General features: G+C 41.5%; 2 protein-coding genes across 3 annotated transcripts in view; both read left to right on the top strand.

Annotated features, from left to right (window-relative positions):
* The first annotated feature begins 31581 nt into the window (after window positions 1-31581).
* On the top strand, window positions 31582-127212 carry tbc1d12b (TBC1 domain family, member 12b). 2 transcript variants are annotated; one of them, XM_078223540.1, is made up of 14 exons: window positions 31582-32180; window positions 83879-84002; window positions 97845-97901; window positions 105350-105465; window positions 112699-112781; window positions 114304-114421; window positions 114509-114615; window positions 115525-115605; window positions 118465-118559; window positions 120649-120720; window positions 122511-122639; window positions 124114-124223; window positions 124521-124779; window positions 125368-127209. In XM_078223540.1, exons 1-14 carry the CDS (start codon window positions 31627-31629, stop codon window positions 125434-125436), a joined length of 1974 nt encoding a protein of 657 aa, XP_078079666.1. In that variant the 5' UTR covers window positions 31582-31626; the 3' UTR covers window positions 125437-127209. The 2 variants fall into 2 exon arrangements, with proteins under 2 accessions (XP_078079666.1, XP_078079667.1); XM_078223541.1 differs by lacking the exon at window positions 97845-97901 and having other exon boundaries at window positions 125368-127212.
* A 16934-nt stretch (window positions 127213-144146) lies between these two features.
* The window catches only part of noc3l (NOC3-like DNA replication regulator), a 58789-nt gene continuing 58756 nt past the window's right edge, over window positions 144147-144179 (top strand). The window contains exon 1 of the mRNA XM_078223539.1: window positions 144147-144179. This exon is cut by the window's right edge and continues 480 nt beyond it. The gene's annotated coding sequence lies outside the window, so the exon portion shown is untranslated.

The raw sequence follows: 144179 nt of genomic DNA, 5'->3' as shown, positions 1-144179 counted from the left end.
CTATTTTTGTGGGGGCCAGGTTTTGTGCATACATGTTTTACAGAGGCTGCTGGCCATTCAAATCATTAGCTGTCTCCATTGAAGTGGGATTTAGTAGGCTGGAAGTGTGAAACCTGCTGTTTGCAGATTAGACCAGGTAAGAACTAGTCTGAACTTGGTGGATTTGTTTGGGTAGCCACGGTCCGCCATGGGAATCAGAGTGGATGAGGGGCGGACCGTGGGAAGCTCCATTGACTTCGGGCAGGATTTTATGGTTTCGGGATGAGCGAGGCCATAAAATCCCATGGAGTGGAATTCTACGACCACTTTGCGCCCATTTTACGGCGGGAAAATGTCATAAAATCGGACATAAAGCAGCTCGCGGGAATGACACCCAATTTCACGCCTGTCGCTATTTTACAACACCGGAGATGGGCGAGAGGCTGATTAATTTATTTAAATTTATTTAAATAGTGTTTTGCATGTGTTTATCGAGCCTGGTGCTCAATTGTCCGGGCTTGCTTGCCTTTATGACCTCACCGGGCGAGGGTCTCGCTGGTGGAACTGGAGGCCATTGAGGCCCCCCCCCGCCCAGGGAGGCTGAGTACAAGGCGGGGGTGTCCTTTGGATGCCAGACAGGCAGTGCCACCCAGACAGTGCCGGTGGTGGTGCCTGTGGGGACAATGCCAGGGGTGGCATCAATGGGAGTGTGCCAGGGGCAGAGCCAATGTGGGTGTACCAGGGGCCAGGGCCAATGGGTGGGGTGTTAGGGCGGGGTCAATGGGGCTGTGCCAGGGGGCAGAGTCAATGGGGAGTTGGGAACTGCGGGGTGGGCCAATAGGGGTGGGGCCAATGGAGGGTGGAGAGACCTGCTGCCACTGTTCCTGCAATCGGTGGGGGAGGGAAGAGGGACCGCGATTGATCTGGGTGGGTGGGGGGAGGGGGCGGCAGGAGTTGCATCTCAGGCCATGGGCCCCAACGATTACAGGGGGGGGTTGCTGTTTGAGGCTGCCTGCAGTAGCAGGGGCCTGACAGTTCTCTCTCTCTGCCTGTCAGACCCCTGCTACTGCTAATGCGCATGTACAGCGCCAGAGGTCTGCACATACGCAATATCTCCCTCTACAGGCTGGCTGGTGAATTAAGCCCCTCCCACAGCCTCTCTGGCTAGAAACTGACTAGCCCATCTTTTTAGAGACAGAGTGAATAAGATTGGGTATGAAAACAGGCCCAGAAAATGTGTCAGCAACTCTCCCATTTTCACCGGACATGTAAAAAAAAATCTCATAAAATTCCACCCATAGTGTTTGATATTTCATTCTGTTTGGTGACATACATCTAAGGGCTCTCATTACAGGACTTGTGCTGTGATGACTGATTTTACAAACTAACATTATTGCAGTGGGGTGCCTGTTAAGAGAGCAGTTTGATTGACAGCTTCAAATGGCTACAGAATAGAATGTTTGCATAAGAGATTGGCTGGTGGAATTTCATTGAATGGGTTTCTCCAACCTCCCAGCTGCATGCTTCTTAGCGGTGTGCCATTCGCGGGTGGTGGGTCTTCTGGTTCTGCCGCTGTTATTGAAACAACACCATGACACCGGGAAACCTGCCGGCAAGGATGCACTACTGGTGGGAACAGAGAATCCTGCCAGCATGAACGGAAGAGAATCCTGCCCTATGCATTGAATGTTTTTGAAATCAATGACAGCATATATTTTTGATTAAATGGTGACTTTATCAACAGACACATAACTTTATGTCAGCATGGTTTATGAGATTTGCCATGGAAAGGGTAAGGGCAAAAGATGTTGGTGAGGGGCATGAGTTGGCATGTGTTGATACTAAGTTGACATAGGGTCTATAAAGGGCCATGGAGATGTGGGGAGAATATGGAGTGTGAGGGGCCATGCAGGGTGGGTAGAGGGGCATGGGTTGGGATAGGGGATATGAGGGACCATGGGGTGGTGAGGGGCATGTGTTTGTAACATTTTGCATTGATGGAGCATGGGCTGTGTGAGGGAGTGGTGAGAGAGGATGAGGGCTGTTCTTTGATTTAATCATTATTTTATTGAATTAAACGAAGTGCCGGGACACAGAGGCAGGACATCCGCCCAGCCATCTCTGCACCTGGCAGGCACCGTGTTCAATCTGGGGCTGGTGGGCTAGACTTCTAATCCAGCCTGCCTCCCAGAATGACAATTGGAACTCCAGGCCACCATTTGTAAAGATTGGGTTAATTCTCCCGACTCTGCGCGCCTGACCCAGAAACAAAAATCTGGGCCTTCCATTGGAAGTTTCCTGGGGCCGTAGCAACTTGAGTGCAATGGGAGAAAATGTGAATTGTAACATCTGTTTGATTACTTCCTACTGAAATGTAAAAGGTTAGTAATAACCTTAAATTTTCTGGAATGTCCTTGGCAATAAATTGCCTCTGGGTTCTGCTTATACACTTTGACACAGGAGTCATTTAAATGTCTCTAAAAGCACAATGAACCAAGACAATTGCTCAAGTAAGCATTTGGGATTTCTTAAATCGCTCCCTCATTGAAGGATGAGACAAATGTATGAGTAATACAAATTTACAATCCATTGACAGTATTTCTGGGGAAAACAAGTCCCAGATCTCTACTATATTTTATATTTTTGAAGTTCCACTCTTATTGAAGCATCTCTAACATTTACTATGAAGATAAATAAAAATCATTCCATTTTGCTTTATAAAGATTTCCTTTACATACAATGAAAATTTGAACATATTGCCAGGGGGTATGTGCACATCTTGGTAATTCAAATTATCAGTTACAATTTATGAAAGAAGCAAAGAATTTGGCAGAGTAAATTTCACCTGATAATATACACTTTGACAGTTATTAGGTTATTATGACCATTAAAACATTATTTTAGTTGGTGTTCAAGATTTATACCTGTAAAATATAATGGTATTACATAGGATTTATGATCAAATGCATGTTTCTAAAACGACATTTAACAACTGTTAGTCATGCCAAGCTTGTACATTTATTTTCTGACATTGTGTTTTGAAATGCATTGTGTTCTGTCATTAGATGATTAGGGTTTTTTTACATATAAAGCTATTTAAATTGCACTGTAATGTTCTAAAACATGCTCATACTAATTTGTGAAAAAATTGTCAATGTTAATCGCTGTAACAACTGCAAGGTAATATTCTAAAGTTTAGTTTATTTATTAGTGTCACAAGTAGGCTTACATCAACACTGCAATGAAGTTACTGTGAAAATTTCCTAGTCGCCACACTCCGGCAACTGTTCGGGTACACTGAGGCAGAAGTTAGCATGGCCAATGCATCTGACCAGCACGTCTTTCGGACTGTGGGAGGAAACCAGAGCACTCGGAGGAAACACTCACAGACATGGGGGCAACATGCAAACTCCACACAGACAGTGAGCCAAGGCCGGAATTGAACCCAGATCCTTGGTGCTGTGAGGTAGCAGTGCTAACCACTGTGCCACCGGATAAGACTATTTTAACTTAAGCGTTTATGTGTACCATTTCCCTTTTCTCCACTTCTCCCGAGCTAAGCACCTTTGTTCTTTTATTGTGATCACAGACTGGTGATATACATCAAATTCCTTTCTCCGCTATCAAAGTTGGCCAGTCAGAACACTTGTCAATGGATTCACTTGTTAACTGATTCTTTTTTGCTCTGCCATTCAGCAATGCTTCCTATCCTTTGCTCAGACCACTTGAGATTCCCATGATTTGAGACTTCTGCACCAATGCAGTTGCCATAACTTATATAACATTTGGTGATTCACAAATATAACATAGCTCACATGTCACAGCACTTATGGTAGGATGAAGTTACTGTGAAAATTCCCCAGTCGCCACACTCCAGCACCTATTCAGGGACACTGAGGGAGTGTGGGAGGAAACTGGAGCACCCGGAGGAAACCCACGCAGACATGGGGAGAACGTGCAGACTCCACACAGTGACCCAAGCTGGGAATTGAACCTGGGTCCCTGGCGCTGTGAGGCAGCAGGCCAACGTGCTGCCCTCAGGATTATTCATTGCTCATCTTGTTCATCTGGGGAACAAATGATGTAACCAGGCTAAATTGTGAAGTTATTTATCAAAGCCAGATGACTGGTAAAGACATTTGCACTATCAGGAAAGTCTGAAGTCATCACTTCAAATCACCTTTTGCTCAGTAAAGGACGGTCCTTCACTTCATGACAATGAAATCAAAGAATAAGCCATGGTGGAACAAAGAACAAAGCACAATACAGCACAGGAACAGGCCCTTTGGCTCTCCAAGCCCGCGCCGCTCCCTGGTCCAAACTAGACCATTCTTTTGTATCCCTCCTTTCCCACTCCATTCATATGGCTGTCTAGATAAATCTTAAACGTTCCCAGTGTGTCCGCCTCCACCACCTTGCCCGGCAGCGCATTCCAGGCCCCCACCACCCTCTGCGTAAAATACGTCCTTCTGATATCTGTGTTAAACCCCATCACCTTGAACCTATGACCCCTCGTGAACATCACCACCGACCTGGGAAAAAGCTTCCCACCGTTCACCCTATCTATGCCTTTCATAATTTTATACACCTCTATTAGGTCACCCCTCATCCTCCGTCTTTCCAGTGAGAACAATCCCAGTTTACCTAATCTCTCCTCATAACTAAGCCCTTCCATACCAGGCAACATCCTGGTAAACCTCCTCTGCACTCTCTCTAAAGCCTCCACGTCCTTCTGGTAGTGTAGCAACCAGATCTGGGCGCAATATTCAAAATGCGGCCGAACCAACATTCTATACAACTGCAACATCAGACCCCAACTTTTATACTCTATGCCCCGTCCTATAAAGGCAAGCATGCCATATGCCTTCTTCACTACCTTCTCCACCTGTGACGTCACCTTCAAGGATCTGTGGACTTGCACACCCAGGTCCCTCTGCGTATCTACACCCTTTATGGTTCTGCCATTTATCGTATAGCTCCCCCCTATGTTAGTTCTACCAAAATGCATCACTTCGCATTTATCTGGATTGAACTCCATCTGCCATTTCTTTGCCCAAATTTCCAGCCTATCTATATCCTTCTGTAGCCTCTGACAATGTTCCTCACTATCTGCAAGTCCAGCCATTTTCGTGTCGTCCGCAAACTTACTGATCACCCCAGTTACACCTTCTTCCAGATCGTTTATATAAATCACAAACAGCAGAGGTCCCAATACAGAGCCCACGTGAACACCACTAGGCACAGGCATCCACCCGGAAAAAGACCCTTCCACTACCACCCTCTGTCTTCTGTGACCAAGCCAGTTCTCCACCCATCTAGCCACCTCCCCCTTTATCCCATGAGATCCAACCTTTTGCACCAACCTACCATGAGGGACTTTGTCAAACGCTTTACTAAAGTCCATATAGACGACATCCACGGCTCTTCCCTCATCAACCATTCAAGTCACTTCTTCAAAAAACTCCACGAGGTTGGTGAGGCATGACCTCCCTCTCACAAAACCATGCTGAATAAGTTTATTCCTTTCTAAATGCGCATACATCCTATCTCTAAGAATCCTCTCCAACAACTTCCCTACCACGGACGTCAAGCTCACTGGCTTATAATTTCCCGGGTTATCCTTCCTACCCTTCTTAAATAACAGAACCACATTAGTTATCCTCCAATCCTCTGGGACCTCACCTGTGTCCAGTAACGAGACAAAGATTTGCGTCAGAGGCCCAGCGATTTCATCTCTCGTCTCCCTGAGCAGCCTTGGATAGATTCCATCAAGCCCTGGGGATTTGTCAGTCTTTATATTCCCTAAAAAACCTAACACTTCCTCCTTGGAGATGCTAATAGTTTCAAATTTTAGTTATGCTCACCCATTTCACTGGTTAAAGTAACTGCCTCACAAAATGATAAATGAATTTTAACAATTAAAGGGAATCCAAATTTCACATGAGGAAGTCAGGGATAGATTTAGATTATAAAGGTGGGAGGAGATTTGTGTGAGGTATAAATAATGACATTAGACCATTTGGTCTGAACAATCTGTTTCTGTGCTATAAGTTCTAAGCAACTTTGAATTCTCCAGGTTCTCACTGAAATGTGTGTTCATTCTCACAACTATACACTTAACTGAGATCACATCAATTATGGAAAGGATATTTTGATTCAAGGCTTTTCTTCCTTAAAAGCCATTGGTGTTTGCAAAAGAATCGATGTCTGACAATGGTACAAACTATTCACAGGCTGGACTTTGCCTTAACCCGGGGCTATTAGTCTCCAAAAGACTTGAGATTTTGAGATAGAAAAGCAAAACTACTGCAGGTAAACTATCCTGCAGCACTTCACAGTATGTACCCACTGGCTACATAAATAATTGCTGAAAACTTCCATTCAAAATTGAATAATGACTCTGCTCCACAAAAAATGTTCATCCTTTCTCACAAACAGTCCTCTGCCAAAATATAAATTCAAACAAATTTTACAGCAAAACTGCAGTCCGTGATCAATGTCACCTGTGAATATCTGCTTAGGTGAAAGAGAAGCGATGATAACACCGGGACATAACGAAGCAAAGAAGTCTCCAAATCGTGCAATATAGAAAACATGAGGAAAAACAATCCTATTTGGTCCTCTGAGACACAACTTTTAATGAACCAAATGTAGCTTGTACTTTAATCTGGCTACAAACATGGGATATGTCCAGGGAGTGGGCAGGAATGTGGAGTTGAAGCCCAAGATCAGCCATGATCATATTCGGTGCAGAGTAGCCTTGGCAGACCATATAGTCTATTCTTGCTACTTTTCCTTGTGTTCTTGTAGGGTAAGCTTCTACCTTCACGCCAATAACACCTAGCTGTACCTGTCCACCACTGCCCTTTACCCCTTCATCTGATTCTGTGCTGTCAGACTATTTGTCCAACATCCAGCCTGGCATTAGCCGTAATTTTCCTGACTAAACCTTGGGAAGATCAAGCCCTTTGAGCCCTGCCACAAACATTATGGCGTCACCATCAATTCCATTCCACTCCCTGGGTACTGTCAAAGACTTGGAAACCCTAACCCCAAGTCAAGTTCCCAATCCCATATCCAATTCTTCACAAATACTGTCTACTTCACCTCCAAAACTTCACCTGACTCCATCCACTTCAGCCCACCTTCTGCTAAAACTTTTTTTGCTTTTCCTTATCAAATCAATATTTGATGGTTCCAGTGCTTTTGCCAACTTCCCATCCCTCATAAACGTTCGCTCATTCAAAGCCCCACAGCAAACGTCTGCTCACATCCCACTCATCACAGGCACTTCTTGCTGAAATACATCGGCCCCCATTTATTCAACATTTAAAATTTGAATCCTTTTGTTTAAATCCTTCTGTGGTCTTGTGCCACTCTATCTCTGTATGCTTCCCCAGTAAACCAGTAAACTCTGTGTTCTTTTAATCATGGAGTTATTTGTATAATCCTCCCTTCATTCCACCATTGCCTAACTCAGTCCCATGCGCAAATCCACTGCTTCTCTCTCTGCCTATCTTTATCCCTTTTAATATCCTACTTAAACTCACCTCTTTGAACAAATCTCTGGTCACCCGTCCAATTTTTCCTACTTTGACTCAGCCTCCTGTTTTCTTAAACATCTTTAATGGTAACAATATATTTTGCCCAACTTATTTAATCATAGAATCGTAGAATCATAGAGGTGAGTTTAATGTTGTGAGGAAGGTGAGAACTAACAGGTAAACTTCCAAAAAATAATTTCATGGCATTTTTTTCCCATAGTTATGAAATTCACTATTAGTCTGGAAGCATACATTTAAACTTGATGGTTACTTTCTATAGATGAAATTTACCTGGACTTCATAGGACTGGAAGTTTTATTCTACTGAGTAAATGATTGTACACACTCAATGCTGTGATGTATAACTATCGGAATTGAGTTAGTTCCAGTGTGTTTAGGTAAATTATTTTACTGTATTCTGGAGAATTCTGTCTTATCCATTTTCCAAATTTCAACTCTGACACTGCAGCATAGCATGAACAATGCCACAAAAGGTTTCTATTTGTGTGCCTACATATTTGGAATATATTAAATATAATAAGACCATAAGACCATAAGACATAGGAGCGGAAGTAAGGCCATTCGGCCCATCGAGTCCACTCCACCATTCAATCATGGTTGATTTCAACTCCATTAACCCGCTCTCTCCCCATAGCCCTTAATTCCTCGAGAAATCAAGAATTTATCAATTTCTGTCTTGAAGACGCTCAACGTCTCGGCCTCCACAGCCCTCTGTGGCAATGAATTCCACAGACCCACCACTCTCTGGCTGAAGAAATTTCTCCTCATCTCTGTTCTAAAGTGACTCCCTTTTATTCTAAGGCTGTGCCCCCGCGTCCTAGTCTCCCCTGTTAATGGAAACAACTTCCCTACGTCCATCCTATCTAAGCCGTTCATTATCTTGTAAGTTTCTATCAGATCTCCCCTCAACCTCCTAAACTCCAATGAATATAATCCCACGATCCTCAGACGTTCATCGTATGTCAGGCCTACCATTCCTGGGATCATCCGTGTAATCTTGCATATGTGCATACACATTCTGCCTGCACAACTTGACTGCACATGTTCATATGTTTTGTGACAATTTTTGCTCATTTATAATTTTCTATTAACAATTATTCCATACATATGAGTTCATTACACAATCTGGCTACTGACTTGCAACAAAGAACTGAAATACTTTTTCTTAAATTAATTCAATGTGAAATTTTTCTCTGTAACTGAAATTTCTAATGTCTAAAATAAGTTCTAAATAATTGCATATTTTGCAACATTTGTACATTTTCTCTACAAATTTTTCTTTGGTGTCATTTAATGTCGTCATTAAAGTTTTTATTTAAAGGCCTCAGCCTCCTTGAAGAATACAGCAGCTGAACTTGATATAATTATCCATGTTAAAGTTTCAGGTCTGGGCGGTGAATTTGGAAGATGCAGTCTGAGCATGTGCAGTATCTCCCAAGATTCATCAGTACCAATCATTCAGCTGCTTCAATGGAGCCATTTTGCAAGGCTTCTAGCACTTTTTGCTCAGTGATGCATCTGTGTGTAATGGAGAACCTTTGAACATTTTACTACATTAATGATGTTGTTGACATTATTGAATCAAGCTAAGGGACCAAGATTAACGCAGGAAAGTATGTGTATATGTTTTAACATTGCTTAAATTTTAAAAATTACACCACTTCGATTTGAAGTCAACTCATTATATCACCTGTGTTTTCTTGACAGAAAAACTCAATACAGGCAGTTCTCGACTTTACGACATTCGAGTTGTGACAAACAGCACTTACAACATTTATAAATTGACAGCCCATTTTGACTTTACAACATTGCTTTAGACTTTACAGTGCCACACTGGCATGTTCATACACACACATTGACATTCTGCGCCTCCCCTCTGTATATCGAACCATCTTTATCAGCTTGGAAATGAGTGTTTTAGTCTGTTAGTTTTTTTGGCACAACGCCACATTTTTAATGCATTTATATGCTTGTGTTGTATTTGAGAAACACTCAGATTCAAGTAATTCAAGGTTAAACAGGTGTCTGACAGTGATCGATGGCTTAATTATACCCCCCACACTAGCCAAGGAACTTCTGCTAAGGCATGAACAGTCATCTCAGCGACTTGACAGGGCAAGAGTTGAGAACATTTAACAACACCGAGGACCCAATGAATGATTTCCAATCTTGGTTCAGGAACCAATCCCTTATTTCTACCATTGTTCCTAAGACACAATTGGTTCCGACTTACGATGTTTCAACTCACAATGTTTATAGGAACCAATTGTGTCTTAGATCCGAGGACAGCCGGTAGTGCATGTTTACACTTCTCTAATTTCTATCAGCCGTGTGACAAAGAGAGAGAGAGGGAAAGGAGAGGTATTTATTCATTCGAATTTGTTTTTTGGAGATCAAAGACAATCTCTGAAGGAAATGGATAGGAAGGTGGGTTAGATGGGGAACTGGCTTCAGGTGAGGGTGTCTCTGGGCTATGATCACTATGATAAACCCCGGGACTCACATGGGGAAATCACTGATCTCTGGGGATTGGTAATTATCTTACAGGTGGAACTCGTATACCGAGCTGTATAAAGCAGGCCCCTTGATGGGTTCCATTATTCCGTTAGTCCCAACTGTGTTCACAGCAGGCTTGTGGTTTTGCTTTATTTTATTTTATTTTGTGCAATGAAGCACTGTTCCTTTACAGTCGACTCCTGGAGTAATTATAACTAAATACATGTGACAATAACAAATCAAATCAAATCAAATAACAGCCAAGGAGGCTACAAGGGTTGAGGAAGTAGTTCAAAGGGGAGTTATGAAGTAGGAGTAGGCCCCCCCCCCATGTTGATCTAATTGGTTTGGGTGTGTGGAACGTTAATGGGTCGTGGAACAATGAAAGCTGGTGGAAATTAGGGTGTCGGAGACGCACATAACTAGGGATAGAATCTTCTGAAGATCCTGTTCTCCAAATGCAACTTCTTGTGGCTGTGATCTTGCCTTATCACCCACTCATCTCTGAAGCAAAAGGAACAGCACAAAAGAAAAGACAGAATGAGAATCAGGGAAGAGAGAGAAAGGGAAAACTATAGTTGAGGAGAAAGAGAAGCAGATGAGGTTAAAGCGGGGATGAGAGAGCACTCCCAGTGGGGTTTAAAGTATATTTATTAGTGTCACTATTCGGCTTACATTAACACGCAATGAAGTTACTGTGAAAATCCCCTAGTCGCCACACTCCGGAGCCTGTTCGGTTACACTGAGGGAGAATTTCGCATAGCCAATGCACCTAACCAGCACGTCTTTTGGACTATGGGACAAAACCCATACAGGCACGGGGAGAACGTGCAGACTCTGCATGGATGGTGAGCCAAGCTGGGTCTTGAACCCAAGGTCCCTGGTACTGTGAGACAGCAATGCTAACCACTGTGCCACCGTGCTGCCCTCAATGGGAGTGCCTTCTACAGGGCATCGGAGTGGTGTTTGGGATCATCCAGGATCTTTACATCTAAAGATCTTTACATGTGGGATAATAAATAGCGAGGACGCAGTTCAGTCAGGAGTGTTAGAGGTGAGTAGTCTTTAACTGGCTTCTTCAATATAAAAAGAATTGTAAAGAATGTTAAAATGTAAACTTATTTTAAAAAAATGAAAATTAATACAGCTTACACTTACAAACAGAAAAAATAGTTGGCAGAGCAAAAATGTATGGGATAAAGATGTATCACAGCTTTGATGATGAAAATCTCTGAACAATGCCTTCAATGAGGCAGTGGTTGTGACGCTACTGTGCCTTTAAGAAATGTTCTCAGCAGTTATAAGTGGGCACCAAGCTGCCTGATTAGATGTCCTTTTATTGCCGTTTAAATGGGGTTTTGCTTATTTTTGGGCCTAATGCACTTTCTGGGAGTTTATGACCTTTTGAATTGTTGTGGGAAGAATAATTGACAGGTCAGGTGGAACAGTGTTTTTTCATCTGCCAAGAGTTCTTTCACTTTCAGTTTTGGCTGCTGACGCGTTAGAAGGTGTTTGGACTTCAGGCTGGATGCAGTGCTCTCTCTCCCTGGTGTTTTGGGAAGTTGTTCTGATTTCAAGCTTGTCTGGGTGTGTGTCAAGAAAGCTGCAGAATCCAACAAAAAAATGTGATGCTGGTGTGTCACTGTCCTTGTCCTGCTCTGGGTGATGGTGGGTGTTTCACTGTCCAATGTCTTGCTCTGGGTGATGGTAGGTGTTTCACTGTCCAATGTCCTGTTCTGGGTGATGGTAGGTGTTTCACTGTCCAATGTCCTGTTCTGGGTGATGGTGGGTGTTTCACTGTCCATTGTCCTGTTCTGGGTGATGGTGGGTGTTTCACTGTCCATGTCCTGTTCTGGGTGATGGTGGGTGTTTCACTGTCCAATGTCCTGTTCTGGGTGATGGTGGGTGTTTCACTGTCCAATGTCTTGCTCTGGGTGATGGTGGGTGTTTCACTGTCCAATGTCCTGCTCTGGGTGATGGTGGGTGTTTCACTGTCCATGTCCTGTTCTGGGTGATGGTGGGTGTTTCACTGTCCAATGTCTTGCTCTGGGTGATGGTGGGTGTTTCACTGTCCATTGTCCTGCTCTGGGTGATGGTGGGTGTTTCACTGTCCATTGTCCTGCTCTGGGTGATGGTGGGTGTTTCACTGTCTTTGTCCTGCTCTGGGTGATGCTGGTGTGTCACTGTCCATGTCGTGCTCTGGGTGATGGTGGGTGTTTCACTGTCCATGTCCTGTTCAATCTTAGAACCATAGAAAATTACAGCTCAGAAACAGGCCTTTTGGCCCTTCTTGTCTGTGCCGAACCATTTTATGCCTAGTCCCACTGACCTGCACTTGGACCATATCCCTCCACACCCCTCTCATTCATGAACCCGTCCAAGTTTTTCTTAAATGTTAAAAGTGACCCGACATTTACCACTTTATCCGGCAGCTCATTCCACACTCCCACCACTCTCTGCGTGAAGAAGCCCCCCCCTAATATTCCCTTTAAACTTTTCTCCTTTCACCCTTAACCCATGCCCTCTGGTTTTTTCTCCCCTAGCCTCAGCGGAAAAAGCCTGCTTGCATTCACTCTATCTATACCCATCAAAATCTTATACACCTCTATCAAATCTCCCCTCAATCTTCTACGCTCCAGGGAATAAAGTCCCAACCTATTCAATCTCTTGTTTGCTTCTGAGTATATTCCTGGGAAGCAGAGAGAGAGGAGACATTTTGACTTCACAATTATTTTGTTGTGTGGTAAGGGTTTAGAAAGGATTTGGGGGATTGTCTAGTTTCCCAAAGGTGTGCTGCTCAAGTCTGTACTCTCTTTAACCATAATTGTACATTTACGGCAAGTATTTACACATTTGAACCTCCACACAAGGTTGAAAGTTCTCCTCATTCCGGATCGCTCTTCTCAGTCACGTGATCTGACATTATTCTTACATCAGCATCATGCATGTTTCCGATGTTCAGCCTCTACAATAACTGTCCAAGTACAGGAGCCTCTAGCCTTTCTCAGGGCTGGGTAAGATGAGTCTATGGGCATGAGCAGCTTGACTTGTTGTTATTCCCTGCGTTGACATTGCATTCTGTACAGTACGTGCAGAAACAGTGGAATTATTTCCTCCTTTTTAAGTAGGTCCGGGGCTCCTGATATCTAATGAACGTGAAAATCTGACACCTGGTTCTTGCAGTCTCTGACAGCTTAAAATAGAACAATCCCTGCTGAATCCAGGCTTAATTAAATATGCACAAACGTTAAGTGCAAGGCAGCTTCCTCCTATCAATCCAAACAAGCATGAACCTTTTGAATTTATTTTATATCTAACATGTCACTGCAGGAGCTTGACTTTGGGGAGCCAGATGTTGATGTGTCTTTTCTGTGCTGCAGTATCTGTCGTGTAACAACATCTGGATTTTTGTATTTAATTGCACAGGTGCGCTCACTGGAGGTTGCTGTCTGTTTGGCTCATAATACTGGTGAGCACTGTTAGTCACACTATGATTTTCAGACCAAAGTCCAACCCATTCTCCTGCTTACCTGGAGTAACTTTCAATTCTGTTTGCTGTGTGACAGAGCAGATTACTCACCTATTTTCAATGGGCTAAAAATCAGGCAGGTTTTTACAACAGCTGTATGATCCCTTTGGCCAGGCTACCACCTGCCTTCGCACTGGAGATTGCTTCGCAACACATTCAATTCTGATGTCTCTGCATAACTAGTCCTTTTTTCCCATTATAAATTTCTGCTTTCATATTTTTTATAATAAGCACTGTCTAAACTTGTCACATTGTAATTACTTTATCACTTGTGCTGGCGTTGTAGATTGCCAATTGTGTACCTCCCAGTGTAGGAAGAAGAGTTTATCCATGATGACCTGGTTACCTGTTGGTCATTACTTGCTCATCAGTTGTTATTGTTTGTAATAAATTTGAGGCACTGTTTTTTTAATATATATGGGGAGAGTGAGTATTCTTGTCAAGACTTTCAAATGGAATACAGTGGCCCCGAACTTGTCAGAAGATGAGAGGTGGCCAGGGGAGTATCAACTTAGTCAGAAGAGTAGTAATTCCAGGAAACATGATTGATCCAATTTTGCAGTTCGGAGGGAAGGGGGGAGGATGTTGTATAAAAACTAGACAAGGTAATGAATGAAAGAGGCGGGAGAGCAGGCAATCATTGTGGTTGATAGGGGAGCTGACGATATAGAAACCAAGAAGCCTGGAGTCCTCCAAGAGAAGTTTAGAGGATTAGGAAGCAGACTCGATGGGCTGAATGGCCTCCTTCTGCACTGTAGGTTTTCTACGATTTGGGAGCAGGATCAAGGTAGCGGTATCTGGATTACTACAACCCCATCCCAACCATTTACCAGAACAGGGCAGCTTATGAAGATTGGAGCAATTTTATAGGTTATGATTTATATTTACAGCGATTAACAATGGTCCTTGGGGTATAATTTACAAGTGTGGTGATGAGAAAAGAGCTGTGTGAAATGATTTATGGCCATGGGATATAAATTACATGCAGGGTAATGCAAAATGATCCATTGAATGTGATTAATATCCTCATGGGTTTTAGTAATGGTTATTGATGCAGTTTAGAAAGAAGTATTCCTCCTGATCAGGTTAGAGATATACTCGCAACAAAATGCAAGTAAGTCTATTATGAGACGTCTATTTGGGGCATAAATCCTACAAACCAATATTGAAAGGCCTCAGGCTGTTTATTTCATTTATCCGATACATTTAATTTTAATTGATTCATACTGAAAACCAAAATTAGCTTCCTATACTTTCAGCAAAGCATAATACTGACATCTGCTGGTACAAACTTGATAAAACACGAGTCTTCAGATACCAAAAAGATCAGACAGGAATGTAACTGCATGCTTCAAAGAAAGGACGCCTGTAACACAATTCTCATGTTCACAGGGCGTCCTGTGTTTCACAGTTAAGTCAGTACATTTGAAGTGTAATCATTTGTAGTGTGGCAAGCATGATAGTTTCTTTCCACACAGCATGCTCCCACATACAGCAGAGATAACTGACCAGAAAATCTTTGGTGGTGTTGTAGGATTAATGTTGGCCAGGAAGTTCTACTTCATTTAGAGTCATGGGTTGTCTTACACAACCTGAAAGGGTTTGGATCTAACTACTTATCCAAGAAACATTGGGCCCTATTTTACCATTGCCTCCTGGGCGCGAAAACGTGGTAAAGTCGGGTGTGAGGCCATTATCGCGGTCCGCGCAGATGGCCACTTTACCGAAACCCGGGAATGGCGGCAATTCGATTCGCGCCCAAAATGGGCGCAACGACGATCTAAATGTATTTGCGTGCATTTAAATTGAATTAATGAACTGCCCGCCCAACTTTATCAGCATTTCCCCCTTTACCACCGCGTTTGCCAATCCGGAACCGCGCCATAATGGACCTGCTAAATAAAAGTCTGAAATGGACGCTCCAGCTTTTGAAGAGCGCGTTCAGAGCTTCCAACGGCTCCCTGACTCAGCTCAGTGGTGGGGGGGAGGAGGGAGGCGGGTCAGATCATTCTCTGGTTGGGAGGGGAGGAGGGGAGTGCGGCCAGATCGTTGTCTGGTTGGGAGGGGGGGGGGGGAGGAGGAGGAGGCGGGTCAGATGTATCTCGGCAGGGGGGGGGGGGGACGAGAAGGCCGACTGTTGTCTGGTGGTGGGGGGGGGAGGGCTGATCATTGTCTGGTGGTGGGGGGAGGAGAAGGCGGGTCAGATGTTCCTCTGGAGGGGAGGGGTGTGAGGCCAGACCATTCTCTGGGGGGGGGGGGGGAGTGAAGCCAGTTCGTTGTCGGGGCGGGGGGGGAGAGTGAGGCCAGATTATTGTATGGGGGAGAGGGGGGGGGGCGGGTGGGAGAGACCAGACCATTCTCTGGGGGGGGGGGGGGGAAGTGAGGCCAGATCGTTGTCTGGGGGGGTACGGAAGAAGGGGTGCGGGTAAAATTTATCTCGGGGGGGGGGGGGGGGGAGGCCCGATCGCTCACTGGTGGGGGGGTCAGATGGATCTCTGGTGGGGGGGGGGGGCAGATGGATCTCTGGTGGGGGGGGGGCAGATGGATCCCTGGTGGGGGGGCAGATGGATCTCTGGAGGGGGGGGCAGATGGATCTCTGGTGGGGGGGGGGGCAGATGGATCTCTGGTGGGGGGGGCAGCTAGATCTCTGGTGGGGGGGGGCAGATGGGAATCCGGTGGGGGGGGGGGCAGATGGATCTCCGGTGGGGGGGGGGGGCAGATGGATCTCTGGTGGGCGGGCAGGGGGTCCACTGCCACTCTGCGGGCGAACGGTGGGGAGGGGAGGGGGGCAGGGATGGCGATCGGTCTGGGTAGTGGGGGGGTGGATAAGGGGGACAGTGATGTGTGTGGGTAGTGGGGGGTGGATAAGGGGGACAGTGATGTGTGTGGGTAGTGGGGGGGTAGATAAGGGGGACAGTGATGTGGGGGGGTAGATAAGGGGGACAGTGATGTGTGTGGATAGTGGGGGGGGTAGATAAGGGGGACAATGATATATGTGGGTAGTGGGGGGTGGATAAGGGGGACAGTGATGTGTGTGGGTAGGGGGGGAGGGTGGATAAGGGGGACAGTGATGTGTGTGGGTAGGGGGGGGAGGGTGGATAAGGGGGACAGTGATGTGTGTGGGTAGGGGGGGGGAGGGTGGATAAGGGGGACAGTGATGTGTGTGGGTAGGGGGGGGAGGGTGGATAAGGGGGACAGTGATGTGTGTGGGTAGGGGGGGGAGGGTGGATAAGGGGGACAGTGATGTGTGTGGGTAGGGGGGGAGGGTGGATAAGGGGGACAGTGATGTGTGTGGGTAGGGGGGGGGAGGGTGGATAAGGGGGACAGTGATGTGTGTGGGTAGGGGGGGGAGGGTGGATAAGGGGGACAGTGATGTGTGTGGGTAGGGGGGGGAGGGTGGATAAGGGGGACAGTGATGTGTGTGGGTAGTGGGGGGGTAGATAAGGGGGACAGTGATGTGTGTGGGTAGGGGGGGAGGGTGGATAAGGGGGACAGTGATGTGTGTGGGTAGGGGGGGGGAGGGTGGATAAGGGGGACAGTGATGTGTGTGGGTAGTGGGGGGGTAGATAAGGGGGACAGTGATGTGTGTGGGTAGGGGGGGGAGGGTGGATAAGGGGGACAGTGATGTGTGTGGGTAGTGGCGGGGGGGTGGATAAGGGGGACAGTGATGTGTGTGGGTAGTGGCGGGGGGGAGGATAAGGGGGACAGTGATGTGTGTGGGTAGTGGGGGGAGGGTGGATAAGGGGGACAGTGATGTGTGTGGGTAGTGGGGGGGAGGGTGGATAAGGGGGACAGTGATGTGTGTGGGTAGTGGGGGGGTAGATAAGGGGGACAGTAATGTGTGTGGGTAGTGGGGGGGAGGGTGGATAAGGGGGACAGTGATGTGTGTGGGTAGTGGGGGGGTAGATAAGGGGGACAGTGATGTGTGTGGGTAGTGGGGGGGAGGGTGGATAAGGGGGACAGTGATGTGTGTGTGTAGTGGGGGGTGGATAAGGGGGACAGTGATGTGTGTGGGTAGTGGCGGGGGGGTAGATAAGGGGGACAGTGATGTGTGTGGGTAGTGGCGGGGGGGTAGATAAGGGGGACAGTGATGTGTGTGGGTAGTGGCGGGGGGGTAGATAAGGGGGACAGTGATGTGTGTGGGTAGTGGCGGGGGGGGTAGATAAGGGGGACAGTGATGTGTGTGGGTAGTGGCGGGGGGGTAGATAAGGGGGACAGTGATGTGTGTGGGTACGGGGGGGGAGGGTAGATAAGGGGGACAGTGATGTGTGTGGGTAGTGGCGGGGGGGTAGATAAGGGGGACAGTGATGTGTGTGGGTGGGGGGGGGAGGGTAGATAAGGGGGACAGTGATGTGTGTGGGTAGTGGCGGGGGGGTAGATAAGGGGGACAGTGATGTGTGTGGGGGGGGTAGATAAGGGGGACAGTGATGTGTGTGGGTAGTGGCGGGGGGGGTAGATAAGGGGGACAGTGATGTGTGTGTGCACCATCGCTCCCGCTTGTCGCTCCCGGGCCGTTTTCTCTGCTTTCTGCGGTCCAGGTGTGATCTGACATGGCCGCGCTTTTTCAAATTTTTTTCAAATTGCGCATGCGCAGTTCAGAGTTCTGATCGTTTCAGCCGCGCTAAGCCCCGCCCACAGCACAAATGGGACTGGAGATGGCTGGGTGCGTATGGGGGCTCCTGAAAGCAGATTTCTAAGTCGGATCTGCATTACGCCCAGATTCGGCACGTAAAATGATAAAATCAGGTCCATTGCCTTCACTTGTGCAGCGTCCCTCAGTGCTGCACTGACATGTCACTCAATAATCAGTTAAACATGATTTTGTTTCTACAAAACCCCGGTGACTCTGCCTGATTGCATTGATTTTTTTCTAAATGCCCAGCTACAACATCTTTAATAATAGCTACTAACATTTTCCCTATGACAGATGTTAAATTAAGCGACCTGTAGTTCCCTGCTTCCTGTCTCCTGCCCTTTTTGAATAAAGGAATTGCATTTGCTATTTTCTAATCTAATGGAACCTTCCCAAAATCTAGGGAATTTTGAAAAACTAAAAACCAATGCAGCAACTATCGCATGAGCCACTTCTTTTAAGACCCTAGGATGAAGTCCATCAGACCCGGGGACTTGTCAGCCCACAACTCCTACAATTTGCTCAGTACCCATTCCTTGATGATTGTAAATTTCTTGAGTTCCTCCTTTCCTTCCATTTGCTGATTTGCAGCTTTCTCTGAGACGTTACTTGTGTCCTCTGAAGCAGGCTTGTTCAACACAGGTCATTTGCTGTTGATAAAATCACTAGTGAACCAATCAGCAGCAAATCTGGGAGAGAACCTATCACTGGGGGTAACCTATCACTCACCAAAAAAATTCTAATTGTCGATCGAGTGTGAAAACGGGAGAAAGTCATGCCCATTTTTGGGTGAGCTCACAAACGCAATTGTATGGAACTTAAAGAAAAAAATGAGGCAAAGTGAGATTCTTGCCAGCAAGGGGGGTGGGCGGCACCTATTCATGCCAGGAAGCCGGCTGCTGAGCTGTAGAGGCACCATTGCGCATGTGTACAAGTGCAGGGTTACAGGAATAGGGCCTGAGTGGATTGTAGTTGGTGCAGACTCGATGGGCTGAATGGCCTCCTTCTGCACTGTAGGATTCTATGATTCTATGTATAAAATGTTGAGATTAAATAGTCATGCAGTGGGTTTAATGGGTGACTAGCTATTATTTAAATTAGGATAAAAAGACTAGCACATATCAGAAAGGTAATCAATTGCTGCAGTGTGTTGAGTATTTCAGCAATGCTATGTCCGATAACCAGCAAAGGAATATACCACTTTATATTTAGTAATAGTTAATGAATCAGATTTAGTTAACAGACAATGTGTGAACGTTCGTATGATGGCCATCATAATATGACCATGTTCAGTGTTTGAAAGGGAGAAATAGATACCAGAGCTGGAATTTTCCAGCTCCCCATGGCAGGTTTTCCCGACATGGAGGCAGCTCGCCATTGGCTGCTGGATGGATCTTCCAGTGTTGCTGAAGTCAATGGCAATTTGCATGGCTCGCCAGTCCCACCACTGGGGAACATGCAGTGGGGGGGGGTTGACCTCAACTGGACTGGAAGATCCCACCGACAGGAAAGGCCAGCAAATCCCGCCTGAGGATTTTAGACTTAGATAAGATTCTGTCAATGGGATGAGCCACAGCAAACTCGGCAAACCTGCTAACCGGCAGAAAGACAAAAGGTCAATGTAGAGTGTTCAAAAAGAATTTAAGGTGAGACAAAACATCCCTAAGGAGCAAGAGCTCTACTTGCTAAAATAAACAGCCATGGATGACTTATGAGGTACTAAAGAGGTAAGAAAAATAGCGCAGATTCTGGAAAATGGAAACAAATGACAACCGCAAAAAGGTGACAAAACAGAAAGTATGAGCCTATGAAAAGGGAACATGAGAAGAAACTTGCAAGAGATATCAAAAGACAACACAAACATCTTGTACCATTATGCTAGTGAAAAGAGATTGGTCGGGAGCACTGTGGGCCCCTCAGGAACTGCTAGTGAGGCCATAGTCAACTAAAGGAAGTGGACGACATGTTAAATAATTTACTTTGAATTATTATTTGCAGTAGAGGAAAAGGTCAGCATGCCAAACATCTCAAGGAAACTAATATTGTATTAGGGGCAGGGGCTCACCAAAATTAAAGTAAGTTAGTATCAAGTACTTTTATTCAATCATGGGGCATGGGCGTCGCTGGCTGGCCAGCATTTATTGCCCATCCCTAGTTGCCTTGTTCAAGGGCAATTGAGAGTCAACCACATTGCTGTGGCTTTGGAGTCACATGTAGGCCAGACCAGGTAAGGACAGCAAATTTCCTTCTCTAAAGGACATTAGTGAACCAGATGGGTTTTTCTGACAATCGACAATGGTTTCATGGTCGTCAGTAGATTTTTAATTCCAGAGATAGAATCATAGAATCTACAGCATGGAGACAGGCCCTTCGGCCCAAACTGGTCTATGCCAACCAAAAGGTCCATCTTTGCTAACCCCATTTGCCTGCATTTGGCCCATATCCCTTTAAAACTTGCCTATCCATGCATCTGTCCCAATGCCTTTTAAATGTTGTCAATGTCCCTGCCTCAACCACTTCCTCCGGCAGCTCATTCCACACACGTACCACCCTGTGTGTGAATAAGTTGCTCCTCAGGTTCCCATTAATTCTTTCCCCTCTTAACTTAAACCTATGCCCTCTTGTTCTCAATTCCCCAACCCTGGGAAAAAGACTGAGCGCATTCACCCTATCCATGCCTCATGATCTTATACACCGCTACAGGATCACCCCTCAGTCTCCTATGCTCCAAAGAAAAGAGTCCTAGCCTGTCCAATCTCTCCCTATAACTCAGTCCCTTGAGTCCTGGCAACATCTTTGTAAATCTCTTCTGCACTCTCCAGTTTAATAACATCTTTCCAAAGCAAGGCAACCAAAACTGAACACAATACTCCAGGTGCGGCCTCACCAACATCCTGTACAACTACAACATAACTTCCCAACTTCTATACTCAATGTCCTGATTGATGAAAGCACAATGCGTCAATCAAAAGTCCAAATTATGAGGATAAGATGACTGCAGTCACATTGCAATAAATTCATCTTTGATGGGAAAAAAAATCAAGAAATACTACTGTTGAGCAAACTTGGCAATTGTTCTTAAAGTTCAATTGCTTACCTAGAGTGCAGTCGGTATTAATATGTTTTATTGAATTCAAATTCCACCATCTGCCATGGCGGGATTCGAACCCGGGTCCCCAGAACATTAGCTGAGTTTCTGGATCAATAGTCTAGCATTAATGTCACTAGGCCATCACTTCTCCAAGTACTGAAGAAAATAAAGGCACTTGACTTGAGAATCATTTCTTTAATAGAAAATACACATATCATTCCGCAATCTCGGAAAGGTGAGAGAGGAAAACCAGAGAATTGCCAACTGGTTTTCAGGAAATTATAGGAGAGTCTGTATTTAAGGCTGGAATGATTGAATACCTTGAAAATGTTCAGCTATTCAGGGACAGGCATTATGGATTTATAAATTTAGTTCAAGCCTGATGAACTTGATTGAGTTTTTTGAAGTGGTGACTGAAGGAATGGAGATTGAAATGTCCCATAGATGTTATTCATGTAGACTTCCTCTAAGGCTGGGGACCAAGAGCTGGAAGGTCAGATTAGGATGGATAGCTACTTGTCAGCCAGTGTGGACACAACTGGCCAAATTGCTTCCTTCTGTACTGTAGATTTCTATGGGTGATATTTAATAGAGGCAGCAGAAGTCTTGCCCAATGGCTGCAGAGTCTGTGAGAGGCTATTTTTGGGAAGTGAATAAGTGCCAATCAGACACTTAACTGAGCAGCTGTGGCCTTTCCCTGGGAAGGTTGCCAGGAGTGGAAATGTTGCTCGACAGCGCCACTCGGGTGGTGGTGGCAGTTGCCTGAAATACACCCACCAGAGGCCCAGTATCCAGGCACAGATTAGTGGTAGCGGATCATGGGGTGGTGGGGGAATGGAGTTGTTAGTGCCAAGGGCTGGGGTGACTCTCAGTGGGCCTCCCCTTCCTGTTGTCAGGTTCCTTGATCAGGTTGAGAGCTTGACATCGAAAGAATCTCTCCTGTGGTTTGCTCTACGAGGGAGTGTGTGGAGCTGTGAGCAGCATTGTAACTCTCCTCAGGCTGAGTCTGAGGGTGATGCACTACAGTTCATCCGCCACTGTGCAAGTGGATAGTCCTTATCCCCCAGCAAACATCCCAGCAGCCATTCTGGATCCAGTCATTGTTGTGGTGAACATTCTCACCCTGTCCCTGAGCTGATCATCTGCGAGATGCCCAAGATCCACGTGGACCTCTACCTTCCCATCTAGAGTCTGCGTCCATCCCCTTCCAGTAAACAATGCGGTCTCCCTTTGACCCCATTGTTTGTGAACATTTTATGCAGTTTTGTCGGGGCCCCTAGGTCTTCCCTCTGCCTTCCATTGTTCATCATCCACCTCCTTGCACCTCTGCTATCATCCTGCCACATTGCCCTTCCCTCCCAATCCTTGCACAGCACCCCCCCCCCCCCCCCCCCCCGCCTTCATCAGCCTCCTCTCCCCTCATTTCACATCCTGGTCGAATTTTAGTCTGTTGGAGTGGAGGATCCATGTGTTCTACAGCACAGTGCCATCCATCAAGGTCAGCTCAGAATGGAGCTGGAGGGTTTTCAGTACAACAGAAGCAGCGCAGTGCTGTGGCACGTGTGCTATCTATGTTGGATTAATCTCAAAGTCTTGAGTGAACTGAGGTTTGCCTCATGCATGTCACTCTTTATCAGATGAGTTTGAGGTCGACATGATTTTCCACTGGTGTGACGCGAGATTGAAAGGCCTCGTGAGATTTCGACAAACAGCTTCTTAAATGACCATTCATGAGATGTGAATGAATGCAAATGGCGTTCACACCACCAGGCAGCGAGAGAACTGATTCACCATTCACCCACCATTGGAAGAATTTCAAACTCTTTACGCCGACGGGTTTCCAATTTTTCAGGTCAAGCTGGATTCTCCATCCGTCTGTCCCCAAATCCACCCTATGATTCTTGTGTGGGACTTTATTAAATCTTAGTGCATTTAATAAAGTCCCACACAACAGACTGTTAGCTATGTTTTAAATTCAATGGAATTGAAAGCAAATTATTGACCTGGTTAAAATTGGTTGACTGGGAGGAGACAGACAGTGAGGATAATGGGAAGTTACTGTAATCGGTAAGATATAACTAGTGGTGTCCTGCAATGATCTGTGTTGGAGACTGAAGTAGTTAACATATTTATTAACAGCTTAGATAATGGAATAGAAAACCACATAGCCAAGTTTGTAGATAACATTTTGCTCCGGTTGTGACCTTTCTGTCCTTGATCTCAGATCCAATGAATGCAAGCCCAAGGATCAGCACCTCATCTTTCACCTGGGCACTTTATAACTATCTGGACTCAACATTGATTCAACAATTTTAGATCAACTCTGTTTCTCTAACCATGGATATGCTGCCTCACCTGCTGAGTATTTCCAGCTTTTTGATTGTTGGCAGTATTGATAGTAGGGGGCCTGACAGGGTAAATGCTGAGAGGTTGTTTCCCCTTGTGGGAGAATCTAGGCCAAGAGGGTATAACCTCAGAGTAAGGGAATTTCTTCCCTCAGAGGGCAGTGAATCTGTGGAATTCTTTGCTGCGGAGGGCTTTAGATGCTGGGTCGGTAAGCTGAGGGGTTTAGAGAACGTGACAAATGAGAGGAAGCAGAACGTCAGTGAAGGGATACAGACAGGTTAAATTAATGGGCAAAAATTTGGCAAATGGAGCATAACGTGGATAAATGTGAACTTGTTCAGGTAGAAGGAATAGAAAAGCAGTATACTATTTAAATGGAGAAGGATTGCAAAACTTGGTGCTACAGAGGGATCTGGTGTCCTGTTACGTGAATCACATAAAGTTAGTATGCAAGGGCAACAAGTGATTCGGAAGACAAATGCAATGTTGGTGTTTATTGCAAGAAGAATGGAATATACAAGTAGGGAAGTTTTACTACAGCTGCATAGGGCCCTGTTGAGACCACATCTGTAGTGCCGGAGGCTTGCCCTTCTTATTTCAAAAAATAATCACTTTAGAAGCAATTCAGAGAACCATGGAATCCCTACAGTGCAGAACTTGGCCATTCAGCCCATCAAGTCTGTACCGACTCTCCGAAAGAGCATCCCACCCAGGCCCTCCCCTCCATCCCCGTATCCCCATACATTTACCATGGCTAATTCACCTAACCTATATTTCTTTAGTCACTAAGGGGCAATTTAGCATGGCCAATCTGCCTAACTTGCACATTATTGGACTGTTGGAGGAAACCCATGCAGGCACAAGGAGAACATGCAAACTCCAAACAGACAGCCACCCAAGGCAGGAATCGAACCCAGGTTCCTGGTGCTGTGAGGCAGCAGTGCAAAGCATTGTCTGACTGCATCGCCCCAGGTTCACTGGACTAATTTCTGGGATGAAAGAGTTGTCTTTATGAAGAAATTGCGGTGGTTCCAGATGCGGATCACTGCCATGATTGAATCTGCTTCCACATCACTCTCAGGCACTGAATTCTAGATGCTCACCACTCATCGCATCAAAACATTTTTCTTCACGTAGCTATTGGTTCTTCTGCCATTCATTTTGTAGCAGTGCCTTCAGCTTCTCAGCCCTTCCAAAGTTTCTCTCTCTCTCTACTCTGTCTAAACCGCTCATGACTTTAAACTGAGTCTGAAGTCATCCCACAATAGGGGAAAAAAGCAGTTTGGACAAGTACTCCTATTGCTCAGTTTTCACTGGTGTCCATTGTAACGTATGTGGAGAGTGCAGGAGTATGGCATTGAGAGAAAGGACCAGCCCTGATCATATCGAATGGCGAAGCAGGCTCGAGGGGCTAATTGTCCTATTCCTGCTCCTATTTTCTATTTTTCTAAGGTATACAAGGCCAGTCTTCTCATTTCCCAGTTTTACTGTTTGTTTTTGTTAAAATTTAGAATCTTAACCCTCTTTTCTCTGAGGATAATGATCCCAGCTTCTCCAATCTATGCACGGAATTGAAGGCCCTCATCATGGAACCATTCTTGTAAATATTTATCTGCCCTTTCTGAAGCCTTCACGTCCTTCCTAGAGTGTGATGTCCATATTACAATGCTCCAGCTGAGGCCAAACCAGTATTTTATATAAAGGTACATTGTAACACCCTTGCTTTTGTACTCTATGCATTTATTTGTAAAATCCAGCATCTCGTATGCCTTATTAACTGTTTCCTCAAACTGCCCTGCTATCTTCAATGAATTGTGTGTTTTTTTAGTGGCTGGAGATAAGACATCCTCCTCATCATTCAGGAATATATCCCGTCTCTCAGAACTGCTAGCCAACCTGAATGATCAGCAACTCTAAGTTCCCAGAGCTAGGATTGAATTAATTATGCGGGTCTCGCTAGCCCCTCACAAAACTGAGGACATATCAGTATTGGGCAACAGCGTGGTGGGAAGGCCACTTGGAGAATTTTACAGGACCCCACTGCCTGCAAACCCACTGCCTGTAAAGTTCTACCCATTGTGTTGTTACAGTTCTGCTTGCCGATCTTTGATTCCAATTTACCTGGACCAGATCTGTTCTCATCCCACTCAAGTTGGCCCTCCTCCAAATAATTATTTTTTGCTCTAAATCGCTCCTTGTCCTTTTCCATAGCTAATCTAAACCTTATACATAGAAAATAGGAGTGGGAGTAGACTAATTGGCCCTCCGAGCCTGCTCCGCCATTCATTATGATCATGGCTGATCATAAAGTTCAGTAGCTTGATCCTGCTTTTCCTCCATATTCCTTGATTGCTTTAGCCCCAAGAGCTATATCAAACTCCTTATTGAACTCACGCAATGTTTAGGCCTCAAATATTTTGTGGTAGTGAATTTCAATGATCACTGTTCCTTGTATCATGATGCTTGGTGCACGATAAAGAAAGTTAGTTTCTTCTGGAAGCAATAGAGAACTAACCAACTGGCGTTAGCTTTTAAAATATATAATCTGGTACGTACTTCATTGTTAAAGTTTGAAGTGTATTTATTAGTGTCAAAAATAGGCTTACATTAACACTGCAATGAAGTTACTGTGAAAATCCCCTTGTCGCCACACTCCGGCGCCTGTTCGGGTACACTGAAGGAGAATTTAGCATGGCCAATGCATCTAACCAGCACGTCTTTTGGACTGTGGAAGGAAACCGGAGCAATCCGGAGGAAACCCATGCAGACACAGAGAGAACGTGCAGACTCCGCATAGACAGTGACCCAAGCCGGGAATCAAACCTGGGTCCCTGGCACTGTGGGGCAGTAGTGCTAATCACTGTGTCCAGTAATTGTAAATATTTTCAAACAGAATAAGATGTTAAAATATGTATTAACATAACTCATTTAAACAAAGTACAAAATCAGCTAAGATGATGCACTCTGGAAGTTTAGTCAGAAGATGGTGGAGGCCAGAGAGTTAATATTATAGATGTCAGGAATGGAATTAGATTGATGTTAGTCCAGTGATTCAAGTGGTGTAATGAAGTTGTATCTCTACTTCTGAATACAGTAACTAGTTAAAAAATAAACTGCCATCAAATATTGCACACTAGTGGAAGTAAAAGTACACACATCCATATTTAAAAAGTAAAACAGATTAGACAAGATGGAAATAATTGTATGAAGTGTCTGCTGCCTATTCAATGCACTGATACGTTTGATAAGACTCTGAACATCATACATCACAGTGGAGAGCATTGAGCTTGCTCAGAGTTGCTGGAATTGCTTGGAGGTGAGATAATAGTTGTCATTGTGTAAACTATTATTTTCACTTATCACTTAATAACTGCTCATGGCTGTGAAATGAACGTACTTCAAATCCAACATAAATATCACACTCGTATAAAATTGGAATTTTGGCAATAACATTAACTGTGTGGGAATTTAGCAATAAGCCTTTTGGAATCTGAAAAAAGATCACTGCTGCAATGTTGCTGCCTATTTTGGAATCTAACAGAGAACAACCAGTGCAGTAAGAGCAATGGAAATTACTACCAGTCTCCTGACTCAATGCTGTGAGCAGTGCACGCCTGAACTAGAAGAGATGAGGATTGTCAGAAACTGGGCCTGAGGTGGTGAGCTGCCAGCTGTAGGCACGTTTCCACAGGCATCTCAGCCCAGAAGACAAGTCATCTTTGCTTGCTCTGCCTTGTCGACAGTCGCACTGAGGTAATTTCTGGGAAGAGGGTTGCTGCAGATCAAAGAATCCCCACAGTGCAGGAGGCCATTCTGCCCATCAAGCCCGCACCGACAACAATTCCACTCTGGCCCTATCTCCGTAACCCACGCATTTACCTTGCTAATCCCTCTGAGGGGCAATTTTAGCATGGCCTATCAACCTAACCCACACATATTTGTGGTGCATTGGAGGGAGAGGAGTGAGATTGCAAGTAGTGGGGGTAGAATCCTGGGCAGGTCAAGATATATTTCTGATTTTAAAAAAACAGGTTAAAAGCATATGGGGAACAGGTAGGTAGGTGGAGTTGAGACCAGGAAGAGATCAGCCATGATCTGATTGAATGGCTGGGCAGGCTTGAAGAGCTGAATTGCCTACTTCTGCTTCCTATGTTAAAGCTGCCTCACTCACCATTAAGTAATCTCATTGGGGGAAGGGTGGGGCATCCTTCTATAGACATTGATCCTTCTGAATATGTTAATACGTAGAAGCAAGGTCTTGGCAGTGGAATCAGAAATCCCAGTGCTAAACTGGTGTGCATTATATTGCTATATTTATCATTTACTACCCGAGTGTACTGAAACTTGGACTTTACTCCAATAGTACAAACTAGCAGTGAATCAGACTGCAACCTTTATGAGATGGCATTGGGAACACATGCTTCAACTGACAACAGATTTTTTAAACATTCAGTACCCCAGTTTAAAAAATCACTGCAGTACAAAATATACGTCAACATATTTTGATTATTCCCATCTGTTTGTGTATGTTTTATTTAGAAAACAAGAAGAATGGGAAGATTAGTTTCGAATTAAATCAATATTGCTTGGTAATACAGAACCTGAATGTTGCTGAAAAGGGACACATTGTTGAAGCTTTTCATCTTGCACTCATCAAGACAAATGCAAGAATGCCAAATTTCAAAGGCTTACAAAAAATTATTCTGCAGGAAAAAAGGGTGCTAATTGGTTGGCAAGTTGACACTGATTGGCTGAGCTATTGCCATGGAGGAAGCAAAAGGAAACTATATGCTCCCCAAGCTCCCAGGTAATTTGCTAAAAGTGCAAGGATTGAACATATTCATTTTGTTTGCAAAGAATGTGTGATAACCCCCAAGACTTGCATGGGGAATCCCTGACTGACCTCCCAGTGAGACTTAGAATATGAGTTCCACTGTTTAGGTAATTACTTATCACCACAGGAACCCGTATTCTACGAATCCCACTGCGAGGACAGTCAGGGATTCCCCATGTAAGTGCTGGCAGTTATGACAGATTGGATCCCTGATTATAAATGTATGTCAATTCTAGCAACAATTTTTAATGGAGCAATGTTATGGACATATCTGAATGGTGTGTGATTTGGAGAGGAACTTAGAGGTGACAATGTTCCCATGATCTTGCTGCTTTTCTCTTCCTCCAGTGGTAGAGATAATGGAACTGGGCACTGCTTTTGAAGTAATCTTGATGAGCTGCCTGAGCAAGTGATACAAACTCCAACCACAGTGTAGGGATGTTGAAGTGTTGAATATTCAACCAGTGGCAATGAGGTTGATCATTGCCAAAGAGACCACTGTCTCAGATCTGGGGACAGTATACTCTCGAAAAATTACCACCCTCAGGAGAGGCGAGAAGTTTACCAAAGCAGAAGTCTATGGGGTATACATGGTTGAAAAACGCCACTAAATTGAAACAAAGTTCCTGTATTAAGGTAGCAGTGTCTAACCTTAAAACCAGATAATATTCGTAACAATCAATGATCTTCCCTCCAACATAAGGTCAGAAGTGGAATGTTTGCTGATGATTGCACAATGTTCAGGACCATTTGCAACTCCATGGATACAGAGGCAGTCCACGTCCATATGCAGCAAGACTTGGACAACATTCAGGCTTGGGCTGGTAAGTGACAAGCAATATTCATGTCAAGCAAGAACATTTCCAGCAAGGGATGATCATCTCCATTGAACCTTGACATTCAATACCATTAGCATCAACATCCCAGGGGTTACCATTGACCAAAACTGGAACTGGACCAGCCCTGTCAGAGAGGAATTCAGCAGAGAGTAACTCACCTTCTGACTGCCCAAAGCCATCTACAGGAGTATGATAGAATACTCTTCACTTCCCTAGATGAGTGCGACTCCAATAACACTCAAGAAGCTTGGCAACATCCAGTACAAAGCAGCTGGTTTGACCGACAACCTATTCACCACCATAAAACTTCCTTCCCTCCACCACCACTGGCAATAATGTGTACCATCGATAGGATGCACAGCATCAACTTACCCAGCCTCCTTCGACAGCACCTTCCAAACCTGCAAACTCTGCCACCGAGAAGGGTAAGGGGAAGAGATACATGGGAACATCATCACCCACAAATTCCCCTTTCGAGTACACACCATTGTGATTTGGAGCTATAGTGCTGTTTCCTCATCATTGCTGGATCAAAATCTTGGAACTCCATGTGCAACAACACAGTGGGTACTCCTATGATAGATGGACTGCAGCACGGTGGCACAGTCATTAGCACTGCTGCCTCACAGCACCAGGAACCCGGGTTCAATTCCAGCCTCGGGTCACTGTCTTGTGTGAAGTTTGCACATTCTCCCTGTATCTGTGTGGGTTTCCTCCGGGTGCTCCTGTTTCCTCCCACAGTCCAAAGATGTGCAGGTTAGGTGGATTGGCCATGCTAAATTGACCCTTAGTGCCAGGGGGATTAGCAGGTTAAATATGGGGTTATGGGGATAGGGCTTGGGTGGGATTGTTGTCAGTGAAGGCTCGATGGGCCAAACTTCTGCACCTACAGTTCAGAAGTTTCCTTCTGCACTGTAGGGATTTATGATTCTATGCAGCAGTTCAAGAAAGCAGCGGCTCACCACCACATTCTCCAGATTGCTGAGGGATGGGCAGTAAATGCTGCCATTGATGCTCACATCCCAAGGAAGGATTAAAACAATCCAGCTCTGATGCAGGGTCACCCTGACTCCAAACATTGGTTCTGTTTCTTTCCACAGATGCTGTCAGACCTGCTGAGATTTTCCAGAACTTCCTGTTTTTGTTGAAACCAAAGGTTTCCAGGGGTGGAGTGTGGGCCAGAGTTTGGTGTTTGCTCACATCCTATGGAAGCCATGATGTGGAGATGCCAGTGTTGGACTGGGGTGGGCACAGTAAGAAGTTTCACAACACCAGGTTAAAGTCCAACAGGTAAGTTTGGAATCAGGAGCTTTCGGAGTGCTGCTCCTTCATCAGGTGAGTGGAGGTTACTCGCTCACCTGATGAAGGAGCAGCGCTCCGAAAGCTCCTGAGTCCAAAGAAACTTGTTAACGTAGAACATTACAGCGCAGTACAGGCCCTTTGGCCCTCGATGTTGCGCCGACCAGTGAAACCAATCTAAAGCCCATCTAACCTACACTATTCCAATATCATCCATATGTTTATCCAATGACCATTTAAATTCCCCTAATGTTGGCGAGTCCACTACTGCTGCAGGCAGGGCATTCCACGCCCTTACCACTCTCCGAGTAAAGAACCTACCTCTGACATCCGTCCTATATCTATTACTTTAACCTGGCATTGTGAGACTTCTTACTGATCCCAAGGAAGGACAAAAGGTTTGCAGGGGTTGTGGTTGAGCCTGGAGCAGAGTCCCAGAGCTGTGAAAGCATGGGCGGCACGGTAGCACAGTGGTTAGCACCGCTGCTTCACAGCTCCAGGCACCTGGGTTCGATTCCCGGCTTGGGTCACTGTCTGTGTGGAGTTTGCACATTCTCGTCGTGTCCGCGTGGGTTTCCTCCAGGTGCTCCGGTTTCCTCCCACAGTCCAAAGATGTGCGGGTTAGGTTGATTGGCCAGGTTAAAAATTGCCCCTTAGAGTCCTGAGATGCGTAGGTTAGAGGGATTAGCGGGTAAATATGTGGGGGTAGGGCCTGGGTGGGATTGTGGTCGGTGCAGACTCGATGGGCCGAATGGCCTCCTTCTGCACTGTCGGGTTTCTATGAAAGAGGAGAGAAGTGGGAGTGACAGGCCTCCCAGCCAGAGGGGGCGCTCTAGGGGGGAGGGCCAGGCTGGGGAAGGGGGCGGGGCTGGAGGGTTCAGATCACGTGCTCGGAGAGGAGGCCCCGCCCTCTGGGGGCTGGGGGGACACGCCCCCTCCCCCTGTGCGTCACGTGGTTTCCTGGGCGGACGGGCAGAAGGACCCGGCGGTAGCCGAGCCCAGTGCGGGGCTGCTCCATGTCGGGAATGATCTATCTCCACAGTAACCATGAGAGCTGCCTGCGGGGCCCCGACACCCCCAGAGCGGCCGCCGCCTCGGCCTGCTTCCACGGCCGCCCGGAGCCCGCCCTAGGGGACCTCTTCAACGGTTGCTGCTCCATGGGGGAGGCGGCCAAGCGGCGGGAGGCGGCCGCCGCCGCTCCGGCTCTGCAAGCCGGCTCTCCGCAGGAGCGGAGCGGGGACTCGGCCTCCAGCCCGGACAGCGGGGCCTCGTCCCCCGGGGAAGCGGACACTGACACTCCGGACACCGCGGCCCCCGGCGGCGGCGGCGGGCAGGCCGCCTCTCCCTCCGCCCAGCAGCCCGAGGCCCGCAGCAGCCCCGGCCCCGCCGACAGCCGGCTGCTGGAGTTCATGGACGTCAGCCTGAATTCGAGGAGCTGCTTCGAGGGCAGCCGGCGGCAGAGCGCGCCCGAGCAGCTGGCGGAGCGCCTCGACTCGCCGGCGGCCCCCGCACCCGGCAGCGAGCCGGGGGCCAAGCCCAAGAAACTGGGCATCGCCGACTATATCAGCAGGTAAATCCGCAGCTCCACACCCAGCCCTCCCACACTGGGGCTGGGATCCTTCACAGCTCACACTCCCCCATCACTGCTAACCAGAGCTGTCACACACTCCTTGCACACACACGGAATGGGGCTTCTTATACCCCCACTCCCCCCCCAAAACCAGGGCTCACCCCCCCACAGGGAATGTGATCCTTACACCTCCTCATTGCCCTATCACTGCTAATCCGAACCCCCTCACACATCTCCCCACCCCTCCCCCCCCCCAAAACCAGAGCTCTCACCCACCCCCCCTCACACACAGCAAATGGGATCCTTATCCCGCCCCCCAACCAGAGCTCTCAACTCCCCCCTCCCAAAAAAAACAGAGCTCCACACCCACCCCTCACACAGGGAATGGGATCCTTACAACCCTCACTTCCCCCATCACTGCTAACCAGAGTTCTTGTATACACACACGGAATGGGGCTTCTTATACCCCCACTCCCCCAAAACCAGAGCTTACCCCTACCCCTCACACACAGGGAATGGGATCTTTACACCTCCTCCCCCCCATCCCCCCAGCATTGCTAACCAGAGCGTGCTCTCACCCCTCTTACACACACGGAATGGGGCTTCCTATACCCCCCCCCCCCCAGATCACTCTTACGCACACATACACTGAATCAGACTCCTAATCCCCCACTCCCAATCAGAGCTCAACCCACCCCTCACACACTGGAAATGGGGCTCCTTATACTTCCACTCCCCCATCATTGCAAATCAGAGCTCTCACCTGCCTACCCCTCATACTGGCATCAACAACCAGCCCTGTCAAAGTTTACATCTAAGAGCTACGTGACCTCCAGTCCTGCAATAGCCACTAAACACTAATCAAACATCTTCAAAGAAAACAAGAGGGACAGACAGACACCTCCACAGGTTTCTAAATTAATGATACCCCCGTATTTGTTTTCATTGAGCGACTGGAGTAGGGAGACTTGAGCTCGGCCAGTGCTTTCCTGGTGGACATAGCTAATGTTTTTTTGAGGTTGTTTCCAGTGTTGGGTATTTTCCTTGTCTCTTTCCTATCAATGAATCATAGGTTATAGTTCTGTTGTTTGGTTAAGTGTCACTGTGAAGGTCAAGGTGAGGTGTATAGGAATTTCAAACACAAGACTGCTGTGTGCAAGCCTGCGTACTTAGTCTTCTCAAATTACAGAAGGGACACCTTTTAGAGTCACCGAATTTCAGCCCCATACTTTCACAATGATGTACAATTTGTCTTTTTGGCAATGCTGAATATTGTTTGCTCTTTCCCGAGTACCTAGTGATTTTGGTTGCTGCCTTCCGAAAAGTATGTTAAATACTAACAATATTGCAGATAAAGCATAAGCCTTTCCACCAGTGCATTTTATATACTCTGCTTGAAGAAACAGTTATAAATTATTCCCTGTAATAATTTGTTCAATAATTTCTTGTGACACGTAGAATAAGAAGAGAGGAAGCTATTTTAATGCAGTTTCAAAAATTATTTTGAATGTCTGTTTGAATATTATTGAGTCAAACTCTCAGACATTTTATCTTTAACATTACAATGTAATGTGATGCAGTTTGGAAGGAAAAATGAGGAGCGGCAGTGTGAACTAAATAGTGCAATTTTAAAGAGGGTGCAGGAACAGAGAAGGTGGGAAGGGTTTCGTTTGTCCCTCTGTCGACCGCGCTGTGCCTGTCTGGCACCTTGGCCTCACACAAAGCACTGAGGTCAGAAAAACAGGGCACAATCTTAGATTGATCTTGGGCCCTTAGTACCAGTTGTGTGACGATGCTCTCCATGTCCCAAAGCTCGAGCCTCTACAAACAAGGAGAGCTAATATTTTCCCCAAGTTCAGAAAAAATCCCTTGTATAACTACTCCATTTCAGAACTGGTTAACTCCACCATTTCGGAGCAATCAAGGGAACGGAGAAGTTCAACTAAATTCAGTCGTGTAAGATGCAGGACAGATGTAGCTCTATTCCTTACATGATTCGAGTCTTCAGTACCTGTAATTTAGGAATTGTGTATTGGTTTTGAATTGAGATACAGTTTTAATTTAACAGTACCCTTTTAATATGCTGCTGAATTTTTGTCACTCATGTTTGTTACATGTTTCCATAAGACCATAAGACATAGGAGCGGAAGTAAGGCCATTCGGCCCATCGAGTCCACTCCACCATTCAATCATGGTTGATTTCAACTCCATTTACCCGCTCTCTCCCCATAGCCCTTAATTCCTCGAGAAATCAAGAATTTATCAATTTCTGTCTTGAAGACGCTCAACGTCTCGGCCTCCACAGCCCTCTGTGGCAATGAATTCCACAGACCCACCACTCTCTGGCTGAAGAAATTTCTCCTCATCTCTGTTCTAAAGTGACTCCCTTTTATTCTAAGGCTGTGCCCCCGCGTCCTAGTCTCCCCTGTTAATGGAAACAACTTCCCTACGTCCATCCTATCTAAGCCGTTCATTATCTTGTAAGTTTCTATCAGATCTTCCCTCAACCTCCTAAACTCCAATGAATATAATCCCACGATCCTCAGACGTTCATCGTATGTCAGGCCTACCATTCCTGGGATCATCCGTGTGAATCTCCGCTGGACCCGCTCCAGTGCCAGTATGTCCTTCCTGAGGTGTGGGGCCCAAAACTCCTTATTAACTTGGTTACATGATCCATGTATTGATTGTAAGCTACATTGCAATTTGGGTGTTTTGTGTGAACATGCTTCTTGAACAAAATACCATTATCATGTTCACTTAAGGAAATAATGTAAAGACCTTGGGGAAGGGTTTTGGTTGGCTCGAGTCTCAAGAATTTGGGACTGATCTGCTTAAAACAGGGAGGCTGAGGGAAGAATTTTCTAAGTGTCAGAATTGGGATGTTTTGATAGAGTAGATTAGGAGAAACTGTTTCAAATGGCAGATGGATTGATAACTTGAGGATGCAGATTTAAAATAATTAGCAAATATTTCAGGGGAAGATGAGAAGTATTGAATGCAATGAGCTATGATCTGGAATGCACTGCCTGAAAGGGTGGGGCAATGCATATTTAATAACTTTTTTAATGGAAATTGGATCGCAACTTAATGAAGGGTTGTGTAAAATGAAGGGAGGGGATTAAGAATAGCTCTTTGAGCTGGCACAGGCATAATGGATCAAATGGCTTCCTTCTGTTTTGTTGGATTTTCATGTGCGTTTTGGTATACTGATTTAAAACTTGTTTCTAACTGGCATCCTGATAACCTTTGCTAAGAATTTGAGTTTTCCATTCCTATTTGCATGACAGACGTTGGGTGAAGTATGCTTGTTCTTTGCTGGGTCACTATAGATGGGAGCATTTTGTGACATCATCTCATGGTTGGAAAAACTGAGGATCTAGTCTGCCTGGCATAAGACATATTGGATAGCTGTGGGATGGTTAGGTAGATTTCTTCTGTTAGTGGCGGAGGGAACTATTCTTAAGTGTAAGCTTCTTCCAAATATGCATTTTCTTGTTTAGGAAGCTAAAAGCTATGCAGTGCATGAGGGCCGCAGTGTGTATTGTTTGAGTAGTAGGATTTGGATGGAAAAACTGCAATTTCTTACACCAGCTGTGCTGTTGGGACGATGTTGGGGAATTGTTAGATACATCTATAGAGGAAATAGAGAAAATTGGAGCTAGTCACTCAAATTCATGCTGGGTTGCCTCTTTTTAGAAGAATCATAGAATCCCTACAGTACAGAAGGAGGCCATTTGGCCCATCGAGTCTGGTCCAACCACATCCCACCCAGGCCCTATCCCCGTAACCCCACAAATTACCCTGCTAATCCTCCTGACAGGGTTAATTTAGCATGGCCAATCAACCTAACCCGCACATCTTTGGATTGTGGGAAGAAACCAGAGCACTTATGCCTTTATAATGGGTACGATTCAGGTCTTGCTGCCTATTTTAGTTTTGTTTTCTCAATTGAACAACAATCAAGCATTTTTTTTGGAGCAATCATTCAGAAGACTTTTGCTGCCATGCAGTAATAGTAATCTCAGTTTTATTTGGTTAAAGTTTTATGACCACACATTCCAGTATCCACCCACTCATTAACTACAGTTGTCAAAATACTTCTTTTACCAAACTATAATGATATGAAAATAATGATGTTCCATATCATCGCTTTATTAAAGCAGCTGACTTATAATTACAGGACATTTGATTCCAGTAACTGAAAATAGTTGTACCGTTCCTTAATGAACCATCATCGGCTCTACCAAATGGAAGAAAATTTGTTTGCAGTTTAAAATTTTGTTTACCAAAGATACCAGACTCTCAGAAGATCAATAACGTGGAAAAAATGGCTAGAAATGTTCTTTGCAAGTAATTTTGTAAATCAAGTACCTGTTTTCCACTAAAAGTTAAAAGATTGGAGCGTGACAGTAGTGTAATTGTAGAAGCAGAGGATAGAACGATCTAGCCTTCCTACTCCGTACTTGAACAGGCCGAGCCTGATGTGACGGCTTGCAATCCTATATCGATTATCAAACATTTAGTAGGCCAAAAGCTACAGCACCAAATTATTTATAAATTACTGTAATTGGTATTTGCAAAGCCAATTGAGCAAGTCTTTGAAATTAAAATACACACACTCTGAAATTGGATTCTATATTCTGGGTTACTTCACTTTTTATTTGAATGTTGTGATATGATAGTTTTCAAAAGGCAAATTCAATCTATTCCCAACTTTGTAACTACTGATTTCTTGGCACTTTTGGATATCTTTACTGTTTTGTAAGAAACCACTGATGATTGACATTTGCTTATGAAGGACTAGAGAAGTATTTTTGAGTTTTATAATCTGCCAGTGCTGCTTTTCTTTTTGCTGCATTGTCGGCCTCTTTACCAGCTGTGATTTTCAGCTGTGAAACTTGTCTTTCTCTTTTCACTGCTGCCACTGCACTGTGCAAGTGTTGGATTCAGGATAAATAGTCCCCAGTCATGCTAGCATCTTAAAGGTGTTCTACTTAAAAGCTGCTAAGACTAATTTTTACCCTTTATAGCTTACTTGAATTAGACTTTCGATCACAATCTAGTTGGGTTGCAACCAATTGGATCTAAATTAATAATACTCCAACAGACACAAAGATAGCTCATGTATAAAATATTACATTGGCGCAGTACACACACACGCACACACACAAGTTCCGCACACACGCGGACGGCCTCAACCGGGATATTGGGTTCATGTCACACTATTTGTAACGCCCACAGTTGCGTGGACCTGCAGAGTTTCACTGGCTGTCTTGTCTGGAGACAATACACATCTTTTTAGCCTGTCTTGATGCTCTCTCCACTCCCATTGTTTTGTTTCTTAAAGACTTGATTAGTTGTAAGTATTCGCATTCCAACCATTATTCATGTAAATTGAGTCTGTGTCTTTATAAGTTCTGTTTGTGAACAGAATTCCCACTCACCTGAAGAAGGGGCTTAGAGCTTCGAAAGCTTGTGTGGCTTTTGCTACCAAATAAACCTGTTGGACTTTAACCTGGTGTTGTTAAACTTCTTGCAGTAAATAAACTCAGACTTTTTCGGGTGAAATAGAAGACACATTTCTGTGACCCTGGGAAGTTCATTGTGAGGTACTAAAAAGCAGAATTGTTTCCCCTAACATGATCCAATATTTTTAATTGAAATATTTACACAAGTTTAACATTTTTATTATTCTTAAATTAAATTGATTTTTCTGGCAATTTGTTTCCTGCAATCCTGCTATCAGGCTTATTGCAAAATAATTACTTAAGCCAGTGTGCATTAATGTTCTTCCATTTCGTGAAATGCGCTACTTTTAATTCACTGTTTCAAATCATTCTATTCAACTTTGTCATACTTCTCAATAGGCTGTCCTGATGCTGCCTGGGCAAAATCAGTAATTGTTTTAATATTACTGCACAGCTTCTAATCCAGATAGGCATCACACGATGTGAAATCCTAGCGGCACGGTGGTTAGCACTGTGACCTCAGAGCGCCAGGGACCTGGGTTCGATTCCTGACTTGGGTCAGTGTCTGTGCGGAGTCTGCATGTTCTCCCCGTGTGGGTTTCCTCTGGGTGCTCCAGTTTCCTCCCACAATCTAAAAGACGTGCTGGTTAGGTGCATTGGCCGTGCTAAATTCTCCCTCCGTGTACCCGAACAAGTGCCGGAGTGTGGCGACTGGGGATTTTCACAGTAACTTCATTGCAGTGTTAATGTAAGCCTACTTGTGACACTAATACATAAACATAAACTTAATTCTTCTGCTAAAAATGGGCTGTCTCCTATTTCTCTATTTTCTGTAAATGCAAGCCATTTTTACTAATATTTATGCTGATGTCTTGATTTTTTTTGCTTTAGCAAGTTTTCACGAGAAACCTGTTGATTAAGCAGTGGTGGAGTTCTGCAATAGTTTTTTTTCCCAAGAAATCAAAGTATTTTAGTTTTGCGTCCATTACTGTTCACTTTCTATAAACAATCGAGACTCAGAGGTAAGCAGCATTATTAAAATTTGTAGATGACATGAAACTTGGCAATGTAGTAGATAACGGAAAGTGTAGTTAGATGTCTGGATGACACACAGTGCTGAAATGTGCAGAAGCATGGCCGATGGAGTTCAGAGTAGAGAAGTATGAAGTGATGCACTTCTGGAGGAATGTGGAAACTTGTATGGCTGAGCAGAGAAACTTCAGTGTCCACGTACACAAATCCTTAAAAGTGGCAAGACAAGCCGGTGTGGGTAAAATGGCATATGGATCACTTTGGTTTATAATTAGAGGTAGGAGGGCCATAAGTCATGATCTGTGGCTCTCGTGATGAATACCCCATTAGGTAAAGATGTTCTGACTTGGGGATTCTGCTGACAGCAGCATCAAGCTCCTCTTTGAACTGATATTTTGCCTTTGTTGGAGCACAGCGTTGGAGCACAGATACTCATGAGGTTCACTGGCCCTGCTTGAATTGAGATATGGATGGAAAGAACATATTCTGAACCATTTGTAGAAGGTTCTGTCATCGAGAAAAATGAGTTCATTGCAGCAAAGCCTACACATTGCTTTTGTGTGTTTTCTCTACGACAGCGCAGAGTCGCGGAGCAGAAACTGATAGCCAGGTTCCGCACACACAAGGACGGCCTCAACCGGGATATTGGGTTTATGTCACACTATTTCACATAAATATTTCTGCTTTTTTCCTCCTGAGTCTTTATCATGCGATCCTAGAATCAGAATTTATGTCACACTATTTGTAACTCCCACAGTTGCGTGGACCTGCAGAGTTTCACTGGCTGTCTTGTCTGGAGACAATACACATCTTTTTAGCCTGTCTTGATGCTCTCTCCACTCCCATTGTTTTGTTTCTTAAAGACTGGATTAGTTGTAAGTATTCGCATTCCAACCATTATTCATGTAAATTGAGTCTGTGTCTTATAAGTTCTGTTTGTGAACAGAATTCCCACTCACCTGAAGAAGGGGCTCAGAGCCTCGAAAGCTTGTGTGGCTTTTGCTACCAAATAAACCTGTTGGACTTTAACCTGGTGTTGTTAAACTTCTTACTGTGTTTTCTCTGAATGCCAGATGAATGTGTAACATTTTTCTTTGTGATCCATTCTCGGCAAACCTGACCTCTTCTAGGGAGTCAGTGACAGTGTTCTGCTTATCAGGTTCCATGTGGATCGCAAACTGTCTCGCACAAGTTATTAACCAGCTGCAAGTTGTCTGTCAGTCCCATACGTATGGTCATTCCAGCTTGCCATTTGAAGAATTGACATCTTTTTTTCATTTTGTTTGTTTGCCTGGTCTGATGGATTTTGTTCACTTGCTGAGCAGAGTTCCAAGTACCCAGTGAAGCAAATGGATTGTGGCAGGTCAGCACCTTCCTGGCCGGGGGTTGCCAACTTAAGGTAGCTGGTGGCTGAAGTGGGACGCAGCAGTCCCTCCCAACATCAGACATGGCCTTTATTAACTGCTCTCTCTGTCAATTAAATTGGGCTTATCACTCGCACTGCTGTTTACTGTATTTTAACACTTCAGTGAAACTGGAGAAACTAGGTACACGTCTAGGAAAAATTTAAAGACCCCTGGCTGCCCAAATGTTAGAATCTCCCTTGATCCCCTCAGTTGAGTCCAAAGGAATGTGCAAACACACGTTTGCCACTAGCTTGGAGTGCTGGGAAGATGACACATTAGACACCGGCCCACTTTTGTGTTCCACTCCAGATTTTTTGTTTGGGTTTACTGCTTTGGCTTTCCGCTCTCCTGAGATCCCACAAGACATTGGAGCTATTTGCCCACGGTTGGCCGTTTGGTTCATCAGTGCCAGAGCTTGTTGGCGTGCCTGTGGGCTGACACATTGCATGTTTGGGGCCAGACTTCCTCAGTTCTTTGGCATTAGTCAGGCGCTCCTAGGGACCCAGTTTCCATGTGTTGCCAAAGCATGTGGAGGCACAGCTGAGAACTTGCCAATGGAGAGGCTGTGTACTGACAGGGAAATTGACATTTGTCTTTGTGTTGCTGCTAGCTGTTTGGCTGAAAATGAGAAGCAAGCTAAGACATGAGCGGAAAGCATGCTGTCTTCACCCACATATTAACATAGACACACAACATTGACCTGCTAGACATGCTAATATTCCATAGTAAAAACACCTTCAGCAGCAAACGCACAGACACACTCATGCCTGTAAAGAGTTTGGTTTGAGAATCAAGAAAACAAATGTCATGATTCAGCATCTTGTCATGCTGCTATCTATTAGCATTGGCAATGTGATGCTGGAGATGGCTAATAGCTTCATCTATCTAGGCTCCACAATCGCCAGCAGTCTGTCACTTGATGCTGAAATTAACACACACACTACAAAAGCTGCAGTTAATATATCCAGACTTCCTCTACAGTGGTGCCACGTGGACAGCATCTGTTAGGCACGAGAAAAGACTGAACAGTTTACACCTTCGCTCTATCAGACTCAGTAGGGTAAGGTCACTAACTTGGGTCTTGGAGCATGCTTATTACAGCAGTATACATTCAGTGCAGAGTCAGTGACATCTGCGCTGACGCAGCTACTTTTCATCACATGCCATTTACCCAAAGACTTTCTGTATGGCGAACTGGCCACTTGATCATGGCCTTAGAGGCGCCCATACCTCCATTACAAGGACACCTGCAAACAGGATATGAAGATGGTGCACATTGACACCACCAACTGGGAGACTGTCACTGATGGCCATGACCTCCGGCGACTGCTGTTTGAAAGGGCATTGGAAGAGGTAAACAGAAACAAAAAGCTCAACTGGCCGATTATAGGATCCAGAGAAAACAGAAGCTAGGGACTCGTACACCGTCTCAGTCCACTGTTGTCCTCTATAGCAAATGCAGCAGAGACTGCTATGTCAGAATGGGGCTCCTGAGCCACACTAGGTAATGCTTAATACAGAGTTGACCACAATGGTGCAAACCATCATTTTACAGCAGGCTGCATAAAATAGAGTGATTGAATATGAAAGTGAAGGGAGAAGGTGAGGGCTTTATAAGTCATTGGTTAGGCCTCACCTGGAGTAATGTGGACAATTTCTTCTGGAAAGATATAAAGATCTTGGATAACATATCATGAAGATTTAACAATGTTGCTCAGGATGAGGGACTGATGAGAAGTTGTAAAAGTTAGGATTTCCTAGGATCAGAGGGTTTAAAAGCTGACCTAATGGTGGTTTTCAAGGTAGATTCTGAGGGTAGATAGAAAATAAAATATTTCATAGAATCCCTACAGCGCAGAAGGTCATTTGGCTCATCGAGTCTGCACCAACTCTCTGACAGCATTTTATCCAGGCCCACCTCCACTCTACCCTCTAAACCCTCAACATTTTAACATGGCTTATCCATCTAACCGATACATCTTGATACACTAAGGGTCAATTTAGTATATGACCAATCCGCCCAACCTGCACATCTTTGGAGTGTGGGAGGAAAGGGAAACCCCCGGAGGAAACCTGTGCAGACATGGGCAGAACATGGGGAGACGTGGGTGGCACGGTAGCACAGTGGTTAGCACTGCAGCTTCACAGCTCCAGGGTCCCGGGTTCGATTCCCGGCTCGGGTCACTGTCTGTGTGGAGTTTGCACATTCTCCTCGTGTCTGCGTGGGTTTCCTCCGGGTGCTCCGGTTTCCTCCCACAGTCCAAAGATGTGCGGGTTAGGTTGATTGGCCAGGTTAAAAATTGCCCCTTAGAGTCCTGAGATGCGTAGGTTAGAGGGATTAGCGGGTAAAATATGTGGGGGTAGGGCCTGGGTGGGATTGTGGTCGGTGCAGACTCGATGGGCCGAATGGCCTCCTTCTGCACTGTAGGGATTCTATGATTCTATGAACATGCAAACTCCACACACTCGAGGACAGAATTGAACCAAAGTCCCTGGTGCTTTGAGGCAGCAGTGCTAACCACTGTGCCTATGGTGAATGGATTGAAATCACAGCAGAAGCTCTTGAGGGGAGATGAGAACTTTTTCACTTTGTTGTTGGGATCCAAAATGCTCCAAGCGAAGAGGGGCTGGAAGCAAATTTCATTTAATCGGGAAAGGGGATTGGATAGGTACTTGAGGCTGAGGAGCTTAGTTTTGCAGACAAAAAGTGAAGATGTGGGACTAAGTAAGACTGCTTTTTCAAAAAATTAACACAGGCAACAGGCTGAAAGCCTACCTCCTGTGCTCTGTCTCTATGAATATGATATAGATTTAGGACCATATGACTATATTCTGCTTTGAATTGATTAGCGTAGAGAAATAAAAGCAATAGGCCTATCTCATACTGTTATTACAGTAAGATGTCACTGAATATGATATGGTTTTATTGTCATAAGTGAAATATTTTCCTGCATTGCAACCAATATTAGCATCTGTCACTTGTATGTGTGGTTATGGTCAGATGGAGTGCAAATGTCACTATCATTGAGAGCTCAGTTAAAGATAAAGTATTGTGATGGATATGCAGAAGTTTTTTTCTAATCTAATGCTTTGTTTCTGAATTAATGCCAATTACTGCTCAAATTGAGTGATTTTTCTGCTGTTGACTAAAGTACAATTGGTAATTACAAAGGTGACTGTCCAGAGACTATTAGTTTCTTGCACAATTGATTGTTTGCCATTAAATCATTTTGATTTCTACCGTGTGCTTTGTAAGCTAGCTTGCTTTGGAGATTATAACATTTTGGGCACGGAATATTCTCATCCTTGTTCCCACGCAGGAACAAATGTAACAAGAATGGGACCCCCTAGGAATGTTTTGATAGATCAACCAGGTCAGTTGAAGGTTTAGTTTTAGTCAGGAGCAGGAGAAGAAGCTTCATGCAACTTAAATGCTGCTGTTAGCAGGAGCTGGTTGGCAGACTCTGGGTAGTGAGGCTGCAAGCGAAGTTCTGGAGAGCTGAAGAGGCAGCAGAAGGTCGGTGACTCCATGCTGTGGGCTGTTGGGGAAAAGATAACCCTTTGCAGCAGTGCTGTTCTGCTTGACGTGGCTGAAGAGTTGGAGTTGTGTCCATGAGTCGGTGCTGGAGCATAAGCTTGGGAGATGAGGTTCAAACCCTGGGAGGTGAGCAGTTGTTGAGGCAGTCTGAGGCTGTGTTTTGAGGGAATTCTGAGACTTGATCCTCAAGTGAAAAGCCTGGAATCTCTCCTGAGGGAAACCATTTAAATGAGATTGTATAACTCAGTGGAAACTGACATCTGGGTGAGTTACTGTGAAATTTGTGGGGTCTACCTCTACTTGCATTTGCTATTTAAGTATGTGTTCGTGTGTGTGTTTGATTGTTCACCTGATTCCAAATAAAGCTGTTGAACCTGTGCCCACCCAGTCCAACTCCACATCATTGTTAATTCATATTATCTAATAATCCTAACTGTTAGTATGGATACTGCAATTTTTAACACTTTTCTGACTGTATCATGAGGTTTATTTTGTTTGTTCAAAAACTGTGGAAGCTTGTGGCTTTATTCTCTTAGTAAGTACCTGGGATCTCAAACTTTGTTTACTTTAAATAACAGGTTACTAGTTCCTAACCAGATGGAACCAAAAATTTGCAATAACACATCCAAAATAGTTTCTTTATCGAGTCCCCATGTTTAGTCACAGGCTTGGTGTCTTATTTCGCAAGTTGCTATCTGACCTCTGTGTAAAGGCAGTATGCTTTCTATCTGGACTGTGGTGCTATCTTCAGTAGAAAGATTTGTTCTGTAATAAACTTCAATGTTCCTAACATCTGCCTTTAATATGGCCAAAATTGCCCTAAGGCAATTGTTTAATTGAAAAGCAGCTACAAGCAAAAACTGGCCATTTCAGTGAAGCTTTCCTTCGTGTGCTCTTGGGGCTCGCAACTCCAAAATCAGCACTTTTATAAATAGCTCCTACAAATCAAATCAAAAGATTTGTGATTTTTCCACATTAAATGGGAAGTAGAGCTGTGTGCTGACGAGTTGTCTGAGGATAACTGAATTTGTGCTCTCCATTCTCAATCCAGTAGACTCCAAAATTCTACCACAATGTAAATTACTTTGCTACTGATGAAATGACAAGTTTGCATAATGACCCAATAGTTCCAAAGTGTAAGTAGTAGTTAACCATGCCATTCATAATGTACTTTTTAATATTTTCAGTCAGAAATTGGATTTGTTTAATTCTGATTAATGGTGCAGCATGTTCTTTTGATTATTGATTCAGTGCATTTTAAGCTGTGTGGATGTTTGTCAGTTGTTTTGGGACGGGGGTTGAACATTGAACTTTCTTCAGTTATTGCTTGGAGTGACTATAACCTGAAGCATTTGCTATTAAGAAGAGAAACTATCTCTTTCTCTGTTCCCCTGTAGAAACTGTCTTGGGGCAAAGGTCTAAATGGATCTCAAGGTCCACTTAGATGTCTTATCCAACTATCTGCTGCTGAAATCATTACATTTTTTTCTCCTGGATGTTCTTGCAGTAGAGTGAAGAACCCTGAGGTACAGCACTCAGAATATGATTGAAGTTTACATTCCGTTTGAGGGAGAGAAGTGTGTGCCCAAGACCAGTATTTTAAACTTAAATAAGGGTAGTTATGATGGCATGAAAGCAGAGCTACTAAAACGATGTTTCAGAATATACAGAATAGACACATTCTTGAGAGAAAAAAAATCCAAGAGGAGAGCTCATCATCTGTGGTTAATTAGTTAAAGACGGCATTAAGCTTTGAAGGAAAAGCATATATTTACGCCAAGACTAGTGACAGCTCAGGAGATTGGAAAGAGTATAAAGAACATCAAAGAATTACACAAAAATCAATGAGGGAAAAACTAGAGTATGAGAGAAAGCCAGGTATTAATATAAAGACTGATAGTAAAAGTTTCTGCATATATTTAAATAAGAAAAGAGTCAGCAATCAGATACATGGATAGGAAAGGTTTAGAGGGAAATGGGCCAAATGCAGGCAAATGGGGTTTGCTTAGATGGGCATTTTGCTCAGCAGTTTGTGCCGAAAGACCTGTCTCCATGCCATAGATTCTATGAACAAAGTAACTGTTGGCCCTATAGAAAGTGTGCCTGAGGAAGTAATAATGGATGGTAGGGCTATGGCAGATGAATTAAACAGAGAATTTTCATTCATCTTCCATATAGAGAATGCAACATCCCAGAAATAGCTGTAAATCAGGAAATGGGAGGAAGGAACTCGGGAAAATTACAATCACCAGGAAAATAGGTGATATTGAGCAATTTCTTGGGCCTGCAGGCTGACAAATCCCTGGGTTTGGATGGACTTTACCTGTGGGTCTTGAAAGATGTGGCTAATAAGATAGTTTATGCATTGGTTTTAATTCTCCAAAAATTCCTTGGATTCAGAACGGTTCCATTAGATTGAAGATTGCAAATGTAACCCCTTTATTCAAAAAGGGAGATAGAAAGCAGGAAATTACAGGCCAGTTACCCTAACATCTGTCATAGGGAAAATGTTAGAAGCCATTATTAAAGATGTTATAGCAGGGCACTTGGAAAAATTCAAGGCAATCAGGCAGAGCCAACATGGTTTTGTGAAAAGGAAATCATGTTTAACCAGTTTATTGGAGCTTTTTGAAGAAGTCAAAATGGATATGGATAATGGGGAACCAGCACATGTACTGTACTTAGATTTCCAAATGACATTTGATAAGGTGCCACACGGGAAATCAAAGCATGGATAGAAGATTGGCTAGCTAACAGGAAAGTGTTAGCATAAATGGGACCTTTTCTGGTTGGCAGGATGTAACGAGCAGTGTCCCACAGGGATCAGTGCTGGGGCCACAATTTTTTACAATTTATCTAAATGGCTTGAAAGAATAGAGTGAATGTATGGTTACTAAATTTATTGACTACACAAAGATAGGGAAGTAAAGTGTGAAGAGGATGTAAGGAGGCTGCTTAGGGGCACAGATAAGTTCAATGAGTGGGCAAAATCAGGTAAATGGAGTAATCAGGCAAATGTTCCACTGGAGCAAGCTGAGAGGGAGTGATTGGAGGCAGCAGTGCTGGTGAGAGATTAATTGAATTGTTTATTTATTTAATTAGTCAGCTAGTGTGTGTTTTTTTTGGCCTTTACTTTTGCAGTAGTATTTTAAGTTTAAAGTGAAAACTGGAAGTGGGCTGCTAAGGAGTCTGGGAAGGGTTTTTTAAGCGCACGAAGTATAAAAGGTAGGCTGCAGTATACAGCGGGCAGCGTCGGGAGCGGGCAGTGGAGTGAGTGGGAAGCAGAGTGTGAGCTATAAGGCTTTGGCTCACAGGGCTTGAGTGAGTGGGAAGCAGAGTGTGAGCTATAAGGCTTTGGCTCACAGGGCTTAGGCAGAAAGGGCGAGCAGGGGTGAGTTTAATTCATTTTTGCACTTTCTACCTGGTACTGGCAAGGTATCTAGAGGGGATGGGTGTGCAGGCAGTGCTATGTTCCTCTTGCACTATGTTTGAGGTGAGGGACAATGACAGTGTCCCTGCTGATTACACCTGTGGGAAGTGCACCCATCTGCATCTCCTCCAAAACCGTGTTAGGGAGCTGGAGTTGGATGAACTTAGGATCATTAGGGACGCAGAGGTGGCCATAGACAGAAGCTTTAGGAATACAGTTACTCCGAGGAATGAAAACAGATGGGTGACGGTGAGAGGGGCTGGGAGGAAGCAGTCCGTGCAGAGATCCCCAGTGGTCGTTCCCCTTAGCAACAAGTATTCCGCTTTGGATACGGTTGAGGGGGATGACATACCAGTGGTGAGCCGCAGTGAGAGGATCTCCAGCACTGTGTCCGTCTCTGTGGCTCGGGAGGGTAAGGGGCAGAGCGGGAGGGCAATAGTTATTGGGGACTCGTTAGTTAGAGGGATAGATAGGAGGTTCTGTGGCAGCAAAAGAGACTCACGGATGGTATGTTGCCTACCAGATGCCAAGGTCCGTGACGTCTCAGACCGTGTTTTCTGGATTCTGAAGGGGGAGGGGAAACAGTCACAAGTCGTGGTACACATTGGTACCAATGACATGGGTAAGAGAAGGGATGGGGATTTAAAGCAGGAATTTCTGGAGCTGGGCTGGAAGCTGAGAGCCAAGACAAAACATGTGGTCATCTCTGGTACGTTGCCGGTGCCACGTGATAGCGAGTTGAGGAACAGGGAGAGAGTGCAGTTAAACATGTGGTTGCAGGGATGGTGTAGGAGGGAGGGTTTCAGATACGTGGATAATTGGAACACATTCTGGGGAAGGTGGGACCTGTACAAACAGGATGGGGTGCACTTGAACCAGAGGGCCACCAATATCCTAGGAGGGAAATTTGTTACGGCTCTTCAGGGGGGTTTAAACTAATTTGTCAGGGGAGTGGGAAAAGGAGTTGTAGTCCAGAAGTCAGTGAGGGTGGTGAGGTATTGGGGAAGGTATCAGGGTCAAGGGTGGGTACCGGTAGACAGGAAGGTGGGTTGAAGTGTGTCTACTTCAATGCAAGGAGCATCCGGAACAAGGTAGATGAACTTGGGGCGTGGATTGGTACTTGGGACTACGGTGTTGTGGCCATTACGGAGACGTGGGTAGAACAAGGACAGGAATGGTTGTTGGACGTTCCGGGGTATAGATGTTTCACTAAGTGTCGGGAAGCTGGTAAAAGAGGTGGAGGAGTGGCATTGTTAATCAAGGATAGTTTAACGGCTGCGGAAAGGCACTTCGAGGGGGATCTGCACACTGAGGTAATATGGGCTGAGGTTAGAAATAGGAAAGGAGCGGTCACGTTGCTAGGAGTTTACTATAGGCCCCCAAATAGTAATAGAGATGTGGAGGAAGAAATTGCTAAGCAGATTATGGATATGTGTGGAGGTCACAGGGTAGTTGTCATGGGGGACTTTAACTTTCCAAATATTGATTGGAACCTTTGTAGGTCAAATAGTTCGGATGGGGCAGTTTTTGTGCAGTGTGTGCAGGAGGGTTTCCTGACACAATATGTGGATAGGCCGACAAGAGGTGAGGCCACATTGGATTTGGTACTGGGAAATGAACCGGGCCAAGTGTTAGATTTGGTTGTGGGAGAGCACTTTGGAGATAGTGACCACAATTCGGTGTCTTTTGTTATTGCAATGGAGAGGGATAGGGCCGTACGGCAGGGCAAGGTTTACAATTGGGGGAGAGGTAATTATGATGCAATTAGGCAAGAATTAGGGGGCATAAGTTGGGAACAGGAACTGTCAGAGAAAGGAACTAATGAAAAGTGGAACTTTTTCAAGGAACAAATACTGGATGTCCTTGATAGGTATGTCCCTGTCAGGCAGGGAGGAAATGGCTGAGTGAGGGAACCATGGTTCACGAAAGAGGTGGAATGTCTTGTGAAAAGGAAGAGGGAAGCTTATGTAGGGATGAGGAAACAAGGTTCAGATGGCTCGATTGAGGGTTACAAGTTAGCAAGGAATGAGCTGAAAAAGGGGCTTAGGAGAGCTAGGAGGGGACACGAGAAGTCCTTGGCGGGTCGGATCAAGGAAAACCCCAAGGCTTTTTACTCTTATGTGAGGAATAAAAGAATGACCAGGGTGAGGTTAGGGCCGGTCAAGGACAGTAGTGGGAACTTGTGTATGTCAGTAGAGATAGGCGAGGTGATGAATGAATACTTTTCTTCAGTGTTCACCAAGGAGAGGGGCCATGTTTTTGAGGAAGAGAAGGTGTTACAGGCTAATGGGCTGGAGGAAATAGATGTTCGGAGGGAGGATGTCCTGGCAGTTTTGAATAAACTGAAGGTCGATAAGTCCCCTGGGCCTGATGAAATGTATCCTAGGATTCTTTGGGAGGCAAGGGATGAGATTGCAGAGCCTTTGGCTTTGATCTTTGGGTCCTCGCTGTCCACGGGGATGGTGCCAGAGGACTGGAGAATGGCGAATGTTGTTCCTCTGTTTAAGAAAGGGAATAGAAATGACCCTGGTAATTATAGACCGGTTAGTCTTACTTCGGTGGTTGGTAAATAGATGGAAAAGGTCCTTAGAGATGGGATTTACGACCATTTAGAAAGATGCGGATTAATCCGGGATAGTCTGCACGGATTCGTGAAGGGCAAGTCGTGCCTCACAAATTTGATAGAATTTTTTGAGGAGGTAACTAAGTGTGTTGATGAAGGTAGGGCAGTTGATGTCATATACATGGATTTTAGTCAGGCGTTTGATAAGGTCCCCCATGGTCAGCTTATGATGAAAGTGAGGAGGTGTGGGATAGAGGGAAAGTTGGCTGATTGGATAGGTAACTGGCTGTCTGATCGAAGACAGAGGGTGGTGGTGGATGGAAAATTTTCGGATTGGAGGCAGATTGCTAGCGGAGTGCCACAGGGATCAGTGCTTGGTCCTCTGCTCTTTGTGATTTTTATTAATGACTTAGAGGAGGGGGCTGAAGGGTGGATCAGCAAATTTGCTGATGATACCAAGATTGGTGGAGTAGCGGATGAGGTGGAGGGCTGTTATAGGCTGCAAAGAGACGTGGATAAGATGCAAAGCTGGGCTGAAAAATGGCAAATGGAGTTTAACCCTGATAAATGTGAGGTGATTCATTTTGGTAGGACTAATTTAAATGTGGATTACAGGGTCAAAGGTAGGGTTCTGAAGACTGTGGAGGAACAGAGAGATCTTGGGGTTCATATCCACAGATCTCTAAAGGTTGCCACTCAAGTGGATAGAGCTGTGAAGAAGGCCAATAGTGTATTAGCTTTTATTAACAGGGGGTTGGAGTTTAAGAGCCGTGGGGTTATGCTGCAACTGTACAGGACCTTGGTGAGACCACATTTGGAATATTGTGTGCAGTTCTGGTCACCTCACTATAAGAAGGATGTGGAAGCACTGGAAAGAGTGCAGAGGAGATTTACCAGGATGCTGCCTGGTTTGGAGGGTAGGTCTTATGAGGAAAGGTTGAGGGAGCTAGGGCTGTTCTCTCTGGAGCGGAGGAGGCTGAGGGGAGACTTAATAGAGGTTTATAAAATGATGAAGGGGATAGATAGAGTGAACGTTCAAAGACTATTTCCTCGGGTGGATGGAACTATTACAAGGGGGCATAACTATAGGGTTCGTGGTGGGAGATACAGGAAGGATATCAGAGGTAGGTTCTTTACGCAGAGAGTGGTTGGGGTGTGGAATGGACTGCCTGCAGTGATAGTGGAGTCAGACACTTTAGGAACATTTAAGCGATTATTGGATAGGCACATGGAGCACACCAGGATGATAGGGAGTGGGATAGCTTGATCTTGGTTTCAGATAAAGCTCGGCACAACATCGTGGGCCGAAGGGCCTGTTCTGTGCTGTACTGTTCTATGTTCTAAAGTGGGCAAATGTGGAGTTGTCCATTTTGGCAGAAAGAGTAACAAAAAAGCTTATTATCTAAATGGTGAGAGATTGCAGAGGGATCTGGGTGCCCTAGTATATGAACCTAAGGATAGTATATAGGTACAGCATGTAATTAGGAAAGCTAATAGAATATCATTCCCTTCATTCCCTCTGTCAGCATTCTGCAGAGACCGTTCCCTCCGACCGGGATAACCTAGTCCACTCCTCCACTATACCAACACCCCTCCCACCACTCATGACACCTTCCCATGTAGTCACAGAAGGTTTAACACCTGTCCCTTTACCTCTTCCATGCTTCCATCCAAGATCCAAAACACTCATTCCAGGTTAAGCAGTGTTTCACTTGCATCTCTTTCAATTTGGTCTATTGCATTCGCTGCTCCCAATGTGATCTCCTCTATATCAGAGACTGGGTGATCACTTTGCTGCGCACAGACCAAAGGTGCTCAATCAGGAACCTGGCCTTCCTGTTGCTATTTTAACACAGGATCCTGCACCTATGCCCATATGTCTGTCCTTGGCCTGCTGCAATGTTCCAGTGAAGCTGAACGCCAACTGGAGGAACAGCATCTCATCTTCCGGCTGGGCACGCTGCAGCCTTCCGGTCTCAACATCAAATTCAACAACTTCAGATGATTAGCTCTACCCCACCTCGATCCCTTTGTTTTCATTTCATTTCATTTTTAACTGTTCCCTCCCTTTTATTTCTTTGTCTGTCTTTATTTTTCTTTACTCCCCCTATTTTATCCCCCTTTCCTTATCTTTTCTCCCCCTTTGCTTCCCCTTCCCCCCCCCTTCTCATTTTTACCTCCCACCCATTTCTTCTCCCCCCCCCCCCCCCCCCCCCCCAAATCTTCATCTGTCACAGTTTACACTCTGATTTCAGCTTCTCTGCTGTTTGGCCATTCACACTTTTATTCTCTCTATGGACTGCCTTTCCCCTTGTTTCTGTGGCTATGACTCATCTTTCACTTCCTCACCCTGTAGTCTAAGTATCTCCACTTTCTATGCCTGTTAGCTTTGACAAAAGGTCATCGGGACTCAAACGTCAGCTCTTTTCTCTCCTTACAGATGCTGCCAGACCTGCTGAGATTTTCCAGCAGTTTCTCTTTTGGCTAATAGAATATCATTGTTTATTGAGAGGAGAATTGATTACAAAAGAAGGGAGGTTATGCTTCAGTTGACCACATCTGCAGTATTGTGTACAGTATCTTTCTCCTTTATTTAAGGAAAGGTTATAAGTGCATTAAAAGCTGTTCAGAAAAAGGTGTTTATTAGACTGCCAGGAGTGGGTGGATTGTCTTATGAGGAAAGGTTGGACAGGTTAGGTTTGAATCCACCAGAGTTTAGAAGATTGAGATGAATTGATCAAAAATCTTTAAGATCCTGAGGGGTAGTGACGGTGGATGTGGAGAGGATGTTTCCTCTTGTCAGAGAATTTTGAACTCGGTGTCACTTTTTAAAAATAAGGGGTCGCTCATATAAGACGGAGAGGAGGAGAAATTATTTCTGTGGGTCATTAGTCTTTGAAAAACTCCCTCAAAAAACAGTAGAAGCAGAATCTTTGAATATTTTAAGGCAGCGATAGATAGATTCTTGATTAACAAGGCAGTGAAAGGTTACCAGAGCTAGGCAGGAATATTGGGTTGATCAGCTATGATCTTATTGAATGGTGGAACAGGCTGGAGGGGCTGTGCGGCCTAATGCTCCCAGTTCATATGAGTACAGATGTAAAAGATGTATTGAATCACTTTTTAATCTTAAGGCTTGTTTCTCTTTTCCTTTGCTTAAAAAGGGTGATGTGCTTGGTAACTTAATTTTTCTTAAAATGTCTAGCATTTTGATGGCATTTATGTGAAATACTAGTTGTTTCTGCATATTGATTCTTATGACTTTGAATGTTAGGATTGAAAAATGTTTATTTATGGAATGGACCAGTATACACGAGTGATTTAAGTTTGCCCTTTATTGTCACAGTTGCTATACTGACTTAATTACTCAACATCCCTATATTTGAACTTACCAGCTGTACTCAGTTTGGGTTTGAGCATATAAATTTAATTTTAATGTTTGTTTTGCAGAAAGTGACTCTGACTTCAAAAGATCAGTGTTATGGAAAATATCTTGCCGCATATCCCTGGATATTACATTTTACTTGTGCATTTTCTTTTAGTGAATGTTCAAAATGTATCTGATGTTCCTGGTTTCGGTTTAACTTTTGGGCCTTGGAGTCCTGAGGAACCATTGGACCAACAGTGCAATTAATCGATAATGGAAAATCACTCCGGTGAACCGCTTTGTATCCTCATGCATGTTTGCGTGAGGTGAATAATGAAATATTCCAGTTTGCTCTTTTGAAATCAAATTCTTTTAAGCTTTTGTGTTTTAAATGCATCATAAAACTTTGCATGTTTAACAAAATGTGTATTTTCCCTATTTTGTGGCATTACATTCAGTAGTGTTAAGTATGGTTTATCAAGGTTTATTTTCAAATTGGGGTAAAAGTGACAGTGATTTATTTCAAGATGATATCATTTTGATGTTTGCAGTGCTAAGAACAATGAATTAAATGGACCATAAGGGTAAAAAGGACATTAATTTGGACGGCACATTAACAAAGTATTGCTTTTTAATGGATGGCTAGCTTTTTAATTTGCTATGTTTTACAGTAACTGTTCTTGTCTTTTCATTTGCTGAGTTTTTAATTTGTTTTCCTCTGATAGTTTATTTAATGCTGAGCTTAGCCCCCATATGCTGGATATTAATAGATGGGGCCTATATGTTATCCTGATCGCGTTATCCTAGCATTTTCATGGACAGCTTTCTAGTAAAAGCATGCAAAATTATAGCTTGAATTAAATGTTGGAATTACATTAGCTTCAACAGTGCCTATAAAGAGAAGAATTACCTATGTCGAAGTTCCAACATTTCTTTTAGTTTTCTAGCACTTGCTCTTTTGTAATTTATAATTGAGCAAACCATTTTTTCCACCCTCCATTGATTTCCTTTGTAATATGCTATTAATCTAAATCAGTCCTGATTGTTTTTCTTGCTGGATTTTGCCATGAATTTCACTAATGCAGCTCAAAGGTCAATTTCAGTCTCGAATCTCAGTTGAATCAAGTGAGAGAATGTTTCCCATTTCCCATTATAAGATTATTTTTGACAATGCTGTACTTTTTTTCTGTCCTCTGCACCAGCACGGTTGGTTGAAATGTTTGGCTGTAAACACTAATGTACATTATTTTTGCTGAGACAGTTTTCCAACATCCAGTTCTCATTAATATGATGGAGTTGATTTTTGTTCAATCATTTCTGGATATTTTTTTCATAATAGGGTGTGACTGGTGATGATTGTACTGAAGACAGTGTTAATGCCAGTAGTTGAAAGTGCCTTGGTAACGGACAACAAATTTACCAACAGATACTCTGTTATCTGGATAACCAAATGTCAAGTTCTGCATTTAAACTCTTGTGTACAAATGACAGACTTCTAGCTTGTTTAGAAAGTAGATTTATAGGATATAATGGAGCTTTTGAAAGAATGCAAAATGTTGTTGTGCAGCTGCAGCAGCTTATGTATACTGTACTTTGTATAAATCTGGAAGGTCTGCCTTAAATGCTTAAAATTGATATTGCTTCAATCAGTTATGAGAGCTGACAGTATTAATGTTTCCTAGTGTTGTATACATCAAAATGCTCCTCAACGAAAGCCTAGATTTGAAAGGATAAAAGCTATGATCAAAAGCTGAATGTTTTTAATAATTTTGTCAATAGCATGAGCATTTAATACAACCATTGTGATTTGTTCAAGCCCTGGTTATAACATTGGCCATTTATATTTGATTATGAAGTCGAACAGCTGAATGTTGGTAATTGAAAGAAGTTGGCAAACATTGTAAATTTGAATTTGGAATTTGGCAAGATTTGTTGCTTTGGCATATAACTGCTGTCAGTATTGATGCTGCTTTTAAAAAGTACTCGGATTTCAATGTTTTGAGAATCTGGGTGGTTCCAGTCTTGTTCTCAATACGTTTAGCAGAGCCTAATACAATGTGTCTGAACATAAAGTTGGACACGTCAAATTTGTAGTTGGGAATGCAGGCACAGTACTGCTAGTTAGCCTATAATAGTTTTTTATTCAGTAACACCTGTCAACATAACTTCTTGCTTGCCACCAGCTCCTTGCCACCACCACCATCAGCCTAGTCTATTCTACGTATTGCTCCAGACTCTCTGTCTGAAACTTTGCCTGTTGCTACACCCTAGCTGAAGGGCATTTTCTCCATGCTGTCAAGTCAAATCCTCTTGAGGAAAGCGATGGGCCCTTTTGGTCCTTGATTCTTGTCTTTATTTCAATGTTACAGCGTGACGATCAGCAGGATAAAATCAAGCCTCCTCCAGCCCTTCAGACACTACCGTATTATCAATCAAATAATGCATTTTTATAAATTCACATCTCCCATTTCTTTCAACCTCCAGGGTTAGTTAGTTACAAGCTTCTGCAATGTGTTGTATGATTCATCGTCCTCTCTTTTATGCTATCCTTAGCGGTCTCAGCCATTCCCTGATTTGCCCTGAGGCAAATGAATTTTCAAGCTGTTAATTTAATCCACTGCTGAGTGCCTTTGTCTTATGATTTAATCACACACATTATCATATGTCTGAACTCTCTCCTCTGCTTATTTTTAGCTTAACTCCTTCCTTCCCATATCTCAACTCCCTGCTGGTTTGAAGTACTGCTTTGCTCTTCCTGAGCGATTTTTAATATTGCAGTCCTCCCATAGTGCATTCTTAAATCCTCTCTTCACATTTATATGTACCTTTTCTGGTCTGTCTGGTTTGATCTGTATTTACCCTCCCCTTGCACTATGTCCTACAAAGGTTTTCTTTTGCAGGAAAAGGCTTTTATTTGAGACTTCATGTTGGCGTGCTCCTCAAAGATGGAAGTTGCTGGAAACTGATTTAATAGTGCAACTACTTTCCCTTTATTGAGATTCCCCACCTTGCTACATGTTCCACATCATTTCTTATCCATACAGTAAGTCTTCATGTAAAGTTGTTGATGCATTGCTGAAAATCACAACTTTAAGTGAAATATTAACTCCTATGGGAACCAATGTTAAAATTGTAGTTGGGTTCTGTAGGACTTTCCTTATCAGGAAAGAAAAACCAATTAGTAGAACATTATACCCTCTTGACAAATGAATGAACTTTCAAAATAAAATAAGTTAAAAAAATTTAAAAGAAAAATGTAACCTTCTACTTAATAGTACCCTCCTACTTGTTGTGGATCCTGCTTCCTGAACCACCCTCTCACTAAATTTCCCACACTTTGGTTCACCCATACGCCACTCCCCTCTTGATGCAGATGTGCCAAGCTGAGGCTGTTATAATCCATGTTTCTTTACAAATGCCGATGCCTCGTTGCCCTTGTCCAGAGCCCAGGATGAGGCAAAAGGGAGAGTCAGCAGGTGGGGAGGGGAGAGGCAGTGGCTGCAACTTGGAGGTCAGGGAGCGGGGAGAGGTTGCTCCAAAATAATGCCAGTGAGGTCACGTGAGAAATTACATTAAGGACCTACTATACTGTGGCGTTAGTGGTTTGCACTCACTTTTGGATTTTAGCTTGGCTTTTTTATTTATCTGGCACCTTAACTATATTTGAATTACTTGTCCTCTTGTTGCCATTTATGTATCTATATGATACATTATACACAACTGGAATAAACCAGTTCCCTTGGATACTAGTATGCCAGAGAGTTTTGTCCTGCCGAGATTTCACAATCTGGTGATGCGAATGGGATTGTAGGCTTTCCTAGCCAAAGCATTTGGGTAAGGGAAGTTTCCAACAAACCAGCTGTTTTTCTTTGCCGAGGAATGGGCTCAGAAATCTGCTCTTAGACAAAAGGTGTGCGTATGCTTGGGTTGGCTGATTCCACAGGTATTATTGGGTGACTGGGACAATATAAGGAAGTGTCTTTCAGTGGAGTGGCTGGAGGTGTTTCTCACTGCTAATAATATCCTTGAAGATGCTGATAATCTGGCTGATATTCAGACTGTTAATCAGTCGGAGTGGCAAGAGGTCATTGAGAAAAGAAAATAATACTTTTACAGAAGCAAGTGCAGAAGTATATGAAACGCTCAACAATTTGCTTGCTCCTGCAAAGTCAAAAGACACAGCACTGTCACCATTGTGTAAGCTTGAGCAGCACTCCAATCCCAAGCCAATGTAGATTACTGAATGCTATTGATTTGGAATAAGGGACCAGTTGCCCAGTGAGGACATTGGAGAGTTTATTGTGGTTTTAGAAAAGGATGTTGATTCGTTGCAATTTTGGAGGATTTCGAAAGAGAGCAGTGCAGGACAAATTTGTGTGGTAAATACTGTTCCAGGCACCTAGGTTCGATTCCCAGTTTGGGTCACTGGCTGTGGACTCTGCACGTTCTCCCCGTGTCTGTGTGGGTTTCCTCCCACGCGTCCAAAAGACCTGCTGGTTTGGTGCATTGGCCAGTCTGCCATGCGGGACTTTGTCAAATGCCTTACTAAAGCCCATATAAACTACATCAGCAGTCCTTCCCATATCAATGATCTTTGTCACCTCTTTAAAAAAACTCAATCAAGTTACTGAGACATGACCTTCCCCATCCAAAACCATACTGCCTGTCGCTAACTAGTCCATTTTCTTCCAAACATTCTGCCATTCTTGGTAATACACTTTGGAAGGAAATAGCTCGACCTTATCCTCACTAAATTACATTTTCCAGCTGTTTGTTCATACTATTAACCTGCTTGTCTTTCTGAAGTCAGTTGCAGCTCTTGTCAATGCTTTCTAAGCACTGGAGCAATACCGCATAATATCATCAACTGGTGGATGATGTTGGGGAGTATTTAGAAATGTGTGGACAACCAACATAGATTTTGAGATTGTGCTCCCTATGCCCTAGTTCAAATAAATAAATACAGATTCAAAAGTGGATCAAGCACTGAACTGTAGGGTATATCATTTCAGTTCTTTGCCATTCCAGCCAGTGCACATTTGCCAAAACTGTTTCCTACCTATCAATCGACCTTTCAGCCATATTGCAATCTTTTCCCTTCTACCATACGCCTCAATGTTTTGAGCAATCCTCTCCAACATATAAATCGTGTTCTGAAAAATCGGCATACCACTGCATTCACTTGGTGTAGCTAATTGGTTGTCTCTCAAGCCTCTTGATTAAATTTGTCAAACAAGCCTAGATTGTGCTGGTTGTCCTTGATTAATCCATACAAGTTTGAATATTGACTAATTTTATACACTGTTTAATGTCCTGTGACCTTGCCTATTGAAGATAAATAAACCCAGGAGCATATTTTTGTTTAAATCTTGATTTTTCCTTTTGCATTTACATTTCAAATAAACAAAAGGTGCAGCACAGGAATAGGCCCTTTGACCTTCCAAGTCTGTGCCGATCATGATGCTCTTAAGTAAACTAAATAAGCCCTTACTTGATCCGTATCCCTCTATTTCCTCCCTATTCATTTACCCATCCAGATGCCTCTTAAATGTTGCTAATGTGCTTGCTTCCACCATCCCCTCTGGCAGTGCGCTCCAGGCACCCACCACTCTTTACGTGAAAAACTTCCCCCACATCTCCTTTAAACTTTCCCCCTCTCACCTTGAACCTGTGCCCCCTTGTAATGGACACTTCCACGCTAGAAAAAAGCTTCTGACTATCCAACCTGTCTATGCCTCTCATAATTTTGTAGACCTCTATCAGGTCTCCCCTCAGCCTCTTTCCAATGAAAACAATCCTAGTTTATTCAGCCTCTCCTCATAGTCAACGCCCTCAAGACCAGGTAACATCCTGGTGAACCTTCTTTGAACTCTCTCCAAAGCTTCCATGTCCTGGTAGTGTGGTGGCCAGGGCTGTATGCAATACTCCAAATGCGACCTAACCAAGGTTTTATATAATTGCAACATTGTTTCCCAACTCTTGTACTGAATGCCCCGGCTGATGGAGGCAAGCATGCCATATGCCTTCTTCATCACCTTGGCCAATTTTAGGGAACTGTGGACCTGCACGCTCAGATCCCTCTATGTTAATGTTCCTAAGGGTTCTGCCATTTACAGTATAATACACACCTAAATTTGATCCTCACATTTGTCTGGATTAAACTTCAGCTGCCCTTTCTGCGCCCAAGTCTCCAATCTATCTATATCCTGTTGTATCCTCTGACAATCCCCGGCAGTATCAGCAACTCCACCAATCTGTGTCATCTGTAAACTTGCTAATCAAACCACCCACATTTTCCTCCAGATCATTTATATATACTACAGACAGCAGAGGTTCCAGTGATCCCTGTGAAACACCACTAGCTACGGATCTCCATTCTGAAAAACACCCTTCCACTGCTACTGTCTGTCTTCTATAACTAAACTAGTTCTGTATCCATCTAGCCACCCCACCCCAAATCCCATGTGATTTTAGTTTTTGTACTGGTCTGCCATGCGGAGCCTTGTCAAATGCCTTACTAAAGTCCATATAAACGACATCCACAGCCCTTCCCTTATCAATTATCTTTGACACCTCTTCAAAAAAACTCAGTCAAGTTACTGAGGCATACCTTCCGCGTACAAAACCATGCTGCTTGTCGCTAACTCGTCCATTTACTTCCAAATGTGCGTATATCCTGTCCCTCAGTATCTTCTCCAAAAGCTTCCTCACCACTGGCGTCAGGCTCACCGGTTTATAATTTCCTGGATTATCTCTGCTTCCTTTCTTAAACAAGGGAACAACATTGTATAATAGTTGCCAGATTTGTTTTGCACCTTTTTTTAAAACTTAAATTCTGCTTCACTGGTTGCCATACTCAGAGTCTGGATTAAAATGCTGTACAGGTATCCACCCAGACTTGGCTAGTTTCCCCTCCGCAATACACGGGAATTCTCATGCTAAACTCTGCAGTTTGCTCAATTTCTATTTGATGGCTTAAACATGTTATATTCTGTAAATTTTCTGCGACTCGGCAGCACAGGTCTCCAGTTCTCATCCTGTTCCTTTCGCATGACAACTCCCCAGATACATGATTCACAGATGGAGAATTTATCAACCGCAGCTGGAAAGGTACGAGCCGAACTTCCACTCTAGGCTCCAGGTGGAAAGGAGGCCAATGTGGAGGGAAGATTGGCTATTTATCTCATTAATCTTTGTGGGACTTTTGCTCAATGCAAATTGATAGTTGAATGACAGCACAGGCTTCACTCATTTGGTTGTGAAACGTTTGGACATTCCGAGGATATTAAATGCATTGTAAAAATAGAAGCATTTCCTTCTTTGTCTTTATCCATAATTGTATGGATAATTTTGCTGATTTTCTTTTTTTTCCCCATTCACAGCACAGTTGTCAGAATTAAACATGATCCAAGGTACCTATCAGTATCTAATAAGTGCCTACAAAAATCTGACAAGATCATTGTAGATAATGCACTCTACCCATCAAACATAAAGCAGCAGCAACCCTGGAGATTAAACATTTCTATGAAATGCATTTGATACTTGGTTTGAAAATGAAATGGAAACTAATTAGGATTGTCAGAAACCTTCATTCCTTTTGTTTCAGCCCTGTAATTTCTGTAATGTTTGCTGGAATTAGGTATCTTTCATATAATTCTACCCAAAATAAAGCCATGTAGCAATTTGACAGCAATGTATTTGTAAAATGTTAGCCATCCAGTTGAAGTAGAAGCATGAATAATAAGGCTTCTTGATCAACAAATGTCTATTTCAGCACTATGCTGTATTTGTGGTTTTGAAGTCTGCTGATTTGAGTGAATTAGCTTGTATTTCAGCTGGAACTAAAGAATGATTGGACTTTTGAAATAGATTGAATTTGTGTATGCAGCCTGAATTTAATGATTTTGTTAATTTATGTCTCAATCTCCCCTCAAAATACTATGAACAACAGTAGTGGATCTCTTGGAGAAACTGGTGTATAGTCTGCAACATATTTATTTTTCTCAGCCTGATTTGCAGCTATTTGTAATCCTTTTGATGTACTCCAGCAGTTATTTCCTGTGTCTGATTTCAAGCCCATGGAACAGTGTTCCAACTTTCCGAAGCCTTTGTTTTGAGAACCTTTTCCATGTCGCAAAGTTTAGCCTTTTTGACTTTATTTCTTCAGAATAATTTTTTTCATTTAGTGATGTCTATTTACTGTATTATGCTATGCCCCAGTTCACTATAGACCTTTACAAATATTGCCCTTAAGTTGAGCAGTCGCCTGGTTTGTATAATTTTACACTTCAGTAAATGCTCATTTCTACATTCTTCTTGAATACATTTTCAGTAATGTAGGTCCTTGTATCATTGTAGAAAGGCCTTGTAAGGAAACTGGTGCATAATAAGGCAGTAACAAAACAGTTCCAGGTCTCAATTATATTTTGAGGTGAGATGGAGAATGATTTTTTTCCCAGGAATGGTAGTGGAGTTTCACCTTCTGCAAAAGGTCTTCCTTCAATGTCAATATTTCTGTTGTGTTGTGTATTGTGTTACATCTTCACTTACAATGTTGGACTTGGATGTTTTGTAAACTGCTAAGGAGTGAGTAATGACAGAGCAGTGCATTTTTCTTACTGATTTATTGAAGAGATAGAAAAACAGAGATAATTGGCTTGTTTTTCAGTTATTTGCAGATTTTCTTTTGCTTGTGAGTAATATAACTGGCTAAGTATGCTTGTTTAAGGTCTGTTTGTCATTTTGTTTGAAAAGGAAATAAAATTTTGGAGTAGCCAATTTTAACTATGACCAAATATGTATATTTTTTAAAAATTGTGCAAGGGAATGCTCAGACTTTGAATGCAGAGAGTGCATGGAAATAATTATGCTGTGGTGTACTGTCATGTCACTCTGAACCAAATAAAATAAATGGAACAAAGATGTTGACTTTCAGGAAGCTTCGCAACATATTGCTTTCTAATTGCAAATACTTTATAATCGAGTCAACTTGAGACGTCACAGCTTTCGAAGTGTCCGTAACATATGATTGGCTCAGATTTCATAAAATAGCAACAAATCACAGACCACAATTTAGCAATCAAAATGGGATAAGTGGGAACAAATCACCAGTGAGAAACTGCATTTAAAAACATTGAACAAAAAAACCAATAAGTATTAAAGTATCCTATGGAGACAAGAATAGTGAAGCTAATGAAATCATCAAATATTTTTGAATTTTTAGCTGCTTTTTGATTTCTTTGCTAAGATAGAAATGAGTTGTAGCATAAACCTTCAAACATGTTGAAATTTACCATTGCAATTATATTTAATTTGCAATGCCTACAGTGTTTTCCATCAGAAGCTTGCGCATCTCTGAGAAGCCTGAACTTGTTTTCTGAGTTTTCTATCGATGTCAGTTTTAAAAGATCCCACATACATGTGTATTTAAAGATCCCAGAACTCTCTTGAGTAGAATAAATTACATTGTTCTGAGGTATTTATCAACTTAAAAACCAATAAGTTTTGAGAGTTGAGGTAATTTTTGAGTAGAAAAATAGATTCATACTGGAGTTCACTGTTTATTTACTGTTTCAAGGATTTTCCACCCCCAGTCACACTCCTTATCCTCTCTCTGGAAAACTACACGACTTGCTTACAATTTATTCCCAATAAATACAGGCCTTGGTTCAGGTATTTGGAAATCTTCGGACATCTTGCATTACCTTTCAGGTTGATTCAAGTGAACATGTTAACCATTTACTGCTCTATAACTAAGATTTTGAGCCACACTACTTCTCCATCACACCTAAGGTACATCAATCACCCTTTTCCTGCCTCCTGCTCATCTCAGCTACCCTTTTAACAACCCCATTCCATCTCTGAGGAAAGATGCTACATTTACTGTTTTGCAATATACTTTATTCCTCACAATATATAGTAGCATTTTTACATTACTAAGGATGACGATATATTGGTGCACAAAAGTGAATACTTTACACATTATTTAACTTGCTTTTTTTAGCAGATTGAAGTTAACTATCGAATTATTGCCTGAATGAAATGGACTTTTCAGCTTTTTGCCTTCCTTATATTACCTAATTCTACCGTGTGATTGGGCTTGAGACTTGTACTTATTAATGCCGTGCATGTATCTAATCTATACCAAACACTTTATGGCAGAGTGAGTGGTATTACTTAACATTTGTTGGTTTCCCAAACCATTCAACGTTTTAGTGCTTCTAATAGATTTTATTGCAAGCACAGAAATATAGTAGTTAAATTAATTGCTGTGCTTGATCTTAGTGGTGTACGATAAATAATAGTTGCTGTAGAATATTCCGTTTAAATGGTTGACAAAGAGATGAAGGGCTAAGGCACAAGTGCAAAAGACCACACATCTTAAATAGTATTGACTAGGTATCGACCGATTAAAGTTAAAAAATTATGTATTTAGGATTGAGAGAACTCTGGAGTCTGACAGGTTTAAGGCTCTGGGGGAAAAAATAATTCAATCTGTGTAGGGCAATATTTTTGGGGCTGAAGAGGTACAAGAAAGAAACGAGTGGGACAATGAGCGAAACAGTTTTGCCTAAAGCAGAAAAACTTGAAAGGTAGTGACTATTGTAAACTTATTTGAACTTGTTCTTCCACAGGAAGCCTTGCAATTCATTTGAGGCAATTTGAGCCACCTTTGATACATGCCAAGACCCTAAAAATTGATTTGGCGAATAAGGTACATTTTTGTTCATGCATTTAGGAAGTCTGTGGGTATTCTGAAACATTCCTGAAATTTTCCCAATATTGTACGTGCTACAAATCTCAATGCTCTGAAATTATGTTGGACAAATCTAGACTGTCTACATATTTATAGATATTTTCTGTCTGTGTTGACAGTGACATTACCCTGTCCAGCTGAAATGGATTAATACTTTTCAGAGTAGGGATCAAAGAAATTGCATATAATTATGTATGGTATAATGTATAATTTCAATTTAATGGTTGATTTACTAAATGATATATATCTGAGACACTCGTAAAATAAGGAGTTTATCTTCTGTTGCAAAGGTATAAACTTGATTTTAAAAAGCTCAAAAGAAAAATAGAACATTCAAGCATCTTTAATGTGTCAATGGAATTTGATTGGTTCTAGAACAAAGCAGTTTTCCTCTGACTTGATCAGGGGAGTGTGCCCAATATGCCCACACACGCACATGTGGGTCCAAACACTGTTCCTGCCCTATGTAGAAGCCAAGGATCTGTGTGATAGCTAATTTTTATGAACCTTGGTTTTATAAAATTTCTTTAAACTAGCATTGTTGCTTTTTGACTTCCAGAGTCAGGCCTGATGTTTCATTAGAAAAGGTAAGTACAGTTTTCTAGCTATGTTAAGCACTTGGTTATTGTACACATGCTGGCTACCTCCACCTGTTTGGTTCTTTGTGTGCACCCATGCTTTGTGTGGGTTATGTATATTCCTTCCTATTCCTCTAGGTTTTGGAGTTTCCTTAAACGAATGTGAATTGAGCTGTCTATTTGGAGCACTTAAATCCACTGTTCTCAGTATTATGTCCTTGTTTGTTCAACGTGCCTCATCCATCAAGCAATAAATACATGGGATTTACTCATAAACTAGCCTTTTGGTTATATCATTCATATCTCTGGAACAGTTTTTAAAATGTTTAAATGTTCACAACCTCAGGAGTGTAGCCATTCATTCAATAATAATTCAACATGATGCATCATATAAGAGGACTAAGGGAAAGAGAAATACAGATTAAAGAAAAATATATACAACTAGATTCAAGAAGCTAATATCTGGGCTTAGTTTATCAACTTGAAAAATAACACTGTTCCTGCCCTATGTAGAAGCCAAGGATCTGTGTGATAGCTAATTTTTATGAACCTTGGTTTTATAAAATTTCTTTAAACTAGCATTGTTGCTTTTTGACTTCCAGAGTCAGGCCTGATGTTTCATTAGAAAAGGTAAGTACAGTTTTCTAGCTATGTTAAGCACTTGGTTATTGTACACATGCTGGCTACCTCCACCTGTTTGGTTCTTTAAGCAGGCTAGCTGCCTAACTTCGTAGGTTACATTTCAACAGTGATCCTATTTTCAAAATATTTAATTGGTTGTCGAGCACCAATAAAGAGGGCAACCTGAGATCACGAAATATGCTGTATAATTAAGCTTATGATTTGGATCGAAGTGTGGCTGGTATGTTTTCTGATACGAAAGTTCATTTTCTTAATGTTGCAGAAACCTCTTGAAGATGTGGTACTCTTCCTATCGTGGATACAATAGCCAGATTCTTTGACCATCCCTGCACTTGCAGAATTATTAGTTTTTGAAAATTGAAAACAGTGAGACTGGGATGGTTTGGAGTTCTATTTCATTTACTGCTTCACTACATGAAGGCAGTCAGCTGGTTTGTGGTCAGGTTGTAGGGCTGGTTAATGCCATAAAAAAATGAAAAATACATTTTGATCAGTTTGTATGCTTGTGTGGAGCCCACGCTGCTATCATGGGATAATTGAGAAATGAGCCAGCACCATCTTTGTTAAAGTGGTCAGCGTCCAGTGAAGAATTTTTAAGAGGTGACTTTAACAGCAGGTGTATATAGATTGCAAAACCAATCATGTACAAATTCATAAAATTCATTGTCCAATTCTGGCAGGTCATACCTTGCGTATTTTGCTTTTCTAAAAATTAGCTATATTGCACAATTATTTTTGTCTCCAGTGCCAGAAAATAAATATTTAGGACAGTCAAAGCGGCATCATAGACTAAAATTCATTTTTTTAGTGATAAATAAAGGTTAAAAAATTCAGGTGGCTTTCCTCTACCTGATAATTAAATGGAGAAAGCTAACTGACTTATTTTAGGCCAACCCCACTGATAAAATAAGATTAATGTCATGCATCAAATATTTTATCTGTTATCGCCAGAAATTTTTATCCCCATGTTGGAAAGTATTTGAAATGAAATGTGTCACAGCTTGGGAAGAGGCTGTTTATGGTTAGTCATCTTCCTTCATAAGAACTCACTTCTAAGGTTCTGTTACAATGATATTGCTGCAAACTCTACTCTAGTTTTATTTCATCCTCTGATAAAAGTGACCTGATATTGAGTATACCTACAGTTGATGTGATGTGTATACCTAGTTTATGGCCAACTTGTACTTTGAATCTAGCTTCTTGCTCCCACATGTCGTTAAACCTATAGCCGTGGCTGATTTAAACTGTAAGCAATTTGGCGGCTCTGTCAGCTTTGAACCTGTGGGCTTTTGCCAGCTTTCTAGGTTATAATGTAGGGAGAATTCAGATGTCTCAGTTGCTCCTTCATATCTCTGCTGCTCCATTGTGCAGTGCAGCATCGTAACTTTCCGGTTTTTCGTAGATACTGTTGTGTGTAGGAGGTCTGGTGTTTTCAGCACCATTGAGATATGGCATTATGCTGCTAAGAATTGCTTCAAGTTTAGATTTCGATCTTGATTTGTTTGCAAGGTGCTATAGAATATGACAACTCAATATTCCTTTATGGCCTTTACCCTTTAAATTTCACTAATCCAATTTCTGAATTTACTGATCAATTTGAATTTTGTCTATGACATTACAGTTGAAGTGTTCAAAGTTATTAGACAGCGTGTGGTTACATTTGTAAATGTAAATTTATAGTAGAATTGTATTTTGTCTTTTTTAAAGTAGGCAGATCAAAGTAAATAAAATACAAACAAATGTTTCTTACGTGAAACACTTAAAATTGTTCCTGATATTCTTTCTTCAGCTGCCCAGACCCTAAGCTCTGGAATGCCCTTGTTAAATTCCTCTGCCTTTTCATCCATCTCCTCCTTTAAGATGCTCGTTAAAATATGTACCTCTATGACCAAGCCTGGCCTGATGTGGCTTGCTGTCAAGTTTTGCATGATAATGCTCCTGTGAAGTGCTTTGGAACATTTTACAGTATTAAAGGTACTATATAAATGCAAGTTATTATTGAAATTGTGTTACTTGATTAACGTTGCTTTCATTGTTCATGGTAGGACACCAGAAAAGAGACATTGAGGTGGAAACACAGGGCCAGTGAGGGCTGTTCTTTCAAAAATCACCATGTAGTGTTGTCCGTTTCTCTTAGATCTGTGAAAGTTTGGCTCAATTAACATTTCCTGGGAGGTTCAGACTTCTGATGGACGATTGCCCTGTACTGGGAACCATCCAAAAATGTGATTTAGATTGTAAACTCTGATTCTGACTGTCTCATCAGTAGTTACCCAGAAAAGGTTTGAAGGTTTGTAGGCATTTGGTAGTTTCTCTGCATGGTATTTCTGTATAAATTGGATATTCAGGGATTTTATGAACTTAGTGATTTGTATGTTTAAGTTGCTAATCACATGCTAAGTGCATGCTCCATGATAATGTCTCAACCGATCAGTCAACTTGCCAACCGATCAGCACCAGGGTCAGTTTAACTCAGTTGGCTGGACAGTAGGTTTGTGATGCCAACAGCGCAGGTTCAATTCCCACACTGGTTGAGGTTATGCACGAAAGACCGCCTTCTCAACCTTGCCCTCGCCTGAGGTGTGGTGATCCTCAGGTTAAATAACTACCAGTAGGAGAGCAGCATCTTGGACAATGGCGACTTTATCTTTTATCATGCATTATAAATTGTTGCTCCTTTTAAAATTTGCATTCTTGCATTTGTCCTGATGGGTACAAGATGAAAAGCTTTGACATGTGCCTTTTTTTTTTACAGCAGTACTCAACTTATTATTTGATCAGCAAATGTTTTTATCCTTTTGAGTTTGGAAATGCTCTGTTTTCATTTTTCAAATGCAAGAACCATACAGCTTTGAGAATGAAGAATACAGCAACAAACAGAATTAATATTTTGTTTACTGTGCTGCACCAGCTGAGGCCATGTCTAGCTCAATTCCTGCTGATCCCAGGAGAAAATGATTTTTACAGATGTTTCCTAAATGATATGGGCTATAAAACCTAATTATTCTTTCAGGGTGTCGGCATCACTGGTAAGGGCAGCATTTGTTCCCCATACCTAATTGTCCTTAAAGTTGCTTTGGGTCTGGAGTCACGTGGAACCAGGTAAAGTTAGCAGATTTCCATCCTTAAAGGACATTAGTGAACCAGAGGTTTTTACAACAATCTATGATGGCTTCGTGGTCACCATTAAAGCTAGCTTTAAATTCCAGATTTATTAAATTGATTTAAATTCCACCAGCTGCCATGATGGGATTTGCGCCCATGTCCCAGAGCATTAGCCTGGGCCTCTGAATTACTGGTCCAGTGACATTACCACTACACTGACAGCTCCCCTGAAAACTGAAATAGCTTTAAAAAGTTTGTAGTTTTGACTAGTCCGCCAAAAAACTAGTGCCAGAAGTTGGCCTGTGACCGGAGTTCCCTCATGGCAAGTTCTCAGTCATGGCACTAGCTCAGTGTGTGAGGTGGAGATTTTAAAAAATGCAATTCGAATGTTTTCTACCTCATGCATTTTCAAGTAGCAGATTCAACCAAATGGATTATCTGAGATCACAGTTGAGTATCCCATGCCAGATATTCTGTAGATAGATCAGGTTCGTCCAACTTTGTTATCTTTACTCACCATTCCTACAACATGCAGCTTTGATCAGTTTATGGTGTGGTGTCGGTTTTTAGTTCTGTCAATGAAATTGAAAGCAACCTGCCTGTGCTCATCAGAATTCTAGGGGCCTTCAAATCCGTTTTAACTAGGTAGATATTTAGCTGCAGATGCTGAATTTAAATAAAAATCCCAGGGCATTGATGCAGTGTCGCCTGTCAAGTGATAACTAGACATTTTTAAACAACAATTGAAACTAGAATTACACCTTTGGAGTCTGCGCATAATTTGCTGCATCCATTACGAGTCCATTCTGCTGCAAAGCAAGGTAACAATCAGTGGCACAAAAACGATTATTCGGAATACTGGAATCACCTACATTGTGTTGATTGTGAAAGATACTAAAATGAGGTAGCTTCTGATTCTTATTATCTGCGCCACTCGTAACGTTTGCACCTTTATACATTTGGTCAGGCGTGCAAATAGGCTTTTTCTCAGAGGGGAGCAGAGATTAATTCTATTCACCAGAATAGTAACAATGTTATTTTATAAATGCTCTAGATTTCATGCATATATTTTACTTTTCCATTCCCATTTTGTAAAGGGTGACTTGCGCACAATTGGATGTTGAAAGGTGTGCTATTTCCTTTGACGTTGTGTTTGCTGCCTTCATATTCTCCCATTATAGTGTTTGTGAACAGAAAAACCAGGAATAGGCCACTTGGTCCTTCGAGCCTGTTCCGCTATTCAATGTCTGATCGGAATGTAACCTCTTGCCTACTCCTGGTAACCTTTCATCCGCTTGTTTATCAAGAATCTGTCAGCCTCTGCCTTGGAAACATTCAAAGACACGGATTTTTGAGGAAGGGAGTTCTCAGATCTTCAATGTTTCAATAATGTTGCCTCTTTCTCTTCTATACTCCAGCTGATACAAGCCTAGCCTGTCCAATCTTTTCTTGTAAGAAAGCCTGCCCATTCCTGGTATTAATCCAGTAAACCTTCTCTGAAATGATTCTAATGCATTTACATCTTTCCATAAACCTAGAGACCAGTACTGCACACAGTATTCCAGGTCTGGTCTCACCAGTGTCCTGTACAACTGAAGAATAACATCCTTACTTTTATATTCAATTAACCTCGCAATGAACTATAACATTCTATTAAATTTGCTGTGCCACGTGCTAGTTTTGTGATTCAGAAACTAGGGTACCCAGATCCCTCTGAACTTCAGCAATGCATCACCATTTAGATAATATCCTTTTTTATTCTGGACAATTTCACATTTGTCCACATTTCATTTGCCAAATCTTTGCTCACTTGCTCAACATCCATAATCCCCTTGTAGCCTCTTTATGCCCTCTTCACAACATTCCTGCTTAACCTTGTATCATCAGCAAATTTAGCAACCATGCATGCCTTTGACCCTTTCATTCAAGTAATTTATATAAATAGTAAAATGTTGATGGTCCAGCACTAATGTGAGACACCACTAGTTACATCCTACAAAACAGAAAAAGACCCATTTAAGGTTATCCCCTGCTTCCTGTTAGCTACAGTAAGAAGTTTAACAACACCAGGTTAAAGTCCAACAGGTTTATTTGGTAGCAAAAGCCACACAAGCTTTCGGAGCTCCAAGCCCCTTCTTCAGGTGAGTGGGAATTCTGTTCACAAACAGGGCAAATAAAGACACAAACTCAATTTACAAATTTACAAACTCAATTAAATTGAGTTTGTGTCTTTATATGCCTGTAAATTGAGTCTGTGTCTTTATATGCCCTGTTTGTGAACAGAATTCCCACTCACCTGAAGAAGGGGCTTGGAGCTCCGAAAGCTTGTGTGGCTTTTGCTACCAAATAAACCTGTTGGACTTTAACCTGGTGGTGTTAAACTTCTTGCTGTGTTTACCCCAGTCCAACGCCGGCATCTTCACATCCTGTTAGCTAGCCAATCTTCTAACCATGCCAATATGTTTACACCCCCCCCCCCCCAACACACACCATAAGCTTTTATTTTCCACGATAACCTTTGATATGGCACCTTATCAAATGCTGTCTGGAAATCTAAATACAGTACATCCACTAACGCAGATAAATCATATTTTGGATATTTTCTAGTAGTCACCAACAAAAATCTCAAACCGCATTCTATTTGGAGCAGTGCTGCATGCCATCTGTGGAGAGATTTTGGGAGATTCACCAAGTCATTGTACAGAATGATTCAAAATGATGAGAAGGAGCTGAAGTAGATAAAACCACTCGGGAATAAAAACACAAAATGCTGGAAATACTTGGGTCAGGCAGTGCCTGTGGAGTGCAAAAAATCCAGTTAACATTTCAGATTGCTGAACTTTTTGGTAGAGCTATAAAAAAAAAAGCTAGAGATGCAACGGGTTTTAAACAAAAAGGCAAGAATGGAGTAGGGCTAAAGGGAAGGTCAGAGGGGGAAAATTGCAGGCAAAATTAAACATCAAAAGATGCATGGCAAAAGAAGATAGTGAGCAAATTAAAGGAAAAAGGTGGGTCTAGGGGAGGCGTAAACAGGAACAACTGAATCATCAACTGTTGGCATTTTTTTAAAAAAAGGGTACTACGATAACGGCACAAAACATTTGAAGCCAGAGGCTATAATGTGCCTAACTGGAAGATAAGGTGCTTATGTTGAACTTAGTTGAAACAGGGTGTTAGGCAGAGGAGTGGGACAGCAAATTACGTTAGCAGCCAGAGAGGCTTGGGACTAAATGGAGGCGTTCTGCAAAGTAGTCGCCCAACCTGTGTGTGTCCTCCCTGGAGTAAAGGAAATCACATCATGAGCAGCTGATACTATGCTAAATTAAAAGTCCAAATAAATCGCTGTTTTACCTCGAAGATGTATTTGGAATTTTGAGCAGTGGGAAGGGAGAGATAATGGACAGGGATGCAGATTCTGCACTTGAATTACAAGGTACAGTGGAAAGGAAGTGGGTCTTGGGGATGATTTGGGAAGTGAAGCCAGGTGTTGCGGAGGAAACAGTCCCTTGGAATGATGAAAGGGGAGGGGAAGATGTATTTGGTGGTGGCAAAAATGATGATAACGTGAAGTGTGGACCCTAGTGAGGCGGAAGATGACCACAAGGCAAATTAGATTGTGGTTCTAGAAGAGAGGGTTCTGGGACTTGCATTCAATTTGTTAGGTGATGTCGCTCAAGGCTGCTGTGTCTCTGCAATACAACCAATTGTCTAATGATAATTTATAGCAAATACATATTGCTCTATTTTATAAATGTATGTTTTCCATGGATCTCTTCAATAGCACCACTCATTCCCGTAAGCAGATTCCAAATCCCTGTTCGAGTTGATTCACATGGTCTAATGACTTGATGCGCACAGTGTAACCTAGCAGTCTCCCCTTGTTATTTGAACTAGGTAGCTATGAATTTTGGCAGGAAACAGGTAGGTTTAAGTAATCTCTAGTTGTATTGTTAAATATTAGAAATAAGGTGTAGATTTAAGTGGTTTTAATTGTTGTGAAAGAAAGGGTACATCTCTAGTTAGATTAATGTTAAACAAAGGTGTTTGCATGTGTGGGAGTTTTGGTTTCATGTCAAATTGTCAGGAAAAGTAAACACAAGCTTGAGAAAGGAAGTGATGTTGCTTAGCAACCATGGGCCGTTTTTAGGGAGAAGACCTTTTGAATTTGTTTAACTGGATCCAGGCATTTGATGTAGAAAACCTAGAAAGGGAACAACTTTTAGCTCTGCAAGAAAACCGTACAATGGAGTAATGTGCACAAAAGCAAGTTCCAGAGGAATTAAAGTACAGTTGCTTCTAGAAACTAGGGAATGGAAAAGAAGCTGTCGGAATGTTGAAGTAGAAAGGAACAAAGACGCACTGCCATTAGCACACGAGTGATATTCATTGGAGTTAAAGTCAGACTTGGGAAGAAAAAGGCAGATGCAGTTGGCTATAGAAAAAGCACATAACCGAGGCAATCATAACTATGGTGTCATTATTTCCAGCCTTTGTAAACAACAGTATTCTGTTGGGGACTGAGTATGAGTTTTTGTAGCAGCTTGGATGCATGTTGCAAATCCAGACAAAAGAAAAATGAAAAGAGTTGAAAAACCTGGATGAAAACAGCTGAGAATATTGGTTTGGAAGAAGATTTTGTGGTGTTAGGAATTTTCAAGGTTAGAGGCTAACAGTTGAACCTGAGATGAAAACAAAATAACAGACAAGTAGCAAGATTATCAGGCGTCTAAAGAAATTGAGGTATGAATGACCATATCAAAAAATTGTTTACCAGAGATCAATAGAGTTATACAAATGATAACTTCCAAAGGCAAGGAATTTGAGAGATAGCGACAGCCGAATCCACAGGGTGTGGTATCGAAAACTGTAACTTCTAGCACCCTCATTGGGGAAGGAGGCTAGTTTCCCATCCAACAGTCATCAGGCCGACTCCATCTCACTTTAGAGAGGCCTGTTCCATCTATGATCACAGCCTAAACCGGGATCTTGGGTTCATGTCACACTATCGGTAACCCCCACAGCTTGCCTCCTGGACTTGCGGGCTATCCTGTCTGGAGACGATACACATTTCTTTAACCTGTACCTAATGCTCCCTCCACTCACATTGTCTGTATCTTCAAGACCTGATTAGCTGTAAAGAAGCGCATTCTAATCAGCATTCTGTAACTTGATTTTTTGTCTCTGTATGCCCTGTTTGAGAGCAGATATCCACTCCATCTGACGAAGGAGCAGCGCTCCAAAAGCTAATGGCATTTGCTACCAAGTAAACCTGTTGGACTTTAACCTGGTGTTGTTAAAACTCTTACTGTGTTTACCCCAGTCCAATGCCGACAACTCCACATCTTGGCTAATAAAAGCAAGTATCCCATATATATTCTTAACCACTTTATCTACCTTTCCTGCTGCCTTCGGGGATCTTTGGGCATGTATCCCAAGATACTTCTGGTCCTCTGTACTTCTAGTGTCCTGCCGTTCATTGTGTATTCTTTTGCCCTGTTAGCCCTCCCAAAATGCATCGCGTCACACTTTTCAGGGTTAAATCCCATTTGCCACTGTTCTGCCCATTTGACCAGCCCAATATATCACCATATAATCTAAGGCTTTCCTCTCTGTTTACTGTACCACCAATTTTCATGTTATTTGCTAACTTACTAATCATACACCCCACATTCAAATCTAGATCATTAATGTACACTATAAACAGCAAGAGACCCAGCACCGAATCCTGCGGTACACCACTGGCACAAGCTTCCGGTCACAAAAACAACTTTTGACCATCACCCTCTGCCTCCTGCCACTAAGCCAATTTTGTCAAATTGCCCTGAATCCTATGAGCTCTTACCACCTTGAGCATCTTTCTATGCTGTAAAGTTGAGCAAACGGGACCTTGACACAAGCCTTACTTGAAGTTCTGCATCGACTGCACTGTCCTCATCTATACGTCAGTTCCTCGAAGAATTCAGTCATTTAGGTTCAGATGTTCAACGTCACTGGTTGGGCTTTTTAACCAAGGAAAGTGAACATTGCTAGCTCCCTTCTAACCATGCTTGCAGATGCTTGTAGTTCCTCCTTGCGTATCTCTGTTAGCTGAACTCACTCTGTTCCTCAAGCTCCACCCCTGTACTGCCTCCTTGCCTCTACATAATCTTCCTACAGTTACCTCACCCTCTTTTTTTCACTTTTTCATGTTGTAACTGGTTCAAATTCCTAACATTACAGCAGGCGTACCTTAAGCATATGGATCGCAGTGGTTCAAGAAGGTGGCCTACCACTACCTTGAGGGCAATTTGGGATGGGTAATAAATATTGGCCTTGTCAGGGACACTTGCATCCCATCAGCAATTAAAAACAAATGGAGAAGCAATGATAAAAGTGTAACCACCAGAGCGAAAGACCTGGAAGGCTGAAACAAAGACAGAGAATGATGCAAAGAATTAGAGAAGCCATTACAAAAGACATCTTTTTCTCTATGGGTAGCATGCAGCAGAGATTATACTGTCTTACAAAGTCGTATCTAAAGCATTAAGTATACATTGTACAACGCATCTACAGATAGGAAACAGTATACTGTAATTGACACTGCAAGTGAGACACTGGCATTGAATGTGAAACACGGGCACTATTCATTTCCAAGCAGCAATGCACGTAATCAGTATGGGGGAAAAATATATTTGATAAATATTTGTTTGAGTGAAATAAGTACTATAAGGCACAAATTATTTATGCACTTTTCTTGATGTGGAAATATTTTAAAAGAGCAAAGAAATGCTTTAAGTTCCATTTTAGAAAAATAAATAAATGCAAGTATCAAAAGTGAAGAACTCTCTTGACTAGCCCCATTACATTGAGAATTGTTATCCATATGTTTTTGGGCAACTTTCCAGTGATGGGGAGGGAAATGCTTCTGTGTTTCAGCTTTACGAGCTGGTGTATAAAATTAGAAATCTCCAGCTGAGATATAGTTTGACTTGGCTGCAGCAATTCATTTTAGAAAACTACCTGGTAACTTGACGAGTAGGAATTTCCTCTTTTCCAGAGCAGCAATCATTATAACATCTAATTCAGACTGGGTAGTTTTTCATTTCTATCTTATTTCTCGTGTGACTTTTACAGCAGTAGCAAAAACTGCAAATGTTAGAAACCTAAAATATGAACACAGAATGCTTGCAGTAAACAGCTGGTTTTACCTGAAAGGGAAAAATTGCTTCGCATTCTATTCTGACCAAAAGCATTACACTAAAACTTCAGCTGATGATGCCTACTGATAGGTCTGTATCGTGTGTACACGTATAACAGTCGATCTCATGTAAATGTCGACCTTTATTTTATAGGGATTAAACAGCGTTGTGATTATTAATTACTTGCTGGCAATTACTATGGTTCATTAATTTAAAAGCACTCACGGGAGCCTTTAGACTTTCCATCTGCTAATTCTAGCAGCAATCTCCCAACCAATCAACAGAATATTATGTGCTACGCAATCTTTCACAATGCCTTCAAGAAAGAATAACAGGTACACCGTTCAATTTAAACTGGAGAAAATAGTGGCAGAATGGATTAAGAAGTAGCGACCAAATGGTCATTTTGACCTGCAGAGCCATCCAACTCTATGCCATCAGAGAAGTGAAGGAAGATGGCATTTCAGAATTTGAGGCTAGTGCTAGGTGATGCACAAGGTACATGAAAAGCGACAGTTAGTATTCCATCAGCAAACAAAAATTTCACCACATCTGCCATTTGGACGCTTTGGTAAAATATCAAATTCCACCATTTTGTCATCTGACATTGAGAGCAGAATGCATAACGATTAACCTGCATTGGCAACGTGGATGAAGCACTGATGAGTTTTGATATGCAGGCAAACAAGATAATTACCAAGATTGGTGAAAAATCTGTCCTTGTGAAGATGATTGGCCACAGGAAAACAGTTCACAGTAGTTCCATTTTGTATGACCGATGACATAAAATTAAAGCCGATGGTGATATTCAAGGGCAAAGCTCTTCCCAAGGAGAAATTTCAGAAAGGTATTGTCATCCATGTTCATGAGAGAGGCTGGATTGATGAAGGTGCCTGCAAGAAATGGATCAAAGTGTGGAATTTGAGGCCAGACTGACGAGCAAAGACAAAGTTTTGCTCATTTGGGGCTTATTCCAATCCCATCTTATTGATGATGTAGTCTGTGATGTGAAATCAACCAACAGCCACGTGGCAGTTATTCCAAAAGATCTCAAGTGTTGTTCAGCCCTTGGACATGTGAATGAATAAACAGCTCGAGGACAGTACCCGAAAGATGTGGAACAACTGAATGTTGGAAGGCAAAAAACATTCATAAAGGTGCAAGTATGTGATTGCCCTCACTAGCAACATTGTGCCAATGGGCCATAACTGCATGGAATAAACTTGATCCCAATTTTGTCCAAAAAAGTCATTTCCAAAACGTGGAACATGGCATGCATTCACCAGTACTTGGGACGATTCCTTGTGGAATAATAGCACAGTTACTGGTAATACCAATGATTATGATTAAGATGAGGAAGATCCATGAAATGATTATACAGCCAGGCTCTTGGGACAAATTGTTTGGTGATTCATTTGGTGTTCAGAGTGATTTCAAAGGATTTCAAGTGAAGTGTTGTAGTTATTTGATTATGTTGCATATTTATATTGTATTGGCTAAAATGTACCACATATAGTTTGTTATATTAAAAAATGAATAAATGGTAGAGAATGAGCTCAGTAGTATTGCTGTGTTTTACTTTTTTGGGGGCACAAATCAATCCCTCAAACCATCACCCATGTAAAAAAAAAGTCAGCTTCATGAACTTTCACCTAAACATTGGTATCAGAAATTTGTCAGATACACGTGTATACATGCTATTTCTGACAAGAGAACTTAAACCCATTGGTCTGAACTGCTCCAAAGGTGAAAAGATAATGTATTGGGTAAATATGCCACTCAGACCTTAATACCTCTTATCAAGTAAGCTGCAATTATGTGCTCACCTTGGCCTCTAAGTACTGCTTATTTCACTGGCTGATTCCTGAACTTACTGTGAATGTTCATCTTTATTATTTAACAAGTTGCCTTTGTATAGCTCCATTAATGTAACAAAACATCCCAAGGTGTTTCACAGGAGCATTATATCTCAAAATTTGACACCAAACCACAAGGGGATATTAGGAAAGATAATCAAAAGTTTAGTCAAAGAGGTATGTGTCAGGAGCATCTTGAAAAAGGAAAATGATGTTTAGGACGGGCATTCTAGTGCTCCTGGGGCTTTAGCAGTCAAAAACATAGCCATCAATAGTGGGGCAATTAAAAACAAAGTTAAACATTGCTGTATTGAAATAAAGGATTTACAGCTCAGTTCTGTACAGAAGCCCGCCACCCAACCAGAATACTCCAACTATCTCGGCTTTTTGGAAAGAAAGGCCAGGGAGTGTTTTGGTTGTTCGGGCGAGTGGAAAAGGATCTGGTTTCAGTTTGCAATCCTGTGTGATATTCAATAAGCCCTATGTAGTTAAAAAAAATACAGCTTTGCAAAATGGGACTGTTTCCACCTGCTGAAAATGAATTTTGGCAATGAATAAATTGAAGAATTTGAAGTGTTTTTTTTCCATATTTCTTTTATTCTCTTTTGTAGGTGCTGACTCCTACAGGATAATTCTGTAGGAAGAGTGTTTCCTGGTAAATGTACAAATATTCATCCTTTAACTCTGAGCCTGTACAAAGAATGAATTTGCATTTCTGTAGAGCGTTGCATATCTTTCAGATGTCCCAACAGCTTTGACATATGATCATTGCTATTTTGCGGATAATCATCGCAGCCAGTTTGTGCGCTGTGAGATTGCACTGACAGTTCATTTAATAAATGGCACATCTGTATTTGGTTATGACGGATAAATGATATCTAAGATGCCAAAAAACCTCGCCTCTTAAAATAGTTGTGGGATATTTTGCCCATCTAAGGGGGCAGATTAAGACTTGCTTTAACATCTTGAGCAAAAGAAAGGACTTTTAACAATACAGTACTCACATGATCCTTGACATCAGTGCTAAAATCCTGTACTGGATTTTGAACTCTTAAATTTACGACTGAGGCGAGAGTGCTATCCAATGAGCTGACAACAAGTATATTGGGTTATTTCTCCACAAAAGATGTTGAGAATCAAACCTGTCCTTGTTCCCGTCAGCATTCACACACTAACTTTGCAGTCCAGGGATTAGGTAGACCATACAATTGCCTCATTAAACTCTGCTTGCAGAGAATCAAAACACATATCTATATGACTGAACCGTAACATTAAGCAATTGCTGAAACTTTCTACTGGAAACTGTATAAATTTCATTTTGTTCTGTTCTGGCTGGTCTGAATTCAAACTGTGGTGCTAACTACTTGTTTTCATGCAGTGCTTCTAATACAATAAAATGTTGCAATGTGCTTCAAGGGTGCTATAAAACAAAATATGCCTTTGTGTCACTTAAGGCAGATGTCTAAAAGCTTTGTCAATGAACTAGGTTTTAAGAGGAAAGAGAGAGGTTTTGTAAGGGAATTCCAGAGCTCCAGGGCTTTGACAGCTGAAGGTACAACCACAAACGGTGGAGCAATCAAAGTTCGGGATGTTTGAGACCAGAATTACATTGCACAAATGTCTAGGGTTGTGGGACCGGAGGAGGCCAGGGCGAGGCCATGGAGCGACTTGAAAACCAGGATCAGATTTTAACAGTTGGGGATTGGTTGTTTGTGAACTAGTCGTGTAGGTCAGTAAACACAGCTGATGGATGAACAACTGGGCCTGAGTAAGAAATGGGCAGCAGAGCTTTGAATGACATCTAAGTTTACGGAAGGTAGATTTTGGGAGGGCAGCCAAGAATTGGTTAGAATAGTCAAGTCTAGAACTACTGAGCTTTCTGCATCTACAACTGCACCTTGCAGGCAGTGAGTTCCAGACCCCTACAATCCTCTGATTTTTCTTTTCCTTGTCTCTGTTCTAATTTTTCTACATCATTTTAAATCTACGCCTCCCAGTCATTGACCACTCTGCTAACACAAATGGGTCATTCTGATCCATTCGATCAGGCCTCTCTCAATTTTGTACGTCTCAATCTAATCTCCCCTCAACCCCCTCTGTACCATGGAGAAGAACCCCAGCTATCCAATCTTTCCTCATTGTTGCAATTTTCCAGCCCTGGCATCATCCTAATAAATCTCTCCTGTAACCTCCTCGAATGCAATGACATCCTTTCTGTAATGAGGTGACCAGAACAGCACAGAGTACTCAAGTTGTGGCCTAACTAATATTTTATATAGCTCCAGCATAACCTCCCTGCTCTTGTATTCTCTGCCTTGGCTACTAAATGCTCTTCAACCTGTCCAAGCTACTGTCAGAGCTCTGCGGACATAAATTCCAACATCTCTCATTTCTCTACTCAGAATATCCTCCCATTTATTGTGTAATCCTTTGTCTTATTTGACCTCACCAAATACCTTGCCCCTCACTTATGTTGAATTCCATTTGCCAGTCTTTGTCCAGTCCATTGATATCTACAACAATCCCTCCTTGCAATCTATCATGTGACCAATTTTAATGTCATCTGCAAACTTCTTGATCATTCCCCTTGCATTTATATCCAAGTCATTAATGGATACCATACAAAGTAGGAGACCTAGTACAGGGTTCTGCAGACCCCTACTGGAAACAACCTTCCAGTCACAACAACAGCCATCAGTGATCACCCTTTGTTTCCTGCCACTGAGCCAATTTTGAATCCAGCTTGCTACATTCCCTTGGATGCATAAGTTTTTATTTTTTGAACCAGCCTGCCATGTGAGATGTTGTCAAAAGCCTTGCTAAAACCTATGTAGATCACATCAATTGCACTACCCCCATCAATTCTCATTGTTCCTTCCTCAAAAAATCCAATCAAATTAACTAGACATTACCCTTAAATCCATTCTGACTGATATTGATTAATCCATGCCTTTCTAAGTGTCCCTCAGAACTGATTCCAATAATTTATTCACTGCAGCGGTCAGACTGACTGGCCTGTAATTTTTTGCTCTGTCCCTCACACACTTTTCAAACAAAGGTACAAGATTAGCAAAGATTAGCAAAACTTTAATCCTCTGGCACATCACTGAGGGTTGGAAAATGCTGGTCAGAACCTCCACAGTTTCCTCTCTGGCTTCTTTGAACAGCCTTGTACATTCCATCCGACCCTCTTGATTTATCCACTTTAAAGAATGCTAATCCCCCTTAATAATTCCAAGTCAGGATGGTGTGTGGATTGGAGGGGAACGTGAAGGTGGTGGTGTTTCTATGCATCTGCTGTCCTTGCACTTCTAGGTGGTAGAGGTCACAGGTTTGGAAGGAGGCTTGGTAAGTTGCTGCAGTGCATTCGTAGATGGTACACACTACTGCCACTGCATTGGGGTGGAGGGAGTGAATGTTGAAGGTGGTGGAGAGGTGCCAATCAAGTGGACTGTTTTGTCCTGGATGGTGTTGAGCTTATTGAGTGCGGTCATCCATGTCTAAGGCCACAAGCTATTCAAGAAGCTTTAAGGGGTGCCACATTATCTTTGTCACAATAGCTTAGAGATGCCTTTTGATTTGAGCAGTTTTGGGGCTGGGGCAGGATGGAATCCTGATTGAAGGGATTTATGATGTGAAGATGCCAGCGTTGGACTGGGGTGGGCACAGTAAGAAGTCTCAACACCAGGTTAAAGTCCAACAGGTTTATTTGGTAGCAAATACCATAAGCTTTCGGAGCACTGCTCCTTCGTCATGATGAAGATTAGCAGATTACTTCGTCATGACGAAGGAGCAGTGCTCCGAAAGCTTATGGTATTTGCTACCAAATAAACCTGTTGGACTTTAACCTGGTGTTGTGAGACTTCTTACCATGAAGGGATTTAAACAGAGTTCCAGGAAAGATAGGGGTTCAGAGAGGAAAGGGAATAGGAGATTAGTATGTATGCATAGAAATTCCTTTCTGGGAGTGACTTTAAATATTGGGCGGGGTTCTGCAGAATAATTTGTGGCTTGTCTGTAATATGCAATACCATTAAGGAAGTGGTACATGAAGAGATATTTTAAATGATGGAACTGAAGAATGGACTTTCAGTTGGCAAATGGGAACCAATACAAAACGGTCAAACTTCAATTCCACCACAAATGTTATTGTACAATTCAATCTCTAAAGTATAGGGACTATGTTTTCAAATATTGGTTATAGTAGTAATTGTTATTGATGCATTGTCAGTCATTAATTTCTAGCAAGAATGTTGTTCAAGGATTCTACACTTGGGACTTTGATCTCACTGCCTCTGTTTCCAGGGGATAGTCGAATAAAAATGACCTACCGACATGTTGCAAATTAAATTTGGGAAGTTGCATTTGTTGTGTCAATATATCATGAAAAGAAATCCAAAACTGTATGTATCAAAACTTTATTCCTTTTGCTATTTTGATACACAATGGCAGCAGTGTGCACCATCTGCAAGATGCACTGCAGCAATTCACCAAACCTTCCCCTGTTGCACCAGCCAACGGTCGCCACCTAGAAGGATAAGGACGGCAGACACAAGGGGCAGCACCATCTGCAAGTTCCCTTCCAAGCCGCATATTATCCTGACTTGGAACTATATTGCCATTCTTCATTGCTGGGTCAAAATTCTGAAGCTCCCTTCCTTAGAATGCAGGTACACCCCTTTCTTTGGGTGTACTTGCATCACATGGGCTGCATCAGAGGAAGAAGGTGCTCACCATCACCTTCTCAACAGCAGTTGGGGATGGGCAACAAATGATTACATCCCCAAAATGAATGTGAAAAACAGATTACTATGGGACATTTTACCTCTTAACCGTTTTGAGAACATCCTTGCAAAATTAGTAGAATCTACATTAGGTTTGATAAAATTTGTGTATTTATTTTTGGCGTTTAGTTACATGTACATGTTAATTTTTATTCTAATTTTCTCCACTGTGACTCTATGTATAATGGCAGCTTGTTCAATTGACAGTTTAGAGTCTGGAGAGTGAATTTTGATGAAATTATTCAGTGTAGGTGGAACAATGCTGCTTGTAATATTGTGATCAAGCCAATCATCTTGTCAACAGTTGCAGAATTTGAATAAGCAACAAATTGAGTATTCAGGAATGGGAACTTAAACTGAATATTTATGCACCCTCCCTCTCCAAAATAAACCTCTGGCTAAGTATGGTCATTGTGTCGCAATCTCACCACTGAGAAGATCATGAGTAAAAGCCTGATTCTAAGCATTGAGTACATTATCTTGACTAACACTTCATTTCGTGCAGTACAGGTAGCTGGGAATCAAAATATCTGGCAGTTACTCCTGAAATGTTGTTGTGTACAGATTGGCTGCAGCATATGTCATCATAGTGAATAATACAGTTCAAAATAGTTCATTGAGTGAAATTCTTGGAGATATAAATTTGCTATATAAATGCAAGTTTGCTCACTTTAAATTATCACGTTGGGAACGGCATTGGCCAAATTGAGCTATGGCAAAGTGAAACTTTCCTGCCTATCTTATCCATCCCATGCTGTGCGTTTTTATAATAAGCCATTTGAGCAGTTCCCTTTATGTTCAAGAATCCTGAAATGGATATCAAGTAAATGAAATTTAAAATGGCTTGGTGACGCTGTAGCAGAAAGCTCTGTAATTAGATTGTGAGCTGTACCTGTTTGAGGGCTGTGATAGAATTTTTGTATTGTACTGTTTTACATTTGTAGGGTGTATTGATGTTAACTGCTCCTTATGCTCCATTGGTTTCCTTTTCATTCCAGTTCTGTAGTAATTACAGTATTCATTTGGAACGAAACATCCTATATTTAAAAGCTACTGTAGATCTGAGTGTCTGGTAGATCGATTGTTTGATTGAAATTATATAGCAAAATGAATTGTTGATGCATGTGCACAAAAAACTTACAACTTTTAAATGATAGGCATTACTATTAGAAGTAAAGCATGTATATTTCACTTTGTATAAGCATGTTTGTATGCCTTTATGGTCAAATGAAAGCACACTTGAACACAATTACAGCACTATTTACCTTGTTACTCATGTTAAACATGAAATTATGCTTTACATGTAGTTGACCACATTATGACTTGTGTATTTCTGTAACTTTGTTGAAAATATTGCAATTTTTGATGAACTCTGTCGGTCTTCACCCACATAGGGTCTGCAGTCAATAAGATAATATTTGCCCTTTCCTGTCGAATTATTCCTAATTTTTTAATTATTCAGAGAGCTCAGATCCTGATTACAAACAGAATAACATTCTCCAGCTGATGTACAAATACATTTGCCTTTGTAATTCATTGATACCGGCTACCCGGAGTAATGCAAGATTCAGACTCCGCCCTTTGGAGGAGAGTCTTATTTGATCAAAATCAATTTCATATCAAAGTGGAATTTTGTCTTCACTAAATTGAACTGCTCTGTTGGTTTGTTTTTCCTTGTTATGTGACCTCTGCAACAGTTATCAAAAAACTCCGCTCAATCTTTGATATCTTTAGCTTTCCTTAAAAGTATAATCCTTAAATCAGTGATTTTAAATTTTATATTCATGATATATGTCAGTGGTGGGGTCGAAGATGTAGAGTAACATTAAATCCATTATTTAAAGGAGACGTAAGTTGTGATACCGCAGAACTGTGAAACAATTTGATTTTGCCTTCTATGTTTGTTAATAGAGAACAAATCTGAAATGCTTGCCAATGTTTTTTTCTGAGAGTGAAGTCTCTGATTGGTGTTTCATTTCTTTTGTTTCTTAGAAGTTTTTTTACCAAGAAGACAAAGGAACCCATTCCTTCTGCTTTTAGTGCTCCTGGCTGGAAATTATTTGGAAAAATCCCACCAAGGGAAAATTCACAGAAGGATTCCAAAACAATTCAGCAGGTATGCATTTAACAAAATTCCAAGTGTACCAATGTGTCGTGCAGAAGATAGCTGTTTAGATTAAAACTATTCTGTTTGCTGCCTGGCCCTTTGGTAGGAAGATTTCAGTGATAACGCTTACTTTCATTGCAAAATCTGTGATCTGCTGTAGCAATGACAAATGTAAATAAATGATAAGTATGATTGTTAACAAAAATTTGTATCGGTAGAAACTTGAAGCATGAAAAGTTTAAAATTGTCAATTTGATGCTTTGAGTTAACAAAATCACTGGAAAAAGGAGCAGAATTATTGGGTAAAATGAAAAAAAGCTACACAATTTGACGTGCATCTAAAAAACCAAAGCTAAGGAAACAATAGAAATTGAATTCCAATGTGCTGTAGCACTTTTTCCACAGTAATCTTGTGTTGCACTTGAATAGTGGATTCTTTCACGTGATTACAAGGGTTGACTTATTTGAAATCAGTGGTGTAAGATAGTAGCAGCTGATTTCCTTTCACCGCAATGATTCATCTCCTTGTGTTGAGTGTTAATTCCTATGCTGTGAGTTGGTTCCAGATCACTTATCCTCATTGATCAGTGGGTGGGAAGGTTGCTCATGTTATCCCCATGTTTCTATTTTATCGATGATCAATGGCAGAGACATTAAGGGCAGTGGCGAGAAGTTTCCACATTAGATGCAGTTGAGCGCAAAGTCTACCAGTTTGGAGTGGGGCTTTTTCCATTTCTACTTGTCCTTTGCTTATCCACAAACTCAAAATTTGCTATGAGCCAATACATTTGAAAATTTTTTTGAAAGATCTTTCATTTTTAGCAACAGTAAATTGGTAACGTTTAGTCTATCCTGGCTGCTTGCAAGGCCTGTTGTGGGTGACATTAGCTTCTGCCATGACGTTTTAAATGAATGCAAAAAATTTGTGGGAAATCGACTACCATTTAAAGTAATTTGCGCCTAAAATTTCATAATCTTTTGTGCTGGTTACATTCATTTTGGGGAAGTTGCCCTAGGGAAAAAAACTCAGTGCAACTGAGTGGAAAACCACATACTTTTTCTTTTAACCTTATTGGACCTTTGATTTGATTTATTATTGTCACATGTATTAACATACAGTGAAAAGTATTGTTTCTTGCACGCTATACAGACAAAACATACCGTTCATAGAGAAGGAAATGAGAGAGTGCAGAATGTAGTGTTACAGTCATAGCTAGGGTGTAGAGAAAGATCAACTTAATCCAAGGTAAGTCCATTCAAAAGTCTGACAACAGCAGGGAGGAAGCTGTTCTTGAGTTGGTTGGTACGTGACCTCAGACTTTTGTATCTTTCTCCCGAAGGAAGAAGGTGGAAGAGAGAATGTCCAGGGTACATGGGATCATTAATTATGCTGGCTGCTTTGCCGAGGCAGCAGGAAGTGTAGACAGAGTCAATGGATGGGAGGCTGGTTTGTGTGATGGATTGGGCTACATCCACGACCTTTTGTAGTTTCTTGCAGTCTTGGGCAGAGCAAGAGCCATACCAAGCTGTGATGCAACCAGAAAGAATGCTTTCAATGCTGCATCTGTAAAAGTTTGAGAGAGTCGTAGCTGACATGCAAATTTCCTTAGCCTTCTGAGAAAGTAGAGGCATTGGTGGGCTTTCTTAACTATACTGTCAGCATGGCGGGACCAGAACAGGTGGTTGGTGATTTGGACACCTAAAAACTTGAAGCTCTCAACCCTTTCTACTTCGTCCCCATTGATGCAGAGAGGGGCATGTTCTCCTTTACGCTTCCTGAAGTCAATGACAATCTCCTTTGTTTTGTTGACATTGAGGGAGAGATTATTGTTGCCACACCAGTTCACCAGGCTCTCTCTCTCATTCCTGTACTCTGTCTCGTCATTGTTTGAGATCCGACCCACTACGGTGGTAGTGAAATGGCGTTTCCTTTTTCTGACTTCTGAAGAAGTTCAATTGATTTTACTAAACATGATTGGAGATTTTTAGCATTTTTTATTTCTTGGGAAGTGTGTGTTACTGGCGTAGCCAAAATGTATTGCTCATTGCTAATTGCTTTTGAGCCAATGGTGGTGAGCTGTCTTCAACTACTGCAGTTCCATATGATGTAGGTACACCCACAACACTGTTAGAAAGTGAGTTCTAGGATTTTGATCCGGCAACAGTGAAGGAATGCGGGTATGCCCCAAGTCAGATTGATGAGTGGCTTGGATGGGAACGTGCAGATGGGTGGTGTTCCCATAAGACTGCTGCTGTTGTCCTTCTGGGTGGTAGAGATCATGAGTTTGGAAGGTGCTATTGACAGAGACTGACAAGATCCTGGCTTTAATAGTATTGGATCTGGCCAACTTTCCAGCACCTACATTATAAAAGTCTGGTGCAGTGAATGACTAATGCTGGACTATTGGTGAATTTTGGTTTACTGTATGCAGTAGGTAGAGCATAACCCAGTAGTAACTTATGGGTCTTGGTCACATCTGCGTTTGATGAATGTGTTGCTTATGTCTTATTGGAACATTTTTTGTGTGCAGTTTAGTCGCACACTTAGCCACATAGAAGTCATAATTGTACAAGAGAGAGAAACAGTAGCAAATATCAACTTCAAGTGAGCATAATGTAGTTATGGAATCTAGTTTATCAGTTATATTTTATCAAAATCTAGATTTGTGCCATTTAAAATGTATTGCTGCAAAGCAAAAATGGGTGACTTTTTTAATTGTGTTGTGTCCTTTGATACCATTCAAGACTAAATAGCTAATTTGAATGGTACCCATCCACCACCTTAAATATTCACTCCCTCTACCATTAATGAACGGTGGCAGCAGTGTACATCATTTAAAAGATGCACTGCAGCAAAGATCCAAAATATGTCCAGTCTTCTGCTACATGTTGAGCTTTTCTCCATGTGTTCCCAATGCCTTTGGTTGCATGTAAAGCTGCAGCATGTTTGGTGTGGCGTGCTATCTACTTGTGTAGAGAAATCTTTCTCTCATATTTCTTTTGTCTGCATAGGCACAAAGGTTGCGAGGGTGGGAGAGATGGTAGGTGGCTAGTACGTGGAGCAAAACCCTAAGCATTCACTAGACATAAGGCACCAAACAAAGGAGACTGCATTAGTCGTTATGATTAGAAGTGATATCACTAACTGAGGTAGATAGCACTGTAATTATACAGCTGAAGTAGTCCAATCAATTGTTGCAACACAGAGCCACATGGTTCACATGATTACGTGTAACCTTTAGGAACCCAGAATCCATTGATTTCACTTCCGAGGCTGACTACAGATTACACCACTTCAATTATACAACTAAAGTAGTTTATCTTTAAATTGTAGCAGAGTTGCAAGCACACAGCTTGTTAAAAGCAACTGATCTAGTGTTTGATATACTCAAATTTGTGCCCTTGACAGAGTCAGCAAGAAAGAATGAGAAAGTTGTAGCTACATGTATAGTTGGGAAGTGATAATTTGGCAAAAATTATCAGAAGGAAAAAGCCCCTTGGCACCCAGAGTTACGTCTCAAGTAAAGGATGAGTAGGCACTCTGGACTGAGGTGGTTCCTAGGATAGGATGGTGACAACTCAATTGTTGGCATTACCACCATACAGTATATCTTATCTGAACTTTGGAAATGTTAGTGCTGTGTTGTCAAAACAATGGGGAGCACTGGCAGTGCTTGAACTTGAGCGCTCTGTTGCCTGAACTTGTATATGCCTGTACCGTAAATATATGTTGGTAGCTATCTCTGCATTGTCAAGTAGAGCTTGAATGATATACTACCTGCCTGTTCTCTGACCTGGGCCAAATTACACATTCCAGCCAGAATGCTGAGTGGCTGGTACCCAATTTTTTTATTCATTCACGGGATGTAGGCATTGCTGGCAAGGCCAGCACTTATTGCCTGTGATAAGGTGGTGATAAGCCATAACCTTGAACTGTGGAAATTAATGTCATATAAGTAGCACAGGAGTTTTCAATTTTGACCCAGTGACAATGAAGGAGCAGTGAAATATTTCAAAGTCAGGTTGATGTGAATCTTAGCCGAGAATCTGCAGGCGGTGGTGTCCCTGTGCGCCTGCTGCCCTTGTTCTTCGAGGTGGTAGAGGTCATGGGTTTTGCAGGTGCTGTTAAAGGAACCTTGGCAAGTTGCTGCAGTGCATCTTTTAAATGATGTACACTGCTGCCACCGTTCATTAATGGTAGAGGGAGTGAATAGTGGATGGGTGCCATTCAAATTAGCTATTTAGTTTTGAATGGTATCAAGCAGCTTTAGTGCTGAAGCTGCACTCATCCAAGCAATTGGAAGTATCCCATCATACTTCTGAATTGTTCGTTGTAGATAGTGGAAAGGCTTTAGGAAGTTGGAAGCTGAATCACTACCTATAGAATACCCAGCCTCTTGACCTGCTTCTGTAGCCACAGTATTTACGTGGCTAGTCCGGTTAAGATTTTGGTCAATGTTGACCCTAAAGATGTTGGTAGGGAATTTAGATCTTTCTGCCTGCATGCTTAGACTCTTTAATTTTTTGAGGAGTTCTCAATGCATCTGAATACTGCAGTCATCAGCAAACACCACCACTCCCGCCTTTATGACGAAGGAATGATCATTTAAGATGGTGGGGCTTTGGATACAACCCCAAGAACTAAGGTGAGCCCGCAACCATTTTATTTTGTGCTATGTGTGACCCAGTCGGTGAGGTGGTTTTCTCCCTGATTGTCATCGACTTAATTTTGCTGGGACTCCTTGATGTGGCACTCTGTCAAATATTGCCTTGATGTTGAGGGCAATATCTCTCTCATCCCTGGAATTAAGCTCCTTTCATTTTTTTGGATCCAAGCTTGTAATGAATTGTGCAGTCCTGGCAGAACTCAAACTGAGCATATGCGAACAGGCTATTTAATAGCCAAGTATGTTAACAACACCTTTCATCACTTTGAAGAATAGACTGGAGCAGTAGTTGACTGGATTGGATTTGTCCTGTTCTTTTTCATGGACAGACATAGCTGGGCAATTTTACACTGTTGTAACTGTACTCTAACTGTAGCTTGGTTGAAGATGTGATTTCTTCTGGAGCTTAAGACTTCAGCTAAAGCTGAGATGATGTCACCGTTCCTATATCCAGTGCACTTAGCTATTGCTTTATCAGTTGGATTGAATCGAATTGTCTGCACACTGGCATCTGTGATGTTGTGGATCTCCGGAGGAGGCACTGAGATGGATCATCCAATTGGCAGTTCTGGCTGAAGATGGTGCGAATGCCTTGTATTTTTCACTCAAGTTGAATCCACTGGGAGGTTCATGGAGCTCCCTCAACTTCCACTCACAATTAGATATGGCGAGACATCAAAGATTTGACCTAATTGTTGTTTGTGGAATCACTTACCTTTGTCTAGTTCATGATGCTTCCATTGTTTCACATGCATGTTAACATCCTGTATTGTAGCTTCACCAGGTTGCTGCTCCTGCCATGGGGAGGCGATGGCCCAGTGGTATTAGCACTAGATTATTAATCCAGAAACTCAGCTAATGTTCTGGGGACCAGGGTTCAAATCTGGCCGCAGCAGATGGTGGAATTTGAATTCAATAAAAAATATCTGGAATTAAGAATCTACTGATGACCTTGTCGATTGTCGGAAAAACCCATCTGGTCCACTAATGTTCTTGAGGGAATAAACCTGCCGTCCTTACCTGGTCTGGCCTGCATGTGACTCCAAAGCCACAGCAATGTGGTTGGCTCTCAACTGCCCTCTGAAATAGCTGAGTGAGACACTCAATTCAAGGGTGACTAAGGATGGGCAATAAATGCTGGCCAGCCAGTGACACCCACAAATACATTTTAAAAATAAATAATGTTCTACATTCTTCAGTGAGCAGAGTTGATCATCTTGCTTGATGGCAATGCAAGGGATATACCAGAAAATAAGGTCACAGATTTTGGCTGAATATAATACTGCAGGTAGCCCCCAATGCTTCAGATGCCTATTTTGAGCTGTTACATCTGTTATGAATCCATCCCATTCAGCATGATAGTGCCACACAATACGAATGGAGGGCATCCTTGATGTGAAGACAGGACTTATCTCCGTAAGTCACTTGCTGGCTACTTCAGAGGACAGTTCAGAGTTGCCCACATTTCTATGGGTCTCAAGTCACATACATGCCAGACCATCTAAGTTCAACAGGTTTTGTTTCCTAAAAGCTATTAGTGAATCAAATTGGATCACCATGAATGCGGTGGAGACAGCTTCAACTGGGAATTTCAAAAGGGAATTGGATAATTATCTGAAGGGAAGCTTGCAGGACTGGGCGGGGGGGGGGGAAGTAACTGAGTTGCTTTTGCAGAGGGCTAGCTCAGACGTGGAAGGGCTGAATTGCTTCCTTCTGTACTGATTGTACCTGCATTACTAAAGCTCCCACTTGTGTAGTCTGTACACCATTGTCTTGTCCATCTCACTCTCTTATGATGTATTTCAGATCTGAAATATATTTGCCAAAATTAATTTCTATTGTCTAATGCTATCTACTTTGGAGTAAATCATCTCCACAGACCAAAGAATAAGAAAAAATCAAACTTTTGTTAGTGTTACCATAAATCTCTGACCTTTCCTGCAATGCTCTGAAATATGCACCATTGTTCCTTCCAACTTATTATTTGACTTACACTCAAATGATCAATCTACTATTGTATTTTCTTCCCTGAAGCTTCTGACCACTGTTAAGGTACAACATCACAAGTACACTTTGTATACTTATCCTGTTTCTCATATGCTGTATGATTTGCCCTTCTCCCAATTGCTCTTTCCCCATCTATGCAGTGACTTTGAGGTCAATTTTATCCACAGACCCTTCCTGTAGTGTCTCCCCCATTGTTGTCATGGAGAATAGCCAGTTGATCCTTACTTGGCATTCCTCTGCATGAGTAGCACAGTTTCCCAAGCGACCACTTGTCACCCATGAACCTACCCTGCATCAGATAACCAAATCTAAACTGTGCTTCTCCTAAGACGCACTTTATGTTGTTAAGAGTGCCTACATCTTCCACCCCAGCCAATATTTCAGGCTGAACTGGACTGTGCTCAACCTTGTCCTTTTTCACTTGAGCTGAGCTTCCAAGTCCATACCCTCTGTCACCAAGACTGTCTACCTCTGCCTCTGTAATATTGACTGTTGCTGACCCTACCTCCGACCTTCTGCTAAAAGTTTCGTTCATGTCAGCTATTGCAGTGCTTCCCTGAATGGCCTCCCATCTTCCACCTTAAGCTCGTCCAAAACTCTTATGTTCATCCATCACCAATGAGTTTGCTGGCCTACGCAGCTGCTAGATCGCCAATGTCTCTAATTTAAAATACTCCATCTTTGTATTCGGATCCCTCCAGGCCCTTACCCCACCCTATCTCTGTAACCTCCTTCAGCACTACAACTCTTGAGAATGTTCTGCTTCTCCAATTCTGGCCTCTTATGTATTCCCTACTGCTTTCAGCCATTAAGGCCCTTATCTCTCTACTCCTTTTAAGTTACTTAAACCTACCTCTTCAACCAATCTTTTGGTCACTTGGTCCTCTATCTCCTCCTCTGGTCACCTATCTCCTCCTTTGACTCAGCTACTACATTAAAGGTGTGATATAAATGTAACTTAATATCCCTTAGACATTATGGTTTTGTCCCATCAAGCTAATCCTTTAGTTTTAGACCCGGGTTGAAATCTGTGGCTGCCCTTCAGATGTTCAGGATAGCTTGCTTGGAACAATTTTGCGACCACCTACTGAAGATTCTCCTGGAGTGTAAAAAATCTTGGCGAAGAATCAAGGCAAACACAAGGCCAGCAGAGTAAAAGCAAACTGATTTCCAGCTGTAAACATTCCCAAATGTGGCGAGGTCCACCCACTGCTCGAGGAGGAAGGGCTTGGGGGAAACACATGACTCTTGATGGGTTGTTTTGTGCAAAATGCAATGAGCTTTATTAGCCATGCTGCTGTTTAGTGAATTCTCCCATGTGTGCTACTTCGGTTGTTTTCATGACCGGAAGCTGGCCATATACGTTACAAGTTCTTGCTAAATAACATTATGTTGAATTTGATTTTAAATTAAGCTGCTGCCTTCTGCAGATAACAATACAATAACGGGGTGCTTCAGAAAACAAAATTATACCTTTTAGGCTGAAGTTTTGAATTTCCTGAACACAAGTATGTGGGTGGTTCAATCACATCTGTTAAACATTTTTCTCATTTCACTGCTGAAGTCTTGAATGTAAGCGTTTTTTTGAAAAAACAAGTTCCAAGAGGAAAAGCATTCTGATAATTCAGCATGATTAATTTTGTATTCTTTTGTGGCATTAAATCGCCACTCAAAGTACAGTATCTCTTGCAAAGAAAACATTTTTGTTTGTGTTGAAGTTAATGAAAGGAATTATGGGAAGAAGCTACAATGTAATTTACAGATTTAGATTATAGCATTATCAGTATGAGTGGCCTTGAGCCAGGTTCAGAATAGAGTTGGATTAATCTTAGTCTAAAATCAGTGTGCAGGTGACTTACTTTGGAAATTGGTTGTGTGTGATGAAGAAATCACTTTTGGTCTTAATTGAAAGATCTTAAACGTGTCTGCGAACCTTAGCAAATGGAGGTTTATTACCAGCTCTTTAGAATGCCTTTCTTTTTAGAGTAGGTTTAAGGTTAAAATAGTTAGAAATTCAGCCAGGGCATTTGTTTTAAAGGTTAGCGTTACACATTGAATGTCTGTAATTTACAATAAAAGCTGTAATGAGAGGTTTGGATGTATTAGTTTGTTATTAAGATCGTTTATAGCTTCCTCCAGTTGCCATACACTACAACCACAGACATCAGACTTGCATCTTTATTATTTGGTTACAAATCTGCAGAAACTGTCGGAGCTTGAACTTTGCTGTCGGTAAAGCATTCTCCCCTCATGGTTTAATCAGAGTCAACATACAGCTTTCTCAATGGAGATATTGTTCTGCTTTGTTGTCTCTTGGCAGTCTCACCAATAGCTGCCAGCTCACGGCAGCTTAAACGAGCACTAGCTGACCCTCAACTTCCAAAAAAGCTGAAACCTCTATGGTAGTCTTGATTTGATTTATTAGTGTCACATGTATTAACATACAGTGAAAAGTATTGTTTCTTGCGCGCTATACAGACAAAACATACCGTTCATAGAGAAGGAAACGAGAGAGTGAAGAATGTAGTGTTACAGTCCTAGCTAGGGTGTAGAGAAAAGTCAACTTAATGCAAGGTAAGTCCATTCAAAAGTCTGACAGCAGCAGGGAAGAAGCTGTTCTTGAGTCGGTTGGTACGTGACCTCAGACTTTTGTATCTTTTTCCCGAAGGAGGGAGGTGGGAGAGAGAATGTCCAGGGTGCGTGGGGTCCTTAATTATGCTGGCTGCTTTGCCGAGGCAGTGGGAAGTGTAGACAGAGTCAATGGATGGGAGGCTGGTTTGCATGATTGGGCTACATTCACGACCTTTTGTAGTTCCTTGCGGTCTTGGGAAGAGCAGGGGCCATACCAAGCTGTGATAGAACCAGAAAGAATACTTTCTATAGTGCATCTGTAAAAGTTGGTGAGAGTCGTAGCTGACATGCCAAATTTCCTTAGTCTTCTGAGAAAGTAGAGGTGTTGGTGGGCTTTCTTGACTATAGTGTCAGCATGAGGGAACCAGGGCAGGTTGTTCGCGATCTGGACACCTAAAAACTTGAAGTGTCGACCCTTTCTACTTCGTCCCCATTGATGTAGACAGGGGCATGTTCTCCTTTACGCTTCCTGAAGTCAATGACCATCTCCTTCGTTTTGTTGACATTGAGGGAGAGATTATTGTGAGTTTATGGCATTTGAAAATCCTTAATTGCACTGAAGTACAATGGGACATACCTAAGCTGTAGAAACGCCCAGAATTCCTTCATGTATTTATGGTTTATTTTGACCAGTACATGAAAACCCAAAATAATTGACTTGTATGAAGGCACAAAGTTTATTTTCTAAGACCGAGATGTCTAAATGTGGCTTTTGTAAATTTCTGTGGCACTTCAGGCCACGTACAGGAAAAGGTTTTTAAATTTGATGGCAATTCTTCTCTCACCTGCAATCTGAACATCTTTTTCTTAGTTATCTTGTATAAGCATTATACATAATGCTCCATTGAACTGCTTGTAAATATATTATTAATCATTGTAGTAGTTGTACTGTAGGCACATTACACATCTGGAATGCCAAATTATATCAGGACTTCTCAGTGACCTGCAGCAGGTCTGTATAAACCAGTCCTCTGGTTTAACTTGTAATACAAAAATATTTTACAAACACTTTAATATGTTTATTGGGGCTCAATTGTTTTAAAATTCAAGTTGGATTTTTAATCTATTTGTTCATGGGATGTGAGCGTCGCTGGCTTGGCCACCATTTATTGCACACCCCTTTGAGAGGGTGTTAGTGAGCCGCCACCTTGAACCGCTGCAGTTCATATGGCGTAGATATACCCGTAATATTGCCAGGGAGGTTGTTCCAGGATTTTGATGCAGTGACGGTGAAGGAATGGCAATATAGTTCCAAATCAGGATGGTATGTGGCATGGAGTGGAACATGCATACATTTGCTGGTCTTCCCTTCTGGGTGATAGAGGCCATGGGTTTGGAAGGTGCTTTTGAAGGAGCCTTGGTTGTTGTACAGTTAGATCATGTTTTTTCTTGGCTTCGTTGCAACAGTAAATTAATTAGAGCCTTCAGTGTGTGAAAATGTAATACACTGATTGCTTTCCTTGTGATAACAAGATGGGAAATTCCACAATTGCCAGCTGTTATTTCGTGCTTTCGTTTGACTCCACTGTGCTAGTTGAGTTTAACTTCTGCCCCACTCAGGGTAGTGCACTCCTTTATATGGCTATTCTGCAGTGAGATTTATTTACACTGATCTTTATTAATAGCTGAAGCACAAGCTGACACCATGATGTCAAATGTCTTCCTCCTGGTTTCCTTGATAAAGAAAATTGAATTTGTTAGAAGCAGGCAAATATTTCGGATGCATTTGCATATACAGTATTTCAATTAATTATTAACAGTCAGCTAAGTGGGGTATTGTACTGAAGTCAAAACCAGGTGAGAAAAATGGTTTATTGTGAACACCTTATGTCTGAACTACGTGCATGAAATATTTGCGTAGAATGTGTAATCTTGTTCTGAGGTTCTTGCGAGCTTAATTTTTTTAATTTCTTGGAGAAGAGAAGGTTGAAGAGATTTGATAGATCTGTTCAAAATCATAAGGTATCTAGTCAGAGTAGATAGAGAAAAGCAGTTGCGATTGATGGAAGGATCGAGAATCAAGAGGACAAAGACGTTTAGTGATTGACAAAAGAATAAAAGGTGATAGAAAAATAATTTTATACAGTAAATGGTTACGATTTGGAATGCACTTCCTGTAAACATGTTGGAGAAAAATTCAATTGTGGCTTTCAAAAGAGGATTAGGTGAGAACCTTAAGGGGAAATGCTCACAGGGCTGTGGGGAAGATGTGGGAGTGAGACGAGCTAGATTGTTCCTGCAGGTATTGGCCATGGGCACACTGGGTCCAGTAGCCACCCTCTGCTGTAACCATTCCTTCATTACAAAATCTCATCTGGCCTGGCAGGGTTTTGCAGTGAATAATAGGAAGATTAAATGTGTTTGTGTGCTAGCTGATCGATTCATATTCCCCCCTTCAGGTCCGTGTGAAAATACAGAACGATTTTGGGGACATTTGAAATTATTTTCTCTAATGACACCATAATACTATGCTGGTGTAGTCTGTTCTAATAACTTTTAACTTGGAAACCAAGTTTAAAGTTTGTTTATTAGTGTCACAAGTAAGGCTTACATTAACACCGCAATGAAGTTACTGTGAAAATCCCCTCGTCGCCACACACCGCCGCCTGTTCTCCTGGGGGAGAATTTAGCGTGGCCATTGCACCTAACCAACACGTCTTTCGGACTGAGGGAGGAAACCGGAGCACCCGGAGGAAACCCACGCAGACACTGGAAGAATGTGCAGACTCCACGCAGAGTGACCCAAGCCAGAAATTGAACCTGGGTCCCTGGCACTGAGGCAGCAGTGCTAACAACTATGCCACCTCGTACATGCTCCCTTGAGAGTATGCTGGTGAGCCATCTACTTGAACCTTTGCAGTCCATGTGGCATAAGTACAATTAGGAAGTGAATTCCAGAATTTTGAGCCAGCAGCAGTGAAGGAACACACCATAAGTCAGAATAGTTAGTGACTTGGAGGGGAACTTGCAGGTGGTGGTGTTCCCAGCTGGCCTTGTCCTTCGAGCTGATAGGTCACTGGTTTGGAAGGTGTTGTCGAATGAACTTTGGTTGGTTAGTGGATGGTATAAACTTCTGCCGCAGTGCATCATTGGTAGAGAGAATCATTGTTTAACATGGTGATGGATGCAGTGCCAGTCAAGCAGAGACTGCTTTGTGCTGGATGATGTCAAACCTTTTGAATATTATTAGAACTGCACTCATCCAGGCGAGTAGCAAATACTCCATCACACTCTTAACTTGTGCTTTGTAGATGCTCTACAGGCGTTAGCAGGTCAGGGGGTGAGTTACTGTCCATAGAATTCTCAGCCTCTGATCTGCTCTTGTAGCCATAATATTTCTATGGCTGGTCCCCTTCAGTTTTGCCTCATGGTACCCCCCGGGTGTTACAGAGAGGGACTCTGATGGTAATGCCATTGCATATTATGGGAGACAGTTAGGTTCTCTTTTATTGTCGATAGTAATTGCCTGGCACTTGTGTGGCACAAATGCTACTGGCCACTTATCAGCCCAAGCCTGAATGTTGTCCAGGTCTCGCCACATATGTACCAGGAAACTTCTGTATCTGAGGAGTTGTAAACCGTGTTGAACACTGCAATTATCAGCATCCCACTTCTGATATTTAGCATGAGAATTGTTCCTGTTTGTTTCCAATGTAGTACTGAAATAGGGAATTAATCTAAGAAAACTTAAAGAATTGTTGAACAAATACTAACCAGATCATTTAATCAGTTTACAGCCCAGTGGTGATTTGAGCAATGTTTTCATACAGTGAAATATGATGGTCTGGTGTTCACCGATTTCGAGCTTTTCACTTATTAAAAAGCAATGATTTAATGCCAAATTTATGCTGACAGCAGTGGTTGTTTATTAGGTCCCATCTCACTTGATTTAATATCTCTTGAGCCAAAATGTGGATTGTACTGTCAGTCAGGACAAATGGTCTCCCAGCCCGCTGAACAGAGGGCCATTTGTCCTGGAGTGCTGAATTGGCAAATCTTTCCCACCCTCAACAATCTGATGGACCATCTGAGATTTCCTTATGGAGTATGGTTTGAAAATCTATTTTAGATGAGTTAATGTTTATATTTTGCTTATATCTATTGTGTGCTTTTAATGAAAGAGGATTGATTACGTTTCAAGGATTATAGTTTATGCAGAAAGTAGTGTGCTATTGCCAGCATTCTATAATAGAATCGGTGTGTAGGTGATATATGTTTGTCATGTAGCCTTTCAAGGAGGGCTGCTTAGGTCTGTGCTTCAGAATTGTCATTTTAATTCGGCTACTTGGGCAGTATCAGGTGGCTTTTAAAAGTATAATTTTTTTTAAAGAAAGTAACTATTTTAATTCTACACATTTATGACTATCTCATGAATTCTTTTTACGGACACTAGTCATTTCAGATTGATTTCTAATGAGTGGTCATCTTGTAAAATTGCCTTTTGATTCTTGCAGGATTTTAAGAACAATTGCACTTTTATATTTTTGATTGTCTATCTGTATTTTTGTTGCTGATGACTAAAGTTGAACTCTGTTTCTTTCATCAGGACAGCTATGGTTGCAGTCTTACGTCAGTGTCTGCACCTAACCTGTTCAGTACAGGGGTATGAAATTACTACATTTCCTTCCAGTCAATTTTCAAACCATGCATGACACTACTGTTGATCTGTGTTTGTCTTTCACCTGTACATCTCTTTATTCAAGCATGCTGAGCACAATTCATATTACTGTACTGACATTAAGAACATTAAAACACCCATATGAATGCAATAAGAGAATGCATTTGAACTCATTTGTCTTTAATCTCTAAAGCACATTTGCCCAGTCATTTAAGCACTTTGCATTCATAGAATACTAGATAAAATATTCCAATGAGACCTTTTTATAAAATGTTTGCAATTGACTTCAGTCATTGTAATTTAGCCAATGTTTTGAAAGTAAGAATTCAATTTGTATTGTGATTCATGACTCAAAACCAAATTGAGATGGCCCAAACTCATTTTCATTTATTGGGCTTATTTGGCGTTTTGGTACAAAAATGCTATAGGAAATGCTGCATTTAAATCAATGCACTTTAGATCTTCCAATTTCTTTCTTGTGCGATACTTTTGATTCAGAAGCAACTCTAGTTTGGAAGGTTGAAATCTATGAAGTAATTGGAGTTCTAGATTTTATTCCTTTAGTTTAACATGAAAGTATCTTCATGAGCCATTAGAATTTACTAATATCCTAGTGACAATACAGTATAGGATCCCCTCTGTTTGTGTTGGATATGAACCCAGATTCCAGAAACAGCAGCTTGGAATCACACTTACTTTAATTGATCAAAAGCTGTTGAATGAGCTTTTCCTGAATGATGAGAGATAATATTTCAGCTTGACTACATTAATCCTAAGTAAAATCCAGTCGCACTTTACACAAGGGTTTGCATGTATTCTCCGTTAGGGACCAGATCAGAAACTCCAAGGTACATTATGAAGTTAGCCTAGACTCCAACCTTTAGTTTTGATTTTCGTAATAGGATGAGCACAAGGTGTTTCGCTCCAGGTATGATTCAATTGACCCACTAGGAAGCTTTAATCAAAACAAACTTTATTTAAGAATGCAGTTAGAATATAACAAAAATAATTAGCATAACTTTTACCAATTTGAAATACTTAAACATGACCAAGTATAATTCCTAACAACTAGCAATCTTTGTAGTTTAATTTAAAGCAATAATTTAAACCACAGACATGCACCTTTCTCCAGAATTAATTAACACAAAAAAAAGTATGCTCGTGGTGCTAGATTTCCCGTCTTTTAACACTCTGGACAGAGATCCAGACAGTAGTTTCAGAGAAGAATATATCCTCAAAAAGCAGAACTTCAGAGAAGTAAACCTAGTCTCTGGCAGCTCTGTCTCCAAACTTCAGTGACAGAAAGGGATACTTCCCTCTGCAGCTTCCAAACAGCAACCCTCAGAGATCCACTCTCATACAGCAGAATCTCAGAGAAAGATCCATACAACAGACTCTCTCCTGGCAGATTCCAGTCTCCAGCTTCAGAGAGAGAAGAGGCACTGCTCTTAACTCAAAGTAGCATCTAAAAAGCAACTAAGCTTGAATTCTACGTGTCAGCCAAGCTCCACGCAGTCATATGACCTTACCTGTCAATCAACCAAATCAGGTCCGACTCTGCAAAACCCCAGGAGAACCACTAAAACAGAACGGCATTAGTCCAGATGAAAACAAACATTCTAGCAATTATGCTGCTGCAGTAACAATACTGGGGTGCAGGATATAGACAAAACGACATCGGTAATAATCAACTGCTAAAATAGATCCTGCACAAGGAACATGCCAAAAATATTTCTTAAAGGCACAGTATAGTCATATCTCATTCTGTATAATATATCTAAAGTTTAACTTGCAAAAAGACTTCATTCTCAAACAATAATCTCCAATAGTGTAAATTAAAGTTAAATTCCCTATCCCATCACATTTTATGCCAGACCATTCAGCAGAACTGTTAACAGTGCACAATGGTTCAAGATGAGCCATTTAGATATTTAATGATTTCTTGGTGTTTAACAATCAATGTTGTTTACTGATTCCAATTATTTAGCTAAGGATTAATGACCTTTGGCCTATCAGTTGACTTTAGTTTTGATTGTACTATGTATTAATACATACTAACAGCTTTAAAGTAGAGGTCAGCGACTTTATTTTGTCTTGCTTGACAGCTGTTCCAGATTCAGAATGTTGAAGAATGTAAATTTATTTGTATTATAAAGCTATTTTGATTTATAAATCCATACTTGGAATACACCAGGCACAGGAGGTTCCAGGAGCATCCGTGTATATTCTTGCTGATGTGTTTATTATATTAACATATTGGCTATATTGTTGGAATTTCTCAGCTAAGGTTTGAGGAAAGCACAATACCTTACAACCCTTCCTCTGAAATTCATTGGAAAGATTTCTGGCATTGAACTGGTTTAACCATCCACCACCAGAACTTGTTAAATCAAGCATTACTTCAGGATTATCCTGGAAATTAAAGATGTCTTCCCCCTCTTCCTCCCACATGCAGCCCCCACAATCACAAATGTCTTTTAAATCCCATTTCCCACTACTTCCACTCTCACTTCAAACATAAGGTGCTCAAGGATATGCTTGTCACTGATTGAGCTGTCTCTGCCCCTTGTCCAGCAAACCAGAGCCAAGCTAAGATTCCCTTAATCCCAGTATTGAGACTGCATCTTCCTCACTTCTCCCATCTCCATTCATGCCCTCAACTTGTCTAGACTCTTTCCCCGTTCCCATTAATCTTTTGACAGTGGACTTCCTTGCAGTTGTTATAAATGCATATCTCTCTTTGGATACTTACTGTTCCCTTCCCTTTTGAAAATATCACTTTCACGTTATTTTCAAAACTGTCAATTTCTCTCTCCTTGCAAACCACTGCCCCTATCTAAAACCTCCCCTTCCTCCCAAAGCCTTGAACGTTTTCTCACCTTCCATCTTTCTTGCCACTTCCATGTTTGAATATTTTCCATGAGGTCTTTATCCATTCCTCAGCATTTAAGCAGGCATAATTAGTCACAAATAACAGCCTGCAATGTTGACAGTGATACATTATCCCATCTTGACCTTTCTGTAGCCTTTGTCATGTTCAATTACTCTTTTCTCCTTCAATGTGGTTCCTCTGGCCTGTGCTATGGGACTGCCTTTCCTTGGATCCAGTCTTAATGTAGCCAGAGCATCTGTTTTTCTTCCCACCCTTGCACCATTTTCTCTGGAACTAAGGATCTATCTTTAGTTTTGTCTATTTGACGAAGTTTTTTAGTCACTCCAAAAAGCTCTTCCTTTGGCTCGGTATCTGTTTTTGACTAGCTATCCTTCTGTGAAGTGCCATGGAGTTTTGTTCTACATTAAAGTGTTCGATGAATCTATGTTGTTGTTTCTTTGCATCATTTTGTAGACTGATTTTAGAATACTCAACATTTTGCCATGCATTGTTTCTAAATTTACAGGCAAATAAAGTCTAGTCACAAATCTTTCCTAGGTGTTAGAATGGTATACTAATTTCCTTGATGATCCTATTATGTCGTAAATTCCAATGTTTGTTGTTTAGCATTGATCTGAGCAATTAAACTTTTAGTTCAGACATGCCATCTTACTGCTTCTGAAATCCTGCCAGTATGTAAAAACATGACCTTAATTTCAGTTATCTGTGCAGTCATTCCTTTAGAGATGTTTTTTGTACTAAGTAAAATGTTTCAAATGGATAATAGACCACAGATGTTCATTGAAGTACCAGCTGTCCAATTGTCACATTTAAGTTGTTTCTCTCCCCGAATGGTCTTTTGACCTATATTTAATAGGCTTCAGATTAGGGTGCATTAAAAAAATGTAATTTTAAAAGCGGTGACGTTTTCTATTGAACGGAAATGAATACCAGCTGTTGAACTGACTGGCACCATGCACTATAATGTAACTCGGTTATTGTGCCTTTGTTCAGATTGCTGTTAACATCACATCAAAATCATGCTGGTATTTCTGTTTTTGATTAGTTTCTAAATGCATTATTTCAACTATTCATATGCAATAGCTAGTAGCTGTTTTGAGGTATGTCTGAATATTGACAATGCTACTTCTGCATTTTGCTTTCAACCAACTTGACTTTGTTCTCTGCAGAGTTCGCATGTTTATAATATTTAACTGTTTAATACAAATTAATATTTATAATCTGTCTAATTTATCATTTCTTTTGGTACATCTTGTAAAACAAACGTGAAAAGTTTTGCTCCTGGATACCACATTGGGTGATTTAAGTTGTTCATTTTGAACTTTCTCTGATTAGGCTTCTAAATCAAACCAAACAGTGCGATTGAGCCTTTTGAGATGTATTGTAAATTGTTACATCAGCTGCATTTCTTTGGTTTTATTTCAGATTTTCAAGGTTGTCAGGAAAATTGCAGATACATATTAAGAGTAGAAAGTTGAGGGGAATGCTGTATTATAATTCAGGTTGAAAGGGAGGGTATAATGAAAAATCCTGAATATTTAAACAGAACCTTTTAATAACACCAACAATTGTTAAAATAAGATTTTCTATATAATCCATTCTTTATGGTCATTTCGTGACTTTCAGGTAGGGGTTACAATCTCAATACAGGGTGGTCCATTTAGTTAGAACTGAGATGAAAAACTTCACTGAGTTGTGGATCTTTGGAATTTTCTACTCTAGAAGGCTGTGAATTCTCAGACATTTAACATATTCATGACAGGGCTTGGATGCTAAGGGATATGGGGAAAGTGTGAAAAGGTGGAGTTGAGGTAGACTAGTTATATTAAAATAGTGAAGCAGGCTCAAGGGGCTAAATGCTTGTTTCTTATGTAGCTTATTACAATGCAGCGTTATTATGTGGAAGTGACTTGATATCATGTCATTAATCAAGTTTAATATTTAGCAATTGTTTCTATGCTTCCAAATTAAAAGCATTATTGGGGAGAGTGGAAAAATCTGCAGATTTACTCGAGTTCAAATGAAATAAAAACAGTTCCGATTGCTGCAGCCACTACTGTCTCAACAACCAAATCTCATTGCAATCTACACAAACTAATGTTGCTGTTTGCAAAGATAAAGTAGGTTTATAATTACAGCTGCCCCCTGAAGCCAACATAATATGCTTGATTGACTACTGTCACAACAGATACCTTAAACATTAATCCTTTTTAATAATTCACAGCTGATCTTTGTGGCAAGTAGTCCCCTTTTCCCCTTAAGAGTCCAAACTGGTTCTGTATCACTTTAAATTATTTTGAACACCTTGCATTGATCTGTCATTCTACCTATTTACAGATTGGTGAAGTTTACTTTGGGCAGTCTATCGCGACACGTTGAAGTCAGCCTGATCCAAAACTAAAATCTTAGTTTTGCACTTTTCCCTTTCAAACAATACATTGAACTTGATCATGTTATGATCACTATTGATAAATGTTCATGTAATGGTAGGTTGTTAAATAAACCTGGTTCATTAAGTATAGTGCCCCCTTGTTCATATTAGGGTACATATATTGTTGCAGAAAACTAACAACACAAGAAGTTCACTATCTTTCTGATGTGTTAGTCTGCTTTTCCCAATTTATATGAAAGTTAAAATCACCCATTAAACCCATTCTACCATTGCTTCATGCTTTTAAAAATCCCTACAATTATACATTCTACCACTTCACAGCGGCTCCCAGGAAGTTTGTACATAATTCCCACTGTAACCATAATGCTTTTCTACTACTTAATTCAATCTGTAAAATTTGCATCTACTTTCTTCTATAGGTAAGTTGAAAATGACCATCTAAATAGTATAACGGAGCAGTGCGTCACATTGGCAAAAATTAGGAGGAAGTGTGTCATTGGATGTCAGTGATATCACAAAGCATGATTAGTGTTACTGGTGGAGAAGTCGCCACGAATTACATGAGACTTCCTCAGACTCATTTAATGTAGAAGAGTTGACTAATTGATACTTTAAAAAGTGCACTGAGCTAGATTGTGTGCGCGCGTGTCTCAAATTTCACTTATTTTTTGCCCTGATTAACTTTTTCCTGAACTAATTGAGGAATTACTAAATATGGAATTGAGTTCTTACTCTTCAGTAATAAACCTACCCATGACTTGCCTTTCAGTCTTGCTCAGAGAGTAGTCTGCATTCCTAGCAGGAAATAGGCTCTATAACTTTGCTCAGCTGATGGGTATGGAATCGAATATACCCACATGTTTATTAAGACCATAGGAATGGGGTAATGGTTACAGCTGTCCTGATGTGGCATAGAATTTGGTAATTTTAAACAAATGAGGCAACGTAATTCCCACTTCATTTGACTATCCCTTGTAAGCCTTTCCCATAGTATTCACCTCTCTTCTTTTTTAAAAAGTGAACCTGCCTTGACTCTACAAAATCTTTATACAATATAATTCTCTAACCACTCTCTAGAATTCTGTTCTCTTTTCCCCAGAAAAATGCTTGTTTCATCATTAAGTGTATGGTTGCATGTTTTTCCCCATTGAGTCTGCTTATGTAGTTTCCACTTTTCTCATTTTTCCTGTTGATTTATTTTGCTAAAATTCATATTGAGCAGGCAAATATTAGTAATGGTAATAACCTGTTGACGGAATATCCAAAAACACAACAAAACACCAGTTATTTCCTTTATTCAGTGTTCTGTCGGCAGTTTTCTTAACAAGCATAAGCTTATGGGTTAAAAGATAAATCACCAACTGCAAAGGGCTACCTTATTCTCATACATATCCAATTATAGCCTACTCTGGATTGGAAAATTTGTACTTGATTCAAATTATTATCTAATTGAGTCAACATGAGTAATGCAACATTGTGCTTAAAAAAAAAAGTAAGAATTAAGTAACTTTAACATTATTGGCCTTGGTGTATATTTGCAATATAACGGAAAATTGAGGAAGAGCTAAAATATTTTATGAAGCATGTTGAATAGATCATATTTTCTGTTTTTGAATTATCACCTAAGAAGACAAACAGAATTTAGCACCATTTAAACTGCTGTTGCGATGGTTCAAAACACAATTGTGCAATAATCAGTAGAATTGAATTTGACTTGAGGTTGTGCTGCTGAACAAAAAACATGCGTCATCACTGCTGCAGAATGTTTGGGGTGGAGGGATGGGGAGGGGAGGTTGCTTCTTGAATTGGATGTTCTGCACTTTCAAATGAATATATTTTAATGAATGCATCTTGACTATTAATTTGAGGGACCTGGGTTTTTATTAAGAAACAGTAACAATATATCCTGTTTTTGTAGGAATGGGTTCTTCAGACAAGCCCACAGAATTTGATTACATCCTTTGACTGCAAATGTCAGAATTTCCTGATTGAACCTTTGGCCATTACCCCCCCCCCCCCTTCCCCACCAAGTCCATGGTTGTTTTTGTTTCCTTTGATTTTAAAGGGCGCAGCAAGCTCTTTGATCAATTTGTGTTAAATTTTTTAAATGTCTGCAATGTGTTGATGATTTATTTCTGCTGGAAATAGGAATATGAAGCTCGAACCGGCCGAATGACCAAAACCCCACTCCAGTCTGTACGGCGGCGAAATCTTGAATTTGAGCCACTGTCCACTACAGCGCTGATCCTCGAGGATCGGCCTGCGTAAGTAAAGTTTGTTATGTAATCTATAAGAATGATTGATACAATTAATTCACTGCTCGACTTGTACTCCTTTAATGTTGCTATGCATATTAGCATCTAAATCTGTTACTCTTGTTTCTACTTTCACAAGACAATTTCTCTGGGAGAGAATATCAATTCCTGCAAATTTCAAACTTGGCATCGCTGTGAAAATTTGGCTGTGTTTGTAGCATTTAAGCCAAATTCTATTCAATAGTTGCGTATAAGAGCAGATTTCATTCAGTAGTTGGTTCATGGGACATGCATCATTTTAGTACCTATCCCTTTGGGTTTTATTTTGCTTTACACAATGTGCTCACATTGTACAGCAAGTAAGCAGAACCCCATTCCTGGTAGCCTTACTTTGCTTCAGTGGAACCTCGTTACAAATTTGCACCTCTCATTAAAACTTTGAAGACTTTCCGTCTTCCTCGGCTCCGGCTATTCTCGGGGCTAAAGCTTTCACTTGGCATCTTTCGACTGTGGATCCCTCAGTACCTTGTTCGTGTTACTTTTCCAAGCTAATGTGCTGATTGCTTTCATTGCCACAACATCCTGTGGGGACCATTATAGATTTTTCCACTAACTTCAAACTAGATAATCTTCCAACTCTGGTTCTCTCGCAAAATTCGAACAGCATTCCACATGGTGAATGAAGTTAAATTTTTTACTCTGCTTACAGTGCAGGTCTGTTTAACTGTTGCTTTGTCTATCTTCTCTGTTCGCTACAAACTGCACACACCAATTCCAAGCTGCAACTACTACTTGGATGGTTCTTCGTCCTTTTATATGGCTTCAACCAGTTTCAGTATACCCAGGAGTTTAGATTTCCAAAGTAACTGGGAGGGTTACTTTCCTTTCTATGTTTCCTTTTTCTGTTTCCATTTTTTTGTCACTTTTCAGTTCGGGTGATCTCCTATTGTATTGTTTAAGCTCCTGTCCCTATTTTATAACCCCCTCTTCTGCTCTGACCTTTATGAATGTGATAACCTCCCAGTTTGTTTATGTTGCATTGATCCACTTTCTACAGTAAATTTTAGTTCTTAAAACTACAAGTTATATTCTCAAACAAAATGACGTATTCTAAGGAACCATGAATCATAAACTAGATATTTGCAGCAACTCCGTGTCAGATGGTCTGAACAGTTACAACAGACTACAACAATAATCTGTGTGATTCCACTGTACAAACATGCATTGGTAATCAGCCCAATTAATATGGAAATTTAGTCTTGTTCTGGCTGAATTTATTATAAAGGACTCCCTCAAAATGCAAGCTGTACTGGATTTTAAAACCACAGGATGGTTTAATTTCTGTGCTTTGTGATCAAATTAATTTAATGAAGGCTTCTTTATAACAGCTTGTTTAAAATGCCTGTCTTACAAAGTACCAATGGTCTGCCGATGCTTTAATAATTCTATTGAACCATTGTATTATTCAATTATCTTGAGTGGTCAGCTCCGATAATACTGAATTTCATCTTGGAAATGTGGTGGATAAGTAACAAGACAATACAGCTTTGTTACTTTATCTGTTTAAGCAAACTTGATGCTTTCAGAGACAAGGGTTTTGAGCTCCATGGCCTCATTTTGTCAGTGTTCGTTTTCACTCTGGCCAAGTCAGAAGGAAGAAGCTCCAGAACAAAAAAATAATCTTACATTATTTCCAAGGGACAATGCTTGCCAAAAGTGAAAAGACATTGTAGTTGTAGAGGCTCTTAAATAAAGGAAGTATAAACTTTAGAAGAGTAAATTATCCTATTATAGACTGTTTCAATGTTGTGCTGCATAATACTTTAACAGTTCAACAACATGCAAAAGCAAAGGTATTATAAACATTATTTTAGTCCACATTGTGGGTCTAGTCTTTCATATTTCCATCTTCCAGACTTAACAGCTCTGCTGCTAAATAGGGTTGCTGATAATCCTGAATTATGCAACCTAAGCTGCAGACTATTAGACCACAAAGGGTGGGGTCGCTTACAATTATTGAAATAGGAATGCTTTTTTAAAATCCCAACAGTATCGACAAGTTTAACTTGTGCATGAAAAAATGTGTCAACCCTTCATTTTCTACATCAGGTTAACGTGATTACTATGAATTATACTTATGAAGCAGTTGCACAGTATTTTTCCATAACCCTTAAATACTTGGCCTGTCTTTTCTCTAGATGTGCTTTGCTAGAGATGAAGTCACTGTATACAATAAGCCCGAGCTATTTTCTACAGTTTTTACTGTCCCACTTGCTTATCTCTGAGAATATAGTTGGATATGTTTGCCTTAGGCCATGAGCAGACAAGACACACTTGTGCATGCGGCCAGCTGAAGCTGTATTGTGTGTAAATGTATGTTGTTGTAATTAAGAGATTCTGCAACTTGAATCTTTCCCCTGCATGCTTGTAATAAAACTTCTGACTTTAACCATCACCAGACTGAGTGGAATTTGTCCCAAACACAACCTATGCATTCACTTTGTGGGAACACCAATAAAGTGATATGTTTACTAATAATTCTGTCTTGAGGGCTGAATGGACATGCATCAGCCAGTAAGACTTGGTTTCTTGCGTTTTTTGATGCCCGTGGTTTTTTGGCTCAAAGAAGAAAATGCTTCTTTGTTGAATTGATCTGGAGATTTTAATCGGCATTGACCAGGTGAGGAAAAAATGTAATGTTTGCCGGTCATGGCATAGGGCTTTCAAAAACGTAGGAGATCGGAATGTAAATTTTTCATATTTTCCCTCATTGCCACACTCATTTTATGGACTTGGATTTTGCAACCAGTGTTGAAGCAAGGGTGCGAACCACTGACTTTGAGAGCTGTCCACAAAGATCTCATGATCTTAGTTGGGTAGTTTTCCCAATTCCCAATGCCAGTTTAAGTTTGACACCAAGTCTAGGGTTATCTTAAAGTGTGCAACAGCAATGATATCAAAAAAGCAGATAAGCAGCCAAAGTTTATTTGAAAAAATAAACTTTTAAACAAATATATTTTACCGTTATGGAGAAATTTGGCATTCCACAAAGATAAAATTAGCCTTTCAGGACCAGTGAGGGTATTTAACAGTAATTAAAAGTTGATGTGCTATTAAAAACTTGGTTGCACCTCACTCCATAAGATGTAACCTTTTCAAGGGCTTTTTATGGCGAGACTAACGGTGCAAGAGTGGAAATTCTTACAAAATCAATTGACCTCTATTGAATATATTTTGGGAATACCTCAACAGGGACCTTCCGAAGAAGTGTGGAATCACTGGCTGCAACTCTTGGATTTCTGCATTATTCTGCACAGTGTGGACTGCAGAAGTTGTCAGTTTCAATGGAATAATAATAAAGCTGATAGTTTCACCACCATTACCACCATGAAAGGTGTCCAGTAACTTTGTTGCTTCAATCATTTAGTTTATCCTTGAACTTTACAAAATCTGCTTCTGTTACAAAGTACATCCAGATTTAGTCTTATTAATATATATGCAAGTCCTTCCCAATACCAAAACTGGTTGAAATTTGGGTCTGACTACACCTGTGCAATGAGGTTTATAGTAGTAAGCCCTGTTGTATGTAATGAGTAGTCTGGCCACAGTATTGGAGCCTTAGGTTCTCAACTAATATTGCATGTGTTATAAATGATAGGGAAAATGCTCTGCTTGTTCACTTTAAGTGCAGCCCTTCTCGAGCATCATGTGAGATGCATAATCTTAGGGGAATGAACACAAAGCATGGGAATACAAAAGTCCATTTGGCTCATCAAATTTCCTTGATGGATTCAGAATTCGGACAAGTTAAATTCTTCCCCTGATCACTGAATTCCCCAGAATATTAATATTTATGTTATTCAACACCGTCAGTTTCTCCAGAAGACCTTTCCCATGATCTTGCCAATGGAGAAACCATGGCCCATTTGTCACTTGCTTAAAGTTATAAACCTGCAGTCATATTCTTAACCAAATATTCCATTTAAATTAATTGATGCAACATTAACCATATTTCCACTAATTCCACATGTCCACGAGATAAGAATTTTCTCGTCTCCCATCTTGTTTAAGGCTGTGTTTGATTTTGTGCTGGTCTCCCTTTTTCTTATATCCACAATAAAAGCCAGGAAGCCCACTTGTGTATCTATGTTTCTCATCTTTTCCTCCAAAGAAAGGCATTAAGAGTATTGTAATATCCCCTTAATTTGCAGTTACAAAATTATTCGCAGTACACTGTCCATGCAAACAAATAGGCGACCTATGGTCAAGACACCTTACGCTCTGAAAATAGATGCCATCCAAAGCAGATGCAATGGATCTCTCATCAACTCCCCCAGGGCGCTTATCACACTGAGCCAACCAGTCTCTTTGACCTCCAACTTTCACGAGAGTTTTCAATCTCCACTCTTGAAGAATTCACCTTGGGGTTTTCTCCCAAACTCCCTGCTTTCACTTGAGCACCTTTAGCAGTGATCCACCTCCAAGGTTTCAACTCTTTAAGATGTTCCTATTCCTTGGATCATCACGTGTGTTCAAGCTCTGCCTTCCCCGCACACAGTCAGATACTCAGCCATACCAACAAAACACTACTGCTTCATAGGCTCATAATAAGGAGTCACCAACCCCTTGGCTATCCCCTCGGATCTTTTGGCCTCTTGCAAGCCCACTTCATCTTGATTCTGCTCCCTGCTACTTTCTCTCTTTAATTTGGAAACTTTTCCTCTGCTTCCAACTTTAACTTCACTGAACAGGATGTGTTCAGATTGCTGTTTTTGTTCCCTGACATTCCTGGGTCTGTCTTTTTGTCTTACTCCTTGGTTTCTGGGATTTTCTTCTGTTCTTTTGGGAAATCTGCTTTCTGTAGTTCCCTCTCCTGTGCCCAGTGCTTTTTGGCACTGGTTTCCAGCTGAACTAAGGTTGCTTTCTGTTTCTTTTTGGGTCCCTGTTGCTTGGCCATAGCCCCTTTTTTCTACTTGTGTTTTTTCTAATTTCCCTAAACTACTGACCCTCTGATAATAACACAGCTCCCTCTACGTCATGGGTCATAAAACTAATTAAATGCAGGTACACAAAGAAACCACACACATGCAGGCATCATTCTGAAGTGAAACCAAAACCTAGGTTCCCCTTAATACACACACGAAAAGATAAATTAAACTTAAATCTATGGCTTACTCCTAACACCCGCAAATATGGTGTTCCCCATGTGGCCTTTGTCCTTCTAGGTTTGGGGGTCAATTTGGAAAGAAGCCTTGACCTCCAATTCATTCATGAATTGTTCAATTGACCAGTACAAATATAACTTAATTAAAACTACATCTCTAATTTGTAAGACCCTACCCAAAAATACTAATGTCAAACTGATGGTCAGATTGCTATCAGGGAGAAACATGATCCTAAATACTGCCAGCAGGAATCTGAACAATACTATTTGTGCTAGTGTGCTGCCTATGCAGCCCATGGTCCACCATCATGATGATAATGGGTATAGTAGTTAATGAATAGAATGGTCAATTGAACAATTCATGAATGAATTGGAGGTCAAGGCTTCTTTCCAAATTGACCCCCAAACCTAGAAGGACAAAGGCCACATGGGGAACACCATATTAGAACTCCAAGTTCCCCTCCAAGTCAGGCACCATTCTAACTTGGACATGTACTGTCATTACTTCATGATTCCTGGCTTAATATCCTGGAACTCCATCTCGGAGCACTATGGAAGCATATTTACTCCATAGACTTGAGCAGTTCAAGAAAGCCCAGCATTTGGAATGGACAATAAATACTGGCCTCGTCAGCAGCACTCAAACCCCAACAATGCATTTATTTTAAACTGGCAGTGGCTGACTTCATAACCAAGAAGCAGAACGATATCACTATCAAACCTGACCCAGTCTTGTTATCGATGTGTAGCCCAACAGTACCTTCTGCAAAGGAAATTGAGCTTATCTCAGAGGAGCAGCAAAACTGGTTAAACGGTTACCAAAAAGCGGAGGAAATTGATGAAAGTGAATTAAACTGAGTTCAAATATTACCAGACGTTGATGTGTTTATTTGTAGGGCACGAGCAGTCTAACTGATGAGATATGGGAGGTAGGGAGTGAACCCGATAAAGTATATGGTACATTTTAAAATATGCAGCATTGAAATGTTGTGGAAATGAGTCCTATTCCAAAAGTGCTCGAGTTTGAAACAGTAATTTAAAATAAATTACTGTTTATTTTCACCTCACATCATATTTGTTATGCTGTGTGTCACATTGGCAGGGTGAGGTACAATATCCATGTACTTTTGGTACTGGGCGAGCAGCATTGAAGCCCTTTTCACATGGGAGATAATGAAACTTGTGCAAAAACAGGTGTCAGAACGATCTATCACAGCTTGCTAGGTGCTGTGACCAAGGATGTGGCCGGATTGGAGATTTTTTTATTGCTTTGTCCCCAGCTCTATCGTGAAGCAACATGGAAGTAAAATTATAATGTTTTGTAGCATTATCCTATTTTACGTATTTGTTGCCCAAGTGAGATTGGCAAGTCAGATGGCAAATGAATGCAGTTCTATGCGGAGGAAGTGCTGAAATGTTTTCCCCACTTGGCAGAGCGCAGAAACCTCCATCTTTCTGTTTGAGTCAAGAGCATAGGGAGGCTTATGTGCCATAGGCAAATATGTCTATGAATGTTTGTGACTATTTCATGGAATCTGGTAACTTTATCCATATCAGCAAAACGGAGATTAAATCTAAATAGATAAACATCCCAATTGTGTGTACAACCAAGACAACGGAAAGCACCAACACCTTTAATCTAAAGGTTGAAAGATGGATGCTGATCGGTCTGATTAATTTAACAACTACTCTGGGTTAATGTTTAGACAAAATAATTGGGTGAAAGAGACCTGTACTATGTTCAGAAGTCACCTTTTGTGAGTGTGCGAACGGTAGAGATTGTGCTGTTGAAAAATAACAATTACTGTTTATTAAGCTACCTTCTCACCATTTCATTTTTAGGATTTTTGTTTCTCACATTTACAGTTTTAAAAAAAAACATTTTCTGCTGCGTGGTATTTTGCGATTCAAGCCCAGATTTTCTGGTTGATACTATCGTCGTCTTCTTGATCCAAACCAGTTTCTGTTATGCAAATGGAGAAAATTAATGTGTTTACATGTGGAAAGCTTTTCTTCCAAGCGTTTGACATTAAAATTTATACTCCTGTCTTTACCAGAGACTCTCTCTCTTTTTGCAGCCACCTACCTGCAAAGTCTGCGGAGGAGGCTCAAAGGCATCGACAGGAATATGATGAGATGGTGGCAGAGGCAAAGAAACGAGGTGCTCCAGTTAATTACTTGATTACAGCGCAAAATGTAATGAGAAATGTGAAATAATCTGGGATTAACCCCCATGATTAAATGCAGAACACCATGCAAGAGTATTGTTGTGATTGTCACTTACAAAATGTTTGTAAGTGACAATTTGTTTTGTCATCTTAGATTTATAATCAGCGAAGATTTACAGCCCATAAAAATGATGGACCTTGTTCATTTTGTCCATGTACAGAGCGACTGAATACATAATGTTATCACAAAATTATATCAATAGATTGTTCATAGGTTGATATCCTGGAGTTTAGCCACTAAACTCAGAGCTTCCAGATTTAATCATTGGCCTGCAGTGAATTAGCTCATCTCATTGAGTTTCCATTTTCCCCTGGGTTTGGGCAGGAAAACTGAGCGGAGCTTTCCCCTTTTGGGGGCAAGACTTCATAAACAGGTTGTTATGAAATGTGATCGAAATAATGTGATCTGAGAAGTGCAGCAATATTGTGACTTTAAAGAAATAACTTTTTACTAATGTCACAAGGTTTACCAGGCTGCTTCCTGGCAAGGCAGGTCTGTCATATGAGGAGAGACTAAATCAGTTAGAATTATATTCACTGGAGTTTAGAAGAGTGAGAGGAGATCTCATAGAAACTTATAAAATTCTAACAGGGTTAGACAGGGTAGATTCAGGAAGAATGTTCCTGATGGTGGGGGAGTCCAGAACTAGGGGTCATAGTTTGAGGATAAGGGGTAAACCTTTTAGAACTGAGGTGAGGAGAAATTTCTTCACCCAGAGGGTGGTGAATGTGTGAATTCACTACCACAGAATGTAGTTGAGGCCAAAGCATTGTGTGATTTCAAGAAGAAATTAGATATAGCTCTTGGGGCTAAAGGGATATGGGAGAAAGGGGGAATCAGGATATTAGATTTGATCAGCCATAATCAAGATGAATGACGGAGCAGGCTCAAAGGGCTGAGTGGCCTACTCCTGGCTTCTATGTAGGCTTGCATTAACACTGCAATGAAGTTACTGTGAAAATCCTCTAGTCGCCATGCTCCGGTGCCTGTTTGGGTACACAGAGGGAGAATTTAGCATGGTCAAAGCACCTAACCAACACGTCTTTCGGACAGTGGGAGGAAACCCGCACAGACACCGGGAGTACGTGCAGACTTCGCACAGACAGTGATACAAGCGGGAATCAAACTGAGGTCCCTGGCGCTGTGAGGCAGCAGTGCTAACCACTGTGCCACTGGGATAACTGTGGAAAAGTCAGTAACTGGGATGGATAATATGCAGGTTCAGTTCGGTGCAAGTCACATTATGCGTCATGGAAACGACTGTCTCCCCATGGTTAAGGGAGGGAAATCAGGGGGTAGTGTCTTTCCTGGCAGTCGCCTCTTGGATGGTCAAGGATGGAATTGTCAGAGCTCACAACATCCCTCAAGGTTACAAATCTATCTCGATTTATAATCAAACGATTTGTCATTTGTGAATAGTAATGGAAAGTTTTGGGAATTTTGATTTGATTCAGAGATAAAAGAAGCACAACGAAGGAAAAAAATTATGAAGGAACGATTCAGACAGGAAGAAAGTATCTCTCATGCGATGATAATTTGGAACACAGATATTCTCCCTAACTGGGAGTCCATGTAAGTTGGTCACTATTGAAAAGCAACTACCTTTTAATTGTGATAATTGTGCATGTCTATAATACCATTTTTGTTTCTCATACTCAGTCGAAATACGCGGAAGGTGCGTGAATTGTGGTGGCAAGGTATTCCGCCAAGTGTTCGAGGAAAAGTATGGAGCTTGGCTGTTGGTAATGAACTGAATATTACTCATGGTATGTGCACTGCCTGAATCTGTACATTATGTTAAGGGAAAGAAAGGAAAATGTTCTGCTTCAAAAACATTGTGGCAAATGCATGGTTCTGACAGCCCTTCAGTACAACAACCTGCTTATGTGAGCTTGGTTGGCGAGCTTGGCAGGTCAGTGGACTGAACATGACAACAATGATCTAATTGAAATCAACTATAATGTTCCTATTGTCACCTCAATCAAGATCCTCTATGTTGACGTGGATCAAGATTGAATATCCACCCTGCTATTTGGCTAAGTTCTAGGGGAGAGATTATTTATTAATTGAACTTACTATAGTTTGTGATTATTGAATGAAATGTCAATGCTTTGTTAAATATTACCTTGTGCCAATGTCAGCTATGTTACTGTCAGCAGACAACCATGTGTAAGATTTATTAAAAAGGTTTCAGTCATGTCACTTTTTTTCAGGATATACCTGTGCAACACATAACAATCCACAAATTATTGCAACTATACTAGATCTAATTTTAGCATGTTTACAAAAAGCACTGGGCGGTGTTGATCTAACATTTCCTTTACAATATTCAGCCCTTTTCGCTGTATACTAATACATGTGACAATAATAAATCAAATCAAATCAAATTTTAACTGAAATAGCAAACAGAAAATAACACACAATTGCTGTTTTTGTGCCCACATTTCCTCAAGTGACTAAATCCTAATTTTAATTTTATTATTGGGGAGATAGTAAATGGAGGACCATGGCTTACTGAAGGGGCTCTTCCGGACCGCAGTCAGACACGTCCCAGAGGTGTTTTTAGAATGGTTTTAACAGTTGTCCAGGATCACACTGACTCAGTCAGAAGGGGAGAAATTTACATTTTTGTTTATAATTGCCTTAATTGTTTATAGTGTCTTTCCATTTCATAGAGCTTTATGAAATCTTCCTGTCTAGAGCTAAGGAACGCTGGAAAAACTTCAGTGAGATTGGATCAGAGAATGAAACTGAAGGTAAATAGACTTTTGAAGCACCTCTCATGGAACAGATCCTTTAACTGTCAAAGCAGAAAAGCAAAGTGGTCCTCTTCGTTCTTGCCTCCTTGCAGGTCTGTCTTTCTGACTTTATTCCTCCATGCAAAAACAGTGATGCTCCTATTTACCATTTGTGGTTTGCCCTTTTAAGTGCAGGCCATTTTAGTTTCCTGCTTTGCTAGGCCTTTGAAATCTGGAGCTGTCATTCCCTTATTTGTGCTCCAGTGACCAAGTCAGCCTAGTCTACTTGTTATCCATTGAAAATGGTTACGTACAGATGTTGGAACTTCCTCAAGCTATCTACTTCCATCATGCAGTTCTTCAATACAGAATAAGTATAAGCTTTCAATAAGCTAACGTGGCTAAAACTGCTATGTTAGTACGGCTTGGTTTTAATATTTCACTTAGCTTAAACTACAGATATGGATGTATTCATGTTCAGCAAGACGGAAATGTTTTCAGTCTGCAATACCGAATCGACTACAGCAGTGGGCCGTTTATATTTTAAAAATATTTTGCTAAATATTCAGAGGAAAAATGAAGGCTTAAAATGAAAAGCTTTCATAATCTTTGGAAAGTAAATCAACCTTGAACACTTCTCTGCTAACTGAAATCTATGCATGATTCAAGTGTGCACTTTTTCTTCAAGTGGTCTATCACTGGGAAGTATGGAACCTGATGTTTCAGTTTAGCATGGGCAGGAATGCACATATAAATCTTGGACATGCAACTAGGAGAATCCTCATCATGTGTGCTAAAGCCAACACTTATTGTATGGATCCTTGTCCTTGCACATATTTTACCATGAGAAGAGAAACAGCATTAATCAGAGAATGTAACCAGGCCCTGGAAACTCTGATCTGTTTATTAATGATGTCCCTGAGATGTCTCCTGAAGTTTAATAATTTCTGATTAGCAATTGAAGCACTCAGAACCTTAGAACTCTCAGCTAAAGTCAAGTGGCGGAAATGAGTGAGGAACCAGGATCTGATTGTGAAGCCCACTGATTAACCACCTGGCTTCACCATGCATCATAAAATAGGAGGCACTGGACTGCATCAGAATTTCATATGGGTGCTGCAACCACGTGCTATATAAAGGGAAGATGAGTGACTTGCAGCTGGAGAAGCTTTCCAAAACATGGAATGTCTTAGGCACTATGGTTTGCGAAGATACTTTCTGACAAGCTTCTTGGCAGTGGTGTACTGGTTTGCTGCTGGACTAGTAATTCAGAGACTCTGGGCAATGCTCTGGGGGACCTGGATTTGAATCCCACCATGGTAGATGGTGAAATTTAATTCAATAAAAATCTGGAATTAAAAGTCTAATGATCATGAAACCGTTGTTGATTTTTGTAAAGACCCATCTGGTTCACTATTGTCCCTTAGGGAAATAAATCTGTTGTCCTTGCCTGGTCTGGCCTACATGTGACTCCAGAGCCACAGTAATGTGAATCATAGAATCCTACAGTGCAGAAGGAGGCCATTCGGCCCATTGAGTCTACACTGAGCACAATCCCACCCAGGCCCTATCCCCGTTACCTCATGCATTTACCCTAGCTAGTCTCCATGACATTAAGGGTTAATCTAGCACGGCCAATCCACCTAACCCACACGTCTTTCAGACTGTGGGAGTAAACCGGAACATCTGGAGGAAACCCACGCAGACACGGAGAGAACATGCAAGCTCCACACGGACAGTGACCCAAGCCAGGAATTGAACCTGGGTCCCTGGCGGTGTGAGGCAACAGTGCTAATGACTGTGCCCTCGGGGATGGGCAATAAATGCTGGCCCAGCCAGCGACACCCACATCCCACGAACAAATTTAAAAAAACACTGACACTGGAGACCATAGAGTGGATGACCAACCTGGATGTCAACATTTAATCTTGCTTTTCAGTCTGCAATACCAAGTCAACTACAGCATTGGGCCTTTATATTTCAAAAATAAATAGATTGAAAGTACATTTTAAATAAATTAAATCAGACCAAACGAAAGGATTGGCCATCAGCACATTATGTATTGTACCCAAAGCTATTCAAGCTGTTGGTACTCCTTTCCTTTTTAGTGTTAAATAGTGATCAAAAATGATATTTAACATCTATATTTGGTCAAGCTGAGTTATTGTTTCCTCATTAAACAGTTTCTGTTTGTGTACCATAATGTAACATTCTGTTCCTATTATGTCTTGATGTTTTAACCTATTGAATGTAATCATGATTATTTTTAAAGGATTTATTGGGGTTTAAAGGCAAATGATACTTTTGTAGGATTTGGAACGGTGGGTGGTGAGTCATTGTTCCCCTTGTGATTGCGCATAATATGCTGGTTTATCTGGTTGATTTAGTCTTGTATGTGGGCATCTTGTCCGCAATATCATGATCTTGCATCTTCCTCTGGCACCGGACAGCAAATAATCACTATCATTTGTATTTCTGTTTGAGCTGTTGGGTAAATTTAGGTAAAAAATTCTAGAAAATGTAAGTTCTGCTACCAGTAATATTTCATCTTCTGCAGGTGACAGGTTTCCATGTGGCAGAAGCTGGGGCTTTGACAAAGCAAATAAATTCCTCTCATTATAAAGCTGTAACCTAAGTAAATGTTTCCTTGTGGCATTATTGCCATGAGTGTGAGAGAAAATAATTCACAGTGGACCTGGGAAAGTGTGCACATTTTATAATATGATGATGTAATTATAATAGGCAGCCAAGACACTTTTGACCAACTTCATATTGAAAAATTCAATCACAGATAATTAATTCTATTGTCTGTTAAGATACAAAGTTCAATATCAGCTTGACTACAATCAGTAATGATTTGTTACTGCTTATTTCTAGAATCTGGAGCATCGCAGGCTGATCGAGAGGCCAGTCTTGAACTGATAAAGCTGGACATCTCCCGTACATTCCCTTCTCTCTTCATTTTTCAAAAGGTTTGCAGTTTTGCTGAGTCTCTATTCATGACAGAATAACTCTTCAATCGGAATAATTACAAGCCAGTTGGAAATAAAGCAATTGACTGAAAATAATTTGCTCACTTACCAAGCAGGATGTTCCAGATGTGCGCACGTCTGTCAAACAGTGGAAAAACATAGCCCCAACTTTCATTACTTAATAGCTTATGGGTAGGGATTTGCAATGAAAATCAGCTACTGGGTAATTATTTAGACTAATTTTGAAAGAACTTAAAATATATGGAGATTAAACTGATTCTGAAAGAATGCATTTAAAGAGAGCTAAGCACATCAGTTTAAGATTGAATTCAATTTGTTGGACTTCATTTTTAAAAAATAGTTTTGCTTTTAATGAAATCAGGGAGGACTATGCGCATTCCCTCTCTATGTAATTTTCTGGAACTGCCAAATATAATATGTAAAGTGGGTGAAGTATGGAAAAACTATTTATGAATGGAAAAAGAGCCTGATAATTCTGGCACAGGAATGATTTGTTTAAATAGGCAATGTTTTCATGTGATATCTCTCCACAGTAGAAAAGTTAAACCACTTTAGTCACACGCTGAACGAAAGACTTGTTTTTCTTCAGTGCATGTCATAATCTCAGGGCATCTCAAAGTGCTTTATAGTCAATGAACTACTTTTGAAGTCTAGTCACTGTTGTAATGTGGGACATGCAGCAGCCAGTTTGCGCATAGCAATCTCCCACAAACAGCAATGTGATAATGCCCAAATAATCTGGTTTTGTGATATAGATTGAGGCATAAATATTGGTCAGGACAAACTCACCTGAGCTTTGAAATAGTGCCATGGGAACTTCTACTTCTGTCTTTGCGAGCTGACTGGGTCTCGGTTTAATGTTTAGTCTGAAAGATTGTACCTCTTGGGTGCACCACTCCCTTAGGACTGCACTGGAATATCAGCCTAGATTTTTGTACAGAGATGAGAGTGCTATGGCTGAGATACAATGAACTTAGTTTTCATTATATCATTTGTTTGAATGGTTAAAGCAGCGCATAAGCTCATTTCTTTATAAAGAAAGGTTAATCACTGATATCCCCCTTTATAAAATCACCAAAAAAAAGCCATTGATTCTGTAATTTGGCCAACAGCTTTATTCCCTGTTAAGATGTGAATAATGCCGTGAAGGGAGACTTGTAATTGCATATTCCTATCCCTTGGGAAAGGAAAGAGAGGGATACATCCTGCATTGCCAGTCTGATTTCAGGCTATTTCAATTAATTACAATTCTTTGGAGTTTTGAAGAAAGTGCATTGTGTGATTTTTGTTTTTTTGATTTGGGAAGTGTGCACTCCCAGTAACAACATAAAATGGCAAACATTTATGTAGCAGTTAAACCACGTTCAAAGAGAGAATTCACGATGGTGAATTAGCAACATGGGAATGCCCATTTAAGAAATTTATCCAAATCAAAAGTGCAATCAAAATATCAATTGTGGGATATTGCGACATCGAAACAGATCATTTGGCCCTTCAAGACTTTGGCAGCATTTTTCTGTCAGCCACCCTGTCTTTACTGCTCACTTTCCAAATCATTTAGTAATCATATTTGACTGACGTTTAAGTTAAGCCTTGCAAACTTCAGTTTCCATGAATCTAGCACTTTGGCTGAATGTTTTAACATTTACAGCAAATTGCTTGCCAAGTTCCTTCAGCTTCATATGTACATAGTTCAGATCAATTTGACTTATTTTTCAGGTCGCATAGGGAGGTGAGGGGAAAAGAGGGATAGGGTAGAGAAGGAGAAATGGAAGAGCAGGACACAGGAGGGTATGCAGTTCAGTGTACTGTATCTCTGAAATTCTTGCAATTAATCTGGATGTGCCAATGACTGCTAGTGAGTGGGGAAGTGAAGGATGAGGTTGCTGAGGAAAAGAAAAATAAATAAATAGTCATGGTCAGAGGCATCAGCTAGCCATTGGAGAGGGCAACATCAGCCAGTTTCAGGGTAGGTGGGAGAATGTTACCATGAAAAAGGAATTGTATTCATTGTATTTTTCTGTATTTAATGTTAATAAGATCTAAAAGTTATGTATTCTATTTGAAGGGTGGACCATATCATGATCTCTTGCATAGTGTGCTTGGGGCGTATACTTGCTACAGGCCTGATGTGGGATATGTAAGTATTTGCCCTTTTGCAATAATCTATTTTAAAATTTGGTTTACAAATCATTCTCCCATTTGTAAGTCATTCCCCATGTGTTAAATGCTGTTTTAGTGAACCATTTGTGAAGGTATGTATGTTTTATATTTTGAGGATGTAAGTGCAATGATAATGCTCGTAAAACAGCTTTTGCACTATCTAAATTCCAGCTAATAAAATGCAAGTGTTTTGATACTTTTGATCCATGATCTTCAGAAATCATTGTTGTATTATTATGGTTTTGTAAGGCTTCCTTAATATATTATTTATCTAGGCTAGAAGTTTGCTAGTAAACCAGTGAGCCTGCTTGTAACAAGCTTATTCTTTATTCTTCTGTTCAGAGGCATCAGCCACCCCATTGAGCAGTCTTGGCCAATTCCTCTACAAAATAACTCATGAATATTGCATTCTGAAGTTAACTCTCATATACTCATTCAGTAACGTCAATAGGGAATCTTACCACTATCTTCCCCCTTGACATATTGTTAAACTTGTATGAGTTCCTTCAATTTTTTTGAGGCAGAACTTTGAAATAGGAAGCTTGTTTTTGAAAAAGGGCTGAGAGTTTTTAGCATTTTTATTACCCAGAGAGCATTGAGGCACAATCTTGCTCATAAAATGGGAGTGGAATCACGTGTAGACCAGACCAAGTTAGGCGCGCAGGTTCCACTCTCTGAAGGATATGCAATAATCTGGCATCTTCCATGGTCATTTGTTCCTGGTGTGCATCCACAAATTGCCATATTTATTGAATTGAACCTGAACATTTTCTGTGGTGGGCATTTAAATTAGCCACCTCTGGGTTGCTAGTGCAGAATCATAGCCATACCTTGAGAACATTATTGTAAAATCAGGCTGATGACTTAAAATAAACTGGTTAATTTTCATGAATGGCTGAACAGAAGTAGCACTTTTCCAAGCAACAATTCTTGTAACGAAACAACAAACAAACTATGATGTTCGGAGGAGCAGATGCAATAGTACGGTTTTAATTTTACTACTTATCAGGTCGGTTGTATTTTAATTCTCAAAGAGAGCAAGATCTGCCACTATGCAGCATTATTTAGACCTCACTGACCCTGAGCATAGCTCTGCAATGGCTCTGACTGTTGCTAGATACTTTTCAAAAGGCACTGAGCTCTTCCATGACTATGAATGGTGATTCATTCCCTCTGGTCTGTTACTCCAGGTAGGAGAAAGCAGACCCTTGGCTCCCTGTTGGTGGAACAGTTTGTGGGCAGGTGATGGCGTAGTGGTATTATCACTACACTAATCCAGAAATTCCGCTCATGTTCTGGGGACTCAACTCGGGTTTGAATCCCATCAAGGCAGCTGGAAGAATTTGAATTCAATAAAAACAAAATCTGGAATTAAGAATATACTGATGACCAGGAAACATTGTCGATTGTCGGAAAAATCCATCTGGTTCACTAATGTCCTTTAGGGAAGGAAACCTGCCATCTTTAACTGGCCTGGCCTATATATGACTCCAGAGCCACAGTAATCTGGTTGACTCTCAACTGCCCTCGGGCAGCTAGGGAGGGACAATAAATGCTGCCCAGCCAGCGGCACCCATGTCTCACAAATGAATAAAAAAATGTTAAGGTAGTTTGTAGCAGAAAAATAAGGGGAATTCTGGTGGTAAAATTTCCTATCAAAGAATGAAGTGTGATTGTGGATAATGTGCAGAATTTCATGCAATGAGGAAACTAGATCATGTTACTTAATGCTAATATAATTAATCATAAGCATGCTATTTCATGCAGGTCCAAGGAATGTCTTTCGTTGCTGCGGTGCTCATCCTTAATTTGGAAGAAGCAGATGCTTTCATAGCTTTTGCAAACCTATTGAACAAACCCTGTCAGCTGGCATTCTTTCGTGTGGACCACAGCATGGTAAGGGCATTGCAGTGCACAGATGCTTGAAACAGGTGACAAGGCTCCATGCTATTTTTGCTACATGTGGAAGTACTGATGCAACCTCAAATCAACTGTGGAGCTACTGGCAACTGGGCCATGACACCAGAATTGAGTTTGTTTCAGGGGTGCTGTAGGAAAAACGTTTTCTTAAGCCGTAGAATCTTGATAGTTGTGAGATGCACAGTTGTACCGGTTTAAAATGACATTTTAAGCATCAGTGCCCATCCCTTTTCTTAAAGCTACACCTCGTCCATTCCCATATTTCAACAAATGTCTTAAGTGTGCCGGTCCAGCTGAAGATCAGTTACTAATTCAGAAGAATTTATTACATATAGTATTCATTACATAATTATCTGTTAGAAAAATCTGCTCACATTTCTCTGCCGAAAACCACAACATGATGTGTGCATTTATTGTCTTTATTTGTTCCACCCCAGAGGGAGGAAGATTGCTAATTTCTGACTTATTATTCTTGTTGACATGTTTGGGGATGCACAACATGGGAAAACCCACCTGCAGGCACACATGGAAAAGCATACATTAAACATGTCACCCAAATATTAATGAATTCACCATTTATAAGCTAAATTCATGTGTTTGATTTAATGTGGAGGAGAGGTAGATGGAATTGCAATAGGACACGGCGATGAAAAATACATGAGGAAAAATCCTTGAACATTTGAAGGAGCTTGGCTTCACTAAGACTCAGTAACTTAGTAAAAATACAATGTAGTAATGGAAAAGAAAAAGTCCCACTTCATTCTTTGTTTATCCTTAAGTTAGCAGCTGTTTTCCATGGCAAAAATGGCGGTGCTGTAATGACCTTGGGCTAGAGGAAGTCAAAATCAGCTTTTCTTTCACTTGTTTACTATTTCGTGACCTCTCCTGGAAAGTATGTGAGAGAGCTTCAGCTGAGGTCATATTGGACTTGGCTGTAATCTCTCCCTGTAGTCAAATAGTGTGACAATGCACTTATTGTCTGGGTTCCAATGAAAATTGAGCAAGGCACCTGTGAGAGATACCTCAGAGGTGAATGCCTTCATGGGACGCGAGGAGAAAAAATATCAAAGCAATACTCCAAGGAACATTTGCAAATAAATCATATGATGGTGCACTATTTTCCCAATGTTAACTCTGTTCACTTAATAAAATGACAATGCCTCTTTGTCATTATTGTAACTACTCGAGTCAATTTAGTTTTACTATCAAACTGGAATCCAGCATTCTTGTGTCACTGTGTTGTTTTTATGTGCTGTACTCTGGCTATAATCACCCCAATCTTAACTTGGAGTTAAAAGCCAATACACAATCTTCAAAGCTTGATTAACGTGAGTTAATGCTGAGTAATTCTTTTGAGCCAAATCATTTCTAAAAATTTAAATGTAAAAGTGATAAAATTTGACATTTTTGAAAAATATTATCTATTTCAACTGAATCTACTTCTCCTCAGATGCTGAAATATTTTGCATCATTTGAAGTGTTTTTTGAAGAAAATCTTCCAAAACTCTTTGCACATTTTACGAAAAATAGTTTGACTCCAGATATTTACCTGATAGACTGGTAAGTGCACTGATCATTTATTTATATTTTGAATTTCTAGTAATTTTGCAGTTGTGGGCCGTGTATAATATTTTTGTTGACGGATTGATATCCAGAGTAAAGGTTTTACCTTTTGAAATAGTTCAGCCACACCTGTTGCGAATTCAATTTCTTTTCTTGGATGCGTGTTTGTGTGATAATATATATATATATATATACATATACACAATAATGCATAAAACAAACTGATGGTATATGATAGAATTGTGAATATAGCAGCCACTGCATTCATTTTGATTGTACTCTTTTAAATTATAGGATATTTACACTCTACAGTAAGTCACTGCCTCTGGACCTAGCTTGTCGAGTCTGGGATGTCTTTTGCCGGGATGGAGAAGAGTTCCTTTTTCGGACAGCATTGGGCATCCTCAAGTTGTATGAGGATATTTTAGTGCAAATGGACTTTATTCATATAGCTCAATTCCTTACCAAACTGCCTGAAGATATCACATCAGAAAAACTTTTTGCTTGCATCACTACTGTTCAGATGCACAGCAGTAACAAAAAGTGGACACAGGTGAGGAGACAAACAGATAAGAAATGAAATATTAAGTTTAACACTACTACTGGTGCCGAATGCATAATTAATATGGAAAATGTTTGACATGTGAGGGCCTGGATTTCAGAAGCAGCATAGTCTTTGACACATCTCGGCAACCTATCACTTATAAGATGCATAAACTATAAGAGCAAAGCTTGAATAATTTACACATTCTCAAGCACAAGATGCATTACTGGTTTGAAATGTAAACTAGTGTTTTGTCTAAGTTGTGGATCACACACTGAAGTTTTGATGCTGTAGTGAGATCTATGTAATATGTTATTGCTTCACTTCTGATGAACATTGATGAAACAGGCAACAGTATTGCCCACCATAGACTCTGGCAAGGGATAGACTTTTTTCATAAAGTTCACTATATTGTTTCTGAGTCTGCTAAGTTCAGGATTGGCGTAAGGTTTTATCTTCCACTGAGTTCTTAAGTCTATAACTACAGAACAATTGGTGCTGCATTGCAGCTCCATTCTCCTATTAATTTAAAAGTCAGACTCAAAGTTTCGGGTCACTTGTAAATAAAACCTCATGCTTTCCTTTTATAATCTGCAGGTGTTTGCTTCACTGATGAAGGAAAACAAGGAAGCTGAGAAAAATCACTGTCCTGCCCTGAAAAGTTAATATTCTTTGAGGACATTTGATCTTTGTGACTGTCAGTGAGCCAGACTTTGTTAGAATTCATGGTGTAGCAATACTTTATGGAAATTTCTTCAGTGCATCTCAAAGTTGATGGCTGTTGGAGTTAAAGGATTGAATAATGTTGGACAGCGAATGACCCAAAGATCGGTGTATGTTATCCCTATTGATGGGAAGAGTGTTACGGTGCAGTTGACCCTTCGTGGCTTGCGTCCAACAAAATGAAGAAATGTTTACACTAGTGTCAGTATTAATGGAAAAATCGAGTCCTGTGCAAAGTAGTTCATTTATTAGTGGATTGAAAACTGATATGTAAAATTTCCAAGCACTTATAGACCAACCAGCTTGCTGTACCATGTTTCTGGTGCGCAAAGTACCTCTGAAGCCAGCTGATTCCCAGAAACTACCTAATGTGGACCAAATGGGTTTTGAATTACTTTCCTCCATTATGTGTAGCGTTTTAGTGATAGTCCTGTTTGGGAAGTAGCTGGTTTTTACTTTTTAACGTGGTCATTTTGCATTCTAAGATTCTGAAGCAAAAAGGACAAAGCCGAGAGAGCATCAAAGTCAGTGCTGTTCTACTTTACAGAACCACCAGCTCTGTTAGCAGCCTGGAGGTGTTTGGTTTTGAAATATTCCACAGCATCCTCTTTAATATTTCCAGACAATTCCTGTTCCTTGTAAATCTGAGGCAGATCTTTTGTATTCAATTACTGAACTGTGGCATTTTTTATTCAACTACTGAACTGTACAACAGCTATTTTTATTGACCTTCATTTCAGTAATTTGCTGCTTTTCTGGTGCTTTCAGCAATGGGAATAGGGATGTTGCATCAACTCCAGGCCTCGAGCTGCAAACAGAACGGTAGAATGTCAAAGTTAAACTTCCAAATATTGTACTACAGCAGTTAAAAGTCAGTGTCTCTCAGCTGATGAAGCCTTTGTGATTGTCCTCAGACAGGTGCTGTGGGCTTGACTCCAGTAACTGTGTATGTTTTATGATGTGCAATACAGAAAACTCCAAAATTGACACAGTGCTTTGCACAAGTCTTGGAATGTAACCATGGTAACATTCAATAACTTTTATTTCAAATCAGGTGATGAAAGCTGATGACAGCTACAAACTGTAGCAATGTGTACTAATTACCTTGCTCAGGGCTGCTGTCGGCTCACAAATGGAAAGATAAAGTGAGATTATTAGTCAGTAATCACAAAAGGGCAGAGGGCTAATTATCAGGCTTTTTTTCTAACCTGACTTGTAATTTCTGCAATGAATTTGGTGACATGTTTGTGTAAATTTGAGATTTGTCTCGTGTGCAAATTACAAAGTATACTTTCTTACACTTCTGTTTCTTTTTTTATTTGAAAGGATTTGTACTTTATTTTCTTGTATTCTTAGCTAAACCAGTTCCTGTATTCCCTGTATCAAATTTATTTTATTGGAATATAAAAATGAATTGTGTAGGAATTTTTACCTTCTCTAGTTTGTTTTGAAGCCTCTATTAAAGGAATTGGCATGTTACATAAATAGTGTACTACAAATTGAGTGTGAAATACTTGGAATTATAAGATTTTTTTATTTATATACCCTTTCATTTAGTTGAATGAAATTCTTTACCTTGCTTTCTATTGTACAGATTTCATACTGACTACAGATGTAATGTATATGAAAATTAATTGTAAATAGAAGGGAAACAGTCCACAGCTAATACCACTAGATACCAGTTTCACATGTAAATAAAGTATGAAGTCAAGTGCCTTCAACTGTGTGCTTTTTCAGTTTTACATTTGCTTTCAATCAGGTTATCGTATTTGATCTCCAAATAGGGCATTTTGTTTCGGCATGGTAAGTGCGCAATAGCACAGCACTATTAAAGGGACCTCCCAGTGCAACAAACAGGTCACACAAAACAATGAAATTGAAGGGAACATTAGTTGTCGTTCCCTCTTGGAGGCAGTGCATTGCCATTTCATCTTGCTTATGTCCTTCTCCCTTTATTTTTTTTCTGTGGGGCTGATCTATCTTTTCCTCAAAATTAAGCTATTGCTATCAAAATTAAAATGATGTTTCCTTGGTATATTTTTCCACTACTGCAAAGCTTTATAGTGCACTCAGTGTTCTATTAAAAAACCTGTGGCATTGCACATTTCTTCCATAGCTATGAGCAAGCTGTATTGAACAGTTAGTTTTGAATTTCTGTTGATTTAGGCATTAGTATGACTCTTGTCTAATAGGTGCAATGAATTTTAGTAAACTTCTTGGAAGCATGCTATCCAAGTCTCTAGGCATTCCAGCAAGAGGTTGGCCTAGTAGTAGATCTGTGACCGTCCGGCTGTTCAGGCCACTTGCAATTCTTCTCCATGCAGGGAAGCCCTAAAAAAAAAAAGCACCTTGTGCTCAACAAAATTCAGGAGGACAGAGATATGATTCTACATCCTACCACTCTGACAAGCCTGCAGGGATGGGCCATCAATTTGTTGGACTGAAACATGAAGTGAATGCTTAACAGCCCATGAGGTCATGATTGCTGAGGCCTAAACATCAGACAGCTACCTCGACTGACCTTCCTCGCATGCTAATCCTTGCTCCAGGAGAACCCTCAAGTCCTGTAAATGTAAATGACTGAAATCAGAAAATTCAGGTCCTCCTGAACAGATCTCTGGCACACTTCAAACTGTTGTACTTTGCTATAGATGTAAAAAAAATCTTTAAAATAAACAGCACTTTATCATAGAATCCCTCCAGTGCAGAAGGAGGCCATTCGGCCCATCGAGTCTGCACCGACCACAATCCCACCCAGGCCCTACCCCCGCATATTTACCCGCTAATCCCTCTAACCTACGCATTTTAGGATTCTAAGGGGCAATTTTTAACCTGGCCAATCAACCTAACCCGCACATCTTTGGACTGTGGGAGGAAACCGGAGCACCCGGAGGAAACCCACGCAGACACGAGGAGAACATGCAAACTCCACACAGACAGTGACCCGAGCCGGGAATCGAACCCGGGACCCTTTATGCTGGGGTCTTGTGACTCAGATTCACATGCAATGATATGGGGATAGGGCCTGGATGGGATTCTGTTCTGTGTAGACTCGATGGGCCAAATGGCCTCCTTCTGCACTGTAATTCGATGATATCCGATTCTTTCTGGTGCCTGATATTATAGAGCATTTCCAGAGGTGTATACTTCCCATGAGCCAAAACATGCTTTTTGTGCTCAAGGGGCTAAAATGCTTAGGGTGGTCAATGATATATGCCATTGATATCTTCTTAAAGAGCTAGGAGCTAATTGCTGAGTATAGGGTGCTACATTCATTGCTGCTCTGCAATCGTCTGCTGATGGACAATGAATCCAGAACTTCTGAGGAATGGTGTACACAGATTGACTGCCACTCTACTCACACTAGAATGTAGCTGCACCTTACTTGCTCGACCTTCTGACTCGGGCCTGGTGAGGAATGTGCAGTGCTGAGGGCTGCCAAGGCCTGTGGAGTGCAGCCAGGTCAGGGAAAAAGAAGCCATGGCCCCCTTTTTTTAATGACACTAGCTGCCATAAAACGGATAACTTTAAAGGTCTCAGCCACTTTGAAGAGCCAGGGAGAAGGTAATTTTATTAGGTAAGTGGGTGTATGGGAGGGTTTGATGTGGGGGCGAGTAGGATGGGTCAAATGGTCAATGTTGGGGGGGTGGTGGGGGGACTGCTTGGGTGATCAATGCAGGGAATGGAGATTAGTAAGGTTCAGGGAGATGTGGGGTGGGGGGTTTGCTGGTGGTGTTGAGTAGTCTAAGGAGTTGGTGGTTTTAGTTCTTCTAACTTTTCCTCGGTAGCAATTCTGATCAGACAGTCTGAATTGCCCTAGGTCTCTGATCTGGGTGCAGGGTAACTGCCCATCAGAAGTTTGAACTTCCTGGGCAGCCCTTACGTGGGAATTTGCAATCCCCGTCCCTCCCCAGTGCATCTCCTGGGTACGGGCCACTGAAGATCAGAAGTTATGGGCTAATATATCAGTCTAGCAGTCCACCAACCACATGGAGATCTGAAAGAAATACACTTGATGAAGCTCCAACATTTTAACCATAGAATCCCTACAGTGCAGAAGGAGGCCATCCAGTCCATCAAGTTTGCACCAACCCTCCGAAAGAGCATCCCACCCAGGCGCTCTCCTTTGCCCTATCTCCACAACCCCACGTGTTTACCATGGCTAATCCATCTAACCTATACATCTTTGAACACTTGGGCAAATTAACATGGCCAATCCACCTAACCTGCACATTTTAAAATCTAAAGTGATTATTTCTAACTTATGAGAACCAGAAGATACAAAGATGTAATCTCTCCATCTGCTGGACAAGTAACATTAACATTATGTATTTCAGGCTACAAACTGCAAATCAGGTTATTGCAAATTAAAACTAAACAGCTGGTGCAAATGCATTACAATAATAAGTACAATAATTATTTATCTCCATTTCAAAACCAGTTAACATAATTTACTGTAACTTGGAACCTTAGAGTGCACATCTGTGATGAAAATCTTCTATGTCCATTTAGATACTGACCCTAGCTCAGTCAACAACCTTGTGAAGTGATCACAACTAAAACAGAAATTGCTGGACAATCTCAGCAGGCCTGACAGCATCTGTGGAGAGAGAATTGAGCTAATGTTTTTGATTTTGGTTTGATTTATTATTGTCACATGTATTTAGCATACAGTGAAAAGTATTGTTTCTTGCGCGTTATAAGACAAAGCATACCATTCATAGAGAAGGAAACGAGAGAGTGCAGAATGTAGTGTTACAGTCCCAGCTAGGGTGTAGAGAAAGATCAACTTAATGCGAGGTAAGTCCATTCAAAAGTCTGACAGCAGCAGGGAAGAAGCTGTTCTTGAGTCAGTTGGTACATGACCTCAGACTTTTGTATTTTTTTCCCGACGAAAAAAGGTTCAAGTCAGGATGACCCTTCCTCTGAGCAGTTCAAAACTGCTTCACTGATATATAGTCCAAACTGCGGTGCTAATATAGGGATAGGTTCAGAATAGTTTCGGATATGCTAATGTTCCTAGACCTTGATGTACTGAGAGCTGAAGAAAGCTAAACCAAGTAGAAAACTAACCTTCCTTTATCTGACAAATGGTGTGACCCAGGACAGCAAGAAAAATGGATCGGAATTTACCAAGGACTTTGCTCCAGTTCTGATGAATGCATTTTCAATTGCTTCAAGGTACTGACTACCCTGTTCAATGCAAACATGGCGAGGCACCATTCCATCATTAATCTGTCCACATCAAGAGTGTAAGTGCTGATATTGGCCAAGTTAATGGGAATGAAGTCAGGCTGCTGTTGTGTTCTTTGAGGAAGTGCCTGTCACAGCGCCTTCTACAGGATGTCTGGAGGATCAGATTTGCAGAATCTGCTTCGCTTCCTTTTGATTGGAATATACAACAATACACAAAATACACAACTACAGTATGACCAATGGATGACGAAACCAAGTAGATTTTATTTTTCTGTCCTGAATATAGATAATTTTAATTACATTTGGCAGGGGGAAAGTAAACAAAAGATAGCAGAGGTGTCAAGTACTGTAAAATGTTTTTTGGGTTTATACTGACTGTTACAATCTGTTCTGAAGGCAATATCACCTATTAAAGTCCTCCACTTTTTAACTAAAGTGTTTGACACTAATAAATAAATTGTAAACTATTTCTTCAAATTTTTGCACAAAATTGGTTGTCGCCAGCAAACACTCTGCTCCTTTTAAAGTGTGGTACCAGCTCCTTTTAAAATGTGTACCTGGCTATTGGAAAGTTTGGACCAAATGTAATGGAATAACAATTAACCAATTTAAACTTTAAAAAACTAGTCTTGTTGAATTCAGCCTCCAACAGTCCTTTACCATCTGACTGGCTCCAATAGTCCTTGCAGCTCTGATTGTACAGTGTTAAGTGCAGTCGGACAATCTAGAAAGCTGACCTGTTGGGAAGTTGTGGGGGGAAAATGCAGCATCATTGGACCAATTCACATCACAGCACTGAAAACTGAGGGGAGAGAGAAAAGGTAAACTAATTGAAACAAAAAAAGTTGGTCATCAATTGGTGGCACGGTGATTAGCACTGCTACCTCTGCAGGCACCTGGGTTTGATTCCAGCCTTGGGTTACTGTCTGTGTGGAGTTTGCACATTCTCCCCGTGTCTGCAGGGATTTCCTCCGGGTGCTCCGGTTTCCTCCCAAACTCCAAAGATGTGCAGGTTAGGTGGATTGATTATGCTAAATTGCCCCTTAGTGTCCCAAGATATGTAGGTTAGGGGGATTAGCAGGGTACATGCATTGGGTTACAGAGGGAGGGAGTGGGCCTGGGTAAGATGCTCAGTCGGAGAGTCGATGGGCCAAATGGCCTCCTGCACTGTAGGGATTCTATAATTCTAAAGAACTCAATTTCAAAATTTGCAGATGATACAAAACTTAAGTGTTGCGAGCTGTGAGGAAGATGGTGTCAAATTTCAGGGGGACAGGCTAGTGGAAGGGGCAGATAAGGGGCCGAAGTAATTTAATGCAGAGAAGTCTGAAGAGATTCATTTTGGTAGGAAGAACATTAGAGGCAATATAAAATAAAACATGATTCTTTGGTGGGTACAGGAGCAGAGGAACTTGGATTCCACTGTGCGCAGAACATTGAAGATGGAAGGATAGGCTGAAAGAGTGGTTAATAAACCATGCAGCATCTTGGGCTTTATTCATAGGGGAATGAAGTACAAAAGCAAAAAATAATGCTAAACTTGTATGGAAGGTTGGTTCAGCCTCAACTAGAGTAGTATGCCCAGTTATAGTGCCACATTTTAGGAAGGAAGTGAAAGCATTAGAGTACAGGAAAGATGCACAAGAATGGTTCCAGGTGTGAGGAACTTCAGTTACGTGGCTAAATTGGAGAAGTTGGGACTGTTGTTCTTGGAGAAAAGAAGATTGAGAGGAGATTTGATGAGAGGTACAAGTAAATCCCACTTTTTCATTTTACCGGAAATGCCGGTTTTATGGAATGTAAGCGGGTGCTGTGGTGTTAGCTGCTCCATGTATCGCTGTTCTCTGATTCCTCTGCCTGCCACAATAATGTATAAAATCTATTATTGTGATTATGCAATTGTATACCTTAGGCTATGTCTTTGTTAATGAAGGAAAAACAGACCTACGTGTTTTATTTTGAAATGTTATTAATATCTGTGTATTTTACTATAATTCTATGGGTGAACTACATAATACCAGTTTTAAGGAAAAGCCTTTTTCACAGAATGAACTCGGGGGCCCCCAACCCATTTTGTAAAAATGGGATTTACTGTATTGAAAATAGTGAGTGGTCCGGGAAAAACTTCCATTGGTGAAGTATCAAGAACAAGAAGGCACAGTTTTAAGGTAATTCACAAAAGAAGCAATGGTAACATGCAGCAAGTTGTTGGAATCGAGAATGCACTGCCTGAGAGTGTGGTGGATTCAATTGAACCATTTAAAAGGGAATTCCATTGGTTGAAAAACGAGAATGTACTGTGGCACTAGGTAAGTAGCCCCTTCGGAGAGCTAGCACGGATACAATGGGCTGAATGGTGGCTTCCTGACCTCAATAGAGATTGAGAAGGGGATTGGGAGAGGGAGGTGGTGGAGATCATAGAAGAAGAATCATAGAACCCAACAACACAGAGGGAGGCCGTTCCGCCCATCAAAGTAGCATGGTGGCTCAGTGGTTAGCACTGCTGCATCAGCGCCAGGGACTCGTGTTCAATTCTGGCCTCGGGTCACTGTCTGTGTGGAGTTCGCACTCTCTCTGCCTGATGGGTTTCCTCCCACACTCCAAAGATGTGTGGGTTAAGTTGATTGGCCATGCTAAATTGCCCCTTAGTGTTAGGGGGACTAACGGTAAATAGATGGGGTTAACGGTATAGGGCCTGGGTGGGATTGTGGTTGGTGCAGACTTGATGGGCCAAATGACGGCCTCCTGTACTGTAGGGATTCTATGAGACCACACCAACTCTGCGATAGAGCAATCCACCCAGGCTCTTTCCCGCAACCCCATGTATTTATCCCGCTAGTCCCCTAATCTAGGGACACTAAGGGGCAATTCCATATGGCCAACCAACCTAAGGTACACATTGTTGGACAGAGGTTGGATAGAGGGAAGAGGTAATGGTAGACAGTGGGTGGCGTTTTGCAGCCTCATTTGGCCAAAACTGGAAAATCCCACCCGAGGTCAACGGACCTTTGCTTAATTCTACCCCGCCCCCCCACCCGCTATGATTCCCATGGTGGGCAGAACATTCCCCCCCACCAGTGTTTCTTGCAGAGCCAGGAGCTGCTGCTTCCAAAATTCTGTAGATTCTGAAACAGTCCAGGCAGATTGGAGGGTGAAAAATTCAACCCTGCTATTTTATAAAAAGAAGGGAGGGTGAATACAGGGAATTTCAGATTGGTTAGCCTAGCATCAGAAGTAGAGAAAATGCAAGAGTCTATTATAAAGAATGTGGTAACAGGACAGTTGGAAAATATCAATGTGATTCGACAAAGTCAACGTGGATTTGTGAAAGGAAAATTCTGTTTGACAAACCTACTGGAGTTTTTTGGGGACATAAACTGGCAGAATAAATATGGGAGAACCAGGGGATGTGGTGTATTTTGATTTTGATAAAGTCCCACATAAGAGTTCAGTGTGCAAAATTAAAGTTGGATTAGGGGTTTTATCTTGGCATGGATTGAGAATTATTTTAGCTGACAGGAAACAGTAGGAACAAATGGGTCTTTTTCAAAGTGGCAGGCGGTGTCTAGTGGGGTTCCACACGATCAGTCCATGGGCCCCAGCTATTCACAATAAACATCAATGATTTTGTTGAGGAAACCAAATGTAATATTTCTAAATTTGCTGATGACACAAAACTTGGTGGGAATGTGAATGGTGAGGAGGATCTTAAGAAGTTCCAAGGTGATTTAGGCAAGTTGAGTGAGTGGGCAAATACATGGCAGATGCAGTAAATGTGGATAAATCTGAAGTTGGCCACTTTGGAAGGAGAAACAGAATGGCAGAGTATTGTTTAAATGGTGATAGATTGAGAAATGTTGACATACAATGGGACCTGGGTGTCCTGTGCACCAGTCACTGAAAGCAATCAGACAGGTACAGCAAGCAGTTAGGAAGGCAAATGGTATGTTGGCCTTCATTGCTGGAGGCCTTGAGTACAGGAGGAAGGATGTCTTACTGCAGTTGTACAAGGCCTTAAGAGGCCACACCTGCAGTATTGTGCATTTTTGGTATCTGCTTAAGAAAGGATTTACTTGCCATGGAGGGAGTGCTGCAAAAGTTCACCTGGCTGATTCCTGAGACGGCAGGATTGTTGTATGAGGCGAGATTGGGTGGACTAGGCCTGTATTCACTGGAATTTAGAAGGAGAGAGGATCTAATTGGAACGTATATAATTCTGACACAGGCTGGATATACTGCATGCAGGGATGTTGTTTCCTCTGACGGGATCTAGAACAACGGGTTCCAGTTTCAGGGTGCAGGGTAGGCCATTTAGGACTGAAATGAAGAAACATCTTCACTCAGGGTGGTGAACCTGTGGAGGCCAAGTTATTGAATATATTTACAAAGGAAATAGTTTTCTGGACTCAAAGCATTAAGGGGTATAGGGAGAGCGCGGGATTATGGCATTGAGATAAAGGATCAGCCTTGATTATATTGAATGACCTATTCCTGTTCCTATTTTCTATGTTTCTACCAACCCCATTCCTCTCCCTTACAGCTGGTTAAGGCTGAACCAGGTTGTTTGCAATCTTAGTGTCTTGTATAAACCTGAGATGAACTTCCAACTGCACATCCTGACCATCACTAAGACTACCTCGTTCCACCTCTGTAACATTGCCTGACTCCAGTCCTCCTTCAGCTCATTTGCTGCTGATATGCTCATCCATGCTTTTGTTACCTCTACACTTGACTATCCTGGCCAACTTCCCAAATTCTACCCTCCATAAGCAATCACCCAAAACTCTGCTGTCCGAATCCTACCTTGTATCAAGTCCGGAACACCCATCTGTGCTCACTGATCTATATTGACTCTCTGTTCAGCAACCCCTTTTTTAACAAATGTTAATCCTTGTTTTCAAATCCCACCATGGCCTCACTTCCTGCTCGCCCTCTCTAGTCTCCTTCAGCCCCATGACCCTCCAAACGTACTCCTCCAATTTCAAACTCAATTTTAATCCCATCACTATTGGCATTCTATGGTTAGCTATGCCCTGTGCTTTGGGAATTCCCACTCTAAATCTCCCCACCTCCCTACCTCTTGTCCCTCCTTCAAGACACTTCAAAAGCAAGCTTTTGGCTATTCAATTTAGTCTCGCGTTACATGAATCAGTGTCAGATTTTGTTTGATAACACTCCTGTGAAATGGCTTTGGACATTTTACTACGTTGAAGGTACCACATAGAAACAAATTGCAGAGAAGGTTTGTCCATAAACTCTTTGAAATAAAGATTAAAAACTGAAAATTAAAAAAAACAGTATGCAGAACACTGTAGCGGCGCGCTATAATTTGAAAGAAAAAGGCTGATTTATCCGTGATTATCACGATTGTAGGTATGGGCAAGGAGTTTCCAAAACGGAACAAAATGTGATTGACAGAATGACTGTCTTGGTGGCTAGGATTTTAACAATAGAAATCCATGAATCTTGGAGATGAAATGTGTTAATTGATATTTTTGATCTCACCGCTTCCTTTACCAATAGTGATGGGAAAATCTAACAATGCAATATTAATTTTAAAATAGATTAGCTATTTTTCTTCAGCCGAACTGGAAAACAATTACTGTTGGCTTCAGGACTTTGATCACAAAATCTCTAGCTTTTATTAAAACAAAAAAAATGTTTATGTTCCAACAATCGCCTTCACTCTAACTTTTGTACTTCTCCTCTTGATCTGCGCAGTTTATAACCCGAGTTGCACTCTGTGCTCAGTGGGGAAACTGCCACAGCATTCGCATGAATTATTTCATTGATTTCCAGTCTTTGTGAACATGAATGGAAGACCCACATACTGGATTTATAGGTAACTGCTCTGCTGGAAGAATATAGTATTCAACAATGAAGCAAACCGTGGTAGGTGATGATTTGTACACTGGAAAAATACATAATGATAATGTTTCTGTGTTAGTGCCATTGTTTAAAAAGCACCGATCGATGTTCATGCTTGCTACATATACAATGCTGCTATTTAGATATGCTATGTGATTGACCATAAGATGGCTTTGATGTGGCAATATTGGCGACCTGGCTGAAAAAGAATGGGTAGTAAATATTCCTGGATACAAAAGGTTCAGAAAAGATAAGGAAGGAAAGAAAGGAGATCATTACAGTGCTGGACAGAGGCAATGCCTTCAGGAGTCAAGGACAGAATATATTTACTTAGAACTCACAAACAATAGAGATACCATTACACTACTGGGTATATTCTATAGATCACCAAATAGTGGAAGATAGAGGAACAAATTTGAAAGGAAACTTCAGAGAGGTGCAAGAAATAGAGTAGTGAAATTAGAGGACTTCAATTATCCTAATGTGGAATGAGATAGTAATAGTGTAGGGCAGAAAGAGGGACAAGAGTATGAAGTGAGTTGAGGCAAATTTTCCAAATCAGTAAGTTTCTGGGCCAACACAGGAGGAGGCATTGCTGGTTCTGAGGAATGAGGTGGGTGAAGATTTTTTTTATTCATTCATGGCATGTGGCATTGCTGGCTAGGCCAGTATTCATTTCTCATCTCTAAATGTCCTTGGATCAAGTGTCAGTAAGGGAACACTTGGGAGAGAGTAATCATAGCTAACCTAAACCTTATGATACTATGAAAAAGGTCAAAGGGCAATTGAGGGTAAAAATACTTGGTAGGAAAACCAGCCTATTTCTTAAATGATGACAGATTGAGATGTGTTGATGTCAGAAGGGAACTGGGTGTCCTTGTTCATCAGTCACTGAAAGCTAACATACACATGCAACACGCAATTGACCTTTACTGCAAGAGTTTAGGAATGAAGAGGTTTTGCTGCAGTTATATAGAGCCTTGGTGAGACCACACCTGGAACTGAAGAAAAGTATTCATTCATCATATCTGATCTTATTAAAATCAGCCTTCCCCCATTTTAGAAAAGGTCCACGTCCTTTTCCATAACAATCATGAATCTAATGGAGTTATGATCGCTGTCTGCAAAATGCTCCCCCAGTGATTGTTCAACCTTTGAATTTAAGTCTAGGAACTGTATTGTATACAGTTTTGGTCTCCTTACTGAGGAAGGAAATACTTGCCATAGAGGGAGTGCAAGGAAGTTTCACCAGACTGATTGCTGGGATGATGTGCTCATTTGAGGAGACTGGGCCTGTAGGGTTTAAACAAATGAGAGGTAATCTCATTGAAGTATACAAATTTCTCAGAGGATTCGATAGGGTAGATGCAAGAAGGATGTTTCTCCTGGCTAGGATTGGGATGAAGAGGAATTTCTTCAATCAGAGGGTGGTGAATCTTTTGAATTCTCTGTCGCAGGGGGCTGTGTAGGCTCAGTCAGAGTATGTTCGCAGTCATTAAGTTTCAGACAGCGATCAATAGATTTAATAACCTCAAGGGATCTGAGGATAGTGTGTGAAAATGGAATGGAGGTGGAAGATCAGCCATGGTCTCGTTGAATGATAGAGCAGGCTCAAGGGGCTGCATGACTTACTTTTCCTCCTATATTCCTAATTCTGGGCACCACACTTTAGGAAGGATGTGAAGGCATTCAGACAGTGTGCAGTTCCATGAGAACATTTCCAGGAAGAGGAACTTCAGCTACATAGATTGGATAAGCTGGGGTTGAAGATTCAGAGGAGATTTGATACAAGTATTCAAAATTTTGAGGGGTCAGGCCAGAGTTGATAGGGAGGTGCCCACTGGTGAGGGGCTCAAGGACCAGAGGACACCGATGTAAGCTGAATGGTTTAAAAAGAACAACGGTGACATGAGGAACATTTTTTTTTCGTAGCACTCAGTTATTATCTAAAATGCAAGGAGTCTGATGAACAAGGCAAATTAAAGCATAGGGATATAATGTCCTTGAGACATGTTTACAAGAGGGGGCAAGAATGGCAGCTCAATATTCCAAGAGATAGGATCTTCAGGCAAGACGGAGAAGGAGGTATAAGAGGAGGGGTGTCGCAATTTTGATCAGTGAATCAGTACTGCAGTAAGGAAGGACGACATCTTAGAAGGCTCTTCTAATGAAGCTACATGGGTAGAACTTAAAAGACCAAAAGGGAGCAACCACATTGCTGGGAGTGTTCTACAGGCCCCCTAACAGTTCGAGGGAAATAGATATGCAGGCAAATTTCAGAGAAGTGTAAAATGTGTCCAGGAGAATTTTTTAAGACAGTCTGCAGGACGTCCTACAAGAGTGAGGGATAAAGGTTCCTAGACTGAAATTTAAAGCCAGGCAAGTGGTTGAACAATCACTGGGGGAGCATTTTGCAGACAGCGATCATAACTCCATTAGATTCATGATTGTTATAGAAAAGGACGTGGACCTTTTCTAAAATGGGGGAAGGCTGATTTTAATAAGATCAGATATGATGAATGAATACTTTTCTTCAGTGTTCACCAGGGAGAGGGGCAATGTTTTTGAGGAAGAGAAGGTGTTACAGGCTAATAGACTGGAGGAAGTAGATGTTCGGAGGGAGGATGTACTAGCAGTTTTGAATAAACTGAAGGTCGATAAGTCCCCTGGGCCTGATGAAATATATCCTAGGATTCTTTGGGAGGCAAGGCATGAGATTGCAGAGCCTTTGGCTTTGATCTTTGGGTCCTCACTGTCCACGGGGCTGGTGCCAAAGGACTGGAGAGTGGCGAATGTTGTTCCTCTGTTTAAGAAAGGGAATAGAAATGACCCTGGTAATTATAGGCCGGTTAGTCTTTCTTCGGTGGTTGGTAAGTTGATGGAAAAGGTCCTTAGGGATGGGATTTACGACCATTTAGAAAGATGCAGATTAATCCAGGATAGTCAGCATGGATTCGTGAAGGGCAAGTTGTGCCTCAAATTTGATAGAATTTTTTGAGGAGGTAACTAAGTGTGTTGATGAAGGTAGGGCAGTTGATGTCATATACATGGATTTTAGTAAGGCGTTTGATAAGGTCCCCCATGGTCGGCTTATGATGAAAGTAAGGAGGTGTGGGATAGAGGGAAAGTTGGCTGATTGGATAGGTAACTGGCTATTTGATCGAAGACAGAGGGTGGTGGTGGATGGAAAATTTTCGGACTGGAGGCAGGTTGCTAGCGGAGTGCCACAGGGATCAGTGCTTGGTCCTCTACTATTTGTGATTTTTATTAATGACTTAGAGGAGGGGGCTGAAGGGTGGATCAGTAAATTTGCTGATGACACCAAGATTGGTGGAGTAGCAGATGAGGTGGAGGGCTGTTGTAGACTGCAAAGAGACATAGATAGGATGCAAAGCTGGGCTGAAAAATGGCAGATGGAGTTTAACCCTGATAAATGTGAGGTGATTCATTTTGGTAGGACAAATTTAAATGTGGATTACAGGGTCAAAGGTAGGGTTCTGAAGACTGTGGGGAAACAGAGAGATCTTGGGGTCCATATCCACAGATCTCCTGAAGGTTGCCACTCAAGTGGATAGAGCTGTGAAGAAGGCCTATAGTGTGTTAGCTTTCATTAACAGGGGGTTGGAGTTTAAGAGCCGTGGGGTTATGCTGCAACTGTACAGGACCTTGGTGAAACCACATTTGGAATATTGTGTGCAGTTCTGGTCACCGCACTATAAGAAGGATGTGGAAGCACTGGAAAGAGTGCAAAGGAGATTTACCAGGATGTTGCCTGGTTTGGAGGGTAGGTCTTATGAGGAAAGGTTGAGGGAGCTCGGGCTGTTCTCTCTGGAGCGGTTGAGGGGAGACTTAATAGAGGTTTATAAAATGATGAAGGGGATAGATAGAGTGAACGTTCAAAGACTATTTCCTTGGGTGGATGGAGCTATTACAAGGGGACATAACTATAGGGTTCATGGTGGGAGATATAGGAAGGATATCAGAGGTAGGTTCTTTACGCAGAGAGTGGTTGGGGTGTGGAATGGACTGCCTGCAATGATAGTGGAGTCAGACACTTTAGGAACATTTAAGCGGTTATTGGATAGGCACATGGAGCACACCAGGATGATAGGGAGTGGGATAGCTTGATCTTGGTTTCAGATAAAGCTCGGCACAACATCGTGGGCCGAAGGGCCTGTTCTGTGCTGTACTGTTCTATGTTCTATGACTTGTCCAGAGTGGACTGGGAGCAGACACTTTTAGATAAATCTGTGACGGAAAAGTGGGACGTATTCAAGAAGGAAAGAGGGAGAGTACAGGGTTGCATTAAAGAAAAAAGGGTGGGGCCATTAAATCCAGTGAACCCTGGATATCGGGGGATATACAGCATTGGGTAAAGAGGAAAAGGAAGGCAGACATCGAGGGCTCAAAACAGAAGCCCTGGAGAAGTATAGAATGTGCTAAAAGGAAATTAGGAAAGCAAAAAGGCTGCATGAAAGGTTACTGGCAGGTATATTAGAGAAAAATCCTAAGTTGCTTTACAATTACATCAAGGGTAAAAAGATAACTAGGGAAAGAGTAGGGCCCATTAAGGACCACAGTGGTAATTTGTGTGTGGAGCCTGAGGACGTAGGTAGGGTTCTAAATTAATACTTTGTGTTGGTGTCCACTTGTGAGAGGGATGATGTGGGTATAGAAATCAGGGAGAAGGATTGTGATGTTATTAAAGAAATTAACATAGACAGAGAGGAAGTTCGGAGTGGTCTGGCAGGCTTAAAGGTAGATACATCTCCAGGGCCGGATGAAACGTATCCCAGGCTGTTGAGTGAGGCAAGGGAGAAAATAGCAGGGGTGCGAGCAATAATTTTCAATTCCTCTCTGGCCACAGGAGAGGTGCTGGAGGACAACCAATGTGGTACCATTATTTAAGAAGGGAGGAAGGGATAAACCAGGAAACTATAGACCAATCAGTCTAACCTCAGTGATGGGGAAGCTATTGGAAGCAATTCTAAGAGACAGAATTAATCTGCATTTGGAGTAGCAGGGATTAATCAAGAACAGTCGGCATGGTTTTAAGGGCAGGTCATGTCTGACCAACTTGATTGAATTTTTCGAAGAGGTGACTAGCTCTGTAGATGAGGGCTATGCATTTGACAAAGAACACTACAGCACAGGAACAGGCCCTTCAGCCCACTAAGCCTGTGCCGATCATGTCGTCCTATCTGGACCTGTATCCCTCTATTCCTGCCTGTTCATGTGTCTATCCAGATAAATCTTAAATGTTGCTAATGTGTTCGCCTCAACCACCCCAAGTGGCAGTGCTTTCCTGCACATCTTCACTGAACATTCCCCCCCCGCCCCCATTACCTTGAACCTGTGCCCCCTTGTAACTGTCATTTCTATCCTGGGAAAAAGCTTCCAACTGTTCATCTTATCAAAATTTTATAAACTACTATCAGATTGCCCCTCAGCCTCCATCTTTCCAGGGAGCACAATCCCAGTTTATTCAATCTCTCCTCATAGCGAATACCCTCCATACCAGGCAACATCCTGATAAACCTTTTCTGTACTCTCGGCAAAGCCATCATGTCCTCCTGGTAGTGCGGCGACCAGAATTGGACACAGTATTTCAAATGTGGCCTAACCAATGTTTTATACAACTGTAACATATTTGCCAACTTCTATACTCAATGCCTGGCCGATGAAGGCAAGCGTGCCATATGCTTTCTTCACCACCTTTTCCATCTGTGCTGCCACTTTTAAGGATCTGTGGAAGTGTACTCCCAGATCTCTGTGTGTGTCTATGCTCCTGATGGTTCTGCCATTTATTTCTGCCTGGTATGGAGGGTATTAGCTACGAGGAGAGATTGAATAAACTGGGATTGTGCTCCCTGGAAAGATGGAGGCTGAGGGGCAATCTGGTAGTTTATAAAATATTGAGGGGCATAGATAAGATGAACAGTTGGAAGCTTTTTCCCAGGATAGAAATGACGGAGCTCCCACCTGAATTGGATCTACCAAAATGCATCGCCTTGCATTTGTCCAGATTAAATTCCATCTGCCATTTCTCCATCCAATTTTCCAGCCGATCAATATCCTGCTGTATTCTCTGACAATCTTCATCACTATCCACAACTCCAGCAATCTTAGTATCATCTGCAAACTTGCTAATCAAACCAGCTACGTTTTCTTCCAAGTCATTTATATATATTACAAACAATAGAGGTTCCAGCACTGATCCCTGTGAAACACCACTGCTACCCTCGGTCTTCTATGGCCAAGCCAGTTCTGAATCCATCTAGCTAGTTCACCCTTGATCCCGTGTGATTTAACCTTTTGCGCCAGACTTTTCTCAGGGTCCTGAAATGAGACTTTTTTTTTGCCTGTTTAACTGAATCCAACTCTGACTTCAAGGTTGCCATCTGGACAGCTAGGAACAGTGAGGACCAATGTGGAGACAGCCATGCACTGGTGCAGATTACATGAAGCATGGTCTATTGATATTATTGCTAGACTACAAATCCAGAAGCTCAGCTAATGTTCCCTGATTCAAATCCTGCCATGGCATATGGTGGAATTTGAATTTTTAAAAAAATCTGGAGTTAAGAATCTACTGATGACCATGAACCTGATTGTCGATTGTCAGAAAAAGCCATCTGGTTCACCGATGTCCCTTTAGGGAAGGAAATCTGCAGTCCTTACCTGGTTTGGCCGACATGTGACTCCAGAGCCACAGCAATGTGGTTGACTCTTAAATGACCTCTGAAATGGCTGAGCAAGCCACTCAAGGGCAACTAGGGATGGGCAAAAAGTGCTGGCCCCCATGTCCCACGAATGAATAAAAAGATATTGGCACTGATGTGTCAGTTTTATGTCCAAAATGTAGTGATTTATACCCTTGTCCAAATAATGGTTATTGAATATTGTCGATGCCAAAAGGATTTGTGGTATCTGTAAGCAGGAAACTGGTTGAAGAACCAATCTATCAGTTTGATTTCTCACTGAGTCTCACAAAGGCAACAAAGATATACAAATCAGATTTTAATTGTGTACAAAAAGCACAATAAAGATTGGAAAATACATATGGGATTAGGAGGTAAAAGAAACGGAGACAAAGTTTTCTTAATTTGAAGAAAAATTTCCAATACTAACCTCTGAAGGAATAAGGCTCGTAAAATTATATTCCCAGGGTCGGAGAGGTTATGCCGCAGTAATTATTATTTAAACACGCGGTGAAAATTTTATTTATTTCCGAATGCACCAGCTCTAACTTTTTCTTCCATTGTCGTAGGGAAACAAGTGGGCAATTAATTAAGTTAAAGTTTATTTATTAGTGTCACAAGTAGGCTTACATTAACACTGCAATGAAGTTGCTGTGAAAATCCCGAGCATTTCATTCAGTGCCAGGTCTCTTACAGAGGAGACTGCAACAGCACCCTGTGAGGGACAACAATTATTCCATTTCTGTGTTTAAATACATATGTTTGGACGCCAGTTTGTTGCCTGTTAGCCTCACCTTCATGCGAAATCCCTTCCAGTAAAAAAGTGACTGTAGATGTCACCTTTGGATTGCAAATTCAAAAGATGACAGTCCCCCCCCCCCCCCCCTTGTTCTCATGAGGACATCTTTCAGCGTCTGGAGG

Source organism: Mustelus asterias, chromosome 11 (assembly GCF_964213995.1).
Source record: "Mustelus asterias chromosome 11, sMusAst1.hap1.1, whole genome shotgun sequence".
Taxonomy (NCBI): domain Eukaryota; kingdom Metazoa; phylum Chordata; class Chondrichthyes; order Carcharhiniformes; family Triakidae; genus Mustelus; species Mustelus asterias.
Note: the sequence above shows the minus strand (reverse complement) of the source record. Positions and strands in the feature narration are given on the sequence as shown.

Coding starts and splice junctions, on each gene's coding strand:
- tbc1d12b (XM_078223540.1), top strand. CDS start 31,627: ATGTCGGGAATGATCTATCTCCACAGTAACCATGAGAGCTGCCTGCGG. Junction 32,181..83,878: donor ATCGCCGACTATATCAGCAG/GTAAATCCGCAG, acceptor TTTGTTTCTTAG/AAGTTTTTTTACCAAGAAGA. Junction 84,003..97,844: donor ATTCCAAAACAATTCAGCAG/GTATGCATTTAA, acceptor TTCTTTCATCAG/GACAGCTATGGTTGCAGTCT.